The 132,397-nt window shown below is 38.5% G+C and overlaps 4 protein-coding genes across 11 annotated transcripts; 3 read left to right on the top strand and 1 right to left on the bottom strand.

Moving 5' to 3' along the window:
* Positions 1-10,942: 10,942 nt before the first annotated feature.
* adad1 (adenosine deaminase domain containing 1 (testis-specific)) lies at positions 10,943-69,212 on the bottom strand. Of its 7 annotated transcripts, none has more exons than XM_079839914.1 (13): positions 68,991-69,034; positions 61,898-61,953; positions 59,847-60,007; positions 55,540-55,674; positions 55,274-55,441; positions 53,961-54,035; positions 53,658-53,783; positions 22,761-22,884; positions 21,802-21,972; positions 19,052-19,284; positions 16,076-16,310; positions 15,105-15,237; positions 10,943-11,347 (listed from the first exon to the last, which is right to left on the bottom strand). In XM_079839914.1, the coding sequence occupies exons 3-13, from the start codon at positions 59,998-60,000 to the stop codon at positions 11,234-11,236; spliced, it is 1,668 nt and encodes a 555-aa protein (XP_079696040.1). In that variant the 5' UTR covers positions 60,001-60,007; positions 61,898-61,953; positions 68,991-69,034; the 3' UTR covers positions 10,943-11,233. The 7 variants fall into 7 exon arrangements, with proteins under 7 accessions (XP_079696040.1, XP_079696036.1, XP_079696037.1 ...); XM_079839910.1 differs by lacking the exon at positions 61,898-61,953 and adding an exon at positions 59,475-59,528; XM_079839911.1 differs by lacking the exons at positions 61,898-61,953; positions 68,991-69,034 and adding exons at positions 59,475-59,528; positions 60,560-60,582.
* Positions 69,213-69,767: 555 nt separating this feature from the next.
* On the top strand, positions 69,768-99,415 carry srp72 (signal recognition particle 72). Its single transcript, XM_079838728.1, has 18 exons — positions 69,768-69,873; positions 70,538-70,658; positions 75,998-76,121; positions 76,229-76,372; positions 76,462-76,573; positions 80,417-80,448; positions 80,579-80,703; positions 84,878-84,935; positions 85,056-85,187; positions 85,271-85,399; positions 85,471-85,543; positions 85,640-85,704; positions 89,700-89,795; positions 89,886-90,067; positions 90,237-90,374; positions 90,508-90,545; positions 90,616-90,775; positions 98,828-99,415. Exons 1-18 carry the CDS (start codon positions 69,774-69,776, stop codon positions 98,997-98,999), a joined length of 2,001 nt encoding a protein of 666 aa, XP_079694854.1. The 5' UTR covers positions 69,768-69,773; the 3' UTR covers positions 99,000-99,415.
* A 508-nt stretch (positions 99,416-99,923) lies between these two features.
* Positions 99,924-109,124, top strand: arl9 (ADP-ribosylation factor-like 9). The gene is made up of 4 exons (XM_079838731.1): positions 99,924-102,889; positions 104,102-104,270; positions 104,385-104,560; positions 107,863-109,124. Exons 1-4 carry the CDS (start codon positions 102,680-102,682, stop codon positions 108,037-108,039), a joined length of 732 nt encoding a protein of 243 aa, XP_079694857.1. The 5' UTR covers positions 99,924-102,679; the 3' UTR covers positions 108,040-109,124.
* Positions 109,125-112,601: 3,477 nt separating this feature from the next.
* spmap2l (sperm microtubule associated protein 2 like) lies at positions 112,602-120,997 on the top strand. 2 transcript variants are annotated; one of them, XM_079838732.1, is made up of 4 exons: positions 112,602-112,743; positions 117,981-118,122; positions 118,232-118,366; positions 119,313-120,997. In XM_079838732.1, exons 1-4 carry the CDS (start codon positions 112,646-112,648, stop codon positions 119,424-119,426), a joined length of 489 nt encoding a protein of 162 aa, XP_079694858.1. In that variant the 5' UTR covers positions 112,602-112,645; the 3' UTR covers positions 119,427-120,997. The 2 variants fall into 2 exon arrangements, with proteins under 2 accessions (XP_079694858.1, XP_079694859.1); XM_079838733.1 differs by lacking the exon at positions 112,602-112,743 and adding an exon at positions 113,024-113,339.
* Positions 120,998-132,397: the final 11,400 nt, after the last annotated feature.

Raw genomic sequence — 132,397 nt, 5'->3', positions numbered from 1 at the left:
ATGTGTCAAATACTGGTCTTTCCCCCTGACTATAAATTTAAATTAAATATAAATTTAAATTATAAACAAGCTCGAAATACACATTGACTCTTATTTTGAAATGTCTGCGCCTCTATTGCAGTTGCAGGAGCTCATTCAAGTTCAGATGAGAGAGATAAAATATGTATTGTTACAACCGTCTAATACATATTACTATGTAAACATCGTAAAGTAAACATTGTCATTATTCATCAGCATTAGTTCATAAACAATTGCATGTCATACGTGAGCTATTCATTGATTGTGAGCCGCTCTGATGCGTAAGCCTGTAGAGCGTGCAACAGCTCCGTGTTTTCCAGCAGTTAGATCAGCACTTTCAAATCAAATGTGCGCATCTGTGACACAGGGCATCAGTTCTGACTGGATCTCTTCCCTAATCGTCCCTCCCTAACATTTTCGAGCATGCTAATTGGTCGTAAAAAAAAAGTAGCGTTCATTGTCTTCGGTCATAAATGACAGACCATAGGAAATGAATGGGAAATCGGCAAAAACACAAAAATTCTCAGAATATGTGTGTGTAGCTGTGTACAATCTACAAATCGACCACGATGCTGAAAAAAGTACACAGCAGTAAAGGGGTGACACTCTGAAACATTGACACATCCACTCACACACACCTATGAAAAACTGAACCTATGAACCACATTTTGAATTTTTAAAAATCACAGCTTCATCAGAATGATATGAAACTTGGTGACTTTTCTAGCATTAGGTATGTAAACACAAAAATATTGGGGTCATGATTCGAGCATGCTAATTGGTCGTTAAAAAAAAGTAGCGTTCATTGTCTTCGGTCATAAATGACAGACCATAGGAAATGAATGGGAAATCGGCAAAAACACAAAAATTCTCAGAATATGTGAGTGTACAATCTACAAATCGACCATGATGCTGAAAAAAGTACACAGCAGTAAAGAGGTGACACTCTGAAACATCAAGAGTGTGATATTGACACATCCACTCACACACACACGCACACTTTGCCGTGGAAAGAGCACATGATCACATACAGAAATGCTGTAAAAACTGCTAGATCTGCTTATTTCTCAACTCTCTTGGAAGAAAACAAACACAACCCAAGGTATTTATTCGATACAGTGGCTAAATTAACCAAAAATAAAGCTTCAACTTCTGATGATTGTAAACAGCACAGCAGTAATGACTTTATGAACTTCTTCACATGTAAGATTGATAATATTAGGAAAAATTTTTTAACCATGCAGCCGTCTAATACAGCATCACATCAGACAGAGCATTGTAGTGTCACTGAGGAAAAATTACACTCATTCACTGCTATAGGAGAAGAAGAATTGGCTAAACTCGTTAAATCATCAAAATCGACAACATGTATGCTCGACCCTATACCAACTAGGCTATTAAAAGAGATGCTACCAGAGGTCATAGATCCTCTTCTTAATATCATTAATTCATCTTTGTCATTAGGATATGTACCGAAAACTTTTAAGTTTGCTATTATTAAACCACTTATTAAAAAACCGCAACTTGATCCTACAGATTTAGTCAATTATAGACCAATCTCAAATCTACCCTTTCTGTCAAAAATACTTGAAAAGGCAGTGTCTTCACAATTATGTTCCTTTTTAGAAAGAAATGGTATCTGTGAGGATTTCCAGTCAGGATTTAGACCGTATCATAGCACTGAGACTGCTCTCGTCAGAGTTACAAATGATTTGCTCTTATCATCCGATCGTGGCTGTATCTCTCTATTAGTGTTACTCGATCTTAGCGCTGCATTTGATACTATCGACCACAACATTCTTTTGAATAGACTCGAAAATTATGTAGGTATTAGTGGAATTGCATTATCATGGTTTAAATCATACCTATGCGACCGTTATCAGTTTGTAGTAGTAAATGAAGATATGTCACACCGATCGCAAGTTCAGTATGGAGTACCACAAGGCTCAGTGCTAGGACCGCTACTCTTCACCCTGTGCATGCTACCACTGGGAGATATCATTAGGAAGCATGGCGTTAGTTTTCATTGTTATGCTGACGATACTCAGCTCTATATTTCTTCACGCCCTGACGAAACTTACCAATTCACAAGATTAACGGAATGCATAGCTGATATAAAACATTGGATGACTGGTAATTTCCTGCAACTCAATTCAGAAAAAAATACATTTTTAATTATTGGACAAAAAAGCTCCACAAGTAGTAACCTAGAATACTGTCTAACACTTGATGGCTGTTCTGTCAAGTCCTCGTCGTCAGTGAGGAACCTGGGTGTGCTCTTTGATACCAATCTTTCGTTTGAAAGCCACGTTTCTAGCATCTGTAAAACTGCTTTCTACCATCTTAAAAATATATCTAAATTACGGTACATGCTCTCAATGCAAAATGCTGAACAGTTAGTTCATGCGTTCATGACCTCAAGGTTAGATTATTGTAATGCTCTACTGGGTGGTTGCCCTGCTCGCTTAATAAATAAACTCCAGCTGGTCCAAAACGCAGCAGCTCGAGTTCTTACTAGAACCAGGAAGTATGACCATATTAGCCCAGTTCTGTCAACACTGCACTGGCTGCCTATTAAACATCGCATACATTTTAAAATCTTACTTATTACTTACAAAGCACTAAATGGTTTAGCTCCCCAATACTTGAGCGAGCTCTTAACATATTATACTCCATCACGTCTACTGCGGTCTCAAAATTCTGGCCAGTTGATCATACCGAGAATATCCAAATCAACTGCAGGCGGTCGATCGTTTTCGTATTTAGCACCTAAACTCTGGAACAGTCTTCCTAACATTGTTCGGGAAGCAGACACACTCTGTCAGTTTAAATCTAGACTAAAAACACATCTCTTTACTGTGGCATACACATAAAACACTTTTTCAATTAAATGATTGTTAGGCTGCATTAATTAGGTCAGCCGGAACCGGGAACACTTCCCATAACACCTGATGTACTTGTTACATCATCAGAAGAATGGCATCTACGCTAATGTTAGTCTCTCTGTTTTATCCCGAGGTTTACTGCAGTCAGCTGGATCCGGGCCGTATCCAGTTCAGATGGTGGACCTGCGCCCAGAGAAGACCAACACAGGACCCCGAAGTGTCTGGGAGACCGTGATTAGACTCCCCCTGAAACTGCCTCATCGACACGGCATCTCAATAAACCCGTCTCCAGCGTGTTGCCTCCGATCATGCGAATATTGCACTTTAATAATTATTTAATCAACATCATCCTCAATAAACCCGTCTCCAGCATGTTGCCCCCGGTCCCTCGAATATTTTGATCTATTATGACCTCCGAGCTGTAAAACTGCCAGAATAATAATAATAATACGCTGTTTGTTAATTGGCCAGAGGAGAACTGGCACCCCGACTGAGCCTGGTTTCTCCCAAGGTTTATTTTTCTCCATTAGGTCACCTAATGGGGTTTTGGTTTCCTTGCCACTGTTGCCTCTGGCTTGGCGTGCTCAGTTGGGGACACTACATTTTTCAACTAAACATCGAAATACATCTAAATAATAAACTAAATTAACCATTTAAACTAAATTACTGATCAAATTATTGATCTAAAGCCCACACTGTCACTGTATGATACTTGAAATTTTTCCAGAATGGCTATACAGCTGAATAAAATTATGCTGCATTATTTTCCTGTTTAACACTGTAAAGCTGCTTTGAAACAATCTACATTGTTAAAAGCGCTATATAAATAAAGTTGACTTGACTTGACTTGACACTTATACACTCACACACACCTTTGAAAAACTGAACCTATGAACCACATTTTGAATTTTTAAAAATCACAGCTTCATCAGAATGATATGAAACTTGGTGACTTTTCTAGCATTAGGTATGTAAACACACAAAAATATTGGGGTCATGATTCGAGCATGCTAATTGGTCGTAAAAAAAAAAGTAGCGTTCATTGTCTTCGGTCATAAATGACAGACCATAGGAAATGAATGGGAAATAGGCAAAAACACAAAAATTCTCAGAATATGTGTGTGTACAATCTACAAATCGACCATGATGCTGAAAAAAGTACACAGCAGTAAAGGGGTGACACTCTGAAACATCAAGAGTGTGATATTGACACATCCACTCACACACACCTATGAAAAACTGAACCTATGAACCACATTTTGAATTTTTAAAAATCACAGCTTCATCAGAATGATATGAAACTTGGTGACTTTTCTAGCATTAGGTATGTAAACACACAAAACATTTAAGCAATTTATAAATAAGCAAATTTGATTTGAGCATGCTAAGTGGTCGTAAAAAAAATACTCCCACTTGTGCTCTTCTGTCAAAAATGACCACCATAGGAAATTAATGGGAAATCTGCAAAAACACAATCTATATTTAAAAATCTATATTTCTAACAAAACAAAAAAATATCTAAAACTTTATAATAAATACTCTTTGAGATTTTTTTAAATATATATTCAAATCCATCCAAAAAAAAAAATCATTAAATGTGTTCAAAAGAGAACTAGGGAATTCTCAAGCCTCTCCATAGAGACCTCTAGTGATTACACCCATAGTTGCATGATTTCTTAAATAATTCCAAAAGAGGATGCTAATCTGCCTTAAAAAAAATATTTTGAAGGCCTAGTCTCTATTTTAACCTGAAATACTGCAATAATAAAAAATAAAAAAAACAATTACACATTTTTTTTTATATATATATATATATAATTTTCAATGGCAAAAATAGACAATAATTATTGCATAAATATAAAAAAATACCATCAAATCATCTCAAACTACAAAATTAAAAAGAAAAAATATTATTGAAGAAAAATACATTGCATTGGTTTTACTGGGGTGGAGGAAGTTTAAAATTTAGGTGTCTGGTCACTTATGACCGGGAAGACAACCAATGCAACCCCTAAACGAAGAGCACCAGAGGGTTAATGAAGCTGGAGAAGATGAGCCTGTCTGAGCTGACACCTTTTTACTGGACAGTGTTGCATTCATGGAGAACTGTTTTTAAAGTTGAGAGAGAAGTGGATGAACCTGGGAATTTGGTTCTAGAGGAACCATTGTTTTTTTTTAATCCAATGACTCAAACAAGACTTTTGTCTACTGTAAGTGTGAGTGCATGCTTACAGAGACACAGAATTGTAAAGCTAGGACACCTCTTGAATAGAGATGGATGGAAATTGGTGGAGGTCCTTAAAAAAATGACAGGCTTACGATCGACACGCCTGACAGATAAGTTGGTGAATGAGATTGTTAATGCCTTACCAAGCAGTTACAGAAAGCACATTGGGAGAGGACTTTTGTCAGACATGATAAATAAACAGGAATTCCCAGGAATTAAAATCTCTCCTCTTATAAAGGTGGAACATGAAGATGTGGGGTCAATTCTATCTTTTCTTCAATTCTATCAGAGTTGTCCTTTAACAATGTTTTGTGTGCAGTTGATGAGGGTCAGTTGGTTCTACATTTTTTATTTAATTTATTTTGATTAATGAGTATTTGATGAGGTTGTGAATTGTTTTTATGTTGAAAATAAAGTATTGTTAAACCTCTCTCTCTCTCTGCCCATCTCTATGGTCAGTGTGTGATTGCTCAGTCTGTACCTTGTCATTCTTCTTCTTAATTTACAGTCTGTCACTGTACTCTATACTAATATTTTGCTGTTTTGTAGTCTCTATTTAGGGTCAAATAACATTCAAGTTTACTTTGTTTTTCTGTTGTTTCAGTCCAATAAGTGCTTTTATAGTTTAGTTGGGCCGAATTCTGTGGATTAGTGTGTCAGTGTCCTGATGCTGGCTGTTGTTAGTCATTGTCTGTGGAGCACAAGGAGTTTTGAAAAAGAAAAAAATCTTCAGTCTGCTAAAAACATCATAAAATTAGTCCATATGTCTGTGCGTCATAATTCCACATTCAAAGCTCAAACTCCCTTGAGGAAAGTCAGTTCACTCTTACAACACCTTTGAAACCGCTCCGGGCAGCTTTTTGTTCCAAGTCATTGAAGAACATGCAGGTACATGAATGGAAAAGGATTTAAATCAGCTTTTTGCAAAGCAGAAGTAAGCTATAGAGTGTTTTCAATATTTACACTTCATTACCCGCTATAGGTAAATAACTAATAACTGATTAAGAAAGGAACTGAAAACGACTGCACCATTGCCGTATTTTTTTGTGTTATTTAAAGGGCGTGTTAGTTATATGAGCCTATAGGCGGTGCACAGCGTGCGTACACTCTGATTATTACACACACAGGGATGCGCAGCAGCACACACACATTTTTAAATATTAAAAATAAAAGGATTCCTCCCTGATGAAGCATTCAGTCTTTCCGCTCACAAATTCCTCCATGTAAATAGCGAATCCGCCATGGCGCGAGAGCAACTGGCTTTTAAAGGGAATGGGAGATGAGACTCTGATTCGAATCGAATCAGCAGTTTGGATCGCCAAATTTCAGCAGTTTGGCGGTTTGACACGCGATCCGAATCATGAATCGACTCACTGATTCATAACGCTTCGAAGCTTCATGATGCCTTGTTTTGAAATCGGTCATCACTATGTAAGTCGTTATTTAGGGTTTTTTTGCGCACAAAAACTATTCTCGCCGATTCATAAAGTTATTTTAGAACCACTGTAGTGAGATGGACTTTGTAACGATGTCTTTAGTACCTTTTAAGGGTCTTGAGAGTGTAAAGTGCCATTGTGCCAATGGAGGCCTTTCAGAGCCATCAGATTTCAACTAAAATATCTTCATTTCTGTTCCTAAGAACAGACGGGTGTCGAACGACATGAGGGTAAGTAATTAATGACAGAATTTTCATTTTTGGGTGAACTAACCCTTTAAATATGTAGTTCACCTAAAAATGAAAATCCTATCACCATTTACTCACCCCATGTCGTTCCAAATATAGACTTGGAACAAGTTTTGGGACATTTGGGACATTGCGACAAGTTTTAACGAGTCATAACTCATTACATTCATTTACTATGGGGAGGGACGTCCCATTAAACGCATGTGTGTTTCCTACTATGGGAACTTGCATAGGGATTTTGTATTGACCAAAATCAAATCAAGCTCTGGATCACAGTGTCACAGGGACAAGGGGGTGGGCTCAATTTACTCACGGCAACCAATCACTATCTCAGGATCATTGTGAAGCTATCAAGCCACGCCCTAGCAACCCTATAGAGCTCCCTAGCAACTAATCCCATAGAGTTCCATTGAAAAACATCAAAGGGATATATTTTGATAGAAGTGTCATAGAAACACGAAGGTGGGTTTGTTTGACTCTGGGGCATCAACAGCCAATCACAAATCACCTTCAACACTTCCTAGCCACGCCCTAGCAACCATTATCTTGCCCCCTAGCAACCCAAATCCACAGAGGGATATCTTAACATCTGAATGTCAAAGAGACATGGGGGTTGGTTTATATCATTCATACTGGCAAGCAGACTTTGGAGTGTCATCATTGGCAGCTGCCAGCCCACTCCATAGCAACCAAACAGAGTACCCTAGCAACCGTTTAGCAAGACCTATATCTCTGCATCAGAACAATGTAGAGACATGGCGGTTGGGTATTTTGAGTCATGCTAGCAAACAGCACTTCCAACATGCTACACATGCTAGCAGTGAATAGCTACATGCTAATAATGATTAGCTAAGTGCTAAATCAGGCTAAGAACATGCTAACAACTCTAGAAAAACTCCATAGTAACCATCTTTGAAAAATACAAACTGCCTAGCAACACCATAGCAACCACCCAGAACACCTCAGCAATTGCCTAGCAACGCCCTAGCAACCAACCAGAACACCTTAGCAAACCGCCTAGCAACCACCCAGAATACCTTAGCAACCACCCATTACACCATAGCAACCGCCTAGCAACCACCCAGAATACCTTAGCAACAGCCTAGCAACCACCCAGAATACCCTACCAACCGCCTAGCAACGCCCTAGCAACCTTATTTTATCAGATGACGATATATTTAGTTCAATAAAACACATGTAAGGGATGATAGTGTTGATGATTTACCTTGGATACGAGTGAGAGGGAGCCTGCTGTTTATTTGCGGTGTAGAACGCGCTCTGACGCGGAGTGTAAAAACGCTCTGAGACTAAAACTCAAACGGACATTTTTGCCGCATATCTTGAATTTTATGGACATTCTAACTAAGAAGCACTGAAATGGTTTGGTTAACTAAATTCTAACTAATACAGGTTTTTGGAACAACACGAGGGTGAATTACTTTAGGTATTTTTCTTTTCTTTTTGGGGGAACTAACCCTTTAACTTATTTTCCGGATTATTGAAAGTCTTTTTTATTTGGCCGTACTGTATCACTCTGCAGTCTCTACACATGAAGTAAAATAATTTCAAGTTAATTTATTTATTTGAAAAGTAATGTATCTGTAATATGACCATGCATACTCAATTTAAATGTTAAACTAAACCATTTATTTTACATGTTTTGTAGCCTACCTGCTCTCTGTTAGCGGACTCTTCGCAAAGTTAGCTTAGGCATAAAAAACAAACATACTCTAAGCAACACTGGACAATTGGATAAAATAATATTATTTCTTGCTATATGTGAACAAGACTGAAATTATATTATTTTCTCGGATATGCCCATCTCTGTGGTGAAACACGTCTCTGTCATAGTCGCACATGAACGGTTCTTTCATTGCGTTGGTCATAATTTATCTTTGGCTGTATCTTCCTAATTCGGAATATGATCAAAGATTACATATGTGGACCTGTTCGGATAAATAAGCCATTGAAAAAATATATTTTAACTACCAGTATGTTTAAATGAACGAAATGACTGAATGGAATTCAAAGTCGTAAAGTCAGTCAAATTAATCTACAGTATCACTGCTGCATATGGGTGAAATAACACACAACACAACGTATATAAAGAGAGCTTATTTGATCTATAATCAAGTGCATAGCAACCACGTTTTACAACTATTTGAGCGAACGAAGACTGAGTGACATATTCACAAACAGACTACTTGCGCGCCACAGCGTGTAGCCTCCTCATTGCTTCTCTGCATTGGTTATTGGTTATATGACACAATAAAGTACTCTTTTCATCACATACCGCCACAGGAAAAACTGCACATTGCAACCAGTTTCAGAAAATTGTTTGGTGCGATGATTCCAAATTTAGGGAGGCCAAGCTTGTTGACACGGGGGCACTGGCCCCCCCTGGCCTCCCCCTAGAACCGCCACTGCTACAGACCCCACAAATGTAATTATTTGACAATCTATTTCACTAAGGTTAAAATCTGTAATCAAAATACTAATATCACTGAATGCATTGCAATGGAAATAAATGCAACTTAACATAAATTACACATAATTGACCCCAATCCAAGGTCAAGCATTTACAGAACAAAACATCCTGCATGTTAACAGCACAATTGTCGCTATGCATTTTGGCCATTTTTGCAGCATGGCTTGCCTGCATGCATTAACATGCACACTGAACCTGCGCATTTGCTCCAAAGAAACACAAAGAACCATCTTCTTTTGTATGACTTCACAAAGCATTAATCCCAAACAAAAATCAAAAGCATGAATCATTCTCTCCATTTTAAGAGATGCATACAGAGTACAAACCTTCTCCACTGCAAAATGCGGTCCTGTCATTAAGATGTGCAACATAGCCCAACTGAATGAAAATATAGTCCTTGCACGAGATCCACTAACATAAACGCATATTAAATGCGATTGGATGCAGTTACACCTTTGACAGGAAGCCCCTGAGGTTTCCTGTGTTGTAGTGTGAACAGGGCACTAGAACATTTGATGTTTACCTCCAAACGCCAACAAACACACCGTGCAGTGGCCCGTTTCTCAGGCTTTCACTGACCACAAATAAAGTGACCCATAAAGCACTAAAAAGAAAGCACACTGTGGGCTTTTCACATCTGAATTAGTTAACCCAGGTCATCCTAAACCCTGGGTAAATGGAGTTATCTTGCTTCATGTTTCTCATTGCTCATAATTTACCCGGGGTTACCTATTAATCCTGGGTATTCATAAACTGATATTTCAATAGTCAATGTTAATCTCACTGTTTATCCTGAGCCGAGGTTTACTGCAGTCAGCCGGATTCGGGCCGTATCCAGATCAGATGGTGGACCTGCGCCTAGACATGACCAACGCATCCCTGAAGTGTCTGCAGAGACCGTGTCAATTAGACTCCCCCTGAAATTGCCTCATCGACGAGGCATCCTCAATAAACCCGTCCCCAGCGTGATGACTCCGATCTTTTGAATATTCCTATCTAATAATTGCCTCACCGAAACGGCATGATGGCCAGAGGAGAACTGGCACCCCGAATGAGCCTGGTTTCTCCCAAGGTTTATTTTTCTCCATTATGCCACCTGATGGAGTTTTGGTTCCTTGCCACTGTCGCCTTTGGCTTGGCTTACTCAGTAGGGGACACTAAATTTTCAACTAAATATTCAAATAAATGTTCAACTATATTACTGATCTGCCCGCATTGTCACTATATGATAATTGAACTGAGCTGGATGACATCACCTTTTTCTCCAGAGCGGCTGTACAGCCAAATCAAATTCTGTTGCATTATTTTCCTGTTTAACACAGTAAAACTGCTTGGAAACAATCAGCATTGTAAAAAGCGCTATATAAATAAAGGTGACTTGACTTGATTGGACAAGCATAGTACACAACTTGTTTATATAAAGGCTCTAGCATTGCGCATCCTTGTATTATATATTGCCGACTGTACTATCATTTACTTATCCTGAATGGACTTTTTGGACTATAAAAGGTAAGAATTAAAAGATCTCCACTTCAATTGATGCGTTTCCATCGCCGTTTGACATTTTTTCACAAAGCTGATTCCTTCATAATATGATTTCTTTAAAATACAACACTTACTATTCAGTCAGTAAAGCAAATAAATGTTCAAACAATTTTTATTATTATTTTCATTTTCATTAACAAACAGAACATCCCCATTTGTTATAATTTTACACTATTATCTGTCTTGAACTGTTTTTATTTATTTTACATCTTTGCACTTGGGTAAATAAACTTCAAATCCAGTCTGTTTTCTGTAAGAGCCTCGTTGCATTGACATACAACAAATTTAAACAAAACCAACATGCAAACCATAAAGTAATTCAGCATGCAATTTAAACATATTTAAACATGACATTTCAGTGTCTTATGGCATCTGTAGGTGGGTTCTCACACAGAGAAATGGTCACTGATCGGCGGTTTCTCCACCCACTGGCCGTAGCCCTTCCTTTCCAGGTAAGACTTCAGCACACTCTTTGCTTCCTGGTACAGCTTTGCCATCATCTTGACGTTCAATAAAGAACGAGATAGTCAATACAAATCTGAAGTGGACAACTAGCAGCAGCACCCATTAAGAATTCTTCTTTTTAAAGCTGGAGAACTAATACTTTGATTTGTTGTCAGTAATTGCATGTAAAAAAAACAACAGCTAAAAAACACTTCAAATTCACCAGGGTGGTTTCCAGGGCGTTGCTAGGGTGTTCTGGGTTCCAATATTGTTACAGAGTCGTTTCGAGTCAGCTAGTGTGACGTTGGTTGCACAATTAATCTAAATAATACTGACATTACGATATGGCTTAAAGGAACACTCCACTTTTTTTGAAAATAGGCTCATTTCACAAGTCCCCTAGAGTTAAATAGTTGAGTTTTACCGTTTTTGAATCCATTCAGCCGATCTTTGTATCTGGCGGTAGCACTTTTAGCATAGCTTAGCATACATCATTGATTCTAATCAGTCCATTAGCATCTCATTCAAAAAATGACCAAAGACACTTTCAATATTTTTCCTATTTAAAACTTGACTCTTCTACAGTTAATTCGTGTGCTAATACCAACTGAAAATGAAAAGTTGCGATTTTCTACACCTATATGGCTAGGAACTACTTTCTCATTCCTGCGTAATAGTCGCGGATCTTCGTGGCAGTACCATGGCTGCAGCAGCGCAATGATGGAACACAGCGCCTGAAAGTAGCCCAGCTAGGTAACTTTCAATGTGACCGGCACTAAGTTTGTGTAGTTGCAGAGAAAGTTTCAGGCTTGCAGCCGACAAATTGTGTTGTGGATTTACCTGTGTGATTAGCCATGGTTCTGTGTGTTGTAAAGGGCTGTGATAGTAAGTCGAAGGTGTATACTACCACCATGTTTCACAGAATACCAACGAATCATTGCGCCGCTGCAGCCATGGTACGGCCGCGAAGATCCGCGACTATTACGCAGGAATGAGAAAGTAGTTCCTAGCCATATAGGTGTAGAAAATCGCAACTTTTGAGGGACAAAAATCTTTCAGATTTATTCAAAAATATCTTAATTTTTGTTCTGAAGATGAGCTTGGAATAGTGTTGCTTTCGCCAACAAAAATTATAACTAAATATCGTCGTCAACGAACCTTTATCCCGTGACGAAAACGAGACGAGACGCAACGCTGGTCATGTGACGATGACTATAATTAAATGTATAATGTAATATTGTTGACGAATAAAAATGAGACTAAATGTGGTTTACAAAATAAAAACTATGCTAAAATGTCTCTTCATTTTCGTAGGCCTGAATGTTATAACGTTATTTCGTCTCGTCAGGTGACGTCACTTCCTTAAGCCCCACTCGCGGCATTATTTAGAAGATGTAGCTGCGCTGAGTTAGCATAAACAACAACAAACAAAGCTAAGTCTGACAAAGAGAAAGGGACCGATGGCTGGCCAGCTGGGGTTCGTCTTTGGGAGAAAAAGAAGAAGCGACATAAAGGGTTAGTTCACCCAAAAATGAAAATTATGTCATTAATTACTCACCCTCATGCCGTTCCAAACCCGTAAGACTTTTGTTCATCTTCGGAACACAAATTAAGATATTTTTTTATACCTATATTTTTTTCCGATGGCTCAGAAAGGCCTCCATCCATCTGGGCCTCTGACGTGAACTCACAAAGTGAGTAAGTGCAAACTGCAAAAATGCTTGTTGTGAGATGGACTTTTTAACGACGTCTTTAGTACCTTTTATGGGTCTTGAGAGATGAAATGTCATTGCTGCCAATGGAGGCCTTTCTGATCAATTGGATTTCAACAAAATATCTTAATTTGTTTTCCGAAGATGAACAAAGGTCTTAAGGGTATCGAACGACATGAGGGTAAGTCATTAATGAGTCTGACAGAATTTTCATTTTTGGGTGAACTAACCCTTTAAGAGACATCTAACATGTTTGGTTGGTAAAATAAACATGTTGTAAATTCAAATCAGACCGTCCTCCATGTCTGGAATGGATGTATTATTGAGTCTATAAGGTAACAATAATATAATAAGATAACCTTGTTTGAAATGGGTTTGGCTAAAAGAAAATGTTAGTTCCGTCTATACTACTAGGTACTTATACTATATTGACTGAGTTAAATAGAATTGCATTACTAAAAAGAGACTAAAATACAAACTCCTGCATCTGCTCTGAGTTTGGATCGCTTATAACATGCAATTGGAGAAACAATATGCGCCAACCGTCTTCCCTGACTTGTAATGAAAAGTGAATACAAACCGACTGTTGTCGACAAAAGATGATTTAAGGGCTCCTTGCGGTTTTACACTAAAATAAAGGCTAGATGGTTTAATGTTTGAAAATTAATTAAGACAGCCAAAAATATTAGTATTGTAATTTTACTGTTATTAGGGCTGGGCACCGAACGGCGATAATTTTATGGTATCGAACGAAAAACTCAGATACTATGAGTATCGAAAAATTATTTATCTTTCGGTGCCAAAAGCCAAGCGGCTTTTATACACTTATAAAAGTGGATGCCGAGTCAGTAAAGTGCAACATATGTGATAAGTATTGCAACCAAAGGCGCAAAAGGAAAACTTTCTGTGAGACGTAAGTTCACAAACAGCGCGAGTGAATCACTGCATGCGCGCGCTCTGTCTCTCCCTTTCAAAATGCTCAAATGGCTTCACATCAGCGCATCTGCACTAAAATCGAGCTGCACAGTTGACACAGGATTTGCCACTTGCACAATCGAGGCAGTGTCGCATCGTCACAAAAATTTATCATTTGCATTTATTTTTAAGTCTGAATAAATTACCTCTGAATAAAATTCAGGCCCTGAACAAATGTCTGTAAAATTCCCTATAAATAATTCTACATGATAAAAAGAAGGCTTCAAATAGATCTGTACTGCTTCCTGTGATCGACGATCGGTGATCGGTTCCAAAAATCCTGATCAGAGCACCCTTACAAAAAGCACAACCAGTTTTATTAATAATGTTACCCTGAGTGAGAAGTGTTACCAGAATTTGTTTTAATTAAGGTGAAAAATAAAAGTTTTGTGTTTAATGTATTTTAGTTGATGTTGAAATGGATTTTAAAACATATTGTATCGAAAAAAGTATCGTTAGGAACCGGTATCGAAATAGAGGTAACGAAATTGGCACCGGATCGAAAGATTTTGAACAAAACCCAGCCCTAACTGTTATACTGTAAAATAAAATGATCCTATGAACGATTTATAAAGCATTTGTAGGTGACCTTAAATTCAAATGCAGAGTGTACAAGCGCATCAACACCTACAGAACAGTCACGAAGTACAACACTCATCATCATGGTCAAGGAAATCAAAGCACGCTCTCTTAAAATGTATGTAGGCATAGCCCGGTTTCTTTATAAAGTGTGTGTGTAGGCATATATTATTTTCAGGAAATCATTAAAATAAAATGAATACATTTCAGTAATTAATAAAAAAGCTGTTTTGTTGTTCCTTTACGTGTATTATTATAGTAATGCATGTCGTGATTGCCTACTTATCTTTGTGTTTTCCTAAATGACGTTGAAATAATTGAATTGCTGGTATATGAGTAGGCATACGCATAAAGACATTTTCACATCAGTTTCTGCTTAAATACATCATGATTTGTGCCATGGTTGTTAAGACCAAGTCAATAAATTAGGCTTTATGAACTTAAATAACTTATTTTATTAATATATTTATCAGAAAAATGGCAATTCGATTTTTTCTCTAAATCATGCAGCGCTATAGCTGAATGTAAATAATAAAGAGTGCAGTACCTTGGCCTCCCTGTACGTGACAGCGGTGAGCAGCTCCTCTCTCTGGGCTTCTTTAGCTACCAAATTAAATCGACTCAACATCGCTGCCTTGCAAAGACGGCTGGCCAAGGCTGGACTGCTCTTAAACGGTGAGCTGGGGAAGAAAACAGAATTTAGAGTTGAGGACATGTCAAGCTTATTAGCACTATTGGGTGGGAATCTTTAGGCACCTCGCGATTCCATCCAAATGTGGATTCTGGGAATCATGATCCGATTCCAACACGATTATTGATTGAAATTAATCAATTAGTTCAACTATTTAATTTATACTATTTTATTTACTTATTTAATTAAACAATAAGCAAAAATCAAGCAATAAACAATGTGTCTTGAATCAAAGAGTGATTTCAGTATCTGAAAGTACATTGAAGTACACCAAGCATTATAGCTGTTTTTTTGTTTTTATTTATGACATTACAGACTAAATTCACACTAATGCACGGATCTGTTTTGACATTTAATATGTTTGGTTCTCTCTGTTTATTCCCTTAAGACATAACTGAGTGTGCTTTTAATGTGCTTTTAATTTAATTTAATTTGGTGTTTTCAGAGCACACACATTACAGTGTACATGCGCAATTCAAGCTGCCATCTGTTAGTAAATGAGTTTTGTGTATCTAATAATGCATTTCAAATGGCATAAAGTGTAACGTCACTGATCATTTGGAAGAGAAAACAGTGAAATACCATTGTGACTGCACAATATATGTTACGCAACTGAGCAAAAGCCTGTGTTTTTCACAGTGCATAGAAAGCAAGGACAACAATTGTCATTTAGGCCTGGTTTCACAGACAGACAAGCACTGCATTGTGACATGTCTCATTTAATGCAGTTGAACACAACACATTACAGAATTACAGTAATGAGAATAACCAATAAGAAGCACCTGGATGCATTAAAAGCATGACAAGCATATATGGATAACACTCACTCTTCGGTAGACTTTCCTTCCAGAGCATTGACCATCTCCACCGTAAGATCTCCGTGGCTCCAGTTAAGGCTGAGGGACTTTTGGGTAGGGTGTGCGTCTAGAGGCACGGCCGAGGACACCAGGCTGATGTGTGGCCGGTAGACACAGTAGTACAAGGGAAGTGCTGAGGTGATGCCATCGACACGCTGGTTCACTGCCATCTCTATACCGCGAGTATCACAGCAGCTGCCATCGCCTGAGCAAAACAAGAATACCAGGAACAAAATGCATTAACAGCACTTGGACTAATGGTTGACCGAATACAGTTTTTTTTTATAGTTTTTTTTTAAAGAGGACCTATTGTGCTTTTTTTACATTTTCAACTTTCTTTAATTGTGTAATGTGTGTCACTCTTTCTGAATTCCCGTTATAGACTTGAGTTTTCTTCTTGGAACAAAGACATCACAGCATTCCATAATATACTGTAAACCGGCTGTTGTCAACAAAAAAGTTAAGAGCTCCCTGCGGTTCTATGTCAATATAAAAGTTTGATGGTTTAATGTTTGAAAATGAGTTAATAAAGTCAAAAACATTAAAATTGTAATTTTACATTTATATTATAAAATACAATTATTATTGTTATTATTATTATATATATTTTTTAAATACTCAGGTTTTTATTTTACAATGAAACATTACAATATTAATATTTCTTATTTTTGTTTAATATTTGACTAAATAAATAAATAAAACTACATCAAAATCATGCAAAATCATATATACCAAATATTATTTTAATTTAAAGATAATATACAATTATCACTACTTCAGTAAAAACTAATATGAGGTTAACTAATGTAAGAAAAAGGTCCTCAAAATAATTACATAAGACAAGTAAAAGTCAGCAAGACAATAAGAATAAAGAAACTAATTACAAACAAAACGGACAACTAAATACATGTTTTTCTGGAAGATGTAATAACAGTGGTATTCAGGTAAGTAATGTCCTACAACAACAAAAAATTAATCAAACGTAAAATAACACTCCAAATAATGCATGTCTTACTGTACATTTTGAATGTCCATTAATCCTTATTAAAGCTCCTTAAAGTCCCTGTAAAGGCAATTCTGAGATTTGTTTCTAAACACATTATAAATGTTAGAAATGTATTGCTGAAACACATTACAAAGACTGTGAACTATGAAGTACTGAATTCAGAAGTTAGACCATTAAACAGTTTTTCACCGTTGCTGTGTTCAGGATTTTCTGGGCGGGGCTAAAACGGTGGCTCGATGACGCACTGGAGCCACCGAGCCTGGCTCCTCCCCTAACACGATCATAACTAGAGCACATTCGCATCAGTTCGATCGTGAGTTACTGTTAGTTACTATAGTCAACAACTTACATAACAGCTTACAAAACAAAAACGATGAAAAGGTGGATTATTTTTGTGAACAGCCATCTTGATGGAGAGCTGAGGATCATCACCGACACCTACCTCTGCAGTGACTTTACACCGGTTCGTTTTACAAACTTTCACCGGAGACAACTGGGATTCACTGATAATCCGCTGCAGAACCGACTATCCCCCGCCCAGGCCTTCATCCTCCCGTCCCGCCGACATCTGGTACGTCGTGATCATAGACGCTCGTGATCAGTGAGTGTTGTCTTGTGTGCTACTGCCGCTTTCCCGCGAGTGGGCGTGGTTTCGGCGCCGACAGCGGACACACCCCCAGCGTTTGAGAGCAGAGAATGCTGCTCATTTTTTCAGGTTTTTGATAAGCTATTTTATGTACTTCCCAGATTTTTTTATGATTCAAATTTGGCTGGGTGGTTAATGAAACATTTATCTGTGGTGTGAGGAACTCAGAACACATGTTTAGTTTTGACTTTACAGGGACTTTAAGTAATTCAGTCAAAATCAGGGAGTGATTTTCAAATTTGTCATTTGTTGTTTGATTATCATTAATGATGGACTGATGGCCCATTTGCTTATTTTTTTCCCAGTTCCGACTTGGAGCACTAACACAGAAAACCACCTGGGGAACAGCGTCTCTTTTGCGGCTTAATGCACTTTTAATAACACTGTTTAATATCTAACACGTCCCGCAGTTTAGCAACAATAGACTGCATTTTACAACACTTATTTGGCTGATTTGGAAGTTAAAAGGGGTCATGAACTGGCTTTTTAATTTTTTTTATACTGTTGTCTGAGGTCAACTTGATCAAATGACGTTTGTGTGGTTTTTACATTCAAAAAAGTCATAATGATTAAGTAATAGGCTATTTTCTGCCCTGGTTTTGAGGTTCTCTCAAGAAACGTCCGGTTTTTATGGGTACAGCGCAATATATTACTCTCTTCGGCATGTTCATTGCTCGGTATTGCGATCCGTTTAGCTCCACGAGTCGATGGGCGGGACGGGACTACAGAAGCAGACGTACATATTTATCTGTTGAGGCTGTGTTTCACCACACGATGACGTCAAGGGTCGACATATTCTGAGATATCTCGTTTTCTGGCCCTGGTGTCAATAAAAGCTTTTCTTTGACTAACAAGGAAGTTTTCAGCTCCGAAACTTACAGGATATTCCTATATCACGATGAACTTTTATATATCAAAGGCTCAAGGGAAAGTTGATTTCTCAATTCATCACCCCTTTAAATTTGGCCTTTTAGGGAGGAACGAAAGCACAGATACTTTTTCAAATGAAGACAAAGTAGCACAAATTTTACATAAAGCACCAAGTAAATTTGACATGAATACGACATAGCAGACAACTGGATACAGCGCAGCAGTTTTAAATCAAGGATTCAAAGTTTGTTGTTAGTGCTGCTGTCAAAATAAAAATCCTATTTCCGACACATTGGCCAAACAGAAAAACGTACCGCCTGATGCGATAATTAAAAAACTGCCTATCATCTATAATCTGATATATCACCCTTGGCCATTTATCAGCTGACCACTAGCCCTAGCATTGGGCTTTATGCTAACTTACCAATGAAGATGCTGCTCACGTAGACTGGCTCAATAAAGTGACTCAGTAGCGCCCCCTGGAAGCCCAACACCTGCCACTGCATGATCTTATCTGTGGCGGACATACTGACAACATGCGAGCCCATCTGCTCATACGAGCTGGAGAACTTGGAGAAGACCTTCCCTTCCACCACCACATGAAGCCCAATCTGATTATTCACCTCCCAAGCAGAGATTGACAAAGGATTGAGACGGCTAGAAAACAAGGACAACAACTGTGATGTAGTTTAACAAATTCATACCGAAACCTGATTTCTTTATATGAAATGTTTTGCATGAAAAGAATAATGTCTGCTATATTTCTTCAAGATTAAGGTCACAATGTGTGCATGCACAACTGAGGAATAAAAAAGCTAGAGCTCAACCAATTAAAAAGAAAATGTCAACTTTCAACCCTATAAAGTCTACTTTCATATTTGTTTCATATTTGACATGCACATGTCTTAGGCCTGTAAATTATGAACATGATCAAAACTGCTGAAACTTTTGCACAAAATCTACTACATGCCTTTTGTCGTCTGATTGATAGTTCATAGAATAGAATCATAGAATCATTTTTCAACAAGTGAAAGTCTTTAAGTATAATTGTAAAAATGTCCACCTTCAGCTTGTGCTTCACGTGTCTTTTTGCTGTGAAATCTTCAAAGATTTTTATAAAGTAAATGTAAGAATAACTTTATATTGTTTGTAATATTTCAAGATGAACTCTTACTGGACTGAAGCAAACATATGAATTCCAAACATATTTTTTTAAAGAAAAATCATGTTCAAATGTGAGCATCAAATATGATCCATCAGTGGTCTGGCTATCACCAGACCAAGCTCAATTTAAGATTGCACATTGGTCTGGGGAGTCTGTTATGTATTTTCTACTGCACCAGAGGCGTGATAAACGAGCATAAATTAAATGACTCTGTACGCAATTGGATAGTCCTTCAACCAATCAGACCACAAGAGGCGTGATCAACGGGCAACGACCCATCGCTTCTCTATCCATCATCGTGTTAAACCCGGCAATAGCGCACCAGGTGGATAAGCCCGTCTGTGATTGGTTCCCACAAAAGTGTAACAGAAGCAGCAGAAATTAATGTACAGGTTTCCAGACTGATTTGCAGGGCGAAATCAAATCACCGGCAGATCAGGCTGGGTTTACCCAGTCTAATCCATCAGGCTTTTGAGGAAGGTTTATTCGATCATCTCTCAGTCATCATTGTGACCAAAAACCAAAGCTTTTAAACCAAAGCTAAGCATTTAAATGTCATCTTAAGACATATTATTGGCAGATATAGAGAGACGACTGATTTATGTATTTTATGTAAGTAGTCTGTTAAACTGTTATAAAGATCAGATTTATTTACGTTACAAGCATCAGAATTGTATATTTCTTGTAGGGCTGGGTATTGACAAATTTCTCCTTCTGTTCACAAGCTTTCGATTCAATCCGATTATTTTGGATATATATCAGATACAATGCAAGAAGGAAAAAAATCTCAACTAATGCTGTAAACTATACATGGGTGTCAGTTGGTAGGCCTACTACATTACTGTAATATTGAAGGTTAAAATTAAATTTGTATGCAAACATTTAAATTACACTCAAGAATGTTTTTATAATAATAAAGTTATAATACTAACTTTACAATTACATAATCATATTCTAGTCTAATTCGTTTTGAAATATACACATTTAAATGGTGGCTGTCATAAAAACTTTACTGATTTATTCAAACATGCATTAAATATTGAAGATCATTAAAAATGAATGAATATGTAATGTGGTGCATATATTTATCAAAATGCTCCTAGTGTTCATTTTTCTAGCTCACTAGTGAGTTTATGGTCACTGACTATCGTTTTTCTGAGGAAAATGTGACGTTACATGACATTGTTTACCAACTGTTTTATTGACGTCTTTCTGCGGTTGAATCACTGATTGAGTAAGATGTACACTATCTTTTAACATACCTTCAGATGTTGATTCATGTTTATGTCACGCTGTAACTGGTATTAAAGCGGATGAGTTCATGTGCACTCTGCACTGCCGCTTCACTTGAACTAACTCTGAGGTGCAACTGCGATCTGTCGCCACATTAAACAGCGCCAAATCATGTCATTTGAAATGGGAGACATTGTTTCATATCAAAAGTAAAAGCACAACAATTATTGCCATTTATTGAATGGGAGGCACTACAATGTTCCGTTCATTCATCAACTGAAAACAGGATGACTAATCGATTCTTGAGATTTAAGAATCGATATTGGTTCGTAAAAATGAGAATCGATTAAAATCGAGATATCAATATTTTGTACCCAGCCCTGCTTTTTTGCCAGATATACATATCAGCATCTGTAACTAATTGCATTTTTTGTTCAGTTTGGACCTCTGAATAAAACAGAGCTATTTTTTCCTACTCGAGTTTGAGCTCCATATTACCACTATATCATATGAGCCTAAAAGCCTGATGTATCAAATATGATACTAAACGAAATACACATATGCAAATTTCTTTTTAGATTTTGTCTAAAGGTTCAACGAACTGTTCAATTTTAAAAAAGATTTTTCTGACTATTATTTCATGTCAGGCTTTACAGGATTAAAGAAGAACAATATAGTGGGCCTTCATCAGACGTGACTCTCTTCGTTTATACAGAGTGAATGTTGCATCATCTCTACTTTAAAGCCTATGTAAATGTATGTGTGTGAGTGTGTACAGTTGAGAAGGTATCTGTGCCGCTCCTTTGGGCAGTTGGCTCAGGTACAGGTGTAGAGTGATGTGATTTTTGAAGCTGAGGAGCTTCGTGGTCTGGTCCTGCTGAAAGACGGACTTCTCCTCCAGAGCACTATTCTTACTGAAGAACAGCAACAGATTCCTGTACAGAAACCTATGGCACATTCAAAACACAGTCTAAATTACATTAATCTGTGCTTTAAATCAACTACAGACTATTTAATTATCTTACATTTGGCTATTTCGAGTTTGGTTGACCAACAGAAGTTAAACTGTCACCGTCAATGGATTAACACTTTCAAATATCTTTGTTTTGTTTTTCAAAAAAATTACTATAAATTCACCAAACAGTAAAGCATGTAAATGTTTTTGAAAGAATTACCATTATGCTCACCAAGGCTGCATACATGATAAAAAAAAACAATAATATTATAAAATATTATTACAATTTGAAATAACTTTTTCTATGTGAATATATTTTCACATATAATTTATTCATGCAATCAAAGCAACATTTTCAGCGTCACATGATCCTTCAGAAATCATTCTAATATGCTGATTTGCTGCTCAAGAAATTTCTCTCATTATTATCAATGTTGAGTTGTGCTGCTTCATATTTTTGTGGAAGCTGATACATTTAAAATGTTTAATGTGTCCTTGCTGAATAAAAGTATCAATGCCTTTAAAAAATTGACTGACCCCAATCTACTTCCAGAAAACCTTTTTTCAAACACGGTTTCAGTTTTGTAAGGAAATTCACACATGGGCACAAACCCATTTCAAGAATTAAAGCAAAAACCTACAGATCACAAGGTTTTTAGATCATGAGACATAAAGTGTAAACCACAGCGACCAAAAGCTTTTTGGACAGTGCCAGCAAAGAGGTGAGTAATAAGAACATCAATGTAATGACCACCTTTAACAGATGAAAATCCTAAGTACCTCATTAGTGATCTCCGGGCAGTTACTACCGCGTGTGAATCATGCAGGATTCGTCCTGTGGGTGCTGGACTGGCTTTGGTATTAGAACTGCCCGTTCCAAGAGCAACAACCTCACATCCTGTGGCTGCAGACGAAACACAGCAGAGTTTGGATTAGACTTACATAATAACAGGCATATGATACATTGCACAAACTCCATCTCCAAATGGTGCTTGCATATTTTATTGGGGTGAGTTATGCACCAGAGTTTATGTTCATCTGTCTTTAGTGTGTAATGTTGCTGTTTGAGCATGAAAGCCTCCCTCCAGCGGGAGTTCTTCTCTATATCAGTGTCAGTGTTTCTGAACTCCCTGAAACACCTCCATTAAAGTCTTGAATTTTCTTTGGGAACGAACATGTCAAAATATTCCTCATTTAAATAATTCCCGCCCAAGGCATACGCTAAATAAAGGGATGGGGCCTGGTTGAGTTAGTAGTGTGTTGAAACTCACGGTTATATTTCCCAAACATGCTGGAAGAGCTTGACCAATCACAACACACTGATCCAGCCGAACAATCAGAGCACACTGCGCTTTTCCGAAGGAGGGGCTTCATAGAGACAGGAACTAAACCAGGGATGGGTAACTGGCGGCCTTTAAATAGCTGGACGTTATTATACCCTGATTATCAATTTAAAAAAAAATTGAAAAGTGAGTCATGGATATTAATTACAGCATAGTATGTGCACGCTAGTGTAAACATTCACCAAAATGAGCAAACTCGGTTTTCCGGTCAAGATAGGAAACAGATGATCTTTTTACAGAGTTCAAGTGGGCACCCGTATGTTTGGTTTGTTTGCAAATGAAATCTGTAAATGTAGTGTTGCACGATATACCGGTACTAGAAAAGTATCGCGATACCCTGCTATTAAAAATGCTACGATATGAAATTTTATTCGTACCGGTACTTTAAGAATGACAGCACTCTAATAAAAGCAGTATTTCTTAAAGGGTTAGTTCACCCAAAAATGAAAATTATGTCATTAATTACTCACCCTCATGTCGTTCGACACCCGTAAGACCTCCGTTCATATTCAGAACACAAATGAAGATATTTTTGTTGAAAGCTGATAGCTGAGAAAGGCTTCAGATAGGCCTCCATTGGCATTCAGTACATTTACTCTCCCAAGACGCATAAAAGGCACTTAAAACGTCGTTACAAAGTCCATCTCACCACAGTGACTCTACAATAATTTTACGATGCGACGACAATAGTTTTTGTGCGCAAAAAAAAATCAAAATAACACCTTTATCCAACTTGTTATTGTCTATTGTGCCTCCACGACGCATGCGCGAGAATATGACGCAGATCCGGCGTTCGGACAGATGACCCAGAAGCGATTTGTTTACAAGCAGAGGAAGACGCGCGTGTCTAAGCTGTTGAATTCTACATTGATCGTGCTTTAGGTCTCGGCGTAGTTCTCAAAATCGGGCTAAAGTGCGCACTTCATGGATTCCCGAACGCTGGCGCTACGTCATATTCTCGCGCATGCGTCGTGGAGGCACACACGGAAGACAAGAACAAGTTGGATAAAGGTGTTATTTTGATTTTTTTGCGCACAAAAACTATTGTCGTCGCATTGTAAAATTATTGTACAGTCACTGTGGTGAGATGGACTTTGTAACGACGTTTTAAGTGCCTTTTATGCGTTTTGGGAGAGTAAATGTACTGAATGCCAATGGAGGCCTATCTGAAGCCTTTCTCAGCCATCAGCTTTCAACTAAAATATCTTAATTTGTGTTCCGAGAATGAACGGAGGTCTTACGGGTGTCGAACGACATGAGGGTGAGTAATTAAGGACAGAATTTTCTTTAATTTGCGTCGATGTGTGACAGCAGGAGTCAGGACGTGAGTGCAGAGCTCTGCTTCCACTGTTCACTAAACATTGGAAGCAGAAGAGTCAAATATATATGCACAGCGCATGAAAAAGAAAGCAACAAAAACATGCACACATGAGAAAATAAAGCGCAGAGCGGGACGTGCTCGCGCTGCCGGACTCTGACTTGAAGCGCGCACACGCCTTTCTGACAACATGCGATCATGATTCAGTTCTTTCACGGATTATTGGGTTTGGATTTGTATGGTCAAAAATATGTAAAAATGCGCATCCTGGCGAGTATTCAGGTAAACACAGTCAGGGATGTCTTTAGTAAACGTATACAGTTGAATAAGAAATCAGATGTACTCCAATGAATTGGGTCCGTGCAGGTCTTAAAGGGCCGGACCTAATATTCTGTGTGATTAATGTACACAATCAGCGTGTACGTGCATATAAATGTACAACACGAATATATAATGAAACAAAGGTTATCCAGGGATAATGCCATGATGTATTTTGTGTGTGTGTGCGCTCGTGTCTCTTTAGCTCCGCCCACTGCACACCTGCACAAGCTTGGCTGTTTTCGGAAAGAATCGGTACAGTGTATCCGTCTTTTATAAAATATGATAAAACTAAAGACTCTTGGGAGACATGAAGGATGCAATACTACTCTATAGATACTCAAGATTAACATGAGACTGGCACAAACTGTGTGTGTTATGTACCCTTTAAGATGGCTCTCTGAGCATTGTTAACTAGGCATTGAGAAATATGACATGTGACCGAAACATGTGTTGTCACGTTATCATTAAAGCAGTGTTTTTTATCTTGCAATTGGTGGTTCCCCTTCATTGTTAGAGTGTGCAGGCTTTTTTGAATTGTTTCCCTAATATGTGATCAAACTCTCTTTTGGCATTAAAGGGATAGTTCACCCAAAATTGAAAATTCTGTCATCATTTAATCACCCTCAAGTTGTTTCAAACCTGTATGAGTTTCTTTGTTCTGCTGAACACAAAATATATTTTGAAGAATGTTTGTAACAAAGCAGATTGACTACCATAGTATTTTTCCCCTACTATGGTAGTCAATGGTTGCTCTATCTGCTTTGTTACAAACATTCTTCAAAATATCTTCTTTTGTGTTCAGCAGAACAAAGAAACTCATACAGGTTTGGAACAACTTGAGGGTGAGTAAATGATGACAGAATTTTCATTTTTGGGTGAACTATCCCTTTAAAAAACTATTGGTTTTAGTGATTAAAATAATGTGGGTTCTATATTGCATTCTGTTCACATATTTTTGATTTTCTTTCTTTTGAGATGGAGATAGATCCTTTGATAGAGATGATCATGTTTTTGTAATGTGGTTGATCATGTGATGTGTATATAAGGGCTTATCAATGTACGTGTTCATTGTCTGATGAAGAGCCACTGAAACATCACCTGTGGTGAGAACATGAAATGTTTTTCTAATTTTGGAGCTCTGGTATGTCAACTTTTGAGATGGAAAATTGGCAGGCCTGTGCAACAGTTTTCGGATGTTTTCCCCTCCGGGTCTCTGCACCTGTCACGTGACTGAAAACTATCAATTCCCTTCCTTTTACTGTAAATGTTTCCAAAAATAAGCTTGTCAACACCTATGACGACTCTGCTTCCTTGACCATTTTGCTTGTCTAATATCCTGTGGACATGACCTATATCATTAAGAATCCTCCAACATTTCCTGTGCTTTAGTTTGTTTGGTTTCAAAATGATATCACACCAATGAAAAATTATGAAAGGGCCAAAGGAAACCATATAATTGCTTCCTCTTCCAGTATATGTCCATATTCGGTGCACCATAGTGATCCAATGGCTTGTTGGCTATACGAAGAGATTTACTGGGGAGATTTCAATCAGCCGTCATTTTTAAGTGCCCCCATGACATTACAAATGCAACAAACAGGTGCCATTTGTTAAAAATAACACGTTGACGTTAATTCTAAAAACGAACAATAGACGTCATTATTTCATAAATGATATTAAATGTCAACAGTTCCCATGCTGTTATGCAGGAAGTACTATTTCCCGAAACCGTCTTTGAGTAGGACGTGCTGAGTGTGAACGAGACAAGTTCATTCTTCAGTTTGTCTGGTTGTACTCCTGTCTGCCCCAATGACCTCCTCATGTCTGACATGTGTTTTTATTTATCACTGTCTCTGAATTTCTTAAAGGGTTCCCACACCTTTTGAACAATGAAAATCCATGCCTTTTTTGTTTATGATTGCTGCGATAAGACTGCTGAAGCAAAATTTTCACTTGGACGTCACGTCCCAGTCAATGGGATTAATTGAATTAAACGGTTATACTTTGTGTACATACAGTATGTCTCCAAAGTGTACAAATATCTCCAAAGAAATATTTGAATGCACTCCAATGGAGTATTCAGACTGCGGACGCTAGGACGTCTGGGCTGAGAAACGATGACTTCCTGGGAAACAAAGGACTTTTCAAAGGATTAACATTTGAACACTCTCCTGAATACATAACCCAACCTGAGACACATCACACGCTGCCCATCACCCTCTGTATTGCCCATTCTCTCACACACTGAAAACTCATTCAAAATCTATGCAAAGTTAAATGTGTACAATGTGTAACTATGCATGTCTAGTATCATTTGAAACGTATCAGTGCATCTGGTAAAATTGTCTCATTCTCTCAACCATAATACAAACCTCCAAGAAGTTCTATAATTTGAGAAAAATATTGTATGTCACCAAAAGGTGACCTCCCACAGATCATCCACTCAGAGTGCCTCCTGTATGTAAATAAGTGTCCCCCTTTACAGATGTTTAGGACCCATTCAATCACAAATTCTGACTGCCCATTTGTGACCCCCTGAATGAGGAACCAAATCTAATTATTTATCACAAACACCACCATTTGGTGGACTTATTGAATTCTATTCTATCTAGGTATTTAAAGGAAGGTGTTACAAAAATAGGGGAATCTGCATTCAGATCTCCCGCACTCTTGCTGTGTGTAGCTTTTTTCACTACCAGGTAAATATTTCTAAATCTTTGATTTCTGAACGATTTATTTTGAATATGATTGATTGATACTTTTATTCGAGTTGAATTTTGATTGATGTTTCTTACCTGGTTAATAAATTGTTACGTTTGAATTTATTCTGATTTACTCTGACATTATTTCTTTCAAGTATATTAAGTGAAGACTTGTGTTACCACAAATCTGCGTCAGGTTAATATCAGACCAAAATATAATTGAGTGGAGCGTAGAGCACACTAACTGAGATTCTGGAATTCCGACTAACTTTTGGCACTAGTTCAAGTGGACTTAGACTGTGATGGCTAAAAGTGGAATTTCGGTTTAGGACAACAATAATGTTGATTGACCAACCTAAAAAGGGTGAGCCTTACCTCTGTTTAATGTAAAGTTATTCTAGCTAAGTGTACATGGGAAACCATGGCATGACCATACCAAAACCACTATTAGAGAAAGTATTGGTCGACTTATAGCTATAGTAGTGGTCGTGACTAGAAATAACGTTGCTTTAATTCAGGTGTACACAGATCTATGGGGACTGAATAAAATACTTTTAGAGAAAGCAAGCATGAGAGCGGCGCTCTAAAGTGTACAGTCAATTACCTCTGTTTTAGGGACCAAAACTGACGAGTTTGTGATCGTGAGACCCGTGTCCGGCCGGCACGAGGATCTCAAAGCGACATAGATTCCTAATGAACGAGTAAAATATAGAGTAAAGAGTGAATATAAAAAAATATTTATTCCCGTTTCTAAATTACTAAACATATTTGGAAAACATTTTCATTAATGGAGTCAGATGAAATAACGAGGTAAATACATATTAGGAAATGTATTTAATTTAATCCTGTTGTGTTGCGTAAAAGGAAAGGCAGTAACAAGCAGATACCCCTTCACCCGTGCCATTGGACGCCGAGAATTGGACCTGTGGGCGGGCTTACAGTTTACACTCAAGGTGTCGTGGTACGCACGGAAAGTGTGGCGCAAACAGTGCTCTTATAGTTTCAGAATCACCATCAAACAATGAGAATAAAGTATCGACTTAAACTCCACAAAACAAATGGTCATGTAGACTAACATGACGATCCAATGCAAAATATATGCAAATCTGTGTATTATTTTGCACCTTATGCAAAATAATGCCCGTTTCAAAAGCCATCGTTGTAGAGGGGAATCTCATAAAAAAAATTATATGGCAAAATATCCTTCACATTTCCCCTTTAACTCATAAAAAAGGAAACTAAAGAGAAACCAATTAATTTTTTCCATTGCAACATTATTTTTCAAGACAATTAATCACATTTATATTACCAGAATTATATATGTTTTTGCTTAAGTTCTTATCACTTAATTTTTTTTATTAATTAACAAAATTGTTCAAAATCAGCATAAATTAAAGGAAGGATAACAATACTACCATGATGCATAATTACAATTTAAATTATGGGGGGTTTTTTTACATTACAGTAACAAGACTTACACATACTGTCAAAAATACTAGAAAATGCAGTGTCCTCACAACTATTCTCCTTTTTAGAAAGAAATTGTATCTGTGATGATTTCCAGTCAGGATTTAGACCGTATCATAGTACTGAAACTGCTCTCATCAGAGTTACAAATTATTTGCTCTTATCATCCGATCGTGGTTGTATCTATTAGTGTTACTCGATCTTAGCGCTGCATTTGATACAATCAACTACAACATTCTTTTGAATAGACTCAAAAATGATGTAGGCATTAGTGGAATTGATTTTGCATGGTTTAAGTCATACTTATCTGACCTTTATCCGTTTGTAGCAGTAAATTAAGAGATGTCACACGATCACAAGTTCAGTATGGAGTACCGCAAGGCTCAGTGCTAGCACCTTTGCTTTTCACCCTGTACATGCTACCACTGGGAGATTTCATTAGGAAGCATGGCGTTCGTTTTCATTGTTATGCTGACGATACTCAGCTCTATATTTCTTCGCGCCCTGACGAAACGTACCAATTCACAAGATTAACGGAATGCATAGCTGATATAAAAAATTGTGTGACTTGTAATTCTGAAAAAAAAAAACAGAATTTTTAGTTATTGGACAAAAAACCTCTGCACGTAGTAACCTAGAATACTGTCTAACTCTTGATGGCTGCTATGTCAAGTCCTCGTCGTCAGTTAGGAACCTGGGTGTGCTCTTTGATACCAATCTTTCATTTGAAATTAGGGCTGTGTGAGATGGACAAAATAAAAAGTCTATCGTTTCATATTATGCTTTATCGTTTATTTCGTGGTGTTGCAAAATACATTGTTTACGGCAATACTTTTTTTAATAATTTGGATTACTGCAATTGTACACGCCACCACAAGGATGCAGGCAGAAACGTGAATAAAATAAATAACAGCATGGATAGTGAAGGGGAGACAGAACCGAGTGGCTCCGAGCAGGAGTCTGTGTTCGTGTGCCACAATGCATCAGCGCAGTAGTTCAATTTAATGATACACATCCGATGGTCTAAAATCGCTTGAATGTCCAAACTGGCAAGCCTTAAAACACATACAATTGACAAAGTTTACTGAAGATCTGACTTCAGGGTGCGTGTTGTTAGAGACACGATGCAGCTCGGCTCTCTGTGTCACAGAAAACAGCTTGAGAGCACTGAGGTGCCATGTTTTCCATATTGATGTTATTGAATTATGTAAAATCACTTCAATGTTCGAACTGGCAAGCCTTTAAACACATACAATTGACACACTTTCATGAGGAGGCTATCTGCATGTGTTGACTCTGTGTTTGAGTTTGCCAGTTGCTTCCATGCCACAGACTGGACGGGCGGAGTCACGTGACTACACGTGCTGTAGTATGTTTTTAAAGGAACACTCCACTTTTTTTAAAAAAATAGGCTCACTTTCCAACTTCCCTAGAGTTAAACAGTTGAATTTTCCCATTTTCTAATGCATTCAGCCGATATCCGAATCTGGCGGTAGAACTTTTAGCATAGTTTAGCATAAATGATTGAATCTGATTAGACTGCTTTGAGCATCTCGCTCAAAAATGACCAAAGACTTTCGATATTTTTCTCATTTAAAACTTGACTCTTCTGTTTACATCGTGTACTAAGACTGATGGAAAATGAAATGTTGCGATTTTCTAGACCGATATGGCTAGGAACTATACTCTCATTCCTGCGTAATAATCAAGGAACTTTGCTGCCGTACCATGGGTGCAGCAGGCGCAATTATATTACGCAGTGCCTGAAAATAGGTTAACTTCCGTCAACATAACCAACGTGACAACCTCCTTACATGGGGAGTGTGATGGGGACTATTTTCAGGCGCTGCGTAATATCATTGCGCCTGTTGCACCCATGGTATGGTCATTTTTGAGCGAGATGCTAACAGTCTAATCAGATTCAATGATCTATGCTAAGCTATGCTAAAAGTGTTACCACCAGACCCAGAGATCAGCTGAATGGTTTTGAAAACGGTAAAACTCAACTGTTTAACTCGAAAAAAAGAGTGATCCTTTAAGGGGAAAGTATTAACAAGATTAAAAGCCAAAACAACCGACATTACAATGACAAACACTTCTAAATAAAGGGAGAAAAATAATTGCATATGAATGAGTACATTTCTGAGTAGGCCTATATACTTTAAAATGTATATATTATAAAATAATGGACTACAGAACTACACGGGAGGAGCTGGTCAATGACCTGAAAAGAGCTGGGACAACCGTTTCCAAGGTTACTGTTGGTAATACACTAAGTGATAGGTTTTTATATACATATCAGCATTAATCCTTTAGTTAATCAACCACATTATCCTCATTATTTTAATCCACTTCGTATGAATATAAGTGTGGCCTTTTTCCTTTGTCCTCTCTCTCTCTCTCTCTCTCTCTCTCACTGTGGTGCATGCTGGGAGGTTGTGGGTGAGAGTAGTGCTGGGCGAGAGTGAAGCTTGTGAAAGTTCAGCTGTTTTTCAATCTTTAATTTTTTTTTCCCTTTTCTGCTTTTGCATGGTTTGTTTGGTAATAGTTATTTAGTTTTTGTGGAAGAAGTGGGAGTCGTGTAATAGAAGGATGGCGTTCCATGTGGAGACGCCATCCGTTTCTCTTTGCAATGGCTTCAGGTGTATGCCGGAGGACGGAGTGACGGTGGAGGATGTTCTAGTTGCGGTAGGAGAGAAGGTAGGCCATGAGAATATTTCCTCTGCTTCCAGAATGAATAGAGCAGTAGTCGTTTTTTTGAAACAACAACAACTTGTAAATCAGGTGATAGAAAGTGGGCTTATCATAAAAGATGAATTGGTGCAGGTTACACCGCTGCATAATGCAGCTAGTAAAATAGTGATTTCGAACGTGCCGCCGTTCATCTCTGACGATGTGTTAGAGCGTGAATTAGTGCGGTTTGGTAAGATTGCAAGTCCGTTCAGAGCGATTTCTCTGGGGTGTAAGAACCCGGCTTTGAAGCATGTCATGTCTTTTAGGAGACAGGTGTACATGTTTTTAGAATCACCAGATCGTACACTTAGTGTTTCTTTTCGTTTAAAACATGAAGGGGGAGCATATATGATTTATGCAACTACCGGAAGTTTGCGGTGTTTTGAATGCGGTGATGTTGGCCATAAGCGGCAGATGTGTCCACATAAAGAGCGTGGACAGGAAAACATCGGCCCAGTGATGGAGACTAATGCTCAGGCTACTCATATTCAGACAGGTCAGGAGGAGATTTCAGGCCTCGCGGAGGTAAGACGGTCAAACGTTAACATGGTTTCAAATGTAGTGGAGAAAACTTTAGAAATACCAATGGTAGCGGCAACCAGTTTAAATACTGATGTCGATGATGATGCGGTTAAGAGTACAGAAAACTCAGTGGTTGAACAGGATAGTAAAAGTGGCGAGAATGTGTTCCCAAGTACTAGTACGGATCAGTATGTGTGTGATGCAGAGAGTCGAACAGACGCACTGACGATAGCAGAGGATGATTTGTCAGATGAGTCTGCTTCTGTGCAGGATATGGACTCCTGCTCACAGTATGGGTTAGAAGAGAACTCTCAAGATCCCCATAAGGATCTCTCATTATATACTTTAGAGGAAATTGATCAGTTTCTAGATAATACTTTTGGAAAACAGGTTGATGTTAAAGAATTCTTTCCTGATGTAGAGAAGTTTGTTAAGTCTGTTACTTTTCTTCAGAAGACTGTGGGGGTTGATCTCCTGAGTGAAAAGAAGCGGTTCCGTCTAAAGAAGCACTTAACTACAGTTAGAAAGTACCAGAAAATAGAGAAAAAGAGAATGTCAAATGTATTGTTGTAATTTTTTTTTTTCACGTACCACATGTTTCATGTTATACTGCCGAACAATGTGATACTGACTGTGCTGAACAGCTAAATCAAGACTTGCCTCAAATAGACTCAGATTCTAAGACTGCCCTGGACACTGAACTTTCTTTTCAAGAACTCACTATTGCAGTTGGTCAGCTTGGTGTTGGACGATCTCCGGGTATTGACGGGTTACCGTCTGAATTTTACAAGCGTTTTTGGAATTGTATTGGAAAAGATTTGTATGAGGTTTTCTGTGAATGTAGCAAAGATGGTTGTTTGCCTGTATCTTGTCAACGTGCTGTGCTATCACTATTACCAAAAAAGGGAGATTTATCTCTTTTAAAAAATTGAAGACCTGTTGCATTACTAACCACTGATTACAAAATTATGTCTAAGTGTCTTGCCAATAGACTTAAAAAATATCTTAACATAATTGTACAAAAAGATCAAACTTATTGTATTCCAGAGAGAACAATAATGGACAATTTGTTTTTAATTCAGGATATTCTAGATATTTGTAAAGGTTTTGAAATGAAAGTTGGTTTAATTTCTTTAGATCAAGAGAAAGCCTTTGACCGAATTGATTTTGGTTATCTTTTTAATGTATTATAAGGTATAATATTGGTATTGGTGAACATTTTTATAAATTTGGTCAAATTGCTGTATCCTGGTGCTGCTTGCATTGTTAAGGTGGGAGGTGGGCTAAGCCGGCCAATCCCAGTTTCAAGGGGTATCAGACAAGGTTGTCCTTTATCAGGACAATTATATAGCATTGGTATTGAGCCTCTTCTTTTTCATTTACGTAAAACTTTGTCTGGTTTTATTGTTCCTGGTTTATCTCAGAGTTCAAGTATTACTGTAAGTGCTTATGCTGATGATGTGACAGTGTTTGTTAATCCTGAAAAAGACATTAAGGCCCTGGTTAATGCACTTAATGTGTATGAAAAGGCTTCATCAGCGAAAGTGAACTGGGACAAAAGTGAGGCTTTTTGGGCAGGGCAGTTTTCTGTTGAAAATCCTCCACAGTTGCCAGGAGGTCTTATATGGAAAAGAGAGGGGTTAAATATTTTAGGTATTTATTTTGGGAGAAATGAGTATCAAAAGTTAAATTGGGAGGGTTTAGAGGAAAGAGTGTGTACCCGATTGTCTCGCTGGAAATGGTTGCTACCCCAGTTGTCCTACAGGGAAAGAGTTTTGGTCGCTAATAACTTAGTGGCTTCTACTCTTTGGCATAAACTGTGTGTACTGCAGCCACCTACTGGACTAATTCAAAGCATTCAAAGGAGGTTGGTGACTTTTTTCTGGTCAGGACAACACTGGATTCGATCAGCCGCTTTGTATCTTCCAGTACAAGAAGGCGGGCAGGGCTTGGTGGATATAAAGTCCAGGATAATGACTTTTCGGCTGCAAACAGCACAAAGACTCTTGTATAATAAAGACTCTGCCTGGATGGACACTGCAACAGCTCTTTTAAGGAGGGCAGGTGGAATGGGTCTTGATAAACATTTGTTTTTAATGCAGTTGCAAGAGAAAGAAATGGTGGATCTCTCTCCCTTTTATAGATCTGTGCTGGAGGCCTGGAAGGTTTTTATCGTATCAAGACCGTCTAATACACCTGCTGGTCATTGGCTGCTAGAGGAACCTTTGTTTTTGAATCCCTATTTATCGTCAAGACTGTTGTCATCTGAAAATGTGAGAGCACGGCTGTTGGTGGCTGGGTGCAATAAGCTGGGACATATCCTGAGAAGCAATTTACAAGACTTGAGTCAAAGAAGTGGCGTGAAATCGACCCGGTTTTTAAAACAATGCATTGAAGAGATATTCAAGGACTTGAGCAAAGATTATCAAGTTTTTTTGAAAAACCCAGATGTCCTGAATGAATGGATAGATGGGTATGGTCATTTTTTTCCTTCAATCGTTGTAAGTGCGGCTGTGGAAGACTGGGTAGAAGATGAAAGCTGTTTACTGACTCTGAAAACACCAGTTCTGGAAAGGTTTGATTCAGCTGGGAAGAAGTCTCTTTACTTGATATGTGTTAAAGTTTCCAACATGCAGTTTTTGAATGGAGTTTCTTCAACAAGATGGACAGTTCTTTGGATCTGTTTTTTCCCCTAAAGGCAGCTGGCGTACCCTGTACAAATGTCCGATTGACAAGCGGACAGGTGACCTCCAGTGGAGGATTGTACATGGGGCAATAGCTACAAACAGACATGTGGTACACCTCAATCCTAGTGTTGGGGTGGGTTGTCCTTTTTGTTCTGAGACAGAGTCAGTTTTTCATCTCTTTGTGCAGTGTTCACGATTGGGTAATCATTTTGATCTTTTAAGTAATTGGTTTTTATTACTGGGGGAAGTTTTCTCTTTTCAATTGTTCATTTTTGGGCCAAAGTATTCATTTCAAAAGAAGAATGTCCTGGTTTTAATAAATTTTTTATCTGGTACTGCAAAACTGTCCATTTGGAAGACAAGGAAAAACAGACTGTTGGGGCAAAGTTCAATAAGTGTTTTTTTTTTGTGTAATTTTTTTGTAATAGAAAATTGATTGTAATAATAAAGGTGTTAGTCCACGGTTCAATACATACCTCGGTTTTTACCCACGGTTTTCGGTTCTGATGGCTTGTCACATAAATTTTTTGTTATTCTATTCTAAGGCGACAGGAACCGCAAGAGGTTAAAGAGGAAAAAAAACTTTTTTTATTGCAATACTCTTTCTTTATTTTACTTAAAAGAATTGAAAAACCTTACTTAAACTTAAAACTTTACTTTAAAAAAACCCTTGTACACATTCCTAGTGTATTGGATAATATAAAATAAATATATATAAAGATTTATACTGGCAGCTCAGAGCTGTACAGCAGCATTTAAGTATGAAATTGAATGAATGAATGTAAAAATAAAACACTACATAGACTTCACTATAAAATATACACTGATTCTTAGCTACTGTATTAGTTTTTCAGTCAAGAGCAGTGAATGATTTTCTCTTTGTCTTTTGTTGTTGTATTAACATTAAAGGGATATTTCACTCAAAACTGAAAATTCTGTCATCGAGAAATGAATACAGGTTTTAAACAATATTAGAGTGAGTAAATAATGACAATTTTATTGGTGAACTGTCCCTTTAAGGAACGCGTGTTCACTGGCTGCGCTGCTGTCAGTTTAAGACCTCTACACATCTAATATACAGACACGATTGCGATTTTACTTTCACTTTAGACATAACCGACTGTGTTTATGTTAACCTTGTGTGTATTTGACAGTATTAACGCAGTAAGACGACTACTAAGTTCAGTATTCACGTGTTTGACAGGCTTTTAGTGCGCGCGCTCTGAAAAGCGCATGTTAAAACCGCGCACGCGAATGAAACTTTCGTGATTGTGAATAACTAGTGTTCCGTGAGTATAACTCTACCACTAACGTGTGATGTTAATGTATGCGCGTTGTTCAGTATTGGGATGGAGGCAAATTATAGAATTTGTAGAAAAATAATTAATTAAATGCGAAACTGAAAAAAACACAATTCACAAGCGCGTATTGAACCGTGAAAGCCGTACCGAACGGTTCAATATTATATTGAGAATTGTGGCATCCCTAGAACGCTCTATCTGTTCAAGTGGAGAAGAAGGGTCCCAAGTTTCTCTATTCCTTATATTGAATGGAACTGTTGGACCTCAGTGTCTCGCTGGTGGAAATAATGATTACCAGATGTGTTGTATACATTATACATTATCACGTGGCTCACGTTCTTATACCAATTTAAGACCTGCGTGCATCTAATATACAGACGGACGCCAATTTTACTTTCACTTTAGACATAACCGACTGTGTTTATGTTAACCTTGTGTGTATTTGACAGTATTAGCGCAGTAAAACGACTACTATGTCCATTAATCACGTTTGACAGGCGTTTAGTGCGCGCGCTCCGAAAAGCGCATGTTAAAACCGTGCATAAGCACGCGAATTAAATGTTTAACCAGCAAGCATTTAAAACGCATTAAAATAATGAGCTTTTGTGATTGTGAATAACTATAGTGTTCCGTGAGTGTAACTCTACCACTAACGGGTGATGTGAATGTATGTTGCATTGTTCAGTATAGGCTATAATGGGATGGAGGAAAATTATAGAATTTGTCGAAAAATAATTAATTAAATGCAAAACCAAAAAAAATGCAATTCACAAGCACATATTGAACCGTGAATGCCGTACCGAACGGTTTAATATTATATTGAGAATTGTGGCATCCCTAATATATACAGTTTATATATATATATATATATATATATATATATATATATATATATATATATATATATATATATATATATATATATATATATATATATATATATATATATATATATATAAATAATATATACATACATATACATATATAAACTATTAATTGATTGAATTTACAGAAAAGGTACTATATTGTGATATATATATTTATCGGGATATGAGATTTTGGTCATATCGCCCAGCCCTATTTGAAAGCCACGTTTCTAGCATCTGTAAAACTGCATTCTTCCATCTTAAATATATATCTAAATTATGGCACATGCTTTCAATGCAAAATGCTGAACAGTTGACCTCATGGCTAGATTATTGTAATGCTCTACTGGGTGGTTGCCCTGCTCACTTAAAGGGTAACTAAACCCTAAACCAACTTTTTTTAGTTAATGATCTGTTATAATGGGGCTTTATTAATGCTGTTCATTGATTCGAGTAAATGTTTTGACATTTGAGTATAAAGTGTTTTAATTGTATAAAATATGGTGTAAAACCGCCAAAGTGCTGCCCTCTTAAGGTTGAACGGTGGCTACTGCAGTTGAATTTTCCTATTGGACGTTGTGGTACATCGTGACGTAGGATGGTACCTCCAACGGCTCACTATCCGCGCCCCTAGCACGAGCTCACCACGCCCTCAGAAATGTTTCCCCCAATCACACGATGAGAACGGCTTCACTCCAGTATGAACGGTCATATTACACGAAGTAGAAACATTATGAATAAAACTGACTTGACACTTGCTTTAACATTGTATTGAAGAAAATACGGTTAAATAATGCAGTTGTCAGTACACGTCAGGCTTTTCTTGCGATATTATTGCCGCCCGTCATGTGTACAGATAACTTTCATACATGAGACGCGCTTTCAAACCCTGACATGCAAGTGGTTGCCGCGGACGCAGATAGATTAGGTCAGTTTTCTTGCGCGGCTGCTTCACTAGCATCGTCTGCATCTGGAGTTTTAATTGTAACAGTAGCAAACCCACAAGAGTGATCAGGCATTAATATTCAAAGTCACAGTAAGTCTTACAGTACTACAGTTCACACTGGGATATGTACTTTTTTTTAAGTAGTCTCTTATGCTGAATATGCTCACTTTTCCCCAGGATTCTTTGATGAATAGAAGGTTCAAAAGAACAGCATTTCTCTGAAATAGAAAGCTTTCAAAAAAAAATCCTAAAAACGTTTTTCAACACTGATAATAATAGATGTTTGTTGAGCATACAAATCATCATAGAATGATTTGTGAAGGATCATGTGACACTGAAGACTGGAGTTATGATGATAAATTCAGCTTTGATCACAGGAATAAATTACACTTTACTATATATTCACATAGAGAACAGCTGTTTTACATTATAATATTATTTTACAATATTTCTGTTTTTACTGTATTTTTAATCAAATGAATGCAGCCTTGGTGAGAAGAAGAGACTTATTTTAAAAACATTAAACAGAGCTTTTATTTTGGCGGAAATGAAATGTTATTTGTTGTATTCCCTGTAGAAAAAACCTTTTTATTTTCTAAATAAAAACTTCCAAAATGTAGACTACACAACTTATCATTTCAAGGGAGAAACTGGAAGCTATGCTGTCTACTCTGTCCAAAACATGCAGCACGTCAGACAAGATATTCGAACTAAACCATATCACATTCTCAAATCCGTCTATTCATAAAAAGGTTACCGGGCAACTGACGAGTACGTTTTAGCGCAGATTTTTCTGCACTTTGGAATTTGAACCCTGACTAACAAGCGAAGCTTGTCGAGCCGATGTCGCCGATTCAATCCGTGCATATATTAGAAAACTTTTTGCAATTTATTGCAATAATTGTTTAAGGCCATTTTGCGATTTCAATCTTCATAAAATAACTTTGCCGGAGAGTAATTTATTGTGCTCTTGGGGGCCCTCTGGTGGCCAAGGGGGCCCTAAGCAGCCGCTTAGTTCGCTTATGCCTTGGGCCGGCTCTGGCTCCGGGTTTGTGTCTACAGACAATTCACCCTCCTCCACTTCAGGTGAAAGTAGGAGAATGACCGCTCTGTTGCAAAGCTGGCGTCACTCAAGTCATTCTCCATCTTTGCGACTCGCGAGTCTGACAGCTGTCAATCAATCCCTCACTGCGGGTCTCAGGTGCACGCCCTCCGCTCAACTCCGCCCTCGTTTCGTCCCCTCTGTTTCCGCTGGGCTCTGCCCACTTTTCCAGCATTTTTCAAAATTTGCCAGTGGGTGGAGTTAAGCTCTGAGCAGGGGTTTAGTTACCCTTTAAAGGGGTCATGAACTGGCTTTTAAAAAAAAAATGTATACTGTTGTCTGAGGTCAACTTATGACGTTTGCGTGTTTTTTACATTCAAAAAACATCATAATGAATAAGTAATAGGCTATTTTCTGCCTTGGTTTTGAGACTCTCTGTTTTGATGGGCGTGCCGCACTGAAGACTTGGAAGTAAACGTCCACGGCTAGGATTGGATAAGATTTGCATATTTAATGAGCTTCAGCTCCCTCAGTACATGTGGAAATTGTTTTGAAAGCGTCTTCGAGAAACGCTTCTATGACGTCAATGGTTGACATATTCTGAGATCTCTCGTTTTCTGGGCCTGGTGTCAATAAAAGCTTTTCTTTGACTAACAAGGAATTTTTCAGCTCCGAAGCTTACAGGATATTCTTATGTCACGATGAACTTTTATATATCAAAGGCTCAAAGGAAAGTTGATTTCTCAATTCATCACCCCTTTAATAAATAAAACTCCAGCTGGTCCAAAACGCAGCAGCTCGAGTTCTTACCAAAACCAGGAAGTATTAGCCTGGTGACCATATTAGCCTGGTTCTGTCAACACTGCACTGGCTCCCTATTAAACATCGCATACATTTTAAAATTTAGCTTATTACTTACAAAGCACTAAATGGTTTAGCTCCCCAGTACTTGAGCGAGCTCTTAAAGCATTATACTCCATCATGTCTATTGCGGTCTCAAAACTCTGGCCAGATGATAATAACTTGAATCCTTTTCCTATTTAGCACCTAAACTCTGGAACAGTCTACCTAGCATTGTTCGGGAAGCAGACACACTCTGTCAGTTTAAATCTAGACTAAAAACACATCTCTTTACTATGGCATACACAGAAAACATTTTTAATTTATAGTTTTCAAATCAGTTAAATGATTGCTAGGCTGCATTAACTAGGTCTGTCGGAACCGGGAACACTTCCCATAACACCTGATGTATTTGTTACATCTAGGGCTGAAACGATTCATCGAGTTACTCGATTACAAAAATTCCTAGAGGCAAAAATTCTGCCTCGAAGCCTTGTTAAATACCTATGACACGCACTATGAACAGCGGTCCGTGTGAATCAGATCCCTGCGCGTAATGTTCAGGAAGCACACCATAGCGTGTGATACATTTTGAATTTAGTTTAGATTCTAGATGCCCAGAATCACTATAGTAACTGCATATTTTGAGTTGATTACCGTTCTTATATCTGCCACACACACGGCGCGCGCAAGCCCCGAAGCCAGATCGCTTTCACTTTCGTCCTCATAAAGTTTGTCAAGTAAATGCTTTTAAAGCCTTGCCAGTTTGAACATTGAAGTGATTGTGCACTATTCAAAAACAACAATACGGAAAACTTATCCGTTCAGTGCTCAGCTTTTTTCTGTGACACAGATCTCGCGCCAGTCAGACCAATCGTGGCAATGCATCACATATGCTTAAACTTTTATGTAGCCACGCAACAATTTCAGCATTCACTGTATACACCGGGACGTGATGTTGTGACGCGATTTTCCGAACGGATGCTTCACGTAAAATGCACCGCAATGCAAGCCAAATGCAGCGTTCTATTGAAAATGAATGTATGTATGCAGTACCAAATTGCAATGAAGCCTCACGCACGCACACACACACACACACACACACACACACACACACACACGTTGCTAGGTTACCATAGCAAATAGGCTCACCCCAGAAATTATATATTATTTGTTAGTAATCTAATGGTAAATGCTGCAGGTGTAGAAATCTACATAAAAAGATATTTACTTTGATGTCAGGGCTAGATTACAGCATGAAACCTGTTGTGCATATTAATAAATTAAATTGCTTTTCCTCTTCATTTTCGTTATGCATTATTTGTTTTGGTTGTTTAAAAACACTGATTTTTTTTATCCGATTAATCGATCGATTTAGTGCTAGATTAATCGATTACAAAAAGAATCGATAGCTGCAGCCCTAGTTACATCATAAAAAGAATAGCATCTAAGCTAATGTTAGACTCACTGTTTATCCCGAGGTTTACTGTAGTCTGCAGGATCCAGATCAGATGGTGGACCTGCAACTAAACATGACCACAACACAGCCCTTGAAGTGTCTGCAGAGACTCTTCCTGTGAAGGCCTCCTTCCCTTCCCCTCTGTACAGATAAAAACACATATGCACACATACGTATTCAAACGCGCTTGCCTATAGGCTGAACACGTAATGCTTGCATACATGCCGCTGCTGTTTTCGCTGAATCTTTTTGGGGTTTGCGTGGGGATGATGATGGTATAGTTTCAAAACTATTTCAAACCCATTTCGTGGTTTGCGCTCTCCGGCCACCAAATGCTGTTGCCGTGCGGATGGGCCTCCGGAACGCATTGGGTTTTTTCTGTTTTAGCTGAGGATGATGTTGTTTAAAGGTGCCCTAGAATGAGTTGAAACAATATTTTAAATTGTTCTCCGATATCTACATAGAGGGTATGTGACTTATTTAAGGGCAAAAGTTGTCCATATACGGTTTTACAGGTCCATTTACAACCCTAGAAATTGTCCCTAGAATGAAATGGTCTGTTTTTGCCTTATTTGGAAGGGTCATGAATATTAATGTAGAGTTCTGCTCTGATTGGCTGTTTCACTGCGCGGCTAATTTCAGTAGCTTTAGTGACAGAAACGCATCTATATTGTTTGTCATGAAAATGAAGAGATTATGCATCCAACCTTATATGTTTGATCCCGTTTCTGACAAAGATGCAGATTTTGAGGAACAATCAATTGTTTTGAGATTGGAAATGGACGCTTCTGAGTGGTAAGTTTAGTCTTTATTGTCAGTAAGAACCTGCAATACGTAACGTCAGTACTGTAACTTCAGCCTACATGTGAACTAGCATATAACATTAACTTTACATGTTAACGCATAACGTCAGCAGTCACAACTTTGTTTTTAGCATTGTAAAAATATTTTCATTATTGTAATGCGTCACAGTATGATTTTACAATGATAGCTTCTTCACTTTGAGTCATGAACTCTAAACAGCGAACTGGGTAGTGCGTAAATATGTTGTTTGTACAGTAAAGTTTTTTTTAACAAATTGATTAGATGCCTTGTCAAATGACATCGTTTCAACTTAAGTGGTGGAGAAGGTGACGTTAGCTAGAAGGATAGAGTGAGCTATAAGCATCTAAACTAACATAGTTAGCTCCTGAGTTATGTATTGTTGATTAAATATAGGCTAAATTATAATTCTATCCGACAAAAGGGATTGCCATATGTATCTACCTGCACCTCACCTGCAGCTCAACCTGGCAAAGACTGAGTTTCTCGTCTTCCCAGCCAGTCCCACTATACAACATGACTTCACCATCCAGCAAGGTACATCCTTGATTTCCCCATCAAAGTCAGTCAGAAATCTTGGAGTCATATTTGATGACCAGTTGTTCTTCAAAGAATACATTTCAAAGACAGCTCGGTCATGCAGGTTTGTGCTCCACAACAGATCAGACCATTCCTAACAGAGCACGCAAACACAGCTTCACGTCCAGGCCCTGATTATTTCTACGCTTGACTACTGCAATGCGCTTCTGGCTGGACTCCCATCTTGTGCGATCCAAACACTTTGAATGATCCAGAATGCAGCAGCACATCTTGTCTTCAACGAGCCCAAAAGGAACCACGTCACACCTCTCTTCATCTCTCTGCACTGGCTACCACTTGCTGCTCGCATCAAGTTCAAGGCGTTGACACTTGCTTACAGATCCACCACGAGCTCCGCTCCTGCATACTTTGACTTGCTTCTATGAGTCTACACCCCCACCAGAAGCCTTTGCTCAGCTAAGGAGTGACGGCTTGTGGTACCATCACAGAGAGGCATGAAATCCCTTTCCAGAGATGACTTCCGGTTTGGCGTTGGTAATGGCGGCAGCATAGAGTAACAGCTCTCCGACTAAAGTTTTAAAATACCCCTTGTTTCAGATTGGAAACATCAAAATTAGAAAATTAAAGTAAGGGGGTAGGATCATGACAAGAGGGAAAGCGAGGAAGACTGGAAACAACACTGGAAACATGGGAGACGTCGAAAATCAGTCAGAACTAGCAACGAGGCCAACGTTAACCGAGGATGAAGTTTGCAAAGCCACGAGCAAAGCAGACGAGCTAGTTCGGCAGAAGTTATCTAATAACATGGCAACTCTGGACATTGTGCTGCAAGAGATAAGAGATTTTCACAGTGAGAACGGGGAAAGCCTCAAAGTAATTCGGGAGGACATACAAAAAATGGATAGCAGGATGGATGAGGCAGAGCGGCGCATAACAGAGTCAGAAGACCGGATTCAAAATATCGAGGACGCCACTTTGGAACTTTTAGAGTTACAAAAGCAAGTTGCAGCTAAACTGACGGATCAAGAGGGCCGCATGAGAAGGGACAACATCAGGATTCACGGCTTGAAAGAAGGAGCGGAAGACGGGGCTCAGTTGATGGTAACTTTCATCGAGACCCTCCTGAGAGAAAAGCTTGAATTACCGCCGTCCCTGGAACTCACCATTGAACGAGCACACCGGTCGTTGGGTACGTTACCCCCAAAAGACGCACCACCGAGATCAGTAGTGGTGAAGTTTCGCAGTTACAGATGCAAGGAAGTAATCGTGAAGACGGCGTGGCAGAAAAAGGGATTTGAGTATGAAGGCAAGAAGATAATTATAGATCATGATTATGCACCAGAAATCTTGAAACAGCGGAAAAAATACGGGGAGGCAAAGAAAGTGCTCAGGGATAAGAAGATACATTTCCAAACACCATTTCCAGCACGTCTCCGAGTATTTTACGATGGCAGGACATGCACATATGATTCAGCGGAGGAGGCGACGAAGGACATGGCTGACAGGGGCTATCAAGTGACGGTCGTGCAGTCCACGGAGGACGTGATGGAGAGGATTAAGTGCCTGACGTGGCGCCGTGACCGAGGCGCGAACGATGGAAGACAAGCGGATGCTAGACCAGGGTATAAGCAGAGACTGCAAGCTTTTAGGAGGACGCCGGAGGCAAACGACTGATCCAGGGGTTTCCAAATGTTTCCAGGACTTACTTTCTCCTTTTTTTTTTTCTTTTTTTTTTCTCCAAGGTGAAAGGTAAAAGAAGAATTCCCTCAAATCAAGGTTCAATAGTCGGGACGGTAATCTCTGAGTTGTCGTTATGATATGTACTTTTTGTTAGATTTGGGTTGTAGTGAGGGCCCCCTGGCCGTTAGGGCCAGAGGCTATCCCTCCGAGTCTCTTTTAGGCTCAGATGAGGTCGAGAGAATGACCCCTTAACATTGGAAGTCCTTTTGTTTTTGTTTTGTGATTTGGGGAAAAATGGTTTTAGAGCCGGTTCTGTTAGGCTCATGGTTGTATGTTTTTATGGTAGCATAGGGGGTGGATTGGGAATAGTAAGGTATAATATAAAATAATAATAGTCCTAAAATATGGTTATACAAAAAATGTAATTAAAGTGGTTTCCTATAATGTGAATGGTGTTCTCAACCCAATTAAAAGAAGTAAAATTCTAAGTAAAATGAAGAAAGATAAGGCGGGGATAGTTTTCCTGCAGGAAACCCATCTGACAGAAAAAGAACATGAAAAATTAAAGAGAAATGGTTATAACCAGGTATATGCTGCTTCATATAAATCAGGTCATAGGAGAGGGGTAGCGATTTTAATATCGAATCAAGTCCCATTCCAAAAACAGTCAGTGATAAGTGATAAAGAGGGAAGATATGTTTGGGTTAAAGGACGAGTAGAGGGAGTATCAATCAGTCTTCTGAATATATATACACCCCTGGGTCAGATTGGTCTTTTTATAGACAAATGTTTGATTTGATGGCATCAGAGGGGGATGGGGTGTTAATCACAGGAGGGGATTTGAACCAAAAGTTGGACCCTCTATTGGATACCACAGGGAGGGAAGTAAAAAAGAAGGGGATTCCAAATAAAATAGAGATATGATTAGGTATTATGGATGTATGGAGGGAACTGAATCCTACAACCAAGGACTACATTGATAAGGCTCCGGGTTTGTGTCTGTTACAGACAATCCACCCTCCTCCACTTCAGGTGAAGGTAGGAGAAATGACCGCTCTGTTGCAAAGCTGGCGTCACTCCAGTCATTCTCCATCTTTGCGACTCACGAGTCTGACAGCTGTCAATCAATCCGTCACTGCGGGTCTCAGGTGCACGCCCTCCGCTCAGCCCCGCCCTCGGTTCGTCCCCTCTGTGTCCGCCGGGCTCTGCCCACTTTTCCAGCATTTTTTGAAAATTGCCAGTGGGTGGAGTTAAGCTCTGAGCAGGGATTTAGTTACCCTTTAAAAGAATCACTTCTGTTTGATCCCGACGTCTCCTGGTCTCTACTTCAAGAAACAACAGAAGTTCAAAACAGCACTTAACCTCATAAAAAAAAAAAAAACTTTCTTTTTTCTCTTTCTTCCCCTTTTCCCTCCCTACTCTAGCCTGTGCTACACTGAGCAATGTACACAGACTTAGTATTTCAGGCACTTTTTGCGTTTACTCGATTCTTCATGACCAATCGCTTCCTGTACTCCCCAGTTGTAAGTCGCTTTGGATAAAAGGATCTGCTAAATGCATAAATGTAAATGTATCTACAGTTGTATTTTGTAGATTTATATGACAACACTGGCAGGAAATAATATTAACCTTTGTCATTTGAAATTTGTCATACTGTTATGTATGCTACTTGGAGTTTCCTATTGTTACTGTACTAGCATCTTGCGTTGGATCTAGACAACACAGGTGATATTATCGTTAATGTTGTCTCACTAAGAAACTTTCAATTTAATCAGAAATTGTTTAGACAGTCAATAAGTGGATAAAATCACTACTTACTGCTTGCGGGAATATAGTTTGAATTGCCACTTCTCCAGTATCAGACGCTGAGCGAAGCCTGTTTGATATTGTCCCAGGCTAGAAAAACTGTCCGTTGTGAAATGGGCAGAGCAAACAAACAACTTTGAATTAAATTGTCACGGTATCCGGTTATAGATAAACATCAACCATGCCTGTTGACAGTTTTGTTCTGTGGGAAGGGTATGAAAAGTCCTCACGTCCCCTGCACAGCCTGGAACATAACATTTATTTCTATGATCTGCCATTTTCGCTATCCTCGCGTGACGCTTGTTTCTTCACTAGGGCTGTAGCGATACACTAATCTCACGATACGATACGATACACAATATTCAGCTCACGATACGATATATATCACGATATTCAGCCAACGATACGATTCGATACGATTCGATATAATTCGATACACTTACATCATTTTTCTGAAAGATTTAAAGGGGACAGAGTGATTTTGGTGACATCTTGTGAGCGTTTCATTTACTTGGATTGAATTAACTGAACTGAAAACTAAAATCATCAATTACACAATATATGTCTCTGACGGGACAGAGAGTCTACAGCTTGCAAATGCTGGACAAAATGAATCAAAGATGTGTTGAGAAAATTAGTTCCATTTATTGAAACAGTGCAAACTGTAGCTTACAAGCCTTTGAAAAGTAAATAAATTGCAGTATTGCAATTAACAATGGAGTTTTAAAAATTGCAGCAAGTGGCCTGTTCTGAACAGTTTCTTTGACAGCTTTTTTAGCTTGACACTGACACTTGGTATTTCCAGAGTATTTCACGTTTGTGTCACACAGCTTGCAAACCAACCGCGATGCTTTGTCTAAGTCAAGGGTCTCCAACCTTTTTTCATTTGAGAACTACTTTTTAAAAAAGAAAGTCAAAGAGAGCTACTCATGTTATATAATACTTAAAACTCTTAAATAATGCATCATAATTCTCTTATTAACAACTATCCAAACTGTTTTACACCTGAAAGAGTATAGTAGTAGTTCCAGTAGTCGGTACAATACCACTATTTTTTTTTAAATAAATGTTTTATTATATTTGATGATAATCATAAGTAAACAATACATAAACATGTAAAGGCTTTATGCTGTTTAAAAGTAAACATTGTTTATAAATGAAAGATCAAGTGAAAAATAAGCAACCATTAATAATTATATAATTAGTATTATTTATTTCATAATTATTATTATTAGTAGAGACGTATTATTATTACATAGAGACGTAGCTAAATTTACTGTAGGCTACAATCTGTAGTCAATCTCTTCACGTTAAACCGAACTTTTATTTTGAAGGGTTGCCGTGATTACCAGTGTCTGTGTTCATGATATGACAGTGGGTGCGCGTCTCAGTCATTCAGCTCCCTAGTTCAGTCAGGGATCAGCCCATTGACTTATGTCCTGATCAGTGCCCTGACTACTAAATGTAAATTCTCATGAAGTGACGGTTTATGCGTTCCGTGTCGAGACTACAAGAGCGAGTGCGCACGCGGCGCTCGTCATCCACACAGACGCATAACATGCAGGAGTAATTTTGCAGTTTATTTTACAGACACTAGTATATATTCGGCTTCAGTCTGGACTCGAGCCCTGCGCTTAAATTAACACGGAAGCGACTGAACGCAGCTGCTATGGTGAGCTATTTTTAGAACAGACCCGCGGGCAACTCGTATGGTCCTTGCGGGCGACTCATGTTGTTGACCCCTGAGTCTAAATCGTCGCTTTCCTTCTTCTTTTTAAACCCAAAGTGCTCCCACACATCTGCTTTTAAGCATGAAGGTAACGTTACTGGATTTATATTCGCCGCCATTTTCTTGAATCTCCTCGCTCTGACTCCGTAAACAAGAAGAGATAGACGTCGGCGTCTGTGTAAAGTTAGTGCGGGTAACTTGCTCTACAGCGATACTAGCGGCTGGCTGACCAAATCGCTCTTCCTGCAAGGCAAATGGGGGTAAACACAGGGATTTGAATGGGACTAATGTATCGATACTCGCGGCTTAAAAATCGATACTTTCGTGGGAGAAAAAATATCGATTTATATCGCAGAATCGATAAAATTGCTCAGCCCTATTCTTCACAATACCTGCAGATACCCAACTCCTGATTCAGCTGTGCTGTTCCGCTTGGCCTTGTGCTGGCATATGCAAATGTAGGGGGCGTACATATTAATGATCCCGAATATTGCGAAACAGCCGGTGTTATGTTGAGAGTCGCCTATTCATACATACTATATGACAGCAGGAGCGATTGAAGAGCGGGACTGTTATTATGGCATAGTCGCTGGCGGGACTTTTATTATGACACGGTTGCCGCCGCCACTTCCTCTTTTCCAGTCATGAGTTTGAGGTAACGCAACTCTGTTTATCGTATTAGATATATAGATGAGTGTGTTGAAAAGGAAGTTATGACGTTCGCTCGGCGGCTGCTATGACACTTGTTCACAATGCAGTGAGAGTAAAGTGTTTCACTGAATAAAACCGGAAACCGATGGTGACGCAGATATGACGCAATCGACAGGCGACTCCCTCACACGCATAGCTCACACATCCCAGTTCCTTGGTTAAAATAGCAATTTTCTCACGATTTACAAATAGTTGAAAACATTTGGGATATTCTAAGTACTCAACTGAACAAAATATATAACACTGGTCTAGTGGTTTCTGGATATTTTACTGCAAAAATCCTACATAGTTCACCTTTAACATGTAAGCTTTCATGTCAAAATAAAAAAAAAATGGCAACATTACACATTAAGGTGGTTATTTCATTATATTTTGTCACCGTGCGCCTTTAGATTTCTACCCGAAATCATCAAACGTTATTCTAGCGCGATCTCTCGTGCCGTCTCCATTCACAGAAACATGTCATGCCTGGTATCATTGTAAAGCTCTCAGTCTCACACACAGAGCTGTCTAATCCAAATATGGGCATTTCCTTTGTAGAACTAACCAACCGCGAAAGTTTGCAGCCAAAAACCACATCTGATTGGTCGATGTGAATTTCTCACGCGCTGCCACTTGCTTGTGTATTCTCCACCTGAGAGAAAGTGCAGACAACGCTGAAATCGGCTCATAAACGCTCACAGAAAACACCAAGTAGCAAGAGCTAGTAAAAAGAAAGTAAACAACAACAGATTAGACGACGAAACCCCGTCAGAATTAGATTCAAATAGTTATAGATGGACCAATACAACAAACAGGGACAGTTCGTCTGCAGTTTTTGTGACTGGTGTTTGTTAAGGTAGTTCTCTTAAGGTAGTTCTCTAATAGCTATTGCTATTAATAATTTATTCATTTATCAATTTCCACGTGTTTTAAATATTATACACTACTGATATTAATTAACTGAATATATATTTTGTTTGTAGGTTGGGGGTTTTATAGAAATGTATGCAGTTATACAGTATAAAACTTTAAAGGCCGTTTTCTCAAAATGAGTTTTTTCTCACACTCAAAGTCAGATATATACACTTCAGTAGCACCTACAAGCACCAACTTTTGCAGTCTTATACTGAACTATATTCTGAAGGCTTTTACAGAGGTTTTTGTTGATATATCATTCCTCTCCTGAGTTATAGGTCCTTTAACTCCAAAAAACATGGCAAAAATTGTTTTTTTTTAAGGCTATTGTCAGTATTCTCTAATTTACTAAAGCACAAAATAAGATATCCAGAATCCCCTCTGTAAAAGCCCTCTCATCTAACATGTCAACAAATAGAACCAAGAATTTTAAACATGGTCCTTTCCAATTTCCAGATTTTGTTTTTGGAAAAGTATGCAAATGAGTGTATATTTAAGTATATAAGGCCTCATTTGCATATTAAAACATTAATTTACACAAAACGTGTAATACATTTTTTTCTTATGTTTATGCCAGTAATAAACTGGAGAAGTTTCACAGTGATATCTTGTAATTAAAAAAAAAACCCTATTCACCTGTAGTGTCTTGCCTTAAGGGCAGGGATGGAAATTAGCACCCGCCACCAGCCAAATGCGGGTGATTTTGTGTTGTGGCGGGTAGATTCGCTTCACCTACCGGCCACCGTGGCGGGTAAATAAAAATAGCATAGCCGACTGTTTCAGCTGGACGGCGGACACTTTTAGAGGAGTCACACCTTCAAAACGAAATGTGCCGTTACAAATCAAATTCACAATATGCAGTAGAGAAGTTAATTTGCGCGTGGTTGCGTTAAGCGGCTTTATTGCCATAGCGGCGGAGTCTCGAGAACATGCGCTGGAAACGTGCGCGGTTTTTTAAAGACATATCGAGCTCGCGTCGCATCCACCGTTTGAACGCAAGAGGATCTCCAGATATAGAGCTGAATAGAAAAAAAGGTATCAATGGGTCTGTCCAGTAACTCGTGATGAACCTCAGGCGAACTGCACACTTTATGAGAAGCATTTCAGTTGCTCAGACTGACTGACTTAAAGCAGCAGCAGTGACACAGAGAGAGACCGGATAGCTGGACCGAATGGCTTCAGCCAAGTGCAAGCAAAACTCACGTAGGCAGGCTATCTGACGTTTCACATGGGGTTTATTATCAGCGCCATTCCCATGCACTAATGGGGTAACGTTAGTTTGCAACACTTCACTGACAACAGCGTTATTGAATGGAAAAATAAACGATAAAGAGCAACAGAAATATATAAAGCATACATGCAGCTCACAGCTCGTGCTCCATCTAAGGACTGCCCACTCAGCGAGTGAGTAAAATAAGTGCCTTCCCCCTTAAAGGAGCAGCACCGAATTGTACTTGTTACAAGGTATAGGTCTATTGTTTTTTTAAATGGATAATATATTTATATAATATTCCATACATTATCAGAGCTTGGCAGACAGAATTATTATATATTTTTAGACAGGTTAATTAATAGATTATAGCCTAATTAATGTTATTATTAATGTATAATTTTAATCATACATAATAAATAATCCTGCCATATAAAGTTTGCCCTTTATTAAAATAATATTTAGATAAAAATTGGACAAATAATTACATAATAACAGTCAAAATTTAAGTTAATTAATACAAAATTTAACAATTTTGAATTTCAGAATTGTCAAAAAAGTGATTAGTGGTTCAGAATGACTGCTTAAAGGGACAGTTCACACAAAAATGAAAATTCTGTCATCATTTACTCACCCTCAAGTTGTTCCAAACATGTACACATTTCTTTGTTATGTTGAACACATTGGAAGATTCATTCCTACTATGGAAGTCATTGGTGCCCCCAAAGCAGCCTGGGTACAAACTTTCAGCAAAATATCTTCTTTTGTGTTCAGCAGAACAAAGAAACTCATACAGGTTTGGAACATCATGAGGGAGAGTAAATGATGACAGAATGTTTTAGTTTTGGGTGAACTATCCCTTTAAAGTGCACCAAATAGGCTTTAGAAATAAATTAAATAATCAAATGTAAAATAATATAAAAATGTTACATTGTCGTGAATGGGTGTCCCTTATTTTGCCACACTGAAGGTGGCAACCCTAGTATGTCGTCAACACGCTTCAGAAGATGCCAAAACTAATAGTTTCATTGTTGGGACTAAAAACCTAAAACTGGAAGCCATAAAAGACCACGAATCATCCAAATGCCACATCCATTAATCTGCCCTACTCATTTAATGAAATTAATGTCAGTTCATGGTTTGTGTGTGTATAAGAGAGAAAGAGAAAATGCCAGTATTTCATTGAGACTTGAGATTAAATAAACTGCTGAAGTATTGTAGAGCTTGTAGTATTAATTTTCACATGCAGTTACACATTGTCGGTTAAAAACAAGAAATGGCTGGTAAAAACATTGAGTGGCTGGTAGATTTTGAAATCCACCAGCCACAGTGGCCGGTAGATTTTGAAATCCACCAGCCACAGTGGCCGGTGGACAAAAAATTTAATTTCCATCCCTGCGTAAGGGTTAAAAAAAAAATATATATATATATATATATATATATATATATAATATATAATATATATATATATAATATATATATATATTTTTTTTTTTATATTAGGGATGCCACAATTCTCAATATAATATTGAACCGTTCGGTACGGCATTCATGGTTCAATACGCGCTTGTGAATTGCGTTTTTTTCGGTTTTGCATTTAATTAATTCTTTTTCTACAAATTCTATCATTTGCCTCCATCCCAATACTGAACAACACGACATACTTCCACATCACACGTTAGTGGTAGAGTTATACTCGAGGAACACTATAGATATTCTCAATCACGAAAGTTCATTATTTGCATGCGTTTTAAAGCCTTGCCGGTTTCATTCGCATGCGCGGTTTTCACATGTGCTTTTCGGAGCGCGCGCACTAAACGCCTGTCAAACGCGTGACTACAGGACTAAATAGTCGTCTTACTGCGCTAATACTGTCAAATACATACAAGGTTAACATAAACGCAGTCGGTTCTGTCTAAAGTGAAAGTAAAATCGGCGTCCATCTGTATATTAGATGCACGGAGGTCTTAAATTGACAGTGCAGTAGTGAACACGCGGTCCTTAAAGGGACAGTTCACCTCTTAAACGATGTCATTATTTACTCACTCTAATATTGTTTCAAACCTGTATTAATTTCTCGATGACAGAATTTTCATTTTTGAATGAACTATCCCTTTAATGTTAATACAACAACAAAAGACAAAGAGAAAGTCACTCACTGCTCTTGACTGAAAAACTAATACAGTAGAATCAATGTATAGGCCTACTGAAGTCTATGTTGTGTTTTATTTTTACATTCATTCATTCAATTTCATACTTAAATGCTGCCTTACAGCTATGAGCTGCCAGTGTGAATCTTTTTATATATATATATATATATATATATTATACAATACACTAGGAATACAAGTTTTAAGTTTAAGTACGGTTTTTCAATTCTTTTAAGTAAAAGAAAGAAAGAGTATTGCAATAAAAAATCTCTTTAACCTCTTGCTGTTCCTGTCGCCTAAGAATAGAATAACAAAAAATGTATGTGACAAGCCATCAGAACCGAACCGAACCGAAAACCGTGGTTAAAAACCGAGGTATGTATTGAACCGTGGACTAACTGTATTGTTGCATCCCTAATATATATATATATATATATATATATACACACACATACAATGACAATGCAGATTCTGTGCAGGATAGATCATATGGCAACAAGGAACATGTTACATTGTCACATGACTTCTTAATACAAATCCCACATAGAAAAACCTGTGGTCTGACATCCTGTACGTCTGACTTACGAGAGAGCATGACAAATGCAGCCACTGTTCCACCACAGCCAGAGAATTCTGGGTAACTGTCCATTAGCTTGATGAACATCTCCCTCACCACGCTGGGTACCTGATCCTTGATGGGGTTCTTTCTTTCTGCGTTAAACCAACCAAAATGAAATTATTAGTCACATTCAAAAATATTTCCAAATTCGACATGATTAGACGCTCTGATGTCAAAGGTTACTATGGCTAAAACATTTGAGCGTTGACTATAGCTTGTCTTAACTGGGCTATTAAATACATGCAGACTGACTTTAAGAATGAATTTACCAATCACAGCTCTTCCAGAATGGATTTCTGGGATTGTGGAGTCCTTCTCTCTTATTGGCAGAGGAGGTGGCCCCTCTGAACAAACACACAAACAAAAGAAAACATGAGTAGTGTTTGCCCATGCAATGTTTACGAAAACAAAGGCTTGCATTGACTAATAAAAAGTAGTTTTTGGGATGGCACTGCTAGATGGTTGATCTCAAGTCAGATCAAGATCAAACGGTGCAGGACATATGCACTCAAGACTTATGCAGTCTGAGGTTTATAAATAGATTGTTTGTTTAAATCCCCAAAACTAATTATGAACCACAAGTAAAATATAAAATCAAGTCTTTATGCAATCGCAATCGAAAAAGACTGAAAAGATGCAGTAGATAAGGTTAAATTCCAGCCCCACCCTGATGTGTGAATGTGAATTTTTTTTGCATCAAAAAAACTAAATGTTACACCCCCACCTCAAACAGGAAAGAGCTTCACCACGGTTTCAGTGAATGACTATGGGGTTGTTTCGATGGGAGGGAGCACAACGAGAATGTTCTCTTTCATCTGGGGAAACTTTCACATTGAATTTCGAAGGTTGCATATTTACATTAAAAATGGAAGGGCTGACTAAGTGCTTGCATCGATTCTATGGAAAGTGTCAAACAGAAGGTCACACGATTTCTGCCTATTATTTGCAAGAAGGCTTGAATAGAAGACCATTAATCAAAGTAAACAATCCAGGGTTAAACCACATAGCTAAAGTTATGCATTTTATTTAATAAATACATTTGAAATAAATATGATATGTTGTCTCATTTTTTGATACTAACTAGTCCTTGAAATATCTGATGAGTGGCAATTGATAATCATTAAAATATTTATGTACGATTTTTTTTCATGTTTTTGAAAGCAGTCTATTAGGCGCACTAAGGCTGCATTTATTTTATCAGAATACAATAAACCCAGTACTATTTTAAACAGTTTTTACTGTAATATATTTCACATTTTTGTCATTTATTCCAGTGCTGCAAAGCTGAATTTTCAGCATCACATAATCCATCAGAAATCATTCTAATGATCTTTTAAACATATTTATTTAAGTTATTAAATACAAATCTTGCACTCCAGTGTGGTGCATATTTTATGTGTCAGGTTAGGTGTCAATATCGTCACAAGAAATATGGAAAGATATCAATATGCATTCTCAATCAATCATTTTTGATTCTCTTGATTCTTGAATCATTTGCATTTATGAATTTGGCAGACTCTTTTTAATAAGCATATTAATTCTGTTGTCTAGTTGCCAGAGTAACCCATCATTAGAATATTACCAGAAACATCTGAAGGTATCCCATCATTCTCTAGACTTGCTATGAGATCTTCAAGAGCCAGTTCAGCTGCTTTGGCCCTGGCTTCTTTTTTTGTGATGCCCATTCCGGTCTTATACTGGATTCCATCAATCACAGCACAGAACGCAAAGTAAAACCCTGTAACTCCTGCTGCTCAAAAAACAAAGAAAACAAATGTTGAATGCATCTATGAGCTAGACAATGCACTAAGTAAAATCAGGAGGGATACAGGGAAATCTGCCGGTTACCAGTGGTAACGGTTTCTTTCAGATCCAGTTGAAACTGCAAAGTTTGAGAGAGCTGGTACAGCGCCGACACCGGATGTGTTTCTCCTCGCTTATATTTGTCGATCAATTCACGGGGAAGGCTTTTCGGTTTGGAATCTGCAAAGGAGACAAAAATGGCAGCAGACATTATTGATATAATGTGATTTAATCAGTAAGTGACTGAAGCTGATAACACATTCCTTAAAAACACTTTAGTCTAAATGACATTGCACCATCTGTATTTTTCCCAAGCAAGGGTAAATCCTTCTAGACTTTGACAGTGAAATCAACATTGACTTTCTTAATGCTTGTTCCTGGTCTAACTGTGCCTGGCTTGGATTCTCCTAAAGTTTTTTTTTCTTCTTTTCACACATGTTTGTCACCTGATGGAGTTTGGATTCCTTACCTCTGTCGCCTTTGACTTGCTTAGTTGGGGACACTTCAAAGGATAGTTCCACCAAAGATGAAAATTCTGTCATTAATCACTCAACCTGATGTCGTTCCAAACGTGACTTTCATTCGTTCAAATTTAGGCTGTTATTCACTTATAAACATTCATCAACTCAAACATCTCTTGATGTGCGAGAACCAATGAGGTTCATTCTCATGTTATGCAGCACGTTTGAGCTTCCTCAAGAACCAATGAGGTTCATTTTCGTGTTACGCAGCACGTTTGAGCTTCTGAAAGAACCAATGAGGTTCATTGTCGTGTTACGCAGCACGTTTGAGCTTCCTCAAGAACCAATGAGGTTCATTTTCGTGTTACGCAGCACGTTTGAGCTTCTGCAAGAACCAATGAGGTTCATTGTCGTGTTACGCAGCACGTTTGAGCTTCAGCAAGAACCAATGAGGTTCATTGTCGTGTTACGCAGCACGTTTGAGCTTCAGCAAGAACCAATGAGGTTAATTCTCGTGTTACACAGCACGTTTGAGCTTCTGCAAGGACCAATGAAGTTAATTCTCATGTTATGCAGCACGTTTGAGCTTCTGCAAGAACCAATGAAGTTCATTCTCGTGTTACGCAGCACGTTTGAGCTTCAGCAAGAACCAATGAGGTTAATTCTCGTGTTACGCAGCACATTTCAGCTTCTGCAAGAACCAATGAAGTTCATTCTCGTGTTACGCAGCATGTTTGAGCTTCTTCAAGAACCAATGAGGTTCATTCTCGTGTTACGCAGCATGTTTGAGCTTCTGCAAGAACCAATGAAGTTCATTTTCTTGTTACGCAGCACGTTTGAGCTTCTGCAAGAACCAATGAAGTTCATTCTCGTGTTACGCAGCACGTTTGAGCTTCTGCAAGAACCAATGAGGTTCATTCTCGTGTTTCGCAGCACGGTTGAGCTTCTGCAAGAACCAATGAGGTTCATTCTCGTGTTACGTAGCACGTTTGAGCTTCTGCAAGAACCAATGAAGTTCATTCTCGTGTTACGCAGCACGTTTGAGCTTCTGCAAGAACCAATGAGGTTCATTCTCGTGTTACGCAGCACGTTTGAGCTTCTGCAAGAACCAATGAAGTTCATTCTCGTGTTACGCAGCACGCTTGAGCTTCTGCAAGAACCAATGAGGTTCATTCTCGTGTTTCGCAGCACGTTTGAGCTTCTGCAAGAACCAATGAGGTTCATTCTCGTGTTACGCAGCACGTTTGAGCTTCTGCAAGAACCAATGAAGTTCATTCTCGTGTTACGCAGCACGTTTGAGCTTCTGCAAGAACCAATGAGGTTCATTCTCGTGTTACGCAGCACGTTTGAGCTTCTGCAAGAACCAATGAAGTTCATTCTCGTGTTACGCAGCACGTTTGAGCTTCTGCAAGAACCAATGAGGTTCATTCTCGTGTTTCGCAGCACGTTTGAGCTTCTGCAAGAACCAATGAGGTTCATTCTCGTGTTACGCAGCACGTTTGAGCTTCTGCAAGAACCAATGAGGTTCATTCTCGTGTTACGCAGCACGTTTGAGCTTCTGCAAGAACCAATGAAGTTCATTCTCGTGTTACGTAGCACGTTTGAGCTTCTGCAAGAACCAATGAAGTTCATTCTCGTGTTACGCAGCACGCTTGAGCTTCTGCAAGAACCAATGAGGTTCATTCTCGTGTTTCGCAGCACGTTTGAGCTTCTGCAAGAACCAATGAGGTTCATTCTCGTGTTACGCAGCACGTTTGAGCTTCTGCAAGAACCAATGAGGTTCATTCTCGTGTTACGCAGCACGTTTGAGCTTCTGCAAGAACCAATGAGGTTCATTCTCGTGTTACGCAGCACGTTTGAGCTTCTGCAAGAACCAATGAGGTTCATTCTCCTGTAACACAGCACATTTGAGCTTCTTCAAGAACCAATGAAGTTCATTCTCGTGTTACGCAGCACGTTTGAGCTTCTGCAAGAATCAATGAGGTTCATTCTTGTGTTACGCAGCACGTTTGAGCTTCAGCAAGAACCAATGAAGTTCATTCTCATGTTACGCAGCACGTTTGAGCTTCAGCAAGAACCAATGAGGTTAATTCTCGTGTTACGCAGCACATTTCAGCTTCTGCAAGAACCAATGAAGTTCATTCTCGTGTTACGCAGCACGTTTGAGCTTCTTCAAGAACCAATGAGGTTCATTCTCGTGTTACGCAGCATGTTTGAGCTTCTGCAAGAACCAATGAAGTTCATTTTCTTGTTACGCAGCACGTTTGAGCTTCTGCAAGAACCAATGAGGTTCATTCTCCTGTAACACAGCACATTTGAGCTTCTTCAAGAACCAATGAAGTTCATTCTCGTGTTACGCAGCACGTTTGAGCTTCTGCAAGAACCAATGAGGTTCATTCTCCTGTAACACAGCACGTTTGAGCTTCTGCAAGAATCAATGAGGTTCATTCTTGTGTTACGCAGCACGTTTGAGCTTCTGCAAGAACCAATGAGGTTCATTCTCGTGTTTCGCAGCACGGTTGAGCTTCTGCAAGAATCAATGAGGTTCATTCTTGTGTTACGCAGCACGTTTGAGCTTCTGCAAGAACCAATGAGGTTCATTCTCGTGTTACGCAGCACGTTTGAGCTTCTGCAAGAACCAATGAGGTTCATTCTCGTGTTTCGCAGCACGGTTGAGCTTCTGCAAGAACCAATGAGGTTCATTCTCGTGTTTCGCAGCACAGTTGAGCTTCTGCAAGAACCAATGAGGTTCATTCTCGTGTTACGCAGCACGCTTGAGCTTCTGCAAGAACCAATAAAGTTAATTCTCGTGTTACGCAGCACGTTTGAGCTTCTGCAAGAACCAATAAAGTTAATTCTCGTGTTACGCAGCACGTTTGAGCTTCTGCAAGAACCAATGAGGTTCATTCTCGTGTTACGCAGCACGTTTGAGCTTCTGCAAGAACCAATAAAGTTAATTCTCGTGTTACGCAGCACGTTTGAGCTTCTTCAAGAACCAATGAGGTTCATTCTCGTGTTACGCAGCACGTTTGAGCTTCTGCAAGAACCAATAAAGTTAATTCTCGTGTTACGCAGCACGTTTGAGCTTCTGCAAGAACCAATAAAGTTAATTCTCGTGTTACGCAGCACATTTGAGCTTCAGCAGAAATCAATGAGGTTCACAATTGAGAGACAAGAAGCTCTCAGAACTCAGATATCATCACAAATATCTTCATTTGTGTTCCGAAGATGAACAAAAGTCTTACAGGTTTGGAACAACATAATTGTGATTAATGATAACACTATTATTAAACTGCACCAACATTGAACTGACTCAAGTTGAATAATGACACTACTGTCTTTTTAAAGATGCTTTACAGCAGAATTTAAATGCGTTTTAATATTTGATGAATCATTGATTCTGTTACTGTATTTTCCTGTTTATTACATTTAAGCTGCATTGAAACAATCCGTATTGTATAAACATAATGATTTGTGCACAAATATACAAAGAAGAAATGTTTATCTTTGTAATCTTGCCTCTGAGATGACTTTCATTTTCATCATTTGAGGACCTCTGACCTCTCACTCTTACTGAGAAATAATCACATTACAGAAGTAAAATGGTATCCATTTCATGTTGACTTTCATGTTGTCAGTCTGTCCATAAATGAGAGAGAGAGAGAGAGAGAGAGAGAGAGAGAGAGAGAGAGAGAGAGAGAGAGAGAGAGAGAGAGAGAGAGAGAGAGAGAGAGAGAGAGAGAGAAAGAAAGAAAGAAAGAAAGAAAGAAAGAAAGAAAGAAAGAAAGAAAGAAAGAAAGAAAGAAAGAAAGAAAGAAAGAAAGAAAGAAAGAAAGAAAGAAAGAAAAGAAAAGAAAAAAAGAAAGAAAAGAAAGAAAGAAAACACTTAACTGATTTTGGTGGATGTGCTCAATGGTTGTCCCGGCAGAAATGTGTTGTTGTTGTTGATAATGTCATTAAAAGGTGAAGGAGAGGAGTTGTTTGTCAAGCGGCTGTGGGGCATGCAGGACCCTCTGGAGGATGAACCCCTCATCATCATCTTCATCTAACAGCTTCAGGGACAGAAATACAAAAAGAGAGAGAATAAAATTAGATATTGACTATTAGAAAGAAAAAAAATAAAAATAAACTACAGGCAGTGTTTACAGGAAAACTCACATTAGGAATTATGTTATTGGTGTTTTATCAAGCAGGGCCTAATGGTTTTATGGATGGTTTCAATAAATTGATTATGATTAATCGGTTAACATGAAGGAAGAGCGCGTGGCAATTTGCTATTATTTAACGACGTTTAAATTCGTGTATTAGATCGCAAACTCGCATAAAACACATTCAAACTAAACCCATATAAACACAGTATTGACATCTGCCAGGTTAGGGTGAAATAAAGCGGATTGAAGAAATAAACATAAAACAAAACGCCGATTAAGACGCTAGTCGCGCTGCTAGCGCGCTAATTTAGCTGAGCTAAACAATAAATACAAACTTATATTGGTCGTCATTTATCATGACTGATCGATAAAGCAGAAAATTGTATTCTATTATCTTCAAACGAACACAAATACACATTAATTCACATACTCACGCGCCCACCACGCGCTTACCCTGAAGGCTTCACTCAAAACACGACAGCTGATCTACAATTACAGATTCAGAGATTGATAAACAGATATAGATTATGGAACGCCATTTCCGCCACATATCAGGGAAAAATCATGCTCTGGTAACTATATATATATATATATATATATATATATATATATACATATATATACATATATATATATATATATATATATATATATATATATATACATATATATATATACATATATATATATACATATATACATATATATATATATATATATATATATATATATATATATATATATATATATATATATATATATATATATATATATATATATATATATATATATATATATATATATATATATACATATATATATATATATATATATACATATATATATATATATATATATATACATATATATATACATATACATATATATATATATATATACAAAATAAAAGTCATAATAATTACAAAAAAAGTCGACATTACCATATACGAATAGTCATAATTATGACTGTAAAAGTCATAAATATGAGATAAATCGAAATTACGACATTTATGAGACAACGTCGAAATTATGACTGTAAAAAAAAGTATAATTAAAAAAAGAGAAAAGTTGAAATTACTTTAAAAGTAATTATGACAAAATTATGACATAAAGACCTGGTTTCACGGACAGGGTTTAGATTAAACACGGATTAGGGTTTAACGTTAGTTCAATTAGGACATTTAAGTAGCTTTAATAAACATGTCTTAGAAAAATAACAGTATTGTACATCTTGAGACAAAACAATGGATGCATGTTGCTTTCAGTTAAAACAGCTCAAACTTGCATTTTAGTCTGGGACTAGGTTTAAACCTGTGAACCCTAGGGAATCAATCGAAATTACGATTTAATTTTTTTTTCAAATTATCAGGTTTAAAGTAAATTATGAATTTATGAAAAAAAACTTTTAATGTCTTAATTTTAACTTTTTATCGCATAATTATTACTTTCTATATCATAATTTTGTCTTTTTATGTCATAATTATGACTTGAGTGTCCCGGTTTTAGACTAGGCCAGGATTAGGCATTAGTTCAGTTAGGATTTGTGAATTACTTGTGTGCATCTTAAAGGTGTCATGAACTGGCTTTTATATATATATATATATACACTTTTGTCTGAGGTCAACTTATGACGTTTACAACGCACATCAAGAACCACAAATAAAGGATTCTCCAGCCTTTGACTGCATGGTAAGGTATGTTAAGTTAGACACGTACACAATCAATAGATCTATATCAAACGATCTGTAACAATGCAATAATATCACATAAAAAAAAACAAGTTTTACTCACATTAGTGTGTTGCTTCATTCAATCATGTAATCTGATCCTGTCTGCAAATCCAGTCTCTTGTTTACGAACGAATCCGTGATCAGAAATGAAGGAACAAAAGCAAAGTCTTCCCCACGTGAGCTGGATATTCATTAAAAATAAAGTTCATCCATGCATTCATAATATTGGAATCCGAATAAAGCGTATATGGTATGTTCTTCTTCTGTTGAGGTGGTGCTTCACTACTCTAATGTCAATGGCCCTGTCCAAAAATGTCACACTTCATGTGCACTTTCGGTCTTGTGGACTTACAATGGCCGTTGCGTGCACGTGTCCATTAAGTCCACGAGACCGCAGTGTGTCCCATTTGTCATTTTAGGTCTCAGAAGGGTGCTCACGAGCGCCCCCTTTGAGGTCGATATGCACCCTCGATGCGCACTTCTGCCGAGCCCGCTCTGGTGCGAGCTACGCAGTGGACTTCTTCCCGTGAAAGTGCGGACTCAGAGGAAGACCATGAGGGTTTAGGGTGCCATTTGGGACAGGGCCATAGTCTGGCACATTCTGAGATTGATCGTTTGCTGGGCCTGGTGTCAATAAAAGCTTTTCTTTGACTAACAAGGAAGTTTTCAGCTCTGAAACTTACAGGATATTCTTATATAACCATGACCTTTTATAAATCAAAAGCTCAAGGGAAAGCTGATTTCTTAATTCATCACCCTTTTAAGACAAAACAATGGCACTGACATATGTTAAGATATGCCAGTGCAAGTTTCTTTCAGTTAAAACAGCTTAAATATGAATTTTAGTCTTGGACTAGCTTAAGCCTTGTCTGTGAAACCGGGGGAGAGAGTCATAATAATTATGACTTACCAGAGCATGTTTTTTTTTTCTCTTATGTGGCGGAAATGGGCTTCCATAGGGCACAAGCTTCTATCTACATCTGGAGGAGATTTCTTATACACTCACATACACACACACACACACACACACACACACACACACACACACAAATATATATTTTCTTGTAAAAGCTCAACCACAAAACTATTTTTTCCCCTCATTTTTTTCCATTATTGATAGCCCAGTACAATGACCTGTGAGTAAAAGTGAAAGTGATGGACTGTGAAGGTCACCAGGAAGTAACATTAAAACCGGTTGTGCATTTAGGGACAACAAAGGGGTTTTTAAACAGTTACTCATGAAAACAGTTTTCCAGAGATGTATATGACTCAACACTCACTGTGTGTGTGTGTGTGTGTGTGTGTGTGTGTGTGTGTGTGTGTGTGTGTGTGTGTGTGTGTGTGTGTGTGTGTGTGTGTGTGTGTGTGTGTGTGTGTGTGTGTGTGTGTGTGTGTGTGTGTGTGTGTGTGTGTGTGTGTGTGTGTGTGTGTGTGCAACCGGAAAGTGCTATAGGCCTTTTTTTCATACTCTAAAAATAGAAGACCTTTATCAACCACAAAAACGCAATGTTGACATCAGAAGAAGAGGGGACAAACTTTGAGTGAGCTGCATGCTTAGATTTTCAGCCTTTTCCAAGATGATAACAGAGTAATATGTTGCCAAAAACAGAATTTCAACCTGTCCAATTTCCATGTTTTTATTATCATTATTATTATTATTTTGATTGATTAGTACTTAATTCAGACATTCATCCAGTCAATTATGGCAACAACAAAAAAAAAATACATATATATATATATTAAGATTTTGATTTATTTAACACTTTGTTCACAACATAATCTTTTATTGATCCATTTGTATCATACTTTTGATTACTTAACCTGGGTATTTTCTCTTCAATTCAATTAATTATTATTATTATTGATATAAAATGGAAGTATCATGTGAAATTATATCTGATCTAATAAATAAAACCTTTATAATTTTTTCCAAAAAATAAAATACTGTACTATTAGAAATGGTCAAAACAATAGATGCAAAACTCTTCACGCGGCGTTTGCTAACCTCAGAAAGGCCTCGGTTTCGCTCATTGTAGAGTGTATATTTTATTGCATGCAAGAGGTGATAGATCCTTGGATAATTTAATTTTATCAGTGGAAAGTGGAAACATCTGCGGTGTTTTTGACGGTGCAGTCCTATGGTGAGCAAAAGAGCAAGACATCCCACCTCAAAGCCCACACACTAATATTGATGCCTGGAAATAAGATCATGACGTCACTGATATCATTCCCCTAACCTCTGTTTCCATGCAGATACAATCCTGATTGTTTTTTATCCCTAATTCTTTAGTTGATTTGCAAATGCATTGATGTCCTAAGGGTGTTTTCCTCGACCAGGCTGAATGCGCAGGGATTGGTGTGCAATGACATACATGCAAAGTGCAGTGTAGGTGTTGGTTTGGCACACTGTGGTTCATTGCTTACTCAGTGGTACAGTAAACACAAGCACATCTGTTGGATGGGTTGCAGATATTATCTTCAATCTAAATTATTTATATATATTATGTAGGAGTGCTCATTCCACTTTGTCAGCAGTCACTGGCGATCTACATGATGAAATGTGTCAGACATTTCAACTTTAACGGACGACAGCACATCCAGCGGAAGTCAGCCAATGATAAACATTTACACGCCTCAAGGTTCAAACATGTTCTTTCTTTTTTACTATGCCACTGTTCACAGTTCACACTGACTTCCAGAAGACAGAAAAAAACTTAGTCAAGATGTTGGAAAAGGGCCAAGACTGATGATTAATTGATGCGTTTTGATTTATTGTTAACACATCTGAACATCCGCTCTGAAGGTGATACTGTATCAAGACAGACAGAAAAAAGGAGAAAAACTAAAAGCTACAATCTGTTATCTACTGAAACCTATGATATATTTCATGATGATCTGTTTTGGACCTGGATTTGGTTATGGGTTTAATATGGGTATGGTGTATAATGTAACCCAGGTATTGGACCAATGAGCAGAGAATGAATAAAACTGAGATTTTATTTCAACTAGTGCTGTCAAATCGGTTAATCGCGACTAATTGCATCTAACATAAACGTATACACATACACGCAAACACACACAGTGGTGAACCGGCGTCATGGGCGGCCGAGGCTCATTGATGCACGTGGGGAGCGAAGGCTGGCCTGTGTGGTCCAATCAAACAGACAAGCTATACTGGAGCTCAAATTGCTCAAGAAGTTAATGTTGATTCTGGTAGAAAGGTGTCAGAATACACAGTGCATCACAGTTTGTTGCGTATGGGACTGCATAGCATATATTAGGAAGATGGTCATAATATTATGCCTGATCGGTGTATAATATACACACATATATTATATAAACACAAACTGATTAATTGATTTGACAGCACTAATTTCAACTAATTATCTTAATTGAATTATCAAACATGTATGACAACACACTGTGAGTGTTTGACTGGTATGTGGTAAAAATATGCCCTCATAAGGTAAAACCTGCCATAGAAAATTAGTTCAGCAAATATTGTCGCTAAATAAAACCGATTTCAGACTATAGCAGTACATTGTAAACCTGAATAAGTTGGGCTAACTCAAAAAAAATGTAGGTAATCAATTACATCAGATTTTTTTTTTAAATCAATATTAAATAAGCAGAACTATCAAGTTTTGAGTTTGTTGTACTCATGCATGTTAATTGCTCCTAACTTTAAGTACTAAGTTAGATAACTGACACATTTTGATAGCAATTAACGTAAAATATTTAGTTAATTAACTTTTTATTTTGAGTTCTTGCCAATAAAATGAGTTATTTACTTCACTCTAAACGCTAATAAGTTGTCAGAACTCAAAAAAGTTTCATGAGATTTGTTTAAGTTAAGAAACTCAAAGTTTAAGTAAGACTTTAATTTTGTACTCATACATTTTTATTGTTCTTAACTAGAAATATTTGAGTACACTAGTTTATACGTTTGACTTAAAATTATCAGGTTATTTCAACATAAACATATATTCAACATATTTAGGTAGCTATAACAAGAATTCAGAAAATGCCAACTTGCTAATTTGCTAAAACTAATTTGCTGACATAGCGCTTACTGAATGAGTACAGCAGTTTTTAACTTACCTGCTCTCAAACCAAGACTCATGCGTCACTTGTTACCATGATGCATATTGGTAACTCTCCAAAAACCCACATTAATTCTTCTAAATTAGCATAACAAAACATGAATCACTACTAAATTTCCCTTACCATTAATCTTGCACAAAAAAACATTGTATAACACTTGATTGTAGCATTTATTCTCCCTTTCAAATGCCATGGGCAAATCATCCTAGCCCAGTTTCAGTTAAACAGTTTAAAGGAAATTAGTTCATTCAACTCAAAACAATGAAATATGTCAGTGCTGAGAACTCAAAAGAAAAAGAAAGTTCTAAATACTCACAACAGTTAATTTGACTGAACTAATTTGTTTAATTTAAGTTTGTCCTACTCATTTTGAGTGTTAAAGAGCCAGTTGTTTTACCTCTTGCAAACTGTTTTATTGTGCCCCCTTCTGGTGCAGACTGATAAAAACAGAAGCTGCTCCAACAATTCCAACATATAGGAGCATTTTAGGGAGAATTGCAATGGTATCAAATAATGAATGTGATCATCTAAACACTGGCCCCAATCAGTTCAAGGAGCACTAAAATAAATAAATAAATTGTCAATAAAACAGTTTATTGAGTATACTGGTATGACAGAAATCAAATGGTGGCCTTCTAGAAAAGGCACACGTGGAAATGAGTGCAGAGTTGCAGAAATGTAGAATGAACTGAAAACGATGACCATTACCTGACCACAAAAACACAGCGTGAGAATCTGGGAAGTCATTAAACAATCTTTTATGCACTTTATTTCTCTGCAAACTAAATATCATATCGTTTACACATAGAAAAAAAGATTGTCACACTGAAGACTGCAAGTGGAAATTGACATGCATTAATATGGGGTTCCCTTTGTGCCAAAAATAAGTTGACTGATTTGTACTTTGTACTATACATTTGTTCTTGTCAACAGTCATTGCTTACATGGTTGGGATAAATTAGTATATGTTTATGTGTATGCTCTCTGTTTATGTCGTCTTACTATGTCGTCCTTACTGTATTGTCCCTAATTTTTAGGCTAAATTAGTATATGTTTATGTGTATGCTCTCTGGTTATGTCGTCTTACTATGTTGTCTTTATTGTCATCTTACTATGTCGTCTTTGCTGTCGTCCTCATTGTCATCTTGCTATGTCGTCCTCCCTGTCATCTTGCTATGTCATCCTCACTGCTGTCTTGCTATGTCGTCCTCCTTGTCATCTTGCCATGTCGTCCTCCTTGTCATCTCGCTATGTCGTCCTCATTGGCGTCTTGCTATGTCGTCCTCAATGTCATCTTGCTATGTCGTCCTCACTGTCATCTTGCTATGTCATCCTCCCTGTCATCTTGCTATGTCGTCCTCACTGTCATCTTGCTATGTCGTCCTCACTGTCATCTTGCTATGTCATCCTCACTGTCATCTTGCTATGTCGTCCTCCCTGTCGTCTTGCTATGTCGTCCTCACTGTCATCTTGCTATGTCGTTATAAAAACATTATACGACGACATAGCAAGACAACAGTAAGGATGACATAACAAGACAGCAGTAAGGAAGACATAGCAAGACATCAGTGAGGATGACATAGCAAGACGGCACAGTAAGGACGACAGTAAAGACAACATAGTCAGATGAATCAGAGAGCATACGCATAAACATATACTAATTTTGCCTAAAATGTAGGGACAATACAATAAGGACGACATAGTAAGACGACATAAACAGAGAGCATACACATAAACATATACTAATTTATCTGAATAAGTAGGCAATGACTGTTGACAAGAACAAATGTACATAGTACAAAGCCCATATCAGTCGACTTATTTTTGGCACAAATGGAACCCCATAGCCCCCGACCTCTAATGTGGGCCCAGGTCCCAAATGACTAATGTGTTCTAATGACAAATGACAAATATGGAAGCGGACCAGCATCAGTCCCTACAGTCCTAACAATATGAGGATACTATGATTCATGAAAAGTTATTTTTCAAAACCTCAGATTGGGTTCCGTTCACAGAGATGAGAATGGAAGTTGTATATGATGTCTTTTTGTGTGTGTGTAATGTATTCAGGAAGTGTGCAAAAAAAAAAAAAAGGTTTAAAAAGATATAATGAGATGTGTTAAAGAATACAAAAGGATAGAGTCTTTTTGAGGGAGGACAAACAATAGCTTGCATTTAGTAAGTACCACGTAGTGTAGTCCTTAATAATTTAATAGTGTGCTCTTATTGTTTTTCAATATTTACATTTATCAATTCCACATTCTGAAGTGCTACACATAAAACTGCCTTTTTTAACAGTAATAATATACAAAGTATTAATTACCATTCCACATTGTAGAAATCGTGCATACAAATTTCATATGTGCACAACTTTGTAAATCACTTTTGTTAAGTAAACTTAAACAAGAATGATCATGTAAAAATCTAAAACAAAATGTAAAAAGTCGTAAAAGACAGTTTGCAAAATATTGTGAAAGTGTCATGTTTTGGGCATTGGAGGGGCCATTTCTTTCCAATCACTGTTTTTGTAAAGAGAAAACAGAAACAATCTTGCATTTATTTTTTCAGTTGTAATCATACCAAATAATTTTGGTCCCAAGTTTCTGTGTTTCTTTTTGAGATGTTTTACAAGTTTGTCACTATAACTGATATAATCGTCTTGTTTATGGATTATCATATACATAAAGCAAAATGTGTTAAAGGTGAACTATGTAGGATTTTTGCAGTAAAACATCCAGAAACCACTAGGCAAGTGTTATATATTTTGTTCAGTTGAGTACTTAGAATATCCCAAATGTTTTCAACTATTTGTAAATCGTGAGAAAATTGCTATTTTAACCGAGGAACCGGGACGTGTGGGCTATGCGTGTGAGGGAGTCGCCTGTCGATTGCGTCATATCTGCGTCACCCTCGGTCTCCGGTTTTATTCAGTGAAACACTTTACTCTCACTGCAGTGTGAACAAGTGTCATAGCAGCCGCCGAGCGAACGTCATAACTTCCTTTTCAACACACTCAGATATATCTAATACGATAAACAAAGTTGGGTTACCTCAGACTCATGACTGGAGAAGAGGAAGTGCCGCCGGCAACCGTGTCATAATAAAAGTCCCGCCAGCGACTATGCCATAATAACAGTCCCGCTCTTCAATCGCTCCTGAGGCCTTGCTCAGCTCCACAACACTCGCTCCTGCTCTGCTTCACTACAGTAATGTTAATAATCGCATCCATGAACATGATTTCTGCCCGAGTCCTATCCTGACTGTTTCCCACCGGCTGTGAGGTGAAGACCACATGTCCCGAGATTCTGCGCTCAAACGTGGCGTCATCAAACTACGCCTTTGTTTTGAACAGGCGACCTCTAGTGGACGGAAAAGTTACATAGTGTAGCTTTAACTGTACCAAATGGTAAACTATTTTCCAATGACTTAAAGTTTTTTTTTTTTCGACTCTCTCCCCTGGTTTCACAGACAAGGCTTAAGCTAGTCCCAGACTACAGTGTGTGTTTGAGCTGTTTTAACTGAAAGAAACTTGCACTGATATGTCTTAAAATATGTCAGTGCCATTGTTTTGTCTCAAGATTCACACCAGTATTTTTTTTCTAAGGACGTTTATAAAAGATACTTAAATACCCTAAATAAACTAAGATTTAGATTTTATTGTCTCATAGATTCAAGTGTTTTTGTATGACTCTGTATTCCCCTATTGTAATTTCGATTAAAAAAAAAATTCCCATCTAAATGTACGATTTAGATTGCGGACTTTTATTATGTATTTGTGTTGCTGGGGGACTTTTATTCTGCCCCTGCCGCTGGTTCCGCTCATATGGCTAAAGATGGCGAGCGGATCGGGGCCCGTTGCTGCTCTCTGGACCGAAATCAACCGCTGCGGACAGAACGGCGACTTTACCAGAGCCCTGAAAGCTGTCAACAAAAGTAAAATAAAAACATATCATTCATAATTTTGTCCAGATTTTTCTCACTCTAGTTAAAACCACTGTTTAGCTCCATTTCTCCTGTAGCATGTGTCTAACCTGCAGTGCAGTGGATTCGCGAATGACTGCTTTTTACACAAATTTCAGATTTTATTTAGGAAAATGTGATGTTTACTGTTATTATGTAACTTATGAGAGGCTGTTATTGGGTGTCTTCAGAGTCTTGAAGACTTTTTAGAGGTTTGAGGGGTCTGTGCTTAGTGATTACGTGTCATTAAGGACTGGATTAAAATGTAAACAAATGTCTTTATTTTATGTTTGTTTAAAGATCTAAAGTTATTCGTTTTTTAAGCTTAAATAAATATACATGTTTTATATATATATATATATATATATATATATATATATATATATATATATATATATATATGTATATGTATATTTATATATATGTATATGTATATTTATATATATATATATATATATTTATATGTATATATATATATATATATGTATGTGTATGTATGTATGTATGTATGTGTATATATATATGTATGTGTGTGTGTGTGTGTGTGTGTGTGTGTATATATATATATATATATATATATATATATATATATATATATATATATATGTTTACAGATTCTTGCATTCTCTTTTTGCAGTTCTTCATGAAAATAAGGATGATGTTACTGCACTTCGCTGCAAAATCGTCTGTCTGATCCAGAATGGAGGTTTTAAAGAAGCCCTGAATGTCATAAACACTCACACCAAATCACTGACCAGGTGAGACGGTCACTCAGAACAATTTGTAGTACTTTAAACTAAAAGTAAAGGATTGCATTAAAATTCATTGCTTATTCCTTACCATTTTTTTTTTAATTAAAAAAAGTAGTTGTCAGATTAGCCCAAAAACATGCACAGAGCGACCACTAGAAATAGGCTAGTATTTTAAAAAATATTTTGCATTAAAGGGTAACTAAACCCTAAACCAACTTTTTTTAGTTAATGATCTGTAATACTGGGGCTTTATAAATGCTGTTCATTGATTCGAGTAAATGTTTTGACATTTGAGTATAAAGTGTTTTAATTCTATAAAATATGGTGTAAAACCGCCAAAGTGCTGCCCTCTTAAGGTTGAACGGTGGCTACTGCAGTTGAATTTTCCTATTGGACGTTGTGGTACATCGTGACGTAGGATGGTACCTCCAACGGCTCACTATCCGCGCCCCTAGCACGAGCTCACCACGCCCTCAGAAATGTTTCCCCCAATCACATGATGAGAACGGCTTTACTCCAGTATGAACTGTCATGTTACATGAAGTGGAAACATTATGAATGAAACTGACTTGACACTTGCTTTAACATTGTATTGAAGAAAATACGGTTAAATAATGCAGTTGTCAGTACACGTCAGGCTTTTCTTGCGATATTATTGCCACCTGTCATGTGTACAGATAATTTTCATACATGAGACGCGCTTTCAAACCCTGACACGCAAGTGGTTGCCGCGGACGCGGTGAAGAATAACAATACTGTAACGTGCTGGCGTATAGTCTAACTTATTTGAGGAAATCTGTTTATAATAGGCTTTTAGGTCTGAACAGCTCTGCTGTTTCACTATCGTCGGCATCGGGAGTTAACGCAGTTTGAGCAGCGGCTCGCATTGATACGGCTCTGCGTCTGTGTCTACAGACAATCCACCCTCCTCCACTTCAGGTGAAGGTAGGAGAAATTACCGCTCTGTTGCAAAGCTGGCGTCACTCCAGTCATTCTCCATCTCTGCAACTCGCGAGTCTGACAGCTGTCAATCAACCCGTTACTGCGTGTCTCAGGTGCACACCCTCCGCTCAACTCCGCCCTCGGTTCGTCCCCTCTGTCTCCGCTGGGCTCTGCCCACTTTTCCAGCATTTTTCAAAATTTGCCAGTGGGTGGAGTTAAGCTCTGAGCAGGGGTTTAGTTACCCTTTAATTTAGTGTAAGTGGCGATCGATAGTGGATAATAATGTATAATGAACTGATGGTAACAAGGTTGCACTGTTGACGCTTGCGCAGCCTCTCGAGGGGAAGTCCAAACAAATGAGCGCCGCTCACACAGATTAACTCCGTTAACATACTGCGGTAAACATGTGTTTTTATTTTGAGTTTTTATGATATGTACATATGATACAGTTAAGCAACATCACACGAGTAAGTGTGCCGTTTTCCTGAATGCCATCACAGTTGAAAATGTGACACTGATTTCATATGACAGTTCCATAAACAATTAATTAACATTTAGTCACTTTCATTTTAGATGCAATATTGACTGTTTTCAGCAGCAAAAATAGTTCCAAACAAAGATCACAGCAGAACCATAACGCCTCTCACAGCAACGGTGTATAACTGAATGATTCAGCGTTTTGAATGAATCGGTTTAAAGATTCAATGAACTTCGTAAACGATTGCCTCATTCCTGAATGAATCAGCCGTTTGAACGAATCGACTCAATGACTCACTCATTCAGACAGTCACTTGCCGCCACCTACTGGCAGTTTAGTTTCATGTTTAAAGGTCCCATGGCATGGCATTTTTCTATTATTTTAAAATGTTTCCTGAGGTGTACTTATATTGTTAGTATGATTTTTACATCATAAAATGTCATAATTTAGAAATAAAAGGCATTTTTTCAATACTAATGTTTGCCCTGTGGCTGAATGCCCTGTTTCAAGAGGCGTGTCTGCTGTGAGACTTCAGTGTAAACGCCCACTGTTGTGATTGGCTGACATCTTTGCATTTGATATGAGCGGAGGGGGCGTGGTTTAACGAGGTCTACGAGGCACGAGCAGGCACGAGCTGCTGCCAGAGAGACGGATGGATCGGAGTTCACTTCACATCAGTTCTTAGCACGTCTCAGTTCAGTGAACTGTTGTAGTTACTAGAATATACTTCAGGTTATTAGTTTATTTCTAGTCGGAGGGGCTTTCAGAAAGTTAGTAACTTTAGTAAATTATGGATCAGCGCTGACTCGAGACGCGAACCCTGTAGAACGATTCAGTCCGATTTGGTGAACTGATTCGGTTCACTAAAAAGAACCGGTTCAAAAGAAAGATTCGTTCGCGAACCGGACATCACTAATGTATCAGAGACGGAGCAATTGCTAACAAAGTTATTTATAGTAACTACTGATTTGTGAGAGAGCTGTCAGCGCAAGTTTATTGTGTTTGTATCTGAGAGTTCTGAATAAACACGAGTCCCAGTCACAACGAGTCCGTCTTCATCATTATTCTACCAACTTTGTAACACATGCAATGTAAGTTACCATTACAGCTGTCGAGATGAACGAGTTACGAGTAAGTGTTGATTATAGCATTATTTTTAGATATGTTCCAATCATATGAAAAGCGTCAGTGACGCGCATTGAGTAACTTACACAGCGCAAACTAAGACACAACAGCAGTAATCGAATGTAATCCAGTTTATTGTGGGAATAGCTGCCTAGCCGGATACCCTCACGCTTACCCCCCTTCTGCTTAATCTCGCGCCACGTTTGGCGCCTCCGCTGTGGGCCAGATGCAGTACTGGGGGTTGGGGATGTTGAAGGCCGACCGGTCAGTGCAGCCCGAGCTTCGGCGTGCGTGAGGTTTATCTCTAAAGAGATGCGAGTCTGCTGATGTTGAGCAGAAACGACTGTATGCACATTTTAGAACCGATAGACGCGACGAGGACGTACAAAACACTGACTCACAAGATAGAAAACACGAAAACACCGTTCTGTCGGGAGAGAGAGAAGCCGCAGTGTGTGCACGAATAATAAATAATTAGCTACACATAAGAAATCACTGATCACAGATCAGAAGGAACTGAAAAAAGACTTCTGTTTTCATTTGTACATCCAAACACTGAGAAACTGCCAGCATTCACTCGTTCACATGCAATCATCTCTCAAGCGCTTGCATGGGCGTGCCAGATTCTCTGGGCGGAGGAAAGGGAGGTAACCGTTCCTGTGTGGACGTCAAAACAGGAGACTTCAGGATTGGCTAGTCTGGGCTGTCATTTTCTCAAAGGCAGAGAAAGACAGCCAGAACTCGGTTTACACCGATCAACATTTCTATCCACTTGGGGACAATATTCAGGCTAGGGGAACTCATATTAATGTTGAAATACCTCATAAAATGAAAATTTCATGCCATGGGACCTTTAAACATTCTTTCTAACATTTTTTTCATTTGTATATTCAAAAATTATTTAAAAAAATCTCATAACATTATTTAATGCAGTTGTATTTTTTCAGTGTAAATTGTTTAATTTTATTGGTAACAGCCCTATAGTGTCTTATTCAAATTTTAGAATATGAAATGAAAGCTGATGCACAGCCTATATTTAATAAGATTAGGGAAAAATGCCCTTCATAAAAAGTAAAAATATCACAAATACGCAGATTTAAATATGTCAAAGCTGATTGAACACTGGTGAGAATATTGCTTCAGAAAAAAAAATTCCGGACAAGCACATTTTTTACTTGGCAAAGTGAATGACCGATTTACTTGTCCTGTCAGTATACACAATGCTAAAGTATATTGCCAAGGTGGATTTCGTTTTTTTTTTAATAGTGCCAGTTTTTCTGTTTGCGTGATAAGTGCCTGATATATTTTATTTTATATTCAAGTTGGTACTGTATGGAAAATTTGCATTACCTGTCCTTTATTTGTGAAAATATGATTCCCAGTTCTCACAGATGTACCAGATTATTGAGCGCAGCATACTGTTGGTTACAGCGTTTACTTCTTTTTTTCTTTATTCATGTTTCTTTAATTAATAATTTCTTTAATGGTGAAAAATACAATAATAGACTGCAGAATCAAGAAGTTGTCATCTGATGTATTAATCTGCTTATTTTTAATTCAAGTTCAAATGATATATATACATTCATTCATATTCCGTGGTCTGTCTGAATACTCAGTTCTTCGATTGGCTGGAAGGTGTGCAATAAAGCCTTTTAATTCACAGGTAGTTCCAAGTCAGTTTAACCGCCGTTCTATAATAGTGCTTAATCTATTATTAATACAAATAAATACTATAATTAATTAATTGAAATAAATGTTATCTTATGCACTACTTTATCTCTGTGTCCGATTCAAAGCGTGCAGAATGCTTGATCTAATGAGTCGTTACTGATGAAAATAACCACCATTTTTATCCTTCTGGTCAAATATTGCGCTGCGAACATTAATAACAGCTTTAAGTTGCCAATGCTGGCAAATTACCATGGTATTTGTGGGATAATCCAGGGCTAGCTGTGCATTAACCTCCTAAGACCCAGGAAAACAAAGTATTTTGAATTTAGTATTTTTTCATGTCTTTACATTGTTTAGAGCATAAGAAACATTTGAAAAATTATTTTATTCATGTTATGCTATGTTCTTGTAAGTGGACACTGGGATTCAGTTGTTTAAAAAAATATGAGATGAAAAGACATGTATTGGCAAAAACAATGGGATTTTTTTTTCCATTCACCAATCAATTTTCAGGTTTCCGGATTTTTTTAACCAAACTTTGTTTAAAGATGATTCTCAGATGATGGACATGTGTGAAATCAATGCCCTGTTTTGTAACAAAGTCATATTTTGATTAGAAACCCCATAACATTTTCCTGAGATGTTGATTTCTAACAAACAATTAGATAATTAATCAGATTTAAATTATACAAAATATTATCATATTACCATAAGGGTGCTAAATTTGATCATTCAGTCATTTTTAAAGACCAAGGAGAAGTTGTTGTCCTGGTGAAACCTCAAAACAAATGGTATCTCTGAAAGGCCCTGAATGTGCTCTTTACAGGACATCCAGACTTAAAACTGTGACATGTATGGTGTCAAGAGAAATTTACTTAAATATGTCATCGTACAAGGACAGTGGCACCCAGGAGGTTAAACGAGTTTAATGCACAGCTAGCCATGGATTATCCCTTGCATATATAATGGTCAATTGATTTTTAGAGAACAGGGTGGCTGTTCTTCCTCCTGAAGAGTTGACATTTAGACCTGTAATTTTCAAATAAACCCCAAAGACCTTGATTAGCTTGTTCGTATATGTTAGATATGTTCTTAGTGTAATTAAAGCTTGCGTCATTTATCTCTGTAGTGACATTGTGGGGTTTGAGAAGGCCTACTGCGAATACCGTCTGAATAGGGTGGAGAACGCGTTGAAAACTATCCAGGGAATCCCAGAGCAGACAGACAAACTCAAAGAGCTCTACGGCCAAGTGGTGAGAATCGTGTGGTTTCAGTGTTTGCTGTCAGATGTGTGTTGCATGATTTTAGAGGATTTGCTGTTTCAGTCAAAATGCATGGGTTGATACAGTTGTGTGTATAGCTGTACAGACTGGAGCGGTACGACGAGTGTGAGGCCGTCTATAAAGACCTGATTAGAAACTCTCAGGACGAGTATGAAGAGGAGAGGAAGACAAATCTGTCAGCTGTGTTAGCGGCACAGAGCACCTGGGAGAACACACTGCCGGTGAGAAACGCACATGCTCAACTATGGAAATGTTGATTTGCTTTAAGTGGTCATGTGATGCATGTATGATGTGTTTTGTTTGTATTCAGGATGATCTGGGTTTACCAGAGAGCTCATACGAGCTGTGCTACAATGCTGCCTGCTGCCTGATTGGTCAAGGGCAGCTCAGCCAGGCCATGCAGAAACTGCAGAAGGCTGAAGGTCAGAGGTCATGTCTTTATTTTAGGCTTTTCTTTAAAGGGAGAGATTGCAACCTCTAAGTACGTATCATTGGAGAAAACTAAAAGTCAGCATGGATAACATGCATCTGGCAGTCATTTAAAGATTTTATTTGCAAAGAAATCAATAATTTTATTCAGTAAGGATGCATTAAATTGATCTAAAGTAACAGTACAAACATTTATGATGTTAAAAAAAGAGTTTTTCAAATAAATGCTGTTCTTTTGAACTTTCTATCCAGGAAAAAATCCAAAAAAAATGTGTATCACTGTTTCCACAAAAATGTGAAGCAGTACAAATGCTTTCAACATCGATAATCATAAATGTTTCTTGAGCATCAAATCATCATATTAGAATGATTTCTGAAGGATCATGTGACGCTGAAGACTGAAGTAATGATGAAGAAAATTCAGCTTTGATCACACAATAAATTACATTTTAAAATATATTCACGTAGAAAACTAGAGATGCACCGATACTCAATGTTTCCGTCGATACCGATAGCCGATTATTCAGAATGATATCTACCGATACCTATAGTTAGATTTTTATTTTTTTCTAAAGGAAATAAAACCTCCCCTATATGCTGTAAACATACAAGGAACCCTCTCTTTTGGTGCATTACTATAGTATTGGAGGTTAAAATTAACAACAGAGCCCTGATATTTATTTTCAGATATAATAATAACACTCAAATAAAAACTGACTCAGTTGCACATAAGGTATTGTTCATAAACACTTCAGGAAAAATTTATTTAAAACATACATGTATAATTAACAGTAAATAAGCTCCTCTAGGTGTTTTTTATAGCTAACAAACTGTGAACATTGGATAACTTTCCGGAGGTAAATGCAACGTTAAGTAACATTGTTCACAAGCTGTTTATTGACGTCTTTCTGTGGTTGAAACACAGATTACATGAAACATTTTGGTAAGTTGTAGTGTATCTTTCAACATACCTTCTGATGTTCATGCATGTTTTTTCATGCTGTAACTTGTATTAAAGTCGAAGAAAAGACTTGAGCTCCGCGCTGCCGCTTGAACTGAGGCGCTACAGCGATCTGTCACGTCACATTTAAGAGCGTCAAAACGGCATTTATTTTTTGGATTTTGTGATTTCAAAGCATTTTACAGTGATAACAGGTAAATAATGCAACAAAGTTTGTTTTGGCTGTTCAGCAGATCGAAAAATCATTAGTTATTAATTTAGGGTCCGTTTACACGACACTGTTTTCAACTGAAAACAGAAAACTTTTTATTTATGCATTCTGGCATTCATTTACATGACAACAGTGTTTGGTGGCCTGAGAACGCAAACTTTGAATTGGTTTCAAAATGTATGTTTTTGAAAAAAAAATAAAAAATCTGCGTGTAATCGTCAAAAACGTGAATCTGTGAAAACTGTGATGGCATGCACATGTGCCTTACGTGTTTAGTCTATAGGCAAGCGCATTCGAATGCATATGTGTGCGGGCGTGTAGTCTTTCTTGACTAAGTGACATTGCCAACTACTTGTCTGGCATGCATGATACAGCGGTTTTAGTCATTTTCGTGGATCTGTGTGAATGGGAATCATTTTGATAACGTTGTCATCTGTACAGAGGAAAAAACGCTTCTGTTTCCGGTACATCATTATCGTGTAACATACACTTAGTTAATTTATCGATTCAGCAGCTCTGGAGAAAACAGTGATTCAGTTCTTATACAATGTTGTCAAAGCAGGCAGATCAAAAATATTAAAAATAATAAGTGTCCCCAACTAAGCAAGCCAGAGGCGATGGTGGCAAGGAACCAAAACTCCATCAGGAGACTGAATGGAGGAAAAAACCTTGGGAGAAACCAGCCTCAGTCGGGGTGCCAGTTCTCCTCTGGCCAGTGCATGATTATGATTCAGGCAAACATTACTGGTCAGAAGTCAGATTAGATCAAAACATTCAGAGTATTTGTCCAGTTGTGGATGCTTATTCATCCTTTAGGCAAGCTACACACTGGCTGCGTGACGCGCGGCTCGAGCTGCACCGAAAGCACATGCTAGAAATAGAACCAAAGCATATTTTTCACAGCACGCAAGCATGTTGGAAGCATTTCCAGGCAAAAAAGCTGTTTGTCATTTTGACACGAATACATATTAATAAATGACATTAGTCAGGGCACTGATAAGGGAGTCAGCCCATTGACTTATAATGTCCTGATCAGTCTCCTGACTACTGAACTAGGGAGCTCATTGAGACCATGATTGCGACGCACCCGTGGTCTTTGCTGTATGTTTAACATGAAGTATAGCCCTCCCTGTACGTCACCTGGCAGCAGCAGCGCCGCGTCAGACACGCTTGGTGTGTAAAGACATAGAAAACGCAACGCTCAAGTCACGTAGCCAGTGTGTAGCCGGCTTTACATGAGTATAACAATGTTTGACTCCATCGCTGGGATTATAATCCTCCGGTCTAAAGCACTATACACACTATACACCACCGTGTGTTTCGAAGCAGATGCGCAAAGGGAAGTCCCGTTTCTTCACCTGCTCAAAACGCCACCATGCTGAATTCCTAACTTTTTTTTTTAAGGAAACCTGTAGACTCGATGTCCAGACAGGCTGGACACAATAATTTAACATGACAATGATAAATTGGAATAGAAAAACTACCGAAAATACACAGACTCTACTGAATACCAACCTGTTCTGCACTCAGCCAACGCAGAGCTCGGCGAGCGACTCCCTCTCGTGACTTAATATGACGCGATGTTGAAAAAAAAAGTGCTTTTTCCAAGCGGCCAACGAAACGGCCACTTTATCTACTAAATTTGTGCTCTTATGTCTTTTTAAAACATTTTAAATCCTGCATTACCTTTTCATATGGTATTTTCATACAAGGTTATATATTAATCTAAAAAAAAAATGTAACCTGCAATATGCCCTTTAACAAGATTTTAATTACAGAAATTGATAATGTGTTGTGTGCATGCCAGGTTAAAGAGATGCGTTTTTTGTCTCGATAGTCTTGAAGTAACAGCACAAAACTCTTTATTTTTAAAAAAAATTTTTACTGTTGCGTTAACTGTGTTCATTTTCTTTAACTCTGACAGCCCTAAATTCAACACGAGACATTTTCTTCACACACAGTACGAGTTGCAGTCTGACATGTTTTTTCCGCCCCCCTTTTGATTGACATGATATAAAATGGCCCTGATCATCCGCTACTTTCAAGCAATCGGCCAGTGGTCGATAGTGACAATAAATGCTTTTATCGGTCGTACCGATTATTGGCTGATACATCGGTGCATCTCTATAGAATAGTTATTTTAAATTGCAATAAATTCACAATATTGCTGTTTTTACTGTATTTTTATTCAAATAATTGTGCATAAATATTCAATGAAAAACATCATCTTGTTGGAGACCAGATCTCTGCAACCTCCGGAGGTCATAAGGGTCTCTGCATCATATGTTTTTAATCAACTGGGCTGGACTGCTGGGAAATCATGTTGTGCAATCTAACCAGGCAGATTATTTACTGTCAGAAGAGCCTCCAGCTGTGCATTACAGCTTTGGTTTGGCTCATAAAATCTGTAGGTGGTAAAAGGCTTCCTTTTTATTGTTTTTTTTACTGTTTTATCACGCAAGTGTATGTAATACTGTGGTTCAGTAAATCTAGTCTTGGGCCACAAATGCTCTGCCAGCTTTTACAAAATTAGCTCTTTGAGCCACCAACACAGTTTCACTTTGAGTCTCTGCGACTTTAATGAATAATGCGAGCTGGCTGAGAATAACTTGAATGAGTCAGTCAGTTTGTTTGTTTGACGCATTTATTTTTTTTTATTCCCAGAGTTGTGCAGGAAGTCTTTGGCTGAGGACTCGGTGAGTAATTCTTTGATATTTGTATTCTGAAGTGTTGCACCACTTGTGCATCACATGCACAAACTTAGGGTTAGAGAGTCCTTAAATACTTGTCATTTCACTTATTCATTGTGAATATTGTGTTACTTAGGATGTGACGGAAGAGGATGTTGATGCTGAACTGGCCATCATTCACTCTCAGATGGCTTATGTTATGCAGCTACAGGGAAGAACCGAAGACGCCCTTCAACTCTACAATCAAGTCATTAAACTCAAGTGCGTGATACAAACTGCACATTTAATATACTCATAACACAACACATGTCTTAATTAATAAAAGGGCAAATAAATGCATGTTCAGGTGATAAGATGCATAGAAAAACTCCAAAAAGAAATGAAAGGTGCAGAAAATATTGATAATTTGAAACATAATTAGGGAAGCATGATAAATAATAATAATACATTTTATTTGTACTGCACTTTACAATTGGAACAAATCTCAAAGTGCTACAGTTAAGATCATTTAAGAAGGATAAAATACTAATAGATTGAATAGTTAAAAGTCATAAGTTCTCCTAAAAAGAAATGTTTTTAGTCCTTTTTTAAAAGTCTCAGTAGTTTGAGGTGCCCTCAGATGGTCGTGGAGGGCATTCCAAATCCGAGGAGCGGCAGAACAGAAAGCCCAATCACCCATAGTGTTGAGCTTTGTCTTGGGGAGAAGTAGCCGGTTTGAGTTTGTTGATCGAGTTGTAGTTGAAGGTGTGAGTAGTTCTTTCAGATGGGGGGGGGGGGGGGGGGGGTGCACTGGTGGGTTAGAAGGGAGACCTTATATTCAATCCTGGCGGTAACAGGAAGTCAGTGAAGTGAATGGAGAATGGGTGTGATGTGATCGTATTTTCGAACTCTCATCAGGATCCTAGCAGCACTATTCTGAACATACTGCAGTCTCTGCAAGCTTTTGTTAGGGATCCCGATGAGAAGTGCGTTACAGTAATCCAGTCTGGAGGAGACAAAGGCGTGGACCAGTTTTTCAGCATCTGCTAAAGATAGCATTGGACGGAGTTTTGCAATGTTTCTGAGATGGTAGAAAGGTGTTTTGCAGAGGTTTTTGATATGGGCTTCGAAGCTGAGTTGTGGATCAAATCTTACACCAAGATTGGTGACAGTTGTGGAGAGGGGAACGTCATGACCAGAGATAGTTATACCAGTTATGGAGGAAGACTGGGTTTGATGTGGAGTGCCAACAAGAATTGCCTCAGTTTTAGAGCTGTTTAACTGGAGGAAGTTGTGCTTCATCCACATCCTTATCTCCTCCAGACAGGCAGTAAGTGTTGAAGACGGAGATGATGTTGTTGAAATGGAGTTGCGTGTTTCTGATTTCATGTACAGTTGTGTGTCATCAGCATAGCAGTGAAATGAGACTCCATAGCGACTAATGACATGGCCGAGGGGGATGATGTAAATGATGAAGAGAATGGGGCCAAGGACTGACCCCTGAGGAACCCCGCAGGTAACTGTGTGTTGCCGGGACCTTGCACTTCCAAGTGAAATGTACTCTGTTCTGCTAGTGAGGTACGATTTAAACCAGTTAAGAGCAGTGCCAGTGAGTCCAGTGGTTTGATGCAGCCGGTTAAGGAGTATGCCATGATCCACTGTATCGAATGCAGCTGACAGATCGAGGAGAATGAGGAGGGATGGTGAACCTGCATCAGCTGTCATCCGTAGGTCATTTGTGACTCTAACCAGGGCCGTTTCCGTACTGTGTGCAGAGCGGAAGCCAGACTGAAATTTTTCGAAAAGATTGTTGTATTTGAGATGATCCTGGAGGTGGGAAGCTACAACTTTTTCCAGTACTTTGGAGAGGAATGGGAGATTGGAAATGGGCCTGTAATTTGCAAGCACATCTGGGTCAAGGGTGGGTTTTTTCTGGGTCAAGTGGTCTGATTATGGCAGTTTTTAGGGCAGATGGAACATTGCCAGACTGGAGGGAGTTGTTTATTATAGTGGTAATCAGAGGACTTAGAACAGATGTGTTTACTTTCACTAGAGCTGAAGGAAAAGGGTCGAGGGCACAGGTGGTTGGTTTCATCCTTTTGATTATCATCTCATCCTCTTGCTGTGAGATTTCTGGAAAGCGATGTAGGGGCTCCGAAATTGCAGGCTGTGAGTGGATGGTCAGGGTGGATAGTGGTGAGGATCCAGGAAAGGTAGAGTGAATTGAGTCTATTTTTGTTTTGAAAAAGTCCAGGAAATTATTACAGTGCTCTTCTGTAGTTTCTGTAAGTGAGGGGGTTTGTGGTTTGAGTAGATGATTTATGGTGGAGAACAGCTGTTTGGAGTTTCCGGGACTATTTCTGATGACGTTTGAGTAGAAAGTTGACCGTGCCTCCGTAAGTGACTTTGAATAATCCTTTCCGTGTTCCCGAAAAGCAAGCTTGTGCACAGTGAGACCTGTGGTTTTGAATCTCCTCTCAATGGCACGCCCAGCTGCCTTCATTTTTCGTAGTTCACCGGTAAACCAGGGTGCTGATCAGGTGAAAGTGACTGTTCTGGTTTTGACCGGGGCATGAAGATCCAGAATGCTTCTGAGGTTATTATTGTAATAGTCCACTGAATCCATGGGTGGTAGACAGTTTACAGAAAGGAGATGCTGGAGATCGGATGCCATAGTCTCTAGGTTGATGTTTTTCAAATTTCTGAAGCAGATTTGGCATTTGGGCTTGATGAGGCTGGATAGTGAAGACATCTTCATGGAGATGGCCTTATGATCAGAAACTCCCAGATCATACACCAGAAGATTGCTGAGAGAAACAGAGTTTGTAATTACTAGATTGAGAGTGTGGCCCCTGATATGAGTGGGGGCATCGACAAGTTGTGTCAGATTAAAACGGTCAAGTAATTGGAGAAATTCTGCTGCAAAACGGCAGGTTGAAGAGTTGACGTGAATATTCATATCTCCAAGTATGATGATATTAGGATATAGGAGTGACGGCGCCCTGATGACGTGTCTGCCGGACCAGATGGATGAGATGTTGTGATCAGACCGGGAGAAAACAAACTTTCGACGGCAATTTCTGTGAATGTAACGGGGCCGGCGAAGGAGTCCAAGTTGTTTAATGACTGATATACACGATGGAGTGGTATAGTTGTTGAATTTCTTAAGTTGAATGGCTGAGTAGTTCAGCATTATGCCAGTCGTGGAGAGTGGTCTGCTAGCCGCAAGCCACGCCCGTGATGCACATAGGAAAGCCAACAGACACAGCAAGCAAACAACCGTGACCATGGGTGAACACCTCACGATCATCGGCAGCGACCCCAGGCGAAAGCCCCACGGCAACGGGTAGCGACGAACAGACACAAGAATCCCCAAGCGATAGCAACTAGTAGGCAAGCAGCCGCTTGAGTCGGTGGAATCCGTACAGAACACATACAAATCCACAATATTTACTAGTGAGCAGCGACACTAGTAAGACTTACTGCTCTCAATAAACCCGACTAAAGCTGCCAGAATAATAATAATAATACGCTGTTTGTTAATTGGCCAGAGGAGAACTGGCACCCCGACTGAGCCTGGTTTCTCCCAAGGTTTATTTTTCTCCATTAGGTCACCTGATGGGGTTTTGGTTTCCTTGCCACTGTTGCCTCTGGCTTGGCGTGCTCAGTTGGGGACACTCAATTTTTCAACTAAACATCGAAATAAATCTTATTAATAAACTAAATTAACCATTTAAACTAAATTACTGATCGAATTATTGATCTAAAGCCCACACTGTCACTGTATGATAATTGAAATGAACTGATGACATCAGCGTTTTTTCCAGAATGGCTATAAAGCTGAATAAAATTATGCTGCATTATTTTCCTGTTTAACACTGTAAAGCTGCTTTGAAACAATCTACATTGTTAAAAGCGCTATATAAATAAAGTTGACTTGACTTGACTAATATTATGTTTATGTTGTATACATATCTGATTAATCTCATGTAGGATGCGTGTCGTTGTATTAATTAACCCTGCTAACAAATCGCTTCAGTTTCCCAGTGTTCATTCGCTCTTCAGCTTTTGACAGCAGTGCTGTTATTTGAAACGGTAATATTAATTTTAAATTTATTGGGCAATATATCGGTTATCGGCTTAAAATATAAAGAATTATCGGTTATTGCATCGGCCAAAATTTTCACACCGGTGCGTCCCTAAACATAAATTTAAAGCCTCCCATTTAGTCTGGCTTTTAACTCCAGTTTTTGTTTTTTTACATCATTTATTTCTGTTTCATATTGCTGTATCATCATTATTTTCATTGCTCATTTTGTGACAAATGATTGTAAAAAAAAAACTTTGAATTGAATTTGTTTGAAAGTTGCAATTGAAGTTTTGATTGATTGAAATGCATTTTAAGGTTGCCACATTTGACTCAAATGAGAGTTTTGGCTTTTCTCTTTGCGTTCAGGCCGTCTGATGTGGGTCTGCTGGCTGTGACGGCTAATAACATCATCACCATTAACAAGGTAAAACCAAAAATAAAACAAAGATCTTCCTCTTGTGTTCTTTTTTCACACGCCTGAAGAGCTGATTGTGTCAGTCTTGTTTGTAACCAGTGTTTTTATCTGTGCTCTTTGAACCTCTAGGACCAAAACGTGTTTGACTCCAAGAAAAAGGTGAAACTGACCAATGCTGAGGGGGTTGAGCACAAACTGGCCAAAAAACAGTTGCAGGCCATTGAGATCAACAAAGCCCTGTTGGCCATGTACACTAATCAGGTGACCACCCAGTTTGTACTGTACAGTATGCATTCTTCCTGATGGATGTGACCTGTTTTGACCTCTCGGTTGTTGCCCCACAGGCCGATCAGTGCAATAAGCTGTCGGCCAGCCTGCAGGCCCAGAATCCCAGTCACCCCAGACCTGTTCTGATCCAGGTGGCCCAGCTCTGCCGAGAAAAACAGCACAACAAAGCCATAGAGCTCCTACAGGTACTTTACCCTCCTGACTCTTAATTTCAGCTCTCAGTGGCGTTCTGTAACCATTTCTGTCTCTCCTGCAGCGGTTTTCAGATAAGCACCCTGAGAGCGCTTCTGAAATCAAACTTACAATGGCACAACTCTACCTGACACAAGGTACGTTCATACAGACCAAACACACACACTTGCAGAGAGAAGACTGAACCTAAAAGGATCTTTTGAAGTGTAATTTATGTGTCCACCCCTCAACAGGTCATGTGACTAAAGCCTGTGATATTCTGATGTCCATAGAAGAATTTAAATACAAACCAGGAATGGTGAGATTTAATTTGCTTTTGATTTATTTTTAAAGGGATTTATGAGGGCTGTCAGTAGATTCAGTTTGAAAAGTTAAAACAAATATAAATATATTATTTAAAAAATATAATATAATTAATTTATATATATATATATATATATATTCTATTTTTCCCCCATTTCAAAATTGTTGTAGTGCATTCAGTTTCAACATTCTGTTCCTCTTAAGAATTTTTTTTAAAAATAGTTTTATTAATGTCTTTTAAAGAGCGAGTTCAACCAAAAATAAAAATTGTCATTTACTCACCCTCAAGTTGATCCAAATCTGTATACATTTTTCTGCTGAACATAAAATAAAATATTTTGAAGAATTTTGGTAACCAATAAATTTTGGTCCATAAACTGTTTGTTTACAACAAATATAAATGTATATAGAAACCAGGGCTTTAAATTTACACACTCCAAGCGGTAAATGCAAGTAAAAATCGACGTTGGCGAGTATATGAAACTGTGTCAATCGCCAGTTGGCCGGTAATATTTTTATGAATGTTGTGAGAACACAAACGTGAATAACACTCAGTTGACGGGCCAGTGCTGCATCATCTTGAATTTTTAAGCCTTACCAATTTAAATATCCAAGCTCAATTAGTTCTGTCTGAAACGAGTGCCTAGAAGCACGCAGATACTGAATTGAGCTTGTAAACAGTTATTTCATGTCTTAAGTGAAGGTAAACATTTGAGAAATAAGATGCATGTGTAACCGTATATTGGATCAGTGCATTGGCTCTTAAAGTGACAGCAGCCTAATATTCCTGCTGCCGTCTGTTTCTAATTTTAATCAAGCAAAAAAGAACAACAAAAAAATATCACTCACTGCTCTTGACTGAATAACTTTTGTAACTTTGTTTCATGGCTGGTAAAAAATATTTTTGGCTGGTAAATTTTAAAAGTCACTGGCCCATTGGCAGGTGTGGCAAAAAGTTAGTTTTAGGCCCAGCATATAACTATATATACAGTGTATATATAATTTAAACTTTAAGCAGGTACACGTACATGCACTATATTGCCAAAAGTTTTGGGACGCCTGCCTTTGCATGCACATGAACTTTAATGATGTCCTATTCTTAATCCGTAGGGTTTAATATAGAGTTGGCCCACCCTTTGCATCTATAACAGCTTCAACTCTTCTGGGAAGGCTTTCCACAAGGTTTAGGAGTGTGTTTATGGGTATTTTTGACCATTCTTCTAGAAGCGCATTTGTGAGGTCAGGCACTCATGTTGGACGAATTCATCCCAAAGGTGTTCTATCGGATTGAGGTCAGGAGGCCAGTCAAGTTCCTCCACATCAAACTCGCTCATCCATGTCTTTATGGACCGACGCTTTGTGTGCTGGTGTGCTGGTCATGTTGGGACAGGAAGGGGCCATCCCCAAACTGTTCCCACAAATTTGGGAGCATGAAATTGTTCAAAATGTCTTGGTATGCTGAAGCATTAAAGGTCCCATGGCATGAAATTTTCATTTTATGAGGTTTTTCAACATTAATATGAGTTCCCCTAGCCTGAATATTGTCCCCAAGTGGATAGAAATGTTGATCGGTGTAAACCCGAGTTCTGGCTGTTTTTCTCTGCCTTTGAGAAAATGACAGGCCAGACGAGCCAATCCTGAAGTCTCCTGGTTTGACGTCCAAGCAGGAACGGTTACCTCCCTTTCCTCCGCCCAGAGAATCTGGCACACCCATGCAAACGCTTGAGAGATCATGGGTTGTGAAGAGTGAACGCTGGCAGTTTTCAGTGTTTGGATGTACAAATGAAAACAAGTCTTTTTTCAGTTCCTTCTGATCTGTGATCAGTGATTTCTGATGTGTAGCTAATTATTTATTATTTGTGCACACAATGCGGCTTCTCTCTCTCCTGACAGAACGGTGTTTTCGTGTTTTCTATCTTGTGAGTCAGTGTTTTTGTACGTCCTCGTCGCGTCTATCGGTTCTAAAATGTGCATACAGTCGTTTCTGCTCAACATCGGCCTCACACACGCCGAAGCTCGGGCTGCACTGGCCGGTGGCCTTCAACATCCCCGACCCCCAGTACTGCATCTGGCCCACAGCGGAGGCACCAAACGCGGCATGAGATTAAGCAGAAGGGGGGTAAGCGTGAGCATATTCGGGCTAGCCAGCCTAGCCCCACAATAAACTGGATTACATTCGATTACTGCTGTTGTGTCTTTGTTTGCGCTGTGTACTCAACGCGCGTCACTGACGCTTTTATTTTATTTTAAAAATAATGCTATTATCAACACTTACTTTTAACTCGTTCATCTCGACAGCTGTAATGGTACTTTGCATGTGTTACAAAGTTGGTAATAATGATGAAGACGGACTCGGCGTGACTGGGACTCGTGTTTATTCAGAACTCTCAAATACAAACACAATAAACTCGCGCTGACTGACAGCGCTCTCATAACTCAGTAGTTACTATAAATAACTTTGCTAGCAATCGCTGAGCTCCGTCTCCGTGATGTCCGGTTCGCGAACGATCTTTCTTTTGAACCGGTTCTTTTTAGTGAACCGAATCAGTTCACCAAATCGGACTGAATCGTTCTAAACGGTTCGCGTCTCCAGTCAGCGCTGATCCATAATTTACTAAAGTTACTAACTTTCTGACATGAGTGACAGTCCCTCCGACTAGAAATAGACTAATAACCAGAAGTATATGCTGTAACTACAACAGTTCAGACATGCTGAGAACTGATGTGAAGTGAACTCCGGTCCATCCGTCTCTCTGGCAGCAGCTCGTGCCTGCTCGTGCCTCGTAGACCTCGTTAAACCACGCCCCCTCCGCTCATTTAAAATGCAAAGATGTCAGCCAATCACAACAGTGGGCGTTTTTACTGAAGTCTCACAGCAGACACGCCTCTTGAAGCAGGGCAGTCAGCCACAGGGCAAACAGCAGTATAGACAAAATGCCTTTTATTTCTAAATTATGACATTTTATGATGTAAAAGTCATACTAACAATATAAGTACACCTCAGGAAACATTATAAAATAATAGAAAAATGCCATGCCATGGGACCTTTAAGAGTTCCTTTCACTGGAACTAAGGGGCCAAGCCACACCCCTGAAAAACAACCCCCACACCATAATCCCCCCTCCACCAAACTTTACACTTGGCACAATACAGTCAGGCGAGTACCGTTCTCCTGGCAATGCCAAACCCAGACTTGTCCATCGGATTGCCAGACAGAGAAGCGTGATTGGTCACTCCAGTGAACACGTCTCCACTGCTCTAGAGTGCAGTGGTGGCGTGCTTTACCCCACTGCATTCCACGCTTTGCATTGCACTTGGTGATGTAAGGCTTGGATGAGCTGCTCGGCTATGGAAACCCATCCCATGAAGTTCTCTACGCACTGTTCTTGAGCTAATCTGAAGGCCACACTAAGTTTTGAGGTCTATAGCTATTGACTCTGCAGAAAGTTGGTGACTTCTGTGCACTGTGACCCTCAGCATGCGATGATCCCGCTCTGTCATTTTACGTGGCCTACCACTTTGTGGCTGAGTTGCTGTTGTTCCCAATTGCTTCCACTTTGTTATAATACCACTAACAGTTGAGCGTGGAATATTTAGTGAGGACATTCTACGAATTATTGCACAGGTGGCAACCTATCACGGTACCACACTTGAATTCACTGAGCTCCTGAGAGCGACCCATTCTTTCACAAATGTTTGTAGAAACGTCTGCATGCCTAGTGCTTATTTATACACCGGTGGCCATGGAAGTGATTGAAACATCTGAATTCATTTGCAGGGGTATCCCAATACTTTTGGCAATATAGTGTGTGTGTATATTTATTATATATATATTATAAATATATATTATATATATATATTATATATGTGTGTGTGGGTATTTAAAAAAAACAAAATTAAGATGTTTTATTGATGTTCTATCAGTGTTTTGGGTTTGTTTTTAATGTTATCCCTATCTTTTGCTATTTTGTACGGTATTTTTTAAAACAGATTTCTGCTCTGGTAACGATGTACTCGCATGAAGAAGACATTGACAGCGCAATTGACATATTCTATCAAGCGATCCAGTATTACCAGAAAGAGCAGGTAAATGCAAGAATGTGAGTGGTGACGTTGTGAGTGGATAAGTCTTTATTTTCTCAGAACTGCATAACTATGTTTGTTTTTTTCTCCCAGCCGGGGTCTGCTATCCACCTCTCTCTCGTGCGGGAGGCGGCGAACTACAAGCTGAAATATGGCCGTAAGAAAGAGGCTACCAGTGATCTGGAGCAGCTGTGGAAACAGAACACTAATGATGTCCGTACGCTCGCCCAGCTCATCTCTGCATACTCACTCGTGGATCAGGACAAGGCCAAAGCGTATCCTCAAATATCTCACATCTCAGCAGGAAGGTCACTCGTTTCATTCAGTGAGCTGAATTCAAGCTACTTAACTCTGGGTTAGGATCTGGGATCTGCTAAATGACATAAATGTTGTATGTTCTTGCGCTGTTTTCTTGTGTTTTCCTGAGCGCTTGATTTTATTCAGTCTGAGTAAGCACCTTCCTTCTCCGGAAAGCATGTCCTTTAATGTGGACGTTGATGAACTGGAGAACTCGCACGGAGCCACGTATATCAGGAAGAAAGCTGCTAAAGTCGTGGGCGAAAGCCAGCCTAAAGAACAGGGGTAACCATTCATTTTAAAACGAATTCACATCTCAAACAGAACCAAGTCTATCAGAAGATATAGATGCATGTTTGTGTTTAAATGAAAACAGTAATTTTTAGCACCATTTAACATGTTGATTGCTTTATTTCAGTCCAGAGGATGTTAAAAAGAAGAAGAAAAAGAAGAAAGGTATGTCTGCTGCTGATCTCATTTTATTAGCACTAGAAGTTGGTCAGTTCATAATGCATTTTCTGTTCAGGAAAACTGCCCAAGAACTACGACCCCACTTCGAGCCCTGATCCCGAGCGCTGGTTGCCGATGCGAGAGCGCTCATACTACCGCGGAAAGAAGAAGGGCAAGAAGAAGGAGCAGGTCGGCCGCGGCACACAGGGCGCGACCTCTGGAGCTTCTGCCGAGCTGTAAGTGTACACGTCAAATGCTGGGGAAGAACTTGCATACTTCTCTTGTGTGCACACACACACACACACACACACACACACACACACGTGTGTATATATATTAGGGATGCAGCAATACAGTTAGTCCACGGTTCAATACATACCTCGGTTTTTAACCACGGTTTTCGGTTCGGTTCTGATTGTCGGTTCGGCTTGTCACATCAGTTTTTTGCTATTCTACAGTATTCTTAGGCGACAGGAACAGCAAGAGGTTAAGGAGAAAAAAGTCTATTTTTTATTACAATACTCTTTCTTTATTTTACTTAAAATAATTGAAAAACCTTACTTAAACTTAAAACTTGACTTTAAAAAAAAAAACCTTGTACACATTCCTAGTGTATTGTATAATATAAAATAAATGTATATAAAGATTTACACTGGCAGCTCAGAGCTGTACAGCAGTATTTAAGTATGAAATTTAATGAATAAATGTAAAAATAAAACACTACATAGACTTCACTATAATATATACATTGATTCTTATTAAAGCTAGGGTGCTTATTATAAGCTAAGGGTGATTGGGACATAAGGTTGAATGGGACAGTATAACTATACAGTTTATTTTTTCTCCTGATGAGTGAAAATAAAAAACTTTTTTGCTCAGCCCTAGCTGTGAGACTGCATAATCAAAATTGCATGCCCTCATTGGTGTGACATCACATGGGTGGGCGTAGCAAACATCAAACAGGAAGTTGACCCTGCAACACATGAGGTGATGACAATAACAATAGCTTTTGCTAGTTTTAATAATAAGGTCATAAAATTGTAATAGCAAATATATTGCCAAAACCTTTGATTAAAACATGAATATGATGTATTACTGCAGCAAAATCAGTACAATATAGTTAATATAATGTTTCTGTTTTCAGAATTAGGTGTTTTTTATTTTGTCCCATCCAACCAAACACAATTTGGTTGAATGGGACAGTATAGTTTTGGGTGATTGGGACAGTGCTTAAAGGCTTTGCTTATTAAGAAAATGACTGACTTTGCAACAGAGAACCATTGTGTACGCTATGTATGCTCTAAACTGGTGTTTTCTCAACCACACCCATGACAGTTGCACATTTTTACTGATTTTGTTGCAGTAGTACTCCATAATATTCATGTTTCCTTTACAGTTTTGTGCAATATATGAACTATGACAATTTACCCTAATACCCTAACTACGTTCAAACTGTTAATCCAAATCCAAATCAAATTTTTGTGCATATCTAATTGGAATCCGATTTATTTATCTATTAATTTCATTTTTTTTAATTATTTATTACATTTGGGGGAAGACAATTAAATGTGTTCAGTGAAATTTGGGGGAAGACAATTCTGTAATGTATGAGTTGTCAGCAGATTTATAAACATTGAGTAATAAAGTTTAACAGAAATAAACATGGGAGTCATGAGGAACAGACAGTGTGATTTTTGCATATGAAATAATATCAAAGTATGAACTAACGTGTGCAACAATGCTTACACTAGCCAAAATCAATGACAAGATGTACTGTCCCAATCACCCAAAGGTTGTGTCCCAATCACCCAAATATTTCCCCCAAAAAATGTTTGGGCTCAGTTTACATAAAAGTGTATGTCACACCTCCTTTCATTATGATATAACTTTTTTTCCTCCTCAAATGGATAGGTAACATCTTCAGTATTACAGATATGTATTATGTGTTGGGCTGATGTTTTTAATTTATGGCAAGAAACCTTACAAAAGGCGGAGATTCAAAAACTGTCCCAATGACCCTTAATTCACCCTACTGTTTTAGTTTTTCAGTCAAGAACAGTGAGTGATTTTTCTCTGTCTTTTGTTGTTGTATTAACATTAAAGGGATAGTTCACTCAAAAATGAAAATTCTGTCATCGAGAAATTAATACAGGTTTGGAACAACATTAGAGTAAGTAAATAATACGGACAGCAGCTTTAACAACGGGCAAGTTTTCAAATGGAGAACATATATTTATGGGGAGCTGATAGAGTCCCCTGTCTAAGCTTACATATAATATAAGTAAATATAAATAATTTTAAACTACAGTTTTAAAAGGTTTCTGTGTTGTTTGATAGGCAGAAGAAAAGGGAACACGCTGGAATACGCAAACATTGTCAGAAAAATAAACAAAACTGCGAATACATCAGTGCAGTTACTGAGTCCATCTCATCTGGCATGTAATCAGAATTATTATGTATTTGTCGGTCTCTAGATTATGAAATACCTGCTGACGGGGTGCTGTTTTTATCTGTGCATTTACACAGAATGTTTCTCGTGGAGATAAAATAATTTCCACAGAGCTGTAATTATTAATATGTTTATTAGCGAAATAAAGGTTATATGATAGATGTTAACATAATTTTTAAGGAGTCTTAAACCTGTTGATCGTGTTTAAAGCTGCGTACGGTGGCCATGCTGGAGCATCTGAGCGTCAGTCCAGTGAGTGAACGGTAGGGCTGTCAAATTTTTTTTGAAATTTTTGAATATTTGTCAAATGTAAAAAAAAAAAAATGCACATTCGAATGCAAAAACTGTGCATTCGAATTTTTGGTAGAGGCACGCGAGACATGATGATGACGTAACTGACGCGTTTTGTTGATCCAGGACAGCGCGGTGCGGCTGGGTTGTGTTGTTAATTTGAAAAAAGCCATAAAAAAATGGGCAACCTGTTCGGCGTATACAGTCAGACACAGAGCAGTGCAGAAGAAGGAAATCAGGGCTTTGGAGCATGAGATGGATATAAATGAAAGAGAAGATATGCTACCTGCTGACGAAAATCCTCTCAGTTGGTGGCAAAAATCATGCGGTATATATGTATCCACATATTGCGCAGCTGGCAAAGACATACTTGACCATACCTCAGGAAAAAACGCTCCGCACTCGTTGCAGGTCAACTATTTGGCGTTTCTGACGAACAATATGTAGATGTTTAGTGAGTGGAAATGTATTGTTTCTGAATGTCAGTTTGCTATTTTGTGTTCACATTGTTGTCTGTTGAAGCGTGTTTTCTCAGGTTACTGAGTTTTATGTACTTTTGTTACCTAATTTTCCTTACATGCTCATTAATTAAATTATATTTTATTTAATAACAATTGTTTAAAAAAAGTTAATGCACTTTAAAAAGTGAATATAATTTCAATAAAAGTTAAGATGCTTGATTTGGTTTACATTTGCTTGTTGCGCCCTCTTGTGGGCATAGGAGACAATACAGTACTTTTCAAATATAATTAGAATTTTGCTAATATTTAAGAGTTTCGAATTTAGCTTTTCAGACATTTTGACAGCTCTATTGAACGGCATTATGAACAAAACTTCATGAGACTAATGCTAGATAACAGAGAGAGAATTAAATTCAGCGCTTTTATTTCCAACATGCTCTCATTCATGGCTGAATTCATGTGGCTCAAGAATTCATGTAAACGTCTTTATTGGCACATGACTTGACGGATTACGTGACTCTGCAAGTTCTTCTCTATTTAGCACCAAGTTTAAACTACATAAGCATTTATGTAACATCTCATTTGTGCATATCTCACTTGTGCATTAATGGCTGTTATGTTAAATAAAGTTAATTAATTAAGAGAGGCAAATTATTTTACCTTTGGACACCGTTGTTGACTCATCTCCCCTCATACACAGTGCTTTAATGGGGGTCTGGTGCGCAATTTTCAAGACGGTTACAAGATGGCACCATTTATCGGTGAAACCGATACCCGATTATGGGAAAATGCTTAAATATCGGGGAAACAATATATCAGTGGATCTCTAACTTGCCAACTAGTTGAAATAAATTGATAAAAAGATTGAAATAAATTAAATTGCCCCGATTAAGCTTTTTGTAAGGGTATTACCTTTCATTGTAGTGTGTAATATAGCTTTTTGTGGATCAAAAAGGTCTGCAAAGTACAGAGGTCAAAATGCAGATAAATGGAGTTATTGTGTCCTAAAAGAAGGAAGTGATTCTAACGAGTCGTCAGTAATTCCAGTCTCCGTTCCTGATGAACCTACGTAGGTTTGTAACTTAATTTGCATAATGCCAGCCTGTGGTCTTCATTGGCTGAACATAGTCTCGTTTGCCCCGCCCTCAAACACTGTAGTTGTGTCTGAGACTGGATGAGTTTGGTTGGTGTTGTTCATGTGGAGAAGACGCTGTTTTCTGCTGCCAAAGCAAATCCACTTTGATGAGATTGAGACGGTAAAACCCATGCCATCGTTACTGTTTGTATCACTGTGTGTTAGGGATGTGACGGTGAGAAAATTTTCCCACCGGTTAATTGATGTGTGACAACACCGGTAATACCGGTATCACCGGCGGAGGCTTTTAAATCACTAATTCTATCTAACCGAAAGTAACATGCACATGACCGCTCTGAACTGAAAACGCACCAGTGCGTGCACACCGTGAATGACAGCTCGTCTGTAAATGCGCGCTCTGAGAGGCCATGGGTGCGTCTCAATCAGTTCCTAGTTCAGTAGTCAGGGCACTGATCAAGCATTGATCAGTCTATGATTGAGATGCACGCCATGAATGAATAACAATTCGTCCATAAAGCCTTATACTCGACGCGCCCGCACGAGCGCGAGGGTGCGCGCGGCAAAAATAAATGCGCGCAGTCAGCGTAGCGCGGAGGCGGAGCCAGGCGAAAGTAAACAATGCGCGCTCTGTGCGGCCGTGCACATTTTACTTTCGGTTTTTGAATTGGCGCCAATTCGGCTGCGGGTTGCTTGAATTGTGGGTTCATTAGCCTATTATTTTTAATGAAAAACACAACAACAAAACAAATGACAAACTCCCTTAAATAGGCGCTTTTACGTTTCGCTTTGAAACCAAATCTTCCGTGATCATCAGTCAGTTCCTCACTCTTAAATCTGATGAATGACTCCTGCTGCTGCCGAGACTCATGGTCGGATCCTGCTTTATTAAGCAGATACGTTCAGTTTTTGTTTGTATTGTCTGTTTTCTAACTGAACTAAATTATTTTATTATTATAAAAAAATTAAAAAGACGGTGGGCGGTGCCACGGTGGGCAAGTGATGTAACCGGTGTTGAGTCTGGACACCGGTAACACCGGCAACACCGACTATCGTAGCAAGCCTACTGTGTGTCAAGCTGAGGAGGATCCGGAGCAGCTCTCAGAGAGGCGGGGTTTAGAGAGACTGACTCTTTGAACGAAGCGTTTCAGACTGAGAGAAAAGAGCTGATGCTGCAGTGGATATTATGAGGAAATTAAAATGTTTTTTGACTTTAGCCGCGTTTCCACCGCAGGAACGGGTGGTACTTGGTGTGTTTCGACCGTAGGGACCGGGGTTTAATGAAGTTCCGGGTAAAAAATTTCCCCCTAAAAACGGCCCTGCTTGCGACGCAGTACCTTTTCAAAGTTCAGGAACTTTCGGGGATGGGACTTGGGCGCTGAACATGCTGATTGGTTGAGTTCACCCAGCATTTTATTTCCACCTAAAAGTCTGTTGCGGTGCGTGCAGTTCGAATCAACAATGAAGTTTAAAAAATACGACCGATGGACCAACGACACGGTTCAGGCTTCATTAAGTGTAGGGATGCACGATATATCGGCAACATATCGTTATCGGCCGATAAATGATTATTTTTGATGTTATCGTTATCGGTCCAATAAGAAAATTTGACCGATATAGTCAAGCCGATAGATAATGTATTATTTCCTTCAGCTGAGACGGACGCGCTGTCCACCATGATGGGTTTGAATTGCTCTAAATATGTTTGGAATCACTTCGAAAAGGAAAATACAGTTATGTGCAACATGTGCAGCGCAAGTCTTCTATAATCTACATAAAATGATAATGAGAATAGAATAGGCTGTAAAAGAGCGTTGTGTTTCAGCGCGTTTGTTGAGGGAAGAGCGCGCCCACGGAGTTACACCTTCATGACGAGCACAGTCAAGTTCGCTTGTGCATTCACAGCCTTTTGTGCCATTGTAAGTTGTAATATTATATTTATTATTATTCTGTGTATGTAATATCATATAGGATGCGTTTGGTTGAGTTAATAAACGATGCAGTAAAGCACTTCATTGTACCGGTCTTTAGCTTCAGCGCGCGCCCACGGAGTTACACCTTCATGACGAGCACAGTCAAGTTTGCTTGTGCATTCACAGCCTTTTGTGCCATTGTAAGTTGCAATATTATATTTATTATTTTGTGAATATAATCCCATATAGGATGCGTTTGGTTGAGTTAATTAACGATGCAGTAAAGCACTTCATTGTACCGGCGCGCGCATTTCAAACAGAAATGCACAGCATTAATAACTACTGGGACTGTCCTATACATAACACAGCAATGAGAATATTTCTGTTATAAAACGTAGTGAATTCTCTGGGTTTAGTTGTTTTTCAGCGCGCTGTTGTGGGAAGCGTCAACAACGCATTCTGACCAGCACAGTCAAGTTCGCTTGTGCATTCGCGTCATTTTAAGCATATGTAAGTCGTAATATTACGTTTTTGTAGTATAAACATCTGATTAAAGTCATATAGGATGTGTTTCGTTAAGTCAATAACCCGCAGTGCTTCACTGTACCGGTGATCATCTTAAGTTTCAGCACGCTCTCAAACAGGGGAAGAGCATCCACAGGAGTTATAACCCTTCACCTATGCGTGATTTTGTGCTAATATAAGTTGTAATATTATATTTATTTTGTATAAATATCTGATTGTTCTCATATATGATGCGTTTAGTTGTTAATTAAACTTCTAAGCGCTTCAGTTTATGGTTGTTCGTTCATTCTCTCCAGCTTCAGCGCGCTCTCAAACAGCAACATTATTCCTAATAGACTAGACTAATATTACAGATGTTTACTATTACTGTAATATTAAACATATTTTTTTTTTCAAAAACACAGAAGCATTATTTTTTATAATTAGCACTTTTATTGTTCTCGTATCATTTCCATCAACAATATGGTTTGATTAAAACCATTTCTTTATCGTCTGTGCGGAGGTTATTTCATGCACTTGCATTCTGATTCTTTATTATGCAGCCTAAGTAATGCTGTTCAATTACTTGTTTGCATTATTTAGGTAGGCCTATATTATTTTTATTTTTTAGACAATATAATTTTTGGTAACATTTTACAAATAAGGTCTCATTTTATTAATGCATTAACTATCATGAACAAACAGAGAGCAATAACCTTTGTTTCTTTTAGTAATAAAATGTTTGTGTTTTGTAACAGTCCATTCACAGTTCATACCTAATGTTAAAAGACACAACTTTGGGTCTGAATATGTTGAGATTAACATGAACTAAAATTAATAAATCCTGTTGAAGTATTGTTAATTCATTGTTGGTTAACTAATACTAACAAAAATTAACTTTATTGTAAAGTGTTAAAAAAAAAATTTTGGCCATAGGAGTGTAAAATTAATTTGAAAAGGTAAGGAATCTCACACTGGTTCAAATAGGCTACTGTAGTGTATAGGTTTGATTTATGTTGAAGTGTTTGGGACATGGCTTTTAATGGTGAGCCTTTTGTTTTTGTAATCAGGCTCTCAGAGTTTATTAAAATTTGTATTTAGATTTATCGGCCAATATATCGGTTATCGGCTTTCAAATATTAAGAATTATCGGTTATCGGTATCGGCCAAAATGTTCATATCGGTGCATCCCTAATTAAGTGTATTTGCGGAAGACCAAATCCAGTGGGCTCTAGTCCAACTTCACTGGACAAATTTTCACGGGACTTTAGACCACGATGGAAACGCAGACAGACACAGGTCTGGGGGAAAAGAGTTCCTGGGACAAATTGTTCCTGGTAATTTTAGTGGAAACGGGGCTTTTGAATGCATGTAAACCTGTTGTAGGAGACTCCGACACAACATTAGGAGCCTTTAAAATAGCATAATAGGAACACTTCAATTTTTTTTATGGTTTTAGTTAACTATAATAACTTTTCTGCATGCAAACAGTACCAGTGCAACCAGACTTTTCTTTTTTAGTTTCATTTAACGCACCGGAAGCAACATCAGTCACAGTTTTGTGTTTTGTCTTTCAGTGACGCCAGTAAGAGCGCCAGTAGTCCGCCCACCTCCCCTCGACCCGGCTCAGGAACCGGCAGTGCTACGAGCAACGCGGTGCCTCCACGACAACAGAAACCCGCAGCGCCCGCAGCTGCTCGTAAAAAGGCTCCGCAGAAGAAGAAGAAAGGAGGGAAGGGAGGATGGTAGAGAGAGACAAAACCATTGATCTTGCTTTTGTCTCGCTCCATTTGCTTGTTGGTTTTGAAACACTGAAAACAGTTGTAATAATGAAGATGCCACCCACTCCAGTGCCTGGAGGATGAATTGTGCAGAAATGTTTTATCATTAAATCGTGACGGACGAAGGAAAAGGAATGTGATTTTGAGCGACGGTGTCGTGTGGAATAAACACGGAATCGGTTCAGGAGCCCGTCTTTTGTCGATGCATTTTTAAAACCATCCAATTCACTGTATACACGCATTACTATCAATGTTCAAGAGTCTAGGGCATTTTTCATTTCATTTCAGTTTTGTTTTTGTTTTTTTCTGAATCTGGATAATTTCTGTTCATCTTTTGTCCTTGCTTGGTACATGAATGCTTAATAAAGCAACTGTGTTACAATAGAGGCTGCTTATGCAAAGTTGAGAGATTTATTTTTTAAATCCTGTGCTCAACCCTAATAATTTTGAACAAACTATCCTCAGTCAGAGAACCTGAAATGGATCTCCAGTGTTACGTCTTAATAAAGGAAAAAACAAAAACAATGAACTTAGTGTTTTTCTATTTCATATATAAACTTGTGTTGCCATAATAGTTTTATTTAAATTGTTTTTGTTTTATTTATTAATTATAAAAACATAATTGTGCACCAAGTAAAAAAAGTTAAGTTTGCTATTATACATTTAAAACAATATATATTAGACTAAATATCATTTGAAAAGCTTACAATTTCTAGTTTTCAATACAAATGATAAGAGTAATTTATTGATTAGTAAATATACTTCTCATAAGGTGTGTTCAGACCTTTATTTTGAAATGGCAGAGAACATGAAATATTGGTAGTTTGTTTTCATGCCAAGAGTTCAAATGATGACATCCATTCTATTTTTTATTTTATTTTTTTTTAGACAAGATGTCTGAAAATATTTTAAAAATAAAGAAAAATTATATATTCTCCATTTTTATGCGTTTGTTAGAGGTTAAGTTCAAATCAAATACTGCCAGACAGCCCATATTCCTTCTGAATAAGATGTCTAATTCATAAATGGTATGAAAATATATGGTTCAGATCACTCAAACCATATATGGAAATGGAAGTCTTTATATGGTCACCGGTGGAGTCTTATTGCCATCCAGTTGAAGTATTTGGTAGTGCCCAAACAAAATTTCACTGAAAGCTTTTTTTTTTCAGATGTCAACCTCAAATTTGGAACAAAACTTGTTCAGATTTATGGCTTTAATTTTCTTGCAGTTTTAGAATAAAAAAATTATTAAAAAAAAAAAAATTAGAATTACATTTTTACATTTTTATAAACTTCTATAACTTTTATTTTTATTTTTTATTCACTTTCATAAAAAGTGTTTCCTTTAAAAAGAGACCAAACTTAAGTCAGTATTCAAGATTTATAACAATTTAAAGTGGAAATCTAATTTTGCCCCAAAAATGGGACTGACAGTTACGGGGTTTAACAAAATTAATTCCAAAGGTTGTGATATCTAAATAAACTAAATTAATTACCTTATCCCGTACTCACAAATATTTGTGATTTGTCCATCCCGACCAGCAATGAGAAAAGTAAGTTATCATAACACTGGATGTGGTGATAAAGCATCAAACGGAGAAACTTTATTAGCTTTTGCATTAAAAACAACAACACTGTAACATTTTAAAACCGTAGGTCTATTGTTTCCAGAAATTGTTTCATGCTAACTGCGGTGCTAATTGTTAATCTATTTCTTAAGAAATTTAACAGTGACTTTGTAATCTTATTTCATACATTAACACTTCAAAGTCAGGTATTATACGAGTATGTTGATGTCTGCAGGAGCCAATACAGATTAATTAATTAAAGAAATAATACATTGAATATACACTGATAAGGCATAACATTATGACCGGTGAAGTGAATAACACTGATTATCTCTTCATCACTGCACCTGTTAGTGGGTGGGATATATTAGGCAGCAAGTGAACATTTTGTCCTCAAAGTTGATGTGTTAGAAGCAGGAAAAATGGGCAAGCGCAAGGATTTGAGCGAGTTTGACAAGGGCCAAATTGTTTTGATGGCTAGACGACTGGGTCAGAGCATCTCCAAAACTGCAGCTCTTGTGGGGTGTTCCCGGTCTGCAGTGGTCAGTGTCTATCAAAAGTGGTCCAAAGAAGGAACAGTGGAGAACCGGCGACAGGGTCATGGGCGGCCATGGCTCATTGATGCACGAGGGGAGCAAAGGCTGGCCCAGACGAGCTACTGTAGCTCAAATTGCTCAAGAAGTTAATGCTGGTTCTGATAGAAAGGTGTCAGAATACACAGTGCATCAGTTTGTTGTGTATGGGGCTGCATAGCCGCAGACCAGTCAGGGAGCCCATGCTGACCCCTGTCCACACCGAAAGCGCCAACAGTGGGCACGTGAGCATCAGAACTGGACCACGGAGCAATGGAAGAAGGTGGCCTGGTCTGAAGAATCACATTTTCTTTTACATCACGTGTTTGGCCGGGTGTGTGCGTAACTTACCTGGGGAACACATGACCTCAGGATGCACTATGGGAAGAAGGCAAGCCGGCGGAGGCAGTGTGATGCTTTGGGCAATGTTCAGCTGGGAAACCTTGGGTCCTGCCATCCATGTGGATGTTACTTTGACACGTACCACCTACCTAAGCATTGTTGCAGACCATGTACACCCTTTCATGGAAGTGGTATTCCCTGGTGACTGTGGTTCTTTCAGCAGGATAATGCGCCTGTCACAAAGCAAAAGTGGTTCAGGAATGGTTTGAGGAGCACGAGTTTGAGGTGTTGACTTTGCCTCCAAATTCACCAGAACTCAATCCAATCGAGCATCTGTGGGATGTGCTGAACAAACAAGTCCGATCCATGGAGGCCCCACCTCCATACTTACAGGACTTAAAGGATCTGCTGCTAACATCTTGGTGCCAGATACCACAGCACACCTTCAGGGGTCTAGTGGAGTCCATGCCTCGACGGGTCAGGGCTGCAAAAAAGGGGATACCAACACAAAATTAGGAAGGTGCTCATAATGTTATGCCTTATCGGTGTACAGTTACCAACATTTTCCCTGCGAAATCTGTCTACAACAGATGACATGTCTCTGTGAGTTCTATATGTCACCAGCAGGCGGCGCTGCTGCTGCGCATTAATTAATTCACAGTGTATTCGAGCGCCCTCTGCCGGAACGATCACGCACTACTTGCATCAAACATGTCACCGACTACTAGTGTGCACCTTTAATGAAAAAGCTTTACTCTCGGCGGCAGGTTAGTTCATCTCAGGGGATTATTCGAGCTCCGTCTTCCCGCAGAGCCACTTAAGATCAAAATCTCTCGCGGTTTGTTGTGATTACCTCACGAGACCAGCGCTTTTGTTGTTGATCTCCAGGAAACGCAAAAGCTCGGATTTCACCTGTTCCGTTTTTGCAAGGACGACACATTAACTTCCTTTTGCGCTCATATTTGATTGCTTAAAGCACTAATATTTCTATTTCTCGCTGTTTCAGCTCCCCGGAAATATCCACTTGTAGAGTTTCTAATCCACTTGTGGAGCCGCGCCGAGGCCTGTATGTGGCGCATCATGTCCGCGTGCATGTGAAAAAGTATCGCATTTGTTTACGTTTTAACTTGATTTGATTTTGGGGGCTTTAATTGCGCGTAAACATGCCCGGTGCGCGCGAGATCGGGATGGTGGGCGCTGCGCTCGCGCTGACGGGAGGAGTCGCGTGCGCTGTCTGCTATCTGATGCATCAAACACGAGAACATAAGAAAAAAGTGAAGGACGAGCTGATTGAGGAGAACGAGAGCAACAAAGAACACGTGCGTAAAGCGACCAAGACCGAAACTGCACAGAAAACGCCTATAATATCAGAGGTTTGTTGGTTTTGATCCAGTTTATAATTTTTTTTGTAGTGTTTTGGTTGCACGCGAGGCCTTATGCAACGCTCAGCAGAAATAAAATAATAGTCCAGTGTACAGTTGTTTTGATAATTCTCAATGATATATCATTATAAGTATTATAAGTAATGCTTAATAGATCATGCACAGTCTATATCCTCTTAAATATTAGTATTCTATTTTTATTATAAAGCATAAGAAATTAAAATAGATATCATGCATATACATGATACATACTATATGTTAATATTCATTAGCACACATCAGATATAATACAATATAATGCATAAAAGATAGTTTCAGTTAATGCAACTTTGATTCATATTTTTAGAAATGTTAATATTAATTTGTTAACATTGTAATTTATAATATTAGATGCAAATAGTTAAAAACATCATCCAAGTAACTTTAATTCATATTTTCTCTAATGTTAGTATTAATTTATAAACATCAGAATATGCAATGCTTAAAAATAAATAATATTATGCAAATTCATATTTTATGAAAAGTTAATAGTTATTTGTTAACATTGTAATTTATAACATTAGATGCAAATAGTTAAAAATACCTTGCATCTTTTCCTAAATGTTAATGTTCATTAATAAACATTATAGGAATGTGTGATGCTTAAACAGTCCCTTATAGTATTATTTATAATATTAACTTTTATTAATATATTTAGAAATATTATTAATAATTTGTTAACATAATTTATCATGTTTAACAGATGCTGAAAGTACAGATCTTTCAAGGTGTATGTAATGCTTCTTCATGAAAGTTAATATATTGAAATTAGTATTATTTTTTTAATTGGTTAAACTTCATTTTAGTGTAATTATATATTTAAGTACTGAGTAATATTCATTAACTCCATGTACTTACTATAGGGTTAGGGTAGGAAATTACTATGGTAAGTACATGTAACATATGTAACAAGGACAGTAGGACACTGTAAAATAATGTTCCCTTTTAATTATTTTATTTCAAAGTTTTGCATAAAAGTTCATTAAAAACCTCACTTAAAACAAATTTGCATGCTTTGTTTGGCATTCATTTAGTTTAGTTCCAGTGTAATCCGTCTGTTCCTGTGTGAGGCAGCTTTGCTCTCCCATCATGCAGTGATTTCTGCAGTAAAGCAGCCGAGAATGTTGTTCTAATGTGGTTTTATTTGTTCTCTGTGTTGTGCAGCCCAGGACGGCAGGTACTCAGGTGCTGGTTTTGGGTCTGGACGGGGCAGGAAAGACGAGTTTACTGCACTGTTTTGCCACAGGCAGCCTGGAACAAGAAGTGTGTCCCACTCAGGGCTTCAATGCCGTCTCCATCAACAAGGAAGAGCTTCAGATCGAGTTCTTAGAGAGTAAATATAGTTATTCCTGTGGCTTGCAACATCATATGGGTTTGAATTTCAGGGAATGCATGCATCCAAAGGTCTCTTGAAGTGAAGTGTGTAATGTTTTTGTCTGTCATGCAGTTGGAGGCACCGAGAAGCTGCGGGATTACTGGCGGATGTATCTGGGTAAAGCGCGTGTGATGGTGTTCGTGGTGGACTCGTCTGACCCCGAGCGATTTCCTCTGGCTAAACGTCTCCTGCACCAGCTCCTGTCGGTTGACCCCTGCCTGCCTCTCGTGCTGCTCGCCAACAAACAGGTGAGGAGGAGTCGTGCACACGCTCTGTAATCCTCTCTGTCTGATCGAGTGCGTGTCAGGACCATCTGGCTTCTCAGACGGGAGCATCAGAGCCGGTGCCAGGACACACAGACTGGCTGGGCAGTCATAATTCTTGAGGTGGCCATTGAGTCCCTGAGGGTGGGGGGAAGAGAGATCTATGTGCTGAGCCCCCAGCGTGAGTTTTTATTTTACTTTAGAATGTTATTTTAGAGCGTTTTAATTCCATGTAACGATGTAACGATTCACTCAACTCACAATGCGATACGATTAACGATACTAATTACACAATGCGAGTTTCTCACAATTTTTTTTTAACAAAATGAGTTTTAAGACAAATTATAAAATGAATATATATATATATATATATATATGTCAAATAATAACTCCATGGACATTTTAAAACAAATCCTCAAAAAGTCCCTTCAAGGAGATCTTCAATGGTGTTTTCTTGGGAGGAGGTTGTTTCAGCTTCTTCTAGGGCTGGTCTGTATACCATTTTTTTGAGCTTCAAAGCGTTGGTAGTAATTAACACAGAATATTCGAACCTTCGGAGGGAGGGGACTGAACATATTCTTTTCAGGAATCTGGAGAAGTGGCGCGCCTCATGCGGGCAGGGCTTATATGCTCAGAGAACGGACACTGCAATAGTGATACAAAGCACACCAATCTGTTACGTCCCAGTTTTGATATAGTAGTAAAAATCATTTAGTTCAGTTAGAGAACAGATTAACTACAATGAATCAATTGTGTCGCTTGAAGGCGGCTTTTGCTGCTTGCAAACAGACTCTTTTGAGGAGACCGTGAATAATTTGCTGCCCTGATACACTGCAGCCTTTCTCTCGCTCCTGAGTGTTGCTGTCACATTCACACGAATCGCGGCACAGTTCGAGTGCAACCAAACTCGGGTTGTGGGTTCTCGGGTTCGGTACCTCAGTACGCACCAAGCTCCGTATGACCGCTTTCACATTAGCAATTTTTCATGCGAACCGTGCCCCATTTCGAACTAAACTGCCAGAGTAAAAACACCCCGAGACAACAGAAGAAGAACACATTGTCTCACGCACACTGTAGACTTGTGGCATATGTAACGGTAACTTGGGGCGATGTCAAATAACAGTCATATGTTTCAGCATGTTACAATAATTATATGGCTTGAGTTAATATTGCTTATTCCCGATTGAATTAAACCGTTTATTATCATACATATTGAGAGCATGAATGGTCTCTCTCCCTGTGTGTACCCTATACATGCGTGCATGCGGGGGGAGGAGTTGCGATTTTTGGATAATAATCTTATAATTCCCAGTGATCATCGAATATTGTTTTTGCTTGAAATGCCCATCCCTACTGTGAACTGAGAGAAGAATTGAGTAAACTTCATAGTTTCCAACACAATGTGTATCTGAAATGAATAAAACGCTTTTAAATATAAACTGATATGATTAAAACACTCAAATTATAATTGAAAGGATTATTATTGCAGCTTCCATCAGTGTATGGAATTTGTATTTTACAGACATTTTAAATGAAGTACTACAAAAAAATAAATGTATGGTTTATTTATTTAAAAGTCTGAAGCTTAAAATAATCATTATGTTTTTGTCACTGACGTCTCTGGCTTAACGCCAGCCAAAGCGCAAAAGCACCTTTGAATTATCGGGGACACACGTTCTAATCGCACCGGTGTGATCGCATGCATCGAAGGGTTCAAATCAATTGCGTTTCGGGGGTGGAGGGGGGACAAATTGAAACTGAGGGGGCTGTGGGATTACAAATTTAAGAATCAGTTTAAAGGGTTAGTTCACCCAAAAATGAAAATTCTGTCATTAATTACTTACCCCCGATAAATGTCGTTCGACACCCGTAAGACCTCCGTTCATCTTCGGAACACAAATGAAGATATTTTAGTTGAAATCTGATGGCTCTGAAAGGCCTCCATTGGCACAATGCACGGTTCACTCTCAAGACCCTTAAAAGGTACTAAAGACGTCGTTACAAAGTCCATCTCACTACAGTGGTTCTACAATAACTTTATGAATCGGCGAGAATAGTTTTTGTGCGCAAAAAAACCCTAAATAACGACTTACATAGTGATGACGATTTCAAAACACGGCATCGAAGCGTTATGATTCAGTGAGTCGAATCAGCGGTTTGAATCGCCAAATTTCAGCAGTTTGGCGGTTTGACACGCGATTCGAATCATGATTCGACTCATAACGCTTCGAAGCTTCATGATGCCGTGTTTTGAAATCGTCATCACTATATAAGTCGTTATTTAGGGTTTTTTTTGCGCACAAAAACTATTCTCGTCACTCCATAAAGTTATTGTAGAACCACTGTAGTGAGATGGACTTTGTAACGACGTCTTTAGTACCTTTTAAGAGTCTTGAGAGTGGCCGTGCCATTGTGCCAATGGAGGCCTTTCAGAGCCATCAGATTTCAACTAAAATATCTTCATTTGTGTTCTGAAGATGAACGGAGGTCTTACGGGTGTCGAACGACATGAGGGTAAGTAATTAATGACAGAATTTTCATTTTTGGGTGAACTAACCCTTTAAGCTCTGCTGATCCTCCGTCCTGACCTAACATAACATGAAAAACTAAGGTGAAGTACATTGAATTTAGCATTTAAAGATGAGGTGATGATAGCCGATAAATGATTCTGTTAAGCAAAGTTTCCAGCAAGAACCTCCATCACAAGGACGTTTCTCAGTGATGCTACTCATTTTGAGGTTCATTATGAGATGTTGCAGCTGTAATTGCTCACCATCAGCATTAACAAGTGTGCGTCCATCAACAAACCCATGTGTATATTTCTAATTTATTGCGGTGCACATGCGGGAGCTGTATCAATAACAGCGCATACGTTAGCCGAGCTCTACATGAATGACTGATGTAACATTAAAGTTTGCAAAACAAATCTTGCTCCATCCTTTATTTTCTTTACTCGGAGTAGTAAGAGCGACGGACAATCTGCATTAATAGGCATGATTTTAGGTAATAGTGTCCCTCAGCTGATTTACAGTAGTATTTCAGTAAGACAGTAATAACGTGCGTTAGCCGGTTAGCCTAAAATTATTTTGGGAGACAATTTCGACATATTCGATTACGTCACACATCATTGGAAGCTGATATTATCAAACAACAATCACGATATTATCATGGACAATACTGGTCTTTTTGGCCTAATTCAGCAGTACATGTTTTTTAATAGCCTGTTGGAAACATGGTCCTGATTCCCCGTGCCAACATCTTCACATGTGCTTCTCTCTGTCCCGCAGGACGTTCCCGGGGCTCGTGGCATCACTGATCTGTACGAGGCGCTGGATTTGGGGAACGTTGGCGACGGCCACCGGCTCAGTGTGATTGGTACTCAGGTGAAGAAGGGGAAGTCTGTGGCTAATGCCGGTGTGCAGGACGCCCGTGACCTCATCATAGACATAATGGCAGACAACTGACCACCGACTGTGCGTCTTCCAATAGTTTCTTTATTCAGGGCTTTACATTCACCAAATGACAACCAAACAGCCTGTTTCTGTAGTGGAAGAGAGAATAGTTGAAATAGTTCCATCTTTTAATGACACTAAAACATCATGATTGCTTAAAATGAGAAAGAAAACGGAGCATTTTGAAAAAGATGCCAAAGATGATAATGTTTTTCAGTGTGTTGCTGCTGCTGTTGTGATTGTGTATCATGGGATGTTTGAGTATGTTATGAACCTTCTAAATCTCTTTTATGAAGACTGTATGTGTTTGATGTATTTGCTAGATCAGACGCTTTAATTGGTTTATAATGTGACTGGCTGACTTGTCAGTAATGATAGTTTACACTGAAAATGTCTGTATATTAATTTTGTAACTTGACCTTTCTGTCTTTAATTGTATTTTTAATGCCAGAAATCAAGTGAAGATTTGATATATTTTATGATTGGTCTTTTGATAACCATTAAATATTGTATTGAAAGGGCTGAATATGGTTGTCTTTTTTGCAACAGAAATGAATGAAACAAAATCCCCCAATGTTACTTTGATCTTTGATCATGTGACCGGTTGCCATAATAACAGCTTCCTTGGCAACAACCGGTCTCTATTGTGACTATTCAGTAAGCTTTCAGTTTCCCAGGATTCCTTTGGGCCGAGAGGTCTGTCCCTGGACAGAATGGACTCAGGTAAAGTCTGCATTTTAAAGCAAAACATGAAAAACATCTCATGTTATTTTTTTTTACTGAAAAATGTGCTTATGTATGTATGTTTTTTTTTTTTTTTTTGATTCCTGTAAGACTTCGATAGGTATGTATATCAGAATAACATTTAGTTTTTCATTCACTTTCTTACAGTTTATATTTTTAAGAGGATTGATCAAATGTTTGCTTGTAGGATTTCATTTCTAGCTCAACCAAAAACATCGAAGACGGTTTGGGCCACAACACCTTGGTAAAAACGTAGTTTTTTTTTATGTACTTTAACTTGATTTGTACCTTGTAACCAACTATATTTTCAACCATGAGTACAAATAAACTTAGCACTAGCCAAATACAGGCATAAAGCAGTTGTTTCTTCCCTTGATCCTGCTGACATATGGCCGGTCTGTTGTGCTTGTGTTCTGGGCTTCAGGACGCTGACATGGGGAAACCAGGAATCAATCCGGCCGCTGTCCCGCTCAGCACTGCGGGCCATCCCGAGCCCCAGAATAAAGGCTCTGGCCCAACATAAGAAAGACTTCTCCCTCCAGATTCAGCTCAGGTACAGCGAGTGAGGTTATAAAAATAGAAATTAATACTTTTATTCAGCAAGGATGAATTATATTGATCGAAAGTGCCAGTACAGAGATTTATAATGTTACTAAATGTTATCTTTTAAACTTTCTATTAATCAAAGAATCATGATAAATGTCAGAAATGTTTCTTAAGCAGCAAATCATCATATCAGGATGATTTGTGAAGGATCATGTGACACTGAAGACTGGAGTAATGATGCTGAAAATTCGGCTTTGATCACAGCAAATTACACTTTATATATTCACATAGAAAACAGCTGTTTTAAATTGTAATACTATTTCACTGTTTTAGATATAAAAAAATTCAGCCTTGGTGAGCATAAAAGACGTCTTTCTAAAATGTTTTCAAATTCATACCGACCCCAAGCTTTTGATCAGTAGCGTACGTGAAGTCAGTTGTGTGAGCTCAGGTTTAGCTGCTTCAGCTCATACGGAAGGAGCATTTAAGTTAATAATGAATGAGAATTTGAGCTCAGCGTTCAGAAACAAGCATGTGACGACTGCTAGTGTAAGCTAGTATTAAGCGGGAATGTTGAAGAAAGCAATCCACGTTTCCTGTTGATAATTTTTTGGATGCCCCCAAATACACTAAATTGCCAAAAGTATTGGGACACCCCTCCAAATCATTGAATTCAGGTGTTCAATCACTTCCATGGCCACAGGTGTATAAATCAAGCACTAGGCATGCAGACGCTTCTACAAACATTTGTGAAAGAATGGGTCGCTCTCAGGAGCTCAGTGAATTCAAGCGTGGTACAGTGATAGGTTGCCACTGTGCAGTAAGTCTATTCGTGATATTTCCTCACTACTAAATATTCCACGCTCAACTGTTAGTGGTATTATAACAAAGTGGACGCAATTGGGAACAACAGCAACTCAGCCACGATGTAAAAAAACACAGAACAGAGTCAGCGCATGCTGAGGTGCACAGTGTGCAGAAGTCACCAACTTTCTGCAGAGTCAATAGCCACAGACCTCCAAACTTTGTGTGACCTTCAGATTAGCTCAAGAACAGTGTGTAGAGAACTTCATGGAATGGGTTTCCATGGCTGAGCAGCTCATCCAAGCCTTACATCACCAAGTGCACTGGAAAGCATGCCACCACTCGACAGGAAACGTTTGACCTCTGTAATTGCAAACAAAGGCTACTGTACCAAATATTAACATTGATTTTCTCAGGTGTTCAAATACTTATTTGCAGCTGTATCATACAAATAAATAGTTAAAAAATCATACATTGTGATTTCTGGAATTTTTTTTTTTCCGATTATGTCTCTCACAGTGGACATGCACCTACGATGACAATTTCAGACCCCTCCATGATCTCTAAGTGGGAGAACTTGCAAAATAGCAGGGTGTTCAAATACTTATTTTCCTCACTGTAGAACGCCACTCTTTTTTCTAAGATTGTACGGTTTGAAAAGTGTTTATGCTAATCACACCCTTATTTCTCAGTGTTGTCTTTGTCTTTTATATGAGCAATTGTTATGCTCTTGAGGGGAATGGGCTTTAGAGCAGTGGAGATGTGTTCTCTGGAGTGACCAATCACACTTCTCTGTCTGGCAAGCCCAGTGTAAAGTTTGGTGGAGGGGGGATTTTGGTGTGATGTCTTTCAGGGGCTGGGCTTTGCCACTTACTTCCTTAATGCTTCAGCATACCAAGACATTTTGGACAATTTCATGCTCCCAACTTTGTGGGAACAGTTTGGGGATGGCCTCTTCCTGCTCCAACATGACTGCGCACCAGTGCACAAAGCAAGGTCCATAAAGACATGGATGAGTGAGTTTGGTGTGGAGGAACTTGACTGGCCTGCACAGAGTCCTGACCTCAACCCGATAGAGCACCTTTGGGATGAATTAGAGGGGAGACTGCGAGACAGGCCTTCTCGTCCAACATTACCAAATGACCATAAACACAGTCCTAAACCTTTTGGAAACCCTTCCCAGAAGAGTTGAAGCTGTTATAGCTGCAAAGGGTGGGCCAACTCCATATTAAACCCTACGGATTAAGAATAGGATGTCATTAAAGTTCATGTGCATGCATTTTTTTTGGCGTCCCAAAACTTTTGGCAGTGTTTGACCATCCCACCTAAAATGTATAAGGCATCTGTCTTTTATAAACACCCAAGTTATATACAGAAAAAAATAATATTTTAAATCTAAAATTAGTTTGTTACATTATTATATATTCTGTTCTACTCACTTTAGTAATGTATTGTTAAATGTATTTTAATTTTAATGTAATTTTTATTTATTTATATGAATCAATGTTTATTTTGTTTTATTTTATTTAATTCTAATATCATTTTATACATAGATTTTTATTTAAAATAGAAATTTTAATCACATTTATTTACATCTAATTTATTGCTCCACTCATTTATTTGATAAATGTTTTTTTCTTTTTTTTAATAAATTTTTTCCCTAGATTTTCCACGGACCCCCGTCACATTGCGGCCCCCTGCTGAACACCTGCTTTAGACTGTAGGCTACATGTGTAGACTACTTTACACCAAACTTTGTCATAGTTTGATCAAGCATGCTGTTAAAAGTGACTATGTATGTATTTTCTAGCACTGCCAAGATGCGTTTATAGACAAGCACTGTTCTTTCTTACCCCGACAAACTCCAGATTCATATTACGTGGGAAAACTGTATTAAAATGTCTCGCATTCTCTGTCCAAGTGCCCAGCGGTTCGGTCATCCGCCCCAGTTCCCTGAATGAGCAGGTTGTGTCTGAAGCCAGAGATATTTTACGAAATAATGGATAAACTGAAAATGAGTCCAGCTGGCAAGAACGTTCCCAGCCAACCCGATCTCACGGCAATTCGTACGTAGGCCTATTTGACGAGTTGACAAATTCGTATGAAGTCTTACGAATGGTCGTGAGATAGCGTTGTCCTAACCCTTTCCCCTCCAGAGAGCATAAAAATTGCTCATATAAAAGACAAAGACAACACTGAGAAATACGGGTGTGATTAGCATAAACACTTTCCAAACCGTACAATCTTAGAAAAAAGAGTGGCGTTCTACTGTATATGGAACTGTTCTTGACTCAATTTATGCCCACAAGGTTCTAACTGTCTTGAATTATAAAAATACTTTCATGTTTAATGGGGTATTTCAATTTTTGTCCCCATAGAACCTTTTCTTCTAGAGTTTCCCTTGTTCCTAGCAAGCATCCTGTAACACTCGTCCTATTGTCTTATTTGAAAAGGCGGATTTTCTCTCGGATGTCAGACATTCCCTCTGCAATCTTCCTGCAGGAAAGAGGAAGAAGACGGAAGGATGAAGATCTCCCACCCTTCCTTTCATGCAGTGCAGTACGAGAACATCGTCCGTCTAGCGACTCCCAGAACCCGAGGTAGAAGCACCCAGGAAGTGAAGTAAGAGAACCTGAACCCACACAGATTCGTGAAATCTTTCCAGAATTAAAATGATCTCCTGCTGAGGAGGAAGTCAGTACACTTTTTTTTCAGTAGCATTTACTCTGTGTGTGTGTGTGTGTGTGCAGGGCCGGATTAACATAAGGGCTAGGTGGGGCTGAAGCCCCAGGGCCCGAGCACGGAGGGGGCCCGTGATTGGCCGAGAAAATGATTGACAATCGATCGGGAGCACCTAAAGTTTTCCTGTTGGGCCGCTCGCAAAACCACACCACGCCCCCACAAATTAAGCGCTGTTATTTAGGCTACTGGAGTGCTGCGAGTGCACGGGAAAATCAAAAGCCAGGTGCAGGTGAAGAAACGGCGCTACCTGAATAAACCGCACGCGCATCCAGCAGTGGCAGCGCGAGAGCAGCTGGGTCGTCGCTGACAAACTCGTTCGGCGCTTTCGCCGCTCCATTGAAGTCATAACGAGCGCCAGGCAGTCGTTTTATCCATTTGAATTTGATACAAGCTCAACATCATGTGTACAGTAAAGGCTCTGTGGCGAAATTGGCTGAACCAGACTGAAAAGCTCCGACCATGTCTGTATTGTTGAGGTAAATATAGACTACACGATGGCCGTAGCCAGCTATGAGGTCTCCGAGGTCCGGACCGCTGTATTTTTCCGAGGTGTAGGCTACATAGCTAATAAATGTTGTGAAATAATTGACCACCAATAGAGTGCTTTATGTACACATAAGCTGCTGCGCGAGTCACGCGACGCTTCAGTAAACGGTGTGAGATGTAAGTAGCCTATACATTATAGCCAAACTAAACATTTCATATTTCAAACAACGTTCAATGTTAAACAACGAACAGACTATCAGCCAGAGCTCAGCTTTAGGAGGGGAAGAGACAGGGCAAGAGAAGGAAACTGAGAGAAAAAGAATGAGAGAGTGATGAAATGAGGAGAGAGCAGGTATGACCAGTGTTGCCAACTCTGGCAAGACAAATAAGCAACCACAGCTTCAAAAACAAGCCCAATATTATTATATTATTTATTATCATCAATATAATTTATTATCAGTTATTTTGTTATCAATAAATGAGCCTGCAACATTTTAAACTGAAACCTCTCTGAGTTTGAAAAGCAAAAACAGATGTGATTTTACAAAAAATCATCAAATTGCAATAAAGGGCATGAAATATCCTCCAATCAGCAGTGAACAGAAGAGGTTTGGAGATGGAAAAAGTGACGTGAAGGCCAATTTAGTCGGAGTTAGTGCACACATATTAGGTGCAGAGTAGTTAACACGCACTACAAACTGTGAAAAAGACAAGCCCTGCATCTCAATCTGATACTATCTGCCCTAAATAGTATTGAAAATTACTAATGTCACATGCTATTTAGGATGGATAGTATGCACATTGGGATGTATGCAAGCACTAAGGGAGTGCTGCAATATAGCCACATATTTATTATAAAATAATTGGGAACCATACCTACTGTTAGTATACTAGTTTTTATTTTTATTATAGCCTGTAATGATAAATATGTTATACAAATATTTTTTAAAATTAAATGAGGTGCCTGTCCTCCCTGTTTCCTCTCCATCTCTGTTCATCTCTGCTGGTGGCATTGTTTGTGGAAATGTATACGTCTATTTACGTCTACTAACTATCATTACGTGCATTTATAATGTCACATTGAATGCAATTTTTCTTCAATGAGGGGGAGAAGGAGGCGGGATGTGAGAACGAATTACTACAGCATTTGTATCATAGCACTGATTGGCTATTAGCTTTGAGAAGACAGTGTCAGTCAATGTATTGGACAAAACAGCGACCATAAATGTAAAGAAATGAAGTTGCTTGTCATATTTCCCTAACAAGCAAACACATTTTGGGTACAACTATGGGTATTGGGTACAACTATGGGTATGACAATCTACTGCCCACCTGCATGGTTTTGAAAGCTTATTATTAAAAAAAATTTAGCCTTCAAACATCTTAAAATGCACATATATAGATCAGAGAAATCAAAATTTTCTTGGGGGACCATGCCCCCAAACCCCCCAAAATACCTCAAATTTGGGACCTCACAGGTTTTAAAACTCCTTAAGGCAGTTGTATATACTCAAAAGTTGTTGCTTTTTCTGGAAACCGGTTTGCTTTGACCTCATATCTGGAGTTAATGCATTTATGCATTTAAGGCCTACTGAATATTAAAATGGAAAATTCAGACAGTATATACTCATTGTATCTCTGTGCTTTGAAGATTTAGTTTTTAAAAGATACTAATTATTTCTGTGGTAGAAAACGTTGTGGCACTAAGATCGGCTACTATGGGGGCCCTTGGGTTTGTCATAGCCCCAGGGCCCTACATGTTCTTAATCCGGGCCTGTGTGTGTGCGTGTGCGTGCGTGCGTGCGTGCGTGCGAGTGTGTGTGCGTGTGTGTGTGTGTGTGTGTGTGTGTGTGTGTGTGTGTGTGTGTGTGTGTGTGTGAGAGAGTGTGTGTGAGAGAGAGAGCGAGAGAAAAAAAAGAAAGCGAGAAGATGCTGTCAGACAGTTGTCCGGTCTGTAACCCCTGGCAAGGTTTGTGTTTGACCACAGAAATCTTTCTTTCTTTTTTTCTTTAATCTTACATCACAGTCTCAGATCTGGGCCCAATTTCATCTCCAGGCTGTTTTAAAGACTCACATATTGTGTCAGATGTCGTCTAATTTTGTTTGTGAAGACTTCATGCTGTTTTGAGAGAATTCAGTGGTGAATAAATCATCTGTCATGCTCATCTCTGGATTCAGTTGAAAATGTTATTTTACAACCTGTGGATTTACGTAACATCTTAACACATGCGCTGCAAACCAGAAGAAAGCAGTGATTCTTATCAAACCAGCAGCAGATGATGTTTGCAGGTCTTAGACATGATGCTATTAGAAAAGAAAGTGTGTGATAGAATTATTATTAATTAAAACAAAACAAAAAAACAGCAAAAAAATTATATATATTTGAAACTTAAAAAATAACATCAATAAAGAACTAAAAAACTACTACTAATTAAAAAAAATGGTAACACTTTACAATAAAGTTGTATTAGTTAACATTAGTTAATGCATCAGTTAACATGAACTAACCATGAACAACACCTCTGTTCAGCATTAGTTAATCTTTGTTAACGTTAGTTCATAAAAATCCAGCTGTTCATGGTTTGTTCACGTTAGTTCATAGTGCATTAACTAATTTTAGCAAGATTTTAATAATGCATTAAATGTTGAAATTAACATTAACAAAGATAAATAAATGCTTTATAAGTGCAGTTCATTATTAGTTCATGTTAACTAATGTAGTTAGCTAATGCTAACTAATGAACCTTATTGTAAAGTGTTACCAAAAAAACTAATACAATTTTACTCAAATTAAAGCAAAAATATAAAACTGAAAATATGAAAATAAAATGTCATTCAAAATGTTAACAAAAAGTATAATAGTACACTATATTGCCAAAAGTTTTGTGACACCTGCCTTTGCATGCACATGAACTTTAATGACATCCTATTCTTAATCTGTATAGGGTTTAATATGGAGCTGGCCCACCCTTTGCATCTATAACAGCTTCAACTCTTCTGGGAAGGCTTTCCACAAGGTCTAGGAGTGTGTTTATTGGAGTTTTTGACCATTCTTCTAGAAGTGCATTTGTGAGGTCAGGCACTGATGTTGGACGAGAAGGCCTGTCTCGCAGTCTCCGCTCTAATTCATCCCAAAGGTGTTCTATCTGTTTAAGGTCAGGACTCTGTGCAGGCCAGTCAAGTTCCTCCACACCAAACTCGCTCATCCATGTCTTTATAGACCGACGCTTTGTGCACTGGTGCGCAGTCATGTTGGAACATGAAGGGGCCATCCCCAAACTGTTCCCACAACGTTGGGAGCATGAAATTGTACAAAATGTCTTGGTATGCTGAAGCATTAAGAGTTCCTTTCCCTGGAACTAAGCCCAACCCCTGAAAAACAACCCCACACCATAATCCCCCTCCACCAAACTTGGCACTATGCAGTCAGGCAAGTACCTTTCTACTGGCAACCACCAAACCCAGACTCATCCATCGGATTGCCAGACAGAGAAGCGTGATTGGTCACTCCAGAGAACACGTCTCCACTGCTCTAGAGTCCAGTGGCGGCGTGCTTTACCCCACTGCATCCCAAGCTTTGCATTGCACTTGGTGATGTAAGGCTTGGATGAGCTGCTCGGCCATGGAAACCCATTCCATGAAGCTCTCTACACACTGTTCTTGAGCTAATCTGAAGGCCACACAAAGTTTGGAGATCTGTAGCGATTGACTCTGCAGAAAGTTGGCGACTTCTGCGCACTGTGACCCTCAGCATGTGCTGACCCCGCTTTGATTTTACGTGGCCTACCACTTTGTGGCTGAGTTGCTGTTGTTCCCAATTGCTTCCACTTTGTTATAATACCACTAACAGATGAGCGTAGAATATTTAGTAGTGAGGAAATTTCACGAATGATCTTATTGCACAGGTGGCAACCTATCACGTTACCACACTTGAATTCACTGAGCTCCGGAGAGCGACCCATTCTTTCACAAATGTTTGTAGAAGCATCTGTATGCCTAGGTGCTTGATTTATACACCTGTGCCCATGGAAAGGATTGAACACCTGAATTCAATGATTTGGAGGGGTGTCCCAATACTTTTGGCAATAGAGTGTATATCAGTGATCCTACAACAACACTGGTTGTTGATTACATAGTAAATACAAATTTAAACCTAAAAAAACAAAAAAACATCTAAAACCTGTGTGCAGATTTGCCTAGAAACCATTCCAAGGTAAGATTTTAAAAAAAAATTTAAATTTTTTTTTTTAAAGTATCTTCTGCTCTCCAAGGCTGCATTTATTTGATCAAAAATACAGTAAAATTGTGAAATATTATTATAATGTAAAACAGCTGTTTTCTATATGAATATATAGTAAAGTGTAATTTATTCCTGTGATCAAAGCTGAATTTATCATCATTACATCATTTTTTGTGAAAACCATGATCTTTTTTTAATAGAAATTGCAAATAAACCACATTTATTTTAAATAGAAATATTTAGTAACATTATAAATGTCTTCTACATGGTCACTTTTCATCAATTTAATGCATCCCTTATTTCTTTAAAAAAAAAAAAGTCTTTCTGATTCCACACTTTTAAAAGTCAGTGTAAAGCAGCATCTTTTGCCCTGATGTGTGTGTTTCTCTAGTTCTCCACACTCATTGCTGTGTGAGCATGACTGTCCCATCTGGCACACGAGTCCCAGTGTGAGGAACGTGATGGTCTCACCTCGAATCCTCCATCTGGCCAACCCTAAAACCAACCACCCAAACTTTACCAGCAATAGACAGGTCCGAACAGTTTAATCCCACCAAGGACTGGTTCTGGTGCTTAATTCATTGTGACGACGAGTTTTGCAGTCAAGCGCCATTGACATGTGTTTTTTGTGTTTATGTCCAGAATGTCCAGACATTCATCTCATATGCAGCTCAAACAGCCAAGATGACGACCAGACTCGAGCAGCTCTCACTGCCCAGACTAAGAGAGAACAGAAACTTCTATGAACCCAGACGACCAGAGAGTCCAATCCGACCTGTAAGACACAGACAGTGTGCTGCTGCTCTGAATGAAACTAAATATTGTTCATGGAATACAGCAAGAATTACTGTAAAGTATACCGATTGACCAACCTAAATGAAGTATTTCAGAAAGCCTTAGAATTAAGTGAATTTGTGAAAGCTACACTATGTAGCCTTTGGCCCTCTAGTGGCTGAAGCGTAAAATTAAATGCGATTTGTTGAAGAACATTGTTTTGGTCATTACACGAGTTACAGTGATTATTATATATTAATAATATAAAATATATATTAATTATATATTATATCCTAACATAACACTGGTTGTCGGTTACATATATAAATAATCTAAACCTAAAAAAAATCTGTGTGCAGATTTGCCTGGAAACCATTCAAAGGTCTGGGGTCTGAAAGATTTTTTTTATGTTTTTGAAAGAAATCTCTTCTTCTCACCAAGGCTGCATTTATTTGATAAAAAAATACATACAGAAAAAAAAAAAAATTTGTGAAATATATTTGCAATTTAGCTGTTTACAAAAACAGCTGTTTTCTATGTGACCTATATAGTAAAGTGTAATTTATTCCTCTGATCAAAGCTGAATTTTCAGCATCATTACTCCAGTCTTTACAGTCTCTGCTGTGCTTAACGTTACAGATGATCACTTTATCAATGTGACTAACATCATCTGAAAAATGTCTTATGAGCTGGTAAGCAGCTTATATGCTGTTGTTGTTTGTTGAAATCAATTGTTTTAAAATGTTGTTACAAAAGTTGGCAACACTGACATTAGACAGTGATGGCAATTCATATCAAATAATGGTGGAAATTCATTATTTAAATTCTGTTAATTTTGAAAAACCAAAAAAAAGTACTCAAAATAGATCAATTGTTGGTCAGTCTTGTTGTACGTCTGGATTCCCAAAGGTGGATTGATTCAGGTGTCTTTGGCTTTTTGGTCTTACAGGTGTCTAGAGGAGCCAGAAAATCCACGGCGAGTGCCCGGATCCGAGATTTATCCGCTCCTAAAGCCCTCTCTAAAGATTACATCCCACCCAGAGAACCGACATGGCAGTCCTGAGAAAACAAGAGAAGGACAGAACGCAGAGCTGTGTTTCCTGCACATTCATCACCTGAAGTGTCAATGTTTTGTCATTCTCTCACCATCTTCTTTTTTCTATCAGGAATTTGGTGATGGTCTCTTGTTCTTTCTTTTGCTCTGGTTTTCTAATCAAGGTCTTAGATTTTATCTCTGGACTTAAAAAAAATATATATTTAAAGTACTGTCTTATCCTGCTGCCAATCCTGCCTGGCTTCTCAAACAGGACTGTGTGTTTTACAGCTGTCGTGTTTCCAGGCCATTTCTTCTGCACTTTCTGTCCAGCCATTACATTACTAAGTCAAGTCACCCTTTACTTTATAGCGCTTTAACAATACAGATTGTTTCAGAGCAGCTTTACAGTGATAACAGGAAAATTATGCATTTTGGCTGTAGTTCAGCTGAAGTCAGTTCAGTGTTCAGTCAGTTCATTGTAAAGGTCATCAATTATTAAATTAATTAATTTCATCTAGAAAGCAGTCCAGCTCAGTTCAGTTCTCAAACAACAGTGTCAGTACTGTCAGATCAATAATATTGTTGAATATCAGCAAATATCAGCATCTAACAATACAAGTTTTTGTGTGTGTATACGAGTGTGTGTATACAGTATGTACTGTTTGTATGTATGCATGGACTCCACTAGACCCCTGAAGATGTGCTGTGGTATCTGGCACCAAGATGTTAGCAGCAGATTCTTTAAGTCCTGTAAGTTGCTAGGTGGGGCCTCCATGGATTGGACTTGTTTGTTCAGCACATCCCACAGATGCTCGATTGGATTGAGATCAGGGGCTGTATGTATAAAGCCATTTTAGTCTTAAATGTGTCAAAATTCTAAGAATGACTTAATTTTACTCTTATTTCTAGACTTAAGAATAAGTTTGATTTATAAAGGCTCCTAAGTGTTAAGACTAGGTCTTAGCTCCTAAATTATTTAAGAGTGCTGAAAAGGTATCCTAACCTATTTAAGAGAAACAAGATGGCAGCAGAGAGGAGGAGACCACACACTTTCCAACGAAAATATAACGTATTGGAGTTAAATGATGTCAAGGAGTTCATATGATAAAAGCTTGATGTAACTGACCTGGTAAGAAATTTAATATCTTCTCCCACTCTACAAATCAATGCTCTAACTGGAGAAATAAAAGTCATAATTACATATTTTTGAGGTTTGTTTTGTGTGGAGGTTTTTTTCAAAAGACCCTACAAGTTTGCTTAAACCGTCAAAATATGAGGACAATATTTTTATACTTATATATTTTAAAATATAAGGGAAGAACAAAACACTAAACTTAGTGAAGGTATATCTGACAAAACATTTTGGCAGAAAAGGCAAAGTACAGCTACAGGTTTTACAAAAACAAAAAAGCTCACAGGAAAAAAAGCATACATTGACTGCAACATAATCAAGTTATTAATATTTCATTGGTTTTTGTATTCTCTCTTGTTTTTGCATGCATTCATAAATTCTTTGTATGACAGCCTGGAAAATTATGTCCGTACAAATTGGCATGTTTCATTGTGTTATCACAAATAAAACAATTGACTCCAAGCTCAATTACGTAAAATTCTTGCAAAATCTTTAACCCATTTTTATTAATATTTGAATAAAGGATGAAGATCACTTTGGACCACTACTGTATGGCAGTTCATTGACTTCCCAACTAAACCTATTAAACATTGCATACATTTTAAAATCTTGCTTATTACTTACAAAGCACTACATGATTTGGCTCCCCAGTACTTGAGCGAACTCTTAACGCATTATACTCCATCTCGTCTATTGCGGTCTCAAAATTCTGGCCAGTTGATAATACCTTGAATATCAAAATCAACTGCAGGTGGTCGATCCTTTTCTTATTTAGCACTTAAACTTTAGTCTTCCTAGCATTATTCGGGAAGCAAACACACTCTATGTCAATTTAAATCTAGACTAAAAACACATCTCTTTACTATGGCTTACACATAAAACATTTTTAATTTATATCATTTAAATCAGTTAAATGATTGTTAGGTTAGGCATGAATTAGGTCAGCCGGAACCGGGGACACTTCCCATAACACCTGATTTACTTGTTACATCATAAAAAGAATGGCATCTATACGCTAATGTTAGTCTCTCTGTTTATCCCGATGTTTACTGCAGTCAGCCGGATCCAGGCCGTATCCAGATCAGATGGTGGACCTGCGCCCAGACAACGCATCCCTGAAGTGTCTGCAGAGACCTTGTCAATTAGTCTCCCCCCTGAAATGGCCTCAACGACACGGCATCCTCAATAATATTTGTTTAATCGACACGTCAACCTCAGTAAACCCGTCTCCGGCGTGATGACTGCAATCTTTCGAATATTCTGATCTAAAATGACTTCTGACCTGTAAGATTGCCAGAATAATAATCATACGCTGTTTGTTAATTGGCCAGAGGAGAACTAGCACCCCGACTGAGCCTGGTTTATCCCAAGGTTTATTTTTATGCCACCTGATGGAGTTTTGGTTCCTTGCCACTGGCTTGGCTTGCTCAGTTGGGGACACTACATTTTCAACTAAATATCTAAATAAATTTAATTACTAAACTCAATTAACTATATCAACTAAATTACTGATCTGCCCACATTATGATAATTGTGAAGCTGCTTTGAAACAATCTGCATTGTAAAGAGCGCTATATAAATAAAGTTGACTTGACTAACATTCAAACCATACGACAAAAGCAAGACACTTTTATGGGGATTTCGGGCTTCCCTGGAGTTGTTGGAGCCATTGATGGAACTCGTGTTCACATCATTGCTCCGACTGTAAATGAGGAGATGTATATCAATAGAAAAGGATCCAACAGTATCAATACTAATTCATGATCATTTTGCAAAATGCATTTTTTTTTTCAAATAAATTTAAATATTAAAGTTTCGGTGTCTTAATTAAATGATTGTACCATAGTTACATTAAATGATTGGTGTCGTGCTGCTTTGACTTCCCCCTTGCAGGCTCACTATTGGCTGATTCAGTGGTTGAGGGCGGCCATTTTGCGTTGACATTGTAATGCTGCCTTCACGTGCTATCGGAAATTTCCTAATTCCCACTTTAGAAGTCGTGATTACGAGCTTGTTGCATTCAAGTGATTTGTTGTCGGAGTGAACAGGAATCATGGTTATTCTTGCCTATTTATTGGGAAAATCTTATTAAAACCAACATCATTTGTAGTCTCCCATGCACCGACAACAAACATTCCAGATAGTCCGCGTTCTGCTGATTCTGTAATTTCAGTCAAATGCAGGCTATTTTCGCTGTGTACCAAACATGCAACACGCTTCATATGATTACTCTTACATGTAAATATGTACTACATTAATGTCAAGACAAGACGACCTAAAAAAACAATAAAACCACACCTGCCACAGCAGTAGTTCTCCCCGCCACCATGTTTAAAGCTTATGACACGATAGCACGTGAAGGCAGCATAAGACCGCGGCTGCGTTCGAAACCGCATACTCATTGAGTAGGTACTACTCATTTTCAATAAGTACTTACTTAACGAGCTCTAAAAGAGTAGGTACTAATGCTGCCTTCACGTGCTAGCGGAATTATCGTAAATACGAGTTTCCTAGGTAAAAATTGCACATGAACGCCCTCTGATGTCGTGTTTACCACTGGGAAGTTCGGAAATAATTTTGATACCCCAATTCCCGAGATGGGCGTGTCATAAGCTTTAAACATGGTGGCGGGGAGAACTAGACTGCTGTGGCAGGTGTGGTTTTATTGTTTTTTTTCCAAAACAGCTAGGTCGTCTTATCTTGACATTAATGTAGTACATATTTACATGTAAGAGTAATCATATGAAGCGTATTGTATGTTTGGTACACAGCGAAAATAGCCTGCATTTGACTGAAATTACAGAATCAGCAGAAAGCGGACTATCTGGAATGTGTATATGGTTGTCGGTGCATGGGACACTACATATGATGTTGGTTTTAATAAGATTTTCCCAATAAATAGGCATGAATAACCTGGTGTCCACCATGATTCCTGTTCACTCCGACAACAAAGCACTTGAATGCAACAAGCTCGTAATCACGACTTCTAAAGTGGGAATTAGGAAATTTCCGATAGCACGTGAAGGCAGCATTAATTGCCTGATCTCGTTAAGTATGAATGCGATCCGCACTTTATGCGCCATGTTGACGTTATCATGTGACCTACGACGTTATCTCAAGCGCAACAACTTGAAAGACGAGTGACAGGTTTAATTCATCGATCTATAAATATCTTAATATTGATTAAACTTGCTAATTGTGTGGGCTTGTTGAAGAAACAGCTGCCCGTTTATTTTGTGATATTAACCCTACTAATCTGACCCAGTTTTATCCTTACCAAAACCCACAATCGTGATCTTTTAAATATGTTGTTAATTTCTTTATTTTATATGCAAAGCATGTCATCCACAAGCAAAATTGGCCTAAATCTCCTTTATATTTTCCTTTTTAAATTTAACTCCTGTTTTATCCCTCAATCCCTTATTCAAAGATATCTAACCTTGTTATTGTTTTTTCTTTGTATATAATGTATGCAAACCCATGATATTTGTTTTATTATTAGGATTGTTAAAGATACAACCATGTAATTATAAAATAAAAGATAGGCCTATGAGTGACAGGTGTAACAGCTCAAAGCATCAATAACTCCACAGCCCGACCTGTGCGGTTTCCCTCAGAGTCTGCAACGAGGACGTCTTTCAGCTGCTCGAAGATCTCACCTTGGGAGAACACTGTTGATTTTATACTCTTAAAATGTAAGTTATTACTATTCAAAATTAAGATTACCCCAGAATGAATTGCATTGCTAGCCCACTAAAACACTTACAATAATAATAATAATAACAAATGCTGACCAATACTTAATTATATTACTTTTTTTTTTTACTGAAAATTATATTGTTTTAGTAAAACAAGCAAAATGCAACTTGTTGTCATATGACATAGCGATGCATGAAAATACACTAGAACAAATGCAGCCGATGTGAATACCAATTTTCAGTCAAGCAATGAATAAATGCATGAGTTAATAAAATATTTTATTTACTGACAACAATAGGAAACATGAATTAATGAGTAAAAGAATGAATAAAAGTAAACATCACAAATGAATAAGTCACCATGAAACAAAGCTTTATTCAAACGTATTGTTCTAACAAACCATCACACATTTACAGACGGTGAACCCCACATCTGCTGCCATCTCAACACAGCTTGATGAAGCAGTTGACCACCGTGAACACCTTCGCCTGTCCTAGCCGTCCATCATGTCCCTCCTGAACCCCACAACCTTGAAGCAAGAGTGGAGAACATGTGCGGGACAATCTGACTGCTGATGTCTACTCCAAACATCCGTCTGCCTGCTCTCCATCAGCATGACTACTTAAAACGTTTTACAATTCATGTTGTCAGCATCCCATTTCTTGCCATATTTGATTTAATATTTTTTACAATTACATGCTACTTGTATTGTAGCTTTATGACTTTTGTGGTGTAGTGGGCTAAACACTGAACTGATAAGCAGAAGGTTTCTGCTTGGATCTCCGCAGCCGTCACCACCACCAGTGTGTCCTTGATCAAGGCTCAACCACAGAAGCTCTGCAGCAAATGCACAGACATCAAGAATCAGAAAAGTGCTGAAAAAACTCTGTTTGAAATTAAAATAAAATACAACTTAAGATTTAAATGTATGTTTTATTCATTTCTGTAGTATACTCAAAGCCTTTGATGACAGGCTTCCTTCATCACCCTCTCTCCAGTCTCCACCAGATAAACACACACACACACACACACACACACACACACACACACACACACACACACACACACACACACACACACACACACACACACACACACACACACACACACACACACACACACACACACACACACACACACACACACACACACACACACACACACACACACACACACACACACACACACACACACACACACACACACACACACACACACACACACACACACACACACACACACACACACACACACACACACACACACACACACACACACACACACACACACACACACACACACACACACACACACACACACACACACACACACACGTGCTCTTCTGCCCCTGTAACATCAGACAACTTTCATGTTACCTGTATCTTAAACAACACCTTGATAAAAGCATAAAAGTTTATGTGCTCAATTGCCTTAAATGTTGAGGTAGTTGCTGATGTGTTAATGTTCCTCAATTCATCAACAGTACTAATGGACAAATAAAAAAAGATAACTTATGTTTAGTTACTTTATGTAGATCTATTAACATTACTGACGTTCATGTTAAGTAAGCAGTGTTGACCACAGGGAACTCTACATTATAGCACACACACATCACTCTGATCAGATGTCTATTTCATGCTGTGATGTCATCTGCAATACTTATCGAAAATGTTCCTGTCAGATGTTAAATAAACATTTAGTAAGCATCTTTATCTTTAAGTATATCGTTTATGTAAATCCACTTTGGAGACGTGTGTGTGTGTGTGTTACTGGAGCTCATACATAATAAAACGTGTTTTTACAGCCCAATCACAACTACACTATACTGTCTGTCGTCTTTACACTTTTAACAATTCAACAGTTTAACGTTACTCAACAGTAGTCCAACAAATGCGATTTTAACACAAGGAACGGTGATTTTGGTTTGTAATACTCACATTTGATTGGCTTTTCTCCGCCTGACGTATCCTTTCCTGTGGCCTCATGGGAAGGCAGGGATAGAAAAGTATCCGACGATGGGTACTTCACAATCTGGGCGGAATCAGTAAGCCATCCGGGAACTTCTCGCCTACTCTTTTATGATTACTGAGGTTTCGAACATACTTCTCCTTTCACGTACTGTTTTCGCCTACTATATAGTAGGTAAGTAGTCAAGTCAAGTCAACTTTATTTATATAGCGCTTTTAACAATGTAGATTGTTTCAAAGCAGCTTTACAGTGTTAAACAGGAAAATAATGCAGCATAATTTTATTCAGCTGTATAGCCATTCTGGAAAAATTTCAAGTATCATACAGTGACAGTGTGGGCTTTAGATCAATAATTTGATCAGTAATTTAGTTTAAATGGTTAATTTAGTTTATTATTTAGATGTATTTCGATGTTTAGTTGAAACATTTAGTGTCCCCAACTGAGCACGCCAAGCCAGAGGCAACAGTGGCAAGGAAACCAAAACCCCATTAGGTGACCTAATGGAGAAAAATAAACCTTGGGAGAAACCAGGCTCAGTCGGGGTGCCAGTTCTCCTCTGGTCAATTAACAAACAGCATATGATTATTATTATTATTCTGGCAGTTTTACAGCTCGGAGGTCATAATAGATCAGAATATTCGAGGGACCGGGGGCAACATGCTGGAGACGGGTTTATTGAGGATGATGTTGATTAAATAATTATTAAAGTGCAATATTCGAATGATCGGAGGCAACACGCAGGAGACGGGTTTATTGAGATGCCGTGTCGATGAGGCAGTTTCAGGGGGAGTCTAATCACGGTCTCCCAGACACTTCGGGGTCCTGTGTTGGTCTTCTCTGGGCGCAGGTCCACCATCTGATCTGGATACGGCCCGGATCCGGCTGACTGCAGTAAACCTCGGGATAAAACAGAGAGACTAACATTAGCGTAGATGCCATTCTTCTGATGATGTAACGAGTACATCAGGTGTTATGGGAAGTGTTCCCGGTTCCGGCTGACCTAGTTAATGCAGCCTAACAATCATTTCATTGAAAAAGTGTTTTATGTGTATGCCACAGTAAAGAGATGTGTTTTTAGTCTAGATTTAAACTGACAGAGTGTGTCTGCTTCCCGAACAATGTTAGGAAGACTGTTCCAGAGTTTAGGTGCTAAATAGGAAAACGATCGACCGCCTGCAGTTGATTTGGATATTCTCGGTATGATCAACTGGCCAGAATTTTGAGACCGCAGTAGACGTGATGGAGTATAATATGTTAAGAGCTCGCTCAAGTATTGGGGAGCTAAACCATTTAGTGCTTTGTAAGTAATAAGTAAGATTTTAAAATTTATGCGATGTTTAATAGGCAGCCAGTGCAGTGTTGACAGAACTGGGCTAATATGGTCATACTTCCTGGTTCTAGTAAGAACTCGAGCTGCTGCGTTTTGGACCAGCTGGAGTTTATTTATTAAGCGAGCAGGGCAACCACCCAGTAGAGCATTACAATAATCTAACCTTGAGGTCATGAACGCATGAACTAACTGTTCAGCATTTTGCATTGAGAGCATGTGCCGTAATTTAGATATATTTTTAAGATGGTAGAAAGCAGTTTTACAGATGCTAGAAACGTGGCTTTCAAACGAAAGATTGGTATCAAAGAGCACACCCAGGTTCCTCACTGACGACGAGGACTTGACAGAACAGCCATCAAGTGTTAGACAGTATTCTAGGTTACTACTTGTGGAGCTTTTTTGTCCAATAATTAAAAATTCAGTTTTTTCTGAATTGAGTTGCAGGAAATTACCAGTCATCCAATGTTTTATATCAGCTATGCATTCCGTTAATCTTGTGAATTGGTAAGTTTCTTTAGGGCGTGAAGAAATATAGAGCTGAGTATCGTCAGCATAACAATGAAAACTAACGCCATGCTTCCTAATGATATCTCCCAGTGGTAGCATGTACAGGGTGAAGAGTAGCGGTCCTAGCACTGAGCCTTGTGGTACTCCATACTGAACTTGCGATCGGTGTGACATATCTTCATTTACTACTACAAACTGATAACGGTCGCATAGGTATGATTTAAACCATGATAATGCAATTCCACTAATACCTACATAATTTTCGAGTCTATTCAGAAGAATGTTGTGGTCGATAGTATCAAATGCAGCGCTAAGATCGAGTAACACTAATAGAGAGATACAGCCACGATCGGATGATAAGAGCAAATCGTTTGTAACTCTGACGAGAGCAGTCTCAGTGCTATGATACGGTCTAAATCCTGACTGGAAATCCTCACAGATACCATTTCTTTCTAAAAAGGAACATAATTGTGAAGACACTGCCTTTTCAAGTATTTTTGACAGAAAGGGTAGATTTGAGATTGGTCTATAATTGACTAAATCTGTAGGATCAAGTTGCGGTTTTTTAATAAGTGGTTTAATAATTGCCAACTTAAAAGTTTTCGGTACATATCCTAATGACAAAGATGAATTAATGATATTAAGAAGAGGATCTATGACCTCTGGTAGCATCTCTTTTAATAGCCTAGTTGGTATAAGGTCGAGCATACATGTTGTCGATTTTGATGATTTAACGAGTTTAGCCAATTCTTCTTCTCCTATAGCAGTGAATGAGTGTAATTTTTCCTCAGTGACACTACAATGCTCTGTCTGATGTGATGCTGTATTAGACGGCTGCATGGTTAAAAAAATTTTCCTAATATTATCAATCTTACATGTGAAGAAGTTCATAAAGTCATTACTGCTGTGCTGTTTACAATCATCAGAAGTTGAAGCTTTATTTTTGGTTAATTTAGCCACTGTATCGAATAAATACCTTGGGTTGTGTTTGTTTTCTTCCAAGAGAGTTGAGAAATAAGCAGATCTAGCAGTTTTTACAGCCTTTCTGTATGTGATCATGTGCTCTTTCCACGAATTACGAAATACCTCTAATTTTGTTTTCTTCCAGCTGCGCTCCATTTTTCTGGCTGCTGTTTTAAGGGCCCGGGTGTGCTCGTTGTACCACGGCGTTGGACTATTTTCTTTAATCTTCTTTAAGCGCAGAGGAGCAACTGTGTCTAAAGTACTGCAAAAGAGAGAGTCAATAGTTTCTGTTGCAACATCGAGTTCTTCTATACTATCTGGGATGCTGAGCAGATGATACTGATGAGGGAGATTATTTAAAAAGCAATCTTTAGTAGCGGCAGTGATTGTCCTGCCATTTTTAAAGCGAGGGGGCGGCTTTGCAACCTTAGCTAAATTAAGTATACATGATACTAAGTAATGATCTGAGATGTCATCGCTCTGCTGCAGAATTTCAACGGTATCAACATTTATTCCATGTGACAATATTAGGTCTAAAGTATGATTATGGCGATGAGTGGCTCCTGACACGTGTTGCCTAACTCCAATAGAGTTTAGTGTGTCTTTAAATGCTAATCCCAATACGTCTTTTCCGTTGTCAACATGGATATTAAAATCACCAACAATTAGTACTTTATCTACGGCCAGTACTAACTCTGATAGAAAATCAGCAAATTCTTTGATAAAGTCTGTATTATGCCCAGGTGGCCTGTATACAGTAGCTAACACAAATGTTGAACGGGTTTTATCATGTACACTACATAGCGTTACATAAAGCACCAAAACTTCGAAGGAATTATATTTGAAACTAGACTTCTGAGTAATACTGAAGATATTATTATAAATTACAGCAACCCCTCCCCCTTTACCTTTCAGACGCGGCTCATGTTTATAACAATAATCTTGGGGGGTGGACTCATTTAAGGTAATGTAGTCGTCAGGTTTTAGCCAGGTTTCTGTCAAACAGAGCACATCTAGATTATTATCTGTAATAATATCATTAACAATAAGCGCTTTTGGGGAAAGGGATCTAATATTCAGCAACCCAAGCTTTATCAATTGTTCATCTGTATTATATATTTTGTTTATTTGTTGGACGTCAATTAAATTTTTACTGTTGAATGGTTTTGATGTTTTTTTGTATTTACTAATTCGGGGAACAGACACAGTCTCTATATGATAATATCTAGGTGAAAGAGTCTCTATGTGCTGGGATTTATCTGACTCCGGTAACGTGAGACAGCTAGCAGACGGTCGGTTTAGCCAGTTTGTCTGCTTCCTGACCTGGGCCCTAGTGAGTCAAGGTTTAGCTCTAAGACTATGTGCCAGATTACTAGAGAGAAGAGCGGCACCACCCCAAGAGGGATGGATGCCATCCTTCTTCAACAGGTCAGGTCTGCCCCAAAAACTTTTCCAATTGTCTATGAACCCTATGTTATTTTGCAGACACCACTTAGACAACCAGCCATTGAGTGATGATAGTCTGCTAACTATCTCATCACTCCTTTTTTTTTTACCGGGAGCGGTCCAGATCAAAAAACAGCCTCAGACATCGTACTAGCGAGTTCACACACCTCTTTAATGTTAATTTTGGTGATCTCCGACTGGCGAAGTCGAACATCATTAGTGCCGACGTGAATAATAATCTTAGAGAATTTACGATTAGCTTTAGCCAGCACTTTTAAATTTGCTTTGATGTCAGGTGCTCTGGCTCCCGGTAAACAAGTGACTATGGTGGCTGGTGTCTCTATCTTCACGTTCCGTGTAATAGAATCGCCAATGACTAGGGCACTTTCAACAGGATACTCAGTGGGTGCTTCACTGAGAGGGGAGAACCTGTTTGATGATCTAACCGGAACGGAAAAGCGGTTCTTTGGTCTGCGACTATGCTGCCTCACTGTTACCCAGTTTCCCTGCTGCGAGGGCCCTGCAGCCGGAACCGAAGAATGTACAGAGTTCACTAAGCTATTCGCATCCAAATCAGTGTCTAAAGCTGTTACATCCTCACTACTCTCAGATAAAGTATGGATGCGTGTTTCTAATTCTGAAATCTTCTCCGTCAGCCTAACTATCTCCTTACATTTATCACATGTGAAGCCCTTTTCGCCAGCGGAGAAGCCTATACTGAACATGTGGCATGCACTGCAGGTGATAATGACAGGAGAAGACATGACTTACCGTGTTTGTTGATTAATCCAATTTACCACTTACCACAATCGTTTGCTGGACACAATTTACTAATCCAAGTTATGAACTCAGAAAAAGGGAGGCCCGGGTGCAGAGATAACAAGCTAACAGGCTAGCAAAATGCTAACGTGTGATGGTGATTTAGATTAAAAGCTAGCGATGTCAAATTTAACGTGATAGGCAATTTTTAAACAATGTATGGTGATGAGTAAGTTATATTTAGCAGTAGAAGAAAGAGGAAATATCAAAATAAAGATTCAAACGTAAGCAAGGCTCTACAGAGCTACAGACTTGAGCTACAGAGCAACAGACACAGCAGGCAGACAGGAGCAATCGAACGCAGACAGGAGCAATCGATCAGTAGGCATATTCGAACGCAACATCAGTATACGCACGTCCGAATCTCGCGAGAAATACTCCAAAACCCTGGTAGTTCTCGCCTACTCTTTTATGAATACAAAGGATTCGAGCATACTCTTCGCTCGCCTACTGCTTTTTACATACTATATAGTAGGGAAGTATGCGGTTTCGAACGCAGCCCGCATGAATTCGCTCCAAGGATCGGTAGCGAACCGCGGTGAAGGCCGCACGCGTTCAGTGTCTCAGCTGGAAGAATGGATTTGATTATAATATTCTTTATCTGACTCCATTTATCATAGTTATCGCATTTAGAAGAGAATCCCAACCGGTTGTTTGGTCATCTATATTTGATAGTTAATCATACATTTAATCGTTCCGTTTTAACCCTTTGTTGCAATTATACCGTTCCACATTGGAGATAGTTAATAATTACAGATTAATTCAGAAAGGATCAAAAATGTAACAATTTATTAACAATCAAGTAAATGTAAAATGTCAATTACATAATAGACATAAATCTCTTCTAAAAGGAAACTCAAATTCTAGTTATGGTTACACTCTAAATAGTTTCAAATAGATGTAAACATAAACCATTAATTATGCTCTGTAGGCCTCTGCCTAGAATGTTACCTGTACGAGATAGAGAGAGAGAGAGAGAGAAAGAGAGAGAGAGAGAGAGAGAGAGAGCTAAAGAGCCCTCTCAAGAGAAAGCAGAGAATCAAAAGAGAGCGAGCTACAGATGAAATCCTCTTTTATCCCCTTCCCTGATGTCACCAAATTCAAATCTGACTCTTGTAAAACTGACCAATCAG

The sequence above is a fragment of the Gobio gobio genome, assembly GCF_949357685.1.
Source record: "Gobio gobio genome assembly, chromosome: 16".
In the NCBI taxonomy this organism is placed as follows: domain Eukaryota; kingdom Metazoa; phylum Chordata; class Actinopteri; order Cypriniformes; family Gobionidae; genus Gobio; species Gobio gobio.
This window is presented reverse-complemented; position numbering and strand designations above follow the sequence as displayed.

Bases quoted from the DNA above. Each gene is read 5' to 3' on its own strand.
- adad1 (XM_079839910.1), bottom strand. From the start codon at position 60,000: ATGAAGATGATGATGAGGGGTTCATCCTCCAGAGGGTCCTGCATGCCC. The intron at 54,036-55,273 runs GTAATATTCTAA...GTGTTTGTTCAG, and splicing joins GATACCTTCAGATGTTTCTG to AGGGGCCACCTCCTCTGCCA. The intron at 22,885-53,657 runs GTAAGTCAGACG...TTTCGTCTGCAG, and splicing joins TGCATTTGTCATGCTCTCTC to CCACAGGATGTGAGGTTGTT.
- srp72 (XM_079838728.1), top strand. From the start codon at position 69,774: ATGGCGAGCGGATCGGGGCCCGTTGCTGCTCTCTGGACCGAAATCAAC. The intron at 85,188-85,270 runs GTGACCACCCAG...GTTGCCCCACAG, and splicing joins TGGCCATGTACACTAATCAG to GCCGATCAGTGCAATAAGCT. The intron at 89,796-89,885 runs GTAAATGCAAGA...TTTTTCTCCCAG, and splicing joins AGTATTACCAGAAAGAGCAG to CCGGGGTCTGCTATCCACCT.
- arl9 (XM_079838731.1), top strand. From the start codon at position 102,680: ATGCCCGGTGCGCGCGAGATCGGGATGGTGGGCGCTGCGCTCGCGCTG. The intron at 104,271-104,384 runs GTAAATATAGTT...TCTGTCATGCAG, and splicing joins TCAGATCGAGTTCTTAGAGA to TTGGAGGCACCGAGAAGCTG. The intron at 104,561-107,862 runs GTGAGGAGGAGT...TCTGTCCCGCAG, and splicing joins TGCTGCTCGCCAACAAACAG to GACGTTCCCGGGGCTCGTGG.
- spmap2l (XM_079838732.1), top strand. From the start codon at position 112,646: ATGAAGATCTCCCACCCTTCCTTTCATGCAGTGCAGTACGAGAACATC. The intron at 112,744-117,980 runs GTAAGAGAACCT...GTGTTTCTCTAG, and splicing joins AGAAGCACCCAGGAAGTGAA to TTCTCCACACTCATTGCTGT. The intron at 118,123-118,231 runs GTCCGAACAGTT...GTTTATGTCCAG, and splicing joins ACTTTACCAGCAATAGACAG to AATGTCCAGACATTCATCTC.